Source organism: Dreissena polymorpha, chromosome 12 (genome assembly GCF_020536995.1).
Source record: "Dreissena polymorpha isolate Duluth1 chromosome 12, UMN_Dpol_1.0, whole genome shotgun sequence".
Lineage (NCBI taxonomy): Eukaryota > Metazoa > Mollusca > Bivalvia > Myida > Dreissenidae > Dreissena > Dreissena polymorpha.
Genome location: NC_068366.1, coordinates 64,143,778 through 64,287,956, shown reverse-complemented (window position 1 = coordinate 64,287,956; position 144,179 = coordinate 64,143,778). Strand labels below are relative to the sequence as shown.

The 144,179-nt window shown below is 34.0% G+C and overlaps 6 protein-coding genes, 1 long non-coding RNA gene and 2 pseudogenes across 10 annotated transcripts in view; all 9 read left to right on the top strand.

The window, feature by feature from the left end:
* LOC127852946 (leukocyte elastase inhibitor-like) overlaps positions 1-2,078 on the top strand; it is a 3,421-nt pseudogene extending 1,343 nt beyond the window's left edge.
* Positions 2,079-19,739: 17,661 nt separating this feature from the next.
* Positions 19,740-21,515, top strand: LOC127852677 (leukocyte elastase inhibitor-like; annotated as a pseudogene).
* Positions 21,516-30,458: 8,943 nt separating this feature from the next.
* Positions 30,459-39,983, top strand: LOC127852676 (leukocyte elastase inhibitor-like). Its single transcript, XM_052386626.1, is given in 4 exon segments — positions 30,459-30,747; positions 39,169-39,362; positions 39,364-39,589; positions 39,622-39,983. Coding segments are annotated over 4 exon segments (1,071 nt in total).
* Positions 39,984-49,033: 9,050 nt separating this feature from the next.
* Positions 49,034-55,679, top strand: LOC127852944 (leukocyte elastase inhibitor-like). The gene is made up of 2 exons (XM_052387027.1): positions 49,034-49,117; positions 52,533-55,679. The coding sequence occupies exon 2, from the start codon at positions 52,582-52,584 to the stop codon at positions 53,728-53,730; it is 1,149 nt and encodes a 382-aa protein (XP_052242987.1). The 5' UTR covers positions 49,034-49,117; positions 52,533-52,581; the 3' UTR covers positions 53,731-55,679.
* Positions 55,680-58,583: 2,904 nt separating this feature from the next.
* Positions 58,584-72,728, top strand: LOC127852941 (leukocyte elastase inhibitor-like). Its single transcript, XM_052387024.1, has 2 exons — positions 58,584-58,664; positions 71,084-72,728. Exon 2 carries the CDS (start codon positions 71,122-71,124, stop codon positions 72,271-72,273), a length of 1,152 nt encoding a protein of 383 aa, XP_052242984.1. The 5' UTR covers positions 58,584-58,664; positions 71,084-71,121; the 3' UTR covers positions 72,274-72,728.
* Positions 72,729-78,616: 5,888 nt separating this feature from the next.
* LOC127852942 (leukocyte elastase inhibitor-like) lies at positions 78,617-94,190 on the top strand. The gene is made up of 2 exons (XM_052387025.1): positions 78,617-78,697; positions 91,838-94,190. The coding sequence occupies exon 2, from the start codon at positions 91,876-91,878 to the stop codon at positions 93,025-93,027; it is 1,152 nt and encodes a 383-aa protein (XP_052242985.1). The 5' UTR covers positions 78,617-78,697; positions 91,838-91,875; the 3' UTR covers positions 93,028-94,190.
* Positions 94,191-119,136: 24,946 nt separating this feature from the next.
* Positions 119,137-121,400, top strand: LOC127852675 (scavenger receptor cysteine-rich domain-containing group B protein-like). Its single transcript, XM_052386625.1, has 4 exons — positions 119,137-119,198; positions 119,469-119,525; positions 120,634-120,793; positions 121,232-121,400. The coding sequence occupies exons 1-4, from the start codon at positions 119,138-119,140 to the stop codon at positions 121,398-121,400; spliced, it is 447 nt and encodes a 148-aa protein (XP_052242585.1). The 5' UTR covers position 119,137.
* A 2,697-nt stretch (positions 121,401-124,097) lies between these two features.
* On the top strand, positions 124,098-126,366 carry LOC127853316 (uncharacterized). The gene is made up of 3 exons (XR_008036563.1): positions 124,098-124,252; positions 124,485-124,639; positions 126,251-126,366. It is a non-coding gene; the product is annotated as an uncharacterized LOC127853316 (long non-coding RNA).
* Positions 126,367-134,617: 8,251 nt separating this feature from the next.
* Positions 134,618-144,179, top strand: part of LOC127852963 (fibrillin-1-like) — a 30,752-nt gene continuing 21,190 nt past the window's right edge. For 3 of the 4 annotated variants that reach the window (XM_052387049.1, XM_052387051.1, XM_052387056.1), the window contains exons 1-16: positions 134,618-134,724; positions 134,960-135,115; positions 135,911-136,067; positions 136,372-136,538; positions 136,749-136,910; positions 137,146-137,302; positions 138,686-138,843; positions 139,137-139,304; positions 139,479-139,646; positions 141,139-141,315; positions 141,807-141,974; positions 142,110-142,280; positions 142,479-142,646; positions 143,049-143,228; positions 143,375-143,497; positions 143,857-143,978. In XM_052387049.1, coding sequence (XP_052243009.1) covers positions 141,165-141,315; positions 141,807-141,974; positions 142,110-142,280; positions 142,479-142,646; positions 143,049-143,228; positions 143,375-143,497; positions 143,857-143,978 — 1,083 coding nt within the window. In that variant the 5' untranslated portion in view covers positions 134,618-134,724; positions 134,960-135,115; positions 135,911-136,067; ... (5 more) ...; positions 139,479-139,646; positions 141,139-141,164. Of the gene's footprint in view, positions 134,725-134,959; positions 135,116-135,910; positions 136,068-136,371; positions 136,539-136,748; positions 136,911-137,145; positions 137,303-138,685; positions 138,858-139,136; positions 139,305-139,478; positions 139,647-141,138; positions 141,316-141,806; positions 141,975-142,109; positions 142,281-142,478; positions 142,647-143,048; positions 143,229-143,374; positions 143,498-143,856; positions 143,979-144,179 lie in introns of all 4 variants that reach the window. The other variant, XM_052387050.1, reaches the window with a different exon arrangement.

The window sequence follows — 144,179 nt, the reverse complement described above, 5'->3', positions numbered from 1 at the left end:
CCTTTACCAAAACATTTGTTTAACTGATATCTGGGCCGCGTTCAAAATGGATGCTGGTTAAAAGCTATGAAAGAGGACTCATTTTTGTTACAAATACATCACAATGGTGGCTTAGATTTATTTTGTAACCCAGGTTTTCAGGTGGGCTACCAAGAGACTTTGGGCATCTTGTTGTCTCTTATAACTTTCATTTTATCTAATCGTTGCAAAATTCCTAGCCCGATTGATACAATTATCTCATGTTTCGACTATGCAAGTTATAATTCAAAATAAATGACCTAAATTTAAAAGTTAAATGTTGTGATTTTTCTCAAATTTTAGAAAGCGCTTCACGATAACTCCGTAATAATCCTTAGTGCAGCAAACATCCATGTCATCAAGTGCGTCAAGCTTTTCACTGGATTTGTACAAACATGTTGTTTCTCACAATCCAAATGACAACATGTTCATGTCGCCTAGCAGCGTTTTCGTCGTCATGACGATGGTTCAAACTGGAGCGAAGAATGAAACAAGAAACCAAATGATTTCCACGCTTCGACTTGGATCAAATGATCAAACGATGATACTTGAAGATGCTGAGCAATTTGTGAAGGTGTTCAATAAAGAAAGCGCTCATGTCATACTTAAAAGCGCTAACAGGCTTTATCCGAACAGTGATAAAAGCATTCTCGAAGATTTTATTCAAGATGTAGTCAAATATTTTGCCGCAGATGTCAAATCATTGGACTTCACATCTAACCCAGAGGGAAGTAGACAGGAAATAAACAAATGGGTAGAAGAGGTCACAAACGGAAAGATAAAAAACATGCTGCCCAGTGGATCTTTTGATACGCTAACAAGAATGGTAGTTGCAAATGCCATCTATTTCAAAGGAAACTGGTCAAGGCCGTTTGAACCGAGGAGGACAAAAAAGGCTGATTTCCATACGTTGGATGGACAATCTGTGAAGGTGAATATGATGCAACGAACGATGAAGTATCCCCGATTTGGAGAAAACAAAGATTTGAATTGTTTGGTTTTACAACTGCCTTACACTGGGGATGAAATGGCTATGGTAGTGCTACTCCCAAAAACCGTTGATGGATTGCTGGAAATGGAGAAGAACATAGACGTTGAAATATTAAATCAATGTATCAAAAATAAAATGTGTGAACCAACTGTTGAAGTTTCCATTCCAACATTTAAGATTGAGAAGTTCACTCCAGCTTTCCGGTACATTATTAGATCTCGGGATGCCTGACGTGTTCGATGAAAGAAAAGCTGACCTCTCTGGAATGGGGAAGGATTTGTTTGTTTCTGAAGTGTTCCACAAGACGTTTGTTGATGTCAACGAAGAAGGTACAGAGGCTGCAGCTGCAACTGCTGGGAGAAGTCGGACCAATTGTGCACCGCCTCCTCCAAAGATATTCACAGCTGATTACCCGTTCATGTTTATGATCTGGCACTACCAACTTAATGCTCCACTGTTTGATGGTCGTTTTACCGGACCAACATCACAAACTGCCTAGACACGAGTTGAACGGTATATCAAACGTATTCAGCAAGGAGACGTCATATTTTAATGTCACCTGGCTCTTAAGAAACGTTTGCTAGATCTAACTTTCTTTATTTTGTTTGTCAATTTGTGTTTAAAGTACCGTGTACATTATATTACATTGTGACTTATGCTTTTTATTTTGCGAGTTTATTGATATTGTTACTGTTGTGTCCCATAATGTGCACCATTTTACCGAAGTTTCAAGCCTTACCATATTAAACACATAACTACAAAATGCAGTACATGGTATAGGCGTAGTTATTGACAAAAGTGACAGTATAAGTTGTATGATTCACAACTTTCTATCGTATTGAATTTCGCAAAATAAACATTGTTCTCTGTTTTAAACTGTATCAAACATAATACTATTTTTATGTATTGTATTTGTCAATATATATTTTTTATGCCTATGATATTATCTATACACTTTATATAATATTGTTAACCTTTCTAACTGCCTTTGATGTTTCATATCTGCATCCTGTATTTAACTAATTACATGTTTAATTAATGTAGTTTAATCGTTTTGTTACGAAACCGTTCTACTTATTAAATTACATTAAAAGTGAAACAGCATGAACAGTAAATTGAGATTTATTCCTTTTACCATCAGGTAAATACGTTAAACTCGAGTCTGGATAGCATGTCTTGGGGATTGGTAAACCGATAACATGGCAAGCTCAACACATTGCGAACCTAGACTAACGACTGATAAATATACATTCCAAACCAACGTTAAGTACATGCTTTATAGTCAAGGCATGGTAGGTGATTTGCGAACATAAGAACAGTTTGTTATTATACAATCGTGTAACTTAATATACTGAGAACATATCACTTCATTATCCATAAGATAAACTTATACAGCAAACAGAACATTCAGGGGCGTCGCTTGGGTTTAAAGCAGGTATGATCAATTTTGTCAAATATTTATGAGTTTATATAAAATGTGTAAATATCTTATTATAAATATATTTCAATATAAATTAAAATAAAAGTTAAGGAGAACATGTGTCGAAAAATGCGAAATAAGCCAGATATTTAAATCTGAAATCGAAAATGTCTGCATGTACAGTCCGATTCGCAGCATGTATATCATGCATGTACGATGTGAATCTAAATTAAGTTGTACGGATCATTTTAATTTCCTGCAACGATATCTATTCATACGACACACGGACACTTACTCCGATCCGTATAAAAAGACGAATGCTTCGGTTATTGTAGGAAAATATGTACGAAATATCTTCGTCACAATCGGCTCGGGGCGCTAATTTGACTTTGCTGCATTTTATGAAATTCGTCTTCAATCTATAATTTGTCTTGCCTATTGTGTGCTATTGTTACATATTTGTATCAATATATTACAATTTAACAGATACAAAAAATCGTGCATACCTGCTGTAAAGTAAATAAAGTCACACTTAAGGAATCTACAAAATGTTGCTATAGTAGATACTTTGATACTGTAGCATTAAAATTATACTATTGTAGCTGAATAATTAATTGTCAATTGTCAGAAAATATCGTCATGAATATCAATCAATATAATGTTCATTCTTCCAAAAGAGAAATACGCAATATGTTTACATGTATGTTTACTATTATATGATTACATATTTCAGTTTTCGATGTCGCTTCCATGAAATAATTTAGAGTAGTCAAGTTTAATTTTGAATCAAATAATATACATGTTATGACCATATTGACAATTCATTTTGTCATATGTATGGATCAAATTAATCGGAACAGTATCAGAAATAATAATAATATCCAACAAATATGTAAGTTGTATTTAAATTTTAATTTTGTTTCACTTTAACCGACACAAAAAGTTGTTAGTGCATTCAAGCAATATACATTATGCGAAAATAATTGGTAAATATCTAACATAAATTGTGTTCTCGTGTTCTACAGAAGAAGATACTTAATTGTGTTGCTTTGTTTCCAATTCTTGTGTTATAATAATGTTATGATACAAAGAACAATGTATTGTTGGAATTCGGAATAAGACATAACCTGGAATTGACATCATTTTTGGGATTTTCTCGAAAATAATTGTTCAAATCTTGTTCTGAATGTCATTTAATAATACTCTGTCTATACTTTTAGTATAATGCGCACTTTCTATGACTTTTTTCATTTAAACTGTATTTTTATAACTTTTGTTCGTGCCCGCCATTTTTAAAGGATTAAAAACAAACTAATTCAACATCCAGTTTTGTAGAAAAATCTGTTGAAATTATGCAATTAAATAGGCGATTGTCTATGTCACTATATTTTGTAAAAATGAATACATACAACAGGTAAAATGGCATAAAATGAATTGCCGAAGATTTTTTTTTATTCCAATACTGATGGCTTATTCCAACTTCACATATTAGTGTGATAAAATATATTTAACGATCGCAACATATACTCTTTTGATAACGTATTTGTGATAGACATTATGATTTTTTAGATTGAAAAATGTCATTTACAATTATAATTTTAAGATTTTCAAAGTAAATCCATCGTGGTTAATTTCACGTAAGTTAAAGTCATAACCCATCAAAGGCAATACATTAGGAACTTTGGTACCTATTGGTCGGGGAGGGTTTTGGCAATAATCATAATTTTAAGCATCACAATTATTACATTGTCTATCGAACTATGTGTGGTACAGAGGTGTATTTTTTAAATTGCTATATAATAATTATATCGCATCGAAATTTCACTTAGTATGAGTGACACAAAGGGAATTCCCGTGTATTTTCATCAGTTAATGAGTAGTTTGCAGAATTTATAAGACACGGTTTGTTTACATTACGTCGACTGTCAGTCAGACTTAAAGCGGGTATATACGATTTTGTCAAATATTTATGAATTTATGTAAACTGTATAAAAAACGTATTATATATATTTTTCAATATAAATTAAAATAAAAGTTAAGAAGAACATGTGTCGAAAAATGCGAAATAATCCAGATATTTAATTCTGAAATCGAAAACGGCTGTACAGCCGATTTCGCCAGCATATATACCATACATGTACGATGTGCATCTAAACTTAGTTTAACGGTTTATTTGAATTCCTGCAACGATATCTATTCATACGACACACGAACACTATCTCCGATCCTAATACAAAGACGAATGCTTCGGTTATTGTAGGAAAATATGTACGTGATTTTCGGCTCGGGGCGCTAATTTGTCTTTGCTGCATTTTATTAAATCCGGCTTTAATGTATAATTTTTCTTGCCTATTTTGTGTTATTGTAAAATATTTTATCAATATATTACAATTAAACACATATAAAAAATCGTATATACCCGCTTTAAATAATACTTACCTTAATTGAATTGTGTCTCATTGGCGATACTTTACTGACATAATGACACTCATCATAATGTTTTATGTAAAAATTAATTTTGTTTATCAATATGTACATTTAGGGATTACTTATACATGTAGATACATATACATTACTTAATGACAGCTAAATGTATGTAGACGGTAGTAACCATTATATAATTGCACATCGCGAGCCTCGAGTTGGAATCTTCGATAAATTATTGCGTCGTAATCGCTAAAATTGGGAATGTAAAACTCATTATGTAGATCGATCCATAACGAAAACGCAATCAAGGACATTCGACTGCTTATTATTTTACTGAAACAAATGCAACCACTTCTCAATCGTTGTTCCAATAGAAGCTAGAAAAGGCAGCTTTAACAAATTTCTTTCCAGAAATTCAGTCACTGGGCGTGCGTCATGAGTTGCATAATCAGTTGAATGCTTATTTGTTATATGTAAGTAAATAATGGAATCTGGACGTGTTATTATATTGTGACAAAGAATTTGTTTAATATATTGCAAAACATTATATAGAATAAAACTATTATACAATATTTGTACTCCAGGCCTCGAAAACATTCACTAGTTGACACTTGAATTTGCGAGAAGTTGAACGTCGGCTGAGTTTAGTTTATGTGGAAATATAAGTTCAATAACTTAATTCCTGCCACGCCGATAGAAAGCATAAACAAGTTGCAAAAAGAACTAATTACTATACACACAGAAACTGACCTTTCATTTTCACAGTGTCAATGACGTCACCAGCAAAGTATAATAATCATGGATTTTTTTGGCGCGGAATATACCATTTGTCTATACGCTGCCTGAAATCTTATTTCTTATCATAGTATTTATAACAAAGACTGTTATATTAGTCTTTCTGTAACATCTTGAAATTAATTGTGGTATGTTTGTATCAATCAATTGAATTTTTAAAGAGTTAGTCAGGGCTTCCGTTTATGATGTTCGGTCGAATATAAAGCCCCCGATTAAGCCTGTAAATTGCAGGTGTACGTCTATTTTACAAACTGTTGGACTCCCTTGGACGTCTAATAATCCCATAAAGGTTGTTATTTAATATTCATGACGTATAAACTCAGCAGGAAATCCAGTCTGGTCATTCGTAAAATTGTGCCAAAATTGAGTTAACTCAGCCTAGGAGCTACTGTCTCATATTTGCCCAGTGACTGGAATTCAATTAGGCTTACTTGTCAATTGGTTGTAAATCACCCAAGGAAACCCGATACCTTGTGAGCAGTGTAATACCATTGGAGCAGTGCTCGCTATTTTAGCATGAACTTACATAGGGTAGGTAAATTGGAAAAAAATAAAATGTTTAAAGTCTAATTTTTAACAAATGTGTATTAACATTGATAACAAAGGTATTGGCCTACATGTTGAAAAAATCCTGACAATGTTTTTCTAAAAATGAGCGAAATGTGGCTCCCTGAAGTAGAAGATCGGGCAAAAAGGGCAATGTTCAGGCATTTAGGGGAGAAAAACTGCTTAAATTTGCAAGCCACTACAATAATTAAAGGATTTATACAAACTTACACATGTCTGCCATAACCTCTCAGCAGGGTTTCTCCAGAAAACGTTTTATTGGGGAGAAATTTCCGTTTTTAATGGCCATGTTGGGAAAACATGGATACCATCTGGAGAAGACCAGGAAACCTTGTGTGAGCAGTGACTTTATAATTCTTTTTGATGACAAAAAACTAATTTCCAGCCATTTTGTTGCAATTTCTTTGCTGTGTAGAGGAAAAAAGTAAGTGTATGTGGACACAAAAAAAAACATTAAAATAAAATTAATATTTTTTATAATGTGCTTTATTGTAATGTTTTCATTATACTCTAAGCATTAGAGTGCAATATTAACCTTTTTTTGTTGTAATTTAAACGTCCACAGCAAAATACTGAAATATTAATGGGACATCCAGATTTTTTACCTGGGACTTCCACAATTTAAGGCTTACAAATAAGGAGACTGAACTCAAAGGTCAAGGTCACACTTACAGCTCAAAAGTCAAATTTGACCATCAAAAGCTTGTGTTTGACATACGCGGAGTTGATACAAAAGTGGAATGTGGGAGAATCCTTGGCTTATGATCACATGTCTTGTTCATCTAGGTTTTCATATTTTTCTGTTACTATGTCCATGACTTCTATCAAGTAAGTTTGTGTCCTTGTTTCGAATAAGCTCTTAGAGGCCATCGTTGCCCGCATGTTATATTGCATATCTACTTTATTTAAAAATGTGTAAACTTTATAATATTAAAATGTGTGAAAATAGCTCAAACTTCAATTGGTATTAGTCCGATTAAGTCTACAACAAACATATGACATTTTGCAATACATGTATACCAAAACCATTAATTACATTAAATAAATTGTATATAATACACTCGAGAAAATGCCATTGTGTGTGTCACACAAACAATAGAACATATATTATGCCGCAGTGCATGATAAGTGTTTGAGCGATGCTAAGAGATTGGTTGTATTGGTGTAAGGGTTGTCTTCCCTCGCAACTCCTCTAAATACAGCACCGTAGGAAAATGAGCATATCACTTAATCGATATGCATATTTTTAGTGGTTTTTTTTACAGTTTATGGTCGCGTATAACAACACGTTTCTTTATGGTTTAAACAAAAATTATTTTAGAAAGACAAACGTCGTTGAAATAAATGTTAAGATGTTCGTTTTGCCTTTAAATAATTCATGATGACCACATGAATAGTCACGCGATTAACGGACCCCAGAATGTTCGGTCGATACAAAGAAAACATATTGGAAACTCAAATATTTGAACATCCTTTAAAATGAGTCTGACCTAAAAGCATGTATGATGTGATCTCAGACGTAGATAGGGGAATAAAAGACCATGTACAGTCCCATGTTTACACCATTAGAAACCTAAATATTAGTTATTCATGGAAACAAACTAAATATAATTTCAAAATTAATTGAATAATATCGAAAGGAAGACGTTTTGAACGACGACATGGACCCGGTGACTTCTGTATTGTCTTTTGATAAAATTCCTCCTTACTGAGCAACATTTCTGTTCTAATGTTATAATATCTGTTGGTTTAACCTTATCAGTTTTAGTAGATAAGTGGTTTATATTCGTTGAGTATTTAATTCAAATTCCTTGTCTAATAATTAAAATATTAGATATTCAACAGCTTTGGTAGGATTTATACAGACAACAATGTTTAAATAAACTAAAAAAACATAATATAATAGCAAAAGACAGACGGACAGATAGACAGACAGTTTATTCAGACGCTTAACAACAGTACATCGTCGTCATACATATATATCTATTTTCTGTAATGTAAATAGGTAAAACACCACACCTTATTTGAACTACAACAGTCATTTACGAATACAAATAAACACAATCGATGGCAACAACACTTGATATATGAATTCTATCTAAACAATATTATTTAGTATCGTAGTTCTTATAGCAAAATCTTCTTTCATATATTTATAAACATTAGAAATTACTGGTTTTTCACAGAAAACTAATAACTTGTGGAATTCTAATGCAGATGCTTTGACATAAAATATAAGGTTAACATATTTTTTTTATTCAATCAGTGAAACAGCGACATATACATATCAACTGGTATTCGTCTTCTACATAAAATTCGTTACGCCATAAACAAAAACGTTCATTTCGTAGAATGCTATTCTGAGCATATCTGCCAGTTTGGATTCTCCACAGGTGTCCAGAGACTCTTAATCTTACAAAAACTAATCGAGCACTTCATGGAAGTAAGTCTGAATATGTTTCATATTCCAAAACGTTTTGCAAACTGTATTCATATCTAATTAAGAATTGTTATTCATTTTACCGTGGGCTTTTTTTTTTATAAAACAACTTGTCGACAAGTGTTCTTTAAAACTCACTTTTAAAACTATTAACTTGAATAACAATATACACAATATACGTGATGTGCGTTATAATTGAAAATACAAAAAAAATAAAGTAAAATACGTACAATATATTTCTTGAAATATTTCAAAACAATCGAAAAGTTAAATTACAAAAATGATTTTCAGAAATTAACTACGATGCATATTATTTTCAAAATAAAATATGATAAATTAGTTTTTAATTTATTTCTTTTATGTTGTTGAACATAAGATATGATTCAATGTCAAGTGTATCTTAATCAATTTCATAAGTTGAACATATTATCGTATACAAGTTATCAGATCAATAAAGATAATAACAACATCAAGAAAAGTACATATATTGATTGCATTGATACCTACTTTGTATTACTTGTAAATTGTGTGAAAATGATCAATTGTCTTTACCTCCCACAAAATCGAAAAAATCGATTGTTTTTCTTCACATAAAAAGGAGAACAATATACATGTTAGGGTCTGTCTCAACATGGGGTGTTAGTTTAAAGAAAACAGTTTCTTTGGTGGGGTGGGGGGTATTTAAGATGAAGTTTTTGTTTATTTCAACACTCATTGCATAAAAAAATATAATGAATTTGAACAGAAAGATCGATGCTGTCAATACCCATTTTCTCGAAATCTGCTAAGGAAATGTGACCTGAGAGGAAAAATAAAGGATTTCATCAATCGAAGAAAGGTTTTTGTCTTGGATATAGAAGATTTCTTTTTTTAATTCTCATAATATATTTGCAAAGTTTGAATTTAGAAGTATTATTCGAGTTGATAAATATACAACGTGCGTTAAATGGGAAATTTTGAAGCAAAATTAGTTATACAAAATAATAAGTTTCAAATTGCATTTTTCCTGTTAATATGAATGAGAACAATTACATTAATATTTTAACAGGTATTCATTTTGTTTAATTGGTCACTTTTAATTTGTAATTTTCTCAAAACTAAAGGGAGGAAATGACATAATATTTTGCCAACTAAACGTGTGACAACCTACTGTCGATTTGTGTAGGTATCTCTTCATTAGATTTACCAGACTCACTCATCCGTAAGGGAGGTTCATTTTTGCATTCCGGTTTCAGATTTTTGTGCATTCATTTCAAACACCCTAATTGGTGTCAATTTGTATTTTGAAATTCCTATCGTCATAAAAATGTTGAACATTTTAATTGGGTAACCATGAGTCAACATTAATCTTACATTAACCTGTATCCACGAATATACGAAAATACCGTGATTATGAATACATGTGCATTCATGTTGGTTTATTTTCACATAATTGTTTCGAGCTTTTACGCATTTCCACTAACTAATTTGTGTGTATTTCATATGTCATGACTCAAAATGATGAAATGCATTTACTAAAATCCAGAAATAAAATAAGAAATAACTGGCATGTTTTCAACAGGACAATTATGCAATTAGAGGACAACATGATCAGTTTATGTGTTTGCAATATGTGAAACTGTACAATTTTGTGTCTATTTTTCGTACAAAAGCAACAATTTGTTTCCAAAATACAGGGTGTTTAAAAATCTGGTCTCTGAAGATTATTTCGCGTTACGCAATTGATCCCCATAGTAACCATTAACACAAATGGTTGCCTTTCCATCAGAGACACGCTCAACATTCAGTGTGTCGTATGTTTTACATGACAGTGACGTTTCATTAGTACTGCGCCGCTACGCAGTGGACATCCCTCGAACAGACGAACCCACACTGATTGATCGTACGGACATTTCTTTCGTCGCCTTTTGCGTTTCCTTTCAGGACAATCTGCTCGAATGTATCATATTTCTTGGATTCTGAAAGTATGATATATATATCGTTGCTTATCAAGCAAATTACAATACAGGGAAATATTTATAATACAGCACAGCACGTAAAACCGTGATTAAAACAGGGGTCATTGCGTTGGAATCCTTTATTGAAATCATAAGGTTTTAAAGCCGGTTAAGGGCACGTCAAAACTCACATTCAGTCGGAATAGATTCGTATAAATATATTTAAACATTATTTAAAATTTTAAACCTGGACAGCGCTTCTCTTTTTATAAACCAACTAGTTTCATCTACAATACGTTCGCTGACAATACATGACCGGATAAATGAGTTTAAAAGCGATAATTCGAAATAGCGTAGTAAAACTTCTAATCAAATTATAAGGGAAAACATCGGACTGAAAGAATTCTTCGAATAACTAGGAATTATTTTTTACCATGTTGAAAATAACGGTGATCGACTGTATTTAATATGGCTTATATGATATTAATCAATCTTAAATTACAAAAGGAAATGCAACTAAAAATCAGTTTGGTCAATATATAAAATAAATTATTGTTCTTTAACGGTGATTTTTGTCATCTACATTTTTTAAACGTAAACAAGTTAAACAGTTTTAATTTTTGGATATCACGCAAATCATTGTATGGTATGAAATAAAGTTGTTTACAAAGGCGAAAGGAATTTTTAAGATCATGTTTAAAGGGAAAAACAACCTATGTTAAATCATTAAAATGCATACAAACATGACATGTACAAGCCAACATAAATTACCTTCTACCTTCACCTCACATAGACACAGTGGGTAATTCTGAGTTAATGATCGTCTGGTTATTCGTATCCATCTACCATACACAATAGTTTGCAGAACAAAGGTCGCGGTTGAGTCAACTTCCCCCGGGTGGAAACCGATGAGATGGTTGGTGCCGTTTCGAGTCATGCCAACGTACACCTCTACGTCACGGAGCATATGGGCTTAAATAGCAAGACATTGCGTACAAAATGGTTGCAAAGTTAACATTATCCATTTCGTTTTATGAATTAGAGACGTTTTTTATTGTGTTTTTATAACCTCAAATGTTGCCACATGAAATGAACTATGACCTGCATCAGGATGTATTGAACGCATGGCAATGAACTCTTAATATGTGTTTGTAAATAAAAATAGCATGACATATAAATATAATGCTAAAAACGAGAACCCGTTTACTATGATTCTTTGGCGAATACCCGGACAGCCGAGGTAAATTTGACCTAATTTGGCTCAAAATTAAATATTTTCTCCTGAAAGATAACAGGGGCAGGTCGGTTCTTAATGACGTCGTGAAGACGCTTGGACGACCAGTAAATAAACTCATGAATACAACCAGTTACTATCTCAGTGTCGAGGCATGTAGGTCGTTAGAAGTTTACTGTACGAATTTTCTGTTTAAAAGACGCTTTTAGAATTTACTCATGCTCATTTTTTTTTGTTATGCGAAGCGGACTGAGATCTTATTTTACCTGTATTTCTTGCAATAATAATGTTTCTTACTTGAAGAAGAACATAATTTATATCAATGTTTACACAAGCGGTTCAAATAAGTTTTAGACGTATACTTGATAAATAATCTATAATTAAACAAAGAAATTACAAATTACACTGAATTCAATAATATCATTAAACAACAATATTTTAGCTTAACCGCGACGCTCAAATAATAGCAATCAACCTCGTAATCACAAATTCCAAGTGGCGTACAACGGGCAGGGTCTGTTGAAAGTTTGGCGTAATGTCGAGTTGTTCAATAATTATTATCAATTTAAAACATTTAAATTATAAATCGCTCGTAACGCTTTCCATTATACTTTTGAAAACACGAACATTTCTAACATAACTTTTTTTTAAAGCCTTTCAATTTTAAAGGCTAAAAACAGTGCTTGCGGATTAAATTTTGTTTCTAACGGTCCAGGTTTTAAATCCCGGCGACGTCAATATTTGTATTGAACTTTTCTATCTTTCTTTACAATAGCTTGAGATTATATCAAATGTTAAATATATTAATGACATTTAAAAAAAATCAAACTCTCTTAGCAAGTCCTTTGTACTTACGTCATTGTTTCCTAAAATATTGTTCAATAAATGGAGAAAGTATAAAATAATAAATCTGTTAAAAGTTTATGTATGTTTGTATTTGTGATCCTTTTACTAATGTTCATATGTATTTGTACGTCGATGCACATTATTTTTCTTTAAACATTTACAATAATGAAGCAAAGAACATTCACTTAAATATCCTAATCATACATTTGTATTCACATGCATATTGTTACACAATACAACGTTTTGCTTAATGTTCTTTTCTTATTTAGTTACTAGATCAAACTATTTATAGCCCAAAATAACATACACCAATCGCCATTACGTCGGTTGTATATTTTTACGTTTCCAATGACGTATATGCCTTCGAGGTCTACCTCCCAGTTTGCGTGAGAGATGTGCGATGTATGCGTACAGGAACCCTGGCTGAATAACTGTGACTCGTCGCCGTCAACTGCACGGCTAGCATAGGCATAAAACGCCGGATCCGTGTCCGTCTGATACGCGGGCTTTCGGAGTGCAACATTATGGCACTCTATGAAACATAGAAATTAACCATAATATTTATTGCTAAAGAAGATGCGATAATCGAAGGCCTCTTCAAGCAGCTTCCGTTAGAATGTACGATATTTGTGACGCCGACCTGTAGATAGCCTGTCGTTAGATTGTATTCTTTGGAGATAACGTTTATTTCAAGACAGATATTTCGCCATTATGAACATGTTTTAATTTACTGCTATTTAAAATAATTGTGATATGAAGTAACAAAAGCATCGAATAGTAGTTAAATTAACAAAATTGTCAGCATCAGTTAAAATATTTGCTATAAATGGTGACATATTGTTGTAATTGCTGATGCACAAAATATGTATGTCAAAGTAATGAGCAAATATAATTGGGCCTCGCTCTGTGAAAAATACGTTCAATGCATGTGCGTCAAGTGTCGTCCCTGATTAGCCTGTACAATCCGAACAGGCTAATCAGGGACGACAATTTGCGCTTTTACTGTATTTTTCGTTTAAAGAAAGTCTCTTTTTAGTAAAAATAAGGTTTAGGCGGATAGTGTCGTCCCTGGTTAGTCTGCACGGACTGCACAGGCTAATCTGGGACGACACTTTACGCACATGCATTAAAACCCCTTCTCATAATGAAAGGCACAATTGTAAACGAAATTGAAGTATGTTAAGCGGTATGATGTGCGGGGACATGGACTAAAATACAGACAAATTAAAACTGTGACAGAAACAGTTACAACTACAGCAACACCAAGAGTAACCACAAATATCGCTTCTGAAATTCGCAAAATTGTGTTGCAAATATTTATGATGACAATTAAAAATCATGATAATGCTTGGGATTATCATTATCTATCAGATATGAGCTTCATTTTGGGATATGAAACGTCATGCCTTAATAGTCTAAAACTGTATATGGTTTAGCTCTTTTAATCCAATATGTTTTGAACTGCTAGGATAAAGCATTTCATACGGCTTCAGTACCAATATGAACGAATATTTTGCACATTATACAATTCAAACAGTGATCCTAATTGCACTCATTGGCTAATTGACTCATTTCTAGCGATGCCAGGAAACTGCCCGCAAATCAGTTCAATTTTTTTAAATAACTTAAACTGAATTGATTTGACAAATACACTCTTCCAGTCAATCATATTAAGGATATTTGTAACAAAACTAAATCTAATGGTTCTCAATTATATGATGAACGAGCAAATTACTTGGCCAAAAACGCATCAAATGTAATAAAATTTAGTACGCAACAGCATATGAAGTTATATACATTCTGTATTATGTTTGGAACAATTCACAATAAAAGTAATAAAAAACAAAAATATAAACGATCTAAGTATTTGGCAACCAAAATGTTTCCCCAGATATTTTTTTCCCTTTCCTATATGCTGTTTAAATTAGAACATATCTTACAATACTGTTATAAATTTGAAAATATACCACATATGATGATAATATAAAAGTGTACGTTTTAGTTATAAAAATATATATTTGTGTGAAATGCACGGATTGTCGCACGACAGGCGTCGGGACAAATACATTATGTTAAAACTACTCTAAACTATGCATATTACCTCGAATTATTTTATACTCTTCCAATATTCTTTCTATGATTATATTAATTTAAATTGTAAGTATTTAACTCGAAATGATTTTAAAGAAAGCCTGTACAGTATGATTAGAAATTGTTAACATTATGTACAGATCATAATATGAACGGAATATATACTTTCAAATGAACATTGATATTTGTTAAGCTTTTGAAATTAAAGTGACATAATACTGCAAACACAACATAAATCTTTTTTCATCAGTAAGTTATTTATTTAATTGAATACTAGTTCTTACCTGACGATATTATTAGCCCAACAGTCAAAACAACAATCGATAGAGACACGTACATTTCGGAGTCTATGAAGAAATACCTGTAGAACGATGTTTAGGACTTATTTATATGATAACATCATAAAAGCCACATAAATTATTCTTTGAACTGTATCTGAACTTAATGGATTCCGTTAGTGCCTCTGGCAATCTGACAACCTTAATCATACATAGTATCTATGTTTACCTGACCATGTTGTCGTAAACACCAATATTCTGAGACCCAATATAATTAAAATTTTATGAAAATATTATTCTTCAATAGACTAGGGTCGTTGCCTTTCACAACTCAATTCGTATTCATTGATCAGATATTAAATCTATCAAAGCAATCATGCCTTGGTCTACAACTTAATAAAACAAAGGGTTTGTAGCTTGAGTAACAACGGATCACGAGTGACAGAAGTTTGGAAGTTGTGAATGTTGGAAATTATTCTTTCATGCTGTTGTCATGCAGCGCTGTTTCGGTCTCCACTCTTTAATCCCTAGTAAGAAATTTTGTTACCACCTTATATGTATCTATACATACGATACGTGTGTATTACGAAACAATACTTACCATACCTCAATTAATTCTCAAGTTATTAAGCGTAAGTCGTAGAGGTTTTTTTTTCCATTTAAAAAACGATGACTTCAGTATCCCTTATTGAACCACTGTTTAGGCGTTGATTTAAGGTAACACAGTTTCATTCGGATCATTAGTTCATGAGAGTATGCCCGGAAACGAAAAATCCATTAGAAAATGACATGCATTGTTTTAACAATCAGAGGGAAAAAACTCCCCGAAACATTATTGGACCGGACCTAGGTAAAAGCGATGCATATGTACATCATATAGGGATGCTGCATTTGACGTTTCAACAAATTGGGAGGATAAGTCTCGCGCGAAAACTATAAGTGTGACGGACGGAATAAAGGATGGTCGGACATCGAGTAGGACGGGCATAATTATCGAGTAAATTCGTTTCAGATCCACACACAATTAATTCATCTGAATTAGAATTCGCACGGACAAAAAAGGTGCGACTATATGTTGCACCCTTTCGGTGAGCATACAAATGATTTACCATAACTTCATTTTAGACTTCATTTTAGACAAAATAAAATAAACAATCTCTGTTCACTTTGAACGGAACTTCTTTACCTGCGTAAATGCGGGTTGAGTATGAAACTGTTGTATGTTAAAAGAAAGTTAAACCTGATGCATCACTTGACTCTTAAACATCGATTTGTATGTGATTTGGTGAGACGTCGCTACATTTGTTGTATATACTTTGAGCTATAAAATACAACGTTCTGTCAACCTTTAATAATATCGCTAAGGCGACAATTAATTAATCAATTGTTCGACGGATTCTAGCCCAAATAATTCGGAATGAGCTCGCAATATAGAAATGAAAGAATTGATGTCCCATTTCGGATCTTTTTAGCGCAGAATAAAGTACATATGGTGTCCATATTCGCTGAATATTTAAAACAAGCTTTATATATTGCCAATTATCAACTCTAAATACAATCATCTGGTCCTCGTTTTGTCCTTGACTTAAACACTACTCATGATTTTTGAAAATGTGTACTTTTTACTGACACTCATGGATGACAAAATAAGGGAGATTATAATTTATATTTTAAACAGTTCAGTTCGCCCAACTTACGATTTTTTTCTAACAAGCTTTATCTAGTTATTTCTTCAAATTGTGACACATCTCAGCGTTTAATACCAAATCATAAAGAAAGGACAAAATTAAGGGTAATGAAAATACAATATTATTTAGAATACATAAAAAATAAAGTTGCATTTGAAGAGATCTGCTCTAAATATTAAACTTATTTTTAATTATTTCCAGCGGAGCGCAACAGCTTACGTGGCGGTTGTATTGGAAATTAAATAAGTCGTCCGGAAAGATATTCATAGACTTCAATGGGCAACGGAATATTAAAGTGCTAAGAACAGTAAATTGTTATGTTTTGTATAGGTTTTTAGCATGTCTACGATTCACCCGTGTTGCGAGAGAATGAAGATGCTGCATTGTTAGATGTTTTATTAATCGACGAAAGCAGGTGCTCGACAAAAAGAGAAGATTCTTGATGTCGTTTTCCTTTACAGACGCAGTTAGAAGAACGCATTATTATGAAGTTAACAGAAGTTCTAACATAACATTTTCTCATTTGTTTTTAATAAAAACAGCAACGACTACTACTACTAAAATATAATCATTCGTGGTCTGTTAACGACCCAATAAACTACACAAAAAGAAGTCAATACTTTTTCTGTGTATACATTTTAGTAAAAAACAGTATTGAAATTTCTTAAGTGGCAAAATTTACAATTTGTACTTTTAGAGGCATAATCATAAAACGAACATTTAATATTAGTTCCATAATCACAGTCTGTTGCAGTTACAAACTGATTCCTTACGATAAAAACTCGTTAATCGCCAATCATAGGTATATATAGGCTATGTTCAAAACGAATAATTTGCTGTATTAAATCCTTCGACAATAATAGTCCTCAGAATTTTCCCTGATTAGATATCTGAACATTCCTGCGTGGCAATTATTGAAGTTTTCACCCATATCGTTGATTTATGTATATTTGATTAACATCTCTGTTGATCTCTCTGTGAACACCGATAATGCTACAACAAATTGATCAGAAGTTCTACGGATAAACTTGAAGCGTTTGAGCGAAATAAAAATATTGTTATTCCTAGTTCAAAATAACTACAGACGTGCCGAATGCGAAGAATAACAAATACATTTTTGTCTATATTATTTGAACATTTTATTTATGTAAGCAGTAATAACCGGAGGTATATTATCAACAGTCTTAGGAACCAATCTAAGCAGACCGACGAAAGCCATTATCTACAGTCATAAATACAATCACAAGCGTTTTAAGGATAATATTTTGATTTGTCATTTGTGTGCGTTGCATGTTTGTTTACTTGATCTATACCATCAACCAACTGGCTACTTGTACATTGAAACAATTTTGGAGACGTTTCATAGCAAGCAACAATAGCCGCTGAAAGAAATAAATCTTCAAAAAATATTTGTAACCGACTGATTTTGAGCAACTACAAGAAACCGGCAGCATTTTTGTTTTGTTTAAGACACGAACAAACAGCTTAATTCTGAGATGTTGTATCGATACCTGTTTAACAAAAAAAAAAACCCAGCACATAACGTAAAACATGCACGTTCAACCGAAATGAATAGGAAAATAGCGGTTCTGTGGCAAAAGTTCGGGTTTCGCGGCAAAATGAATATAATTATGACATTTGGTATAAACATGAATAGCAATGTCACTGTAATATGCACACCTTTTTTCAAGAGATGTCAATCGATGAATGTTAAAAAACAAATCTTCATATTGCTAGGCTAAATTGACATAGTTTTTGATACCGACTTTATTGTTTCAGGACGTTATATATCAATGGTTGAAAACGTTTCTTATTGATAAGAGACATACATAAAATGTATAAATTTTTGTCACGTAACAAGTAAACAGACATAATTTATGCATAAACAATGCTAATGGTCGTAAGACTTAGTAACATAGAGCCGCTGTAACAGATTAAAAAAACAAACACACGCTTAATATCAGAGTTGAGTGTAAATTGAATGTAAAACGTGCGCTCAGGAAGGAAACATCAAATTGCCGGATAAATACTATGTCTAGAATAAACAATATCTATGAGCCGTATACATACATGCGTAAAATAATGAGTAATTAATATAATAATACTGAGAGAGCAGGTAACAAACATGCTATTTATATAATATACTACACAATCTATTAACAATGGATCTAATTACATGCTGGTATGGGTAAACTGTATCAGCGTGCGTGCGTGTGCACGTACGCGCGTGCGTGTGTGCGTGTGCGGGTGCATGCGTGTGTGTAGATCAAAAGTTTATTTGCAGGTCGTCTCTGCGTCTTCACGACTACTGTTTAAGTACGGACCTGCGAGTAGGTTAACATTTAAATTATAATGTCATTATATACATAGAGGTGTACGTCACTGCTGTTGTGTTATTCGCGAAGCCACACCTGCGGAAAAAATATCGTTTTACTGTGTTTACTTCTGGGTAGATTGCTAAACATATAAACGTAATCTGTGGAGAATGACATCACATTAAGGTACAGGAAACTATTAGAATAAATCTTAGTATACAAACAGCATTCAATTATCTTGATATACACTCACATTGTAAGCAAGACGCTTGAACTGATTAATATTAAAACTGTTGAATAGACTAAAATAGTTTGTTACGTTGTGGCGCTGCCGTTAATTAACCAGGAGACAACAGGTAATAATTTTTCCTGTTTTTGGAAAAATGTATGCGAAAATTATATTAAGGCGTATATTAAATAAGTTTTTAGAAATATTTGTTGCGAAGTCGACTGGTATATTTCTTATATCTTAAATAAAACTATCATTAAAAATAATGCATGTGTCTAACACTGAATTGAATTAAACATATTTTTCAGATTAGCGCTATAGAAATACGTACTAACCTGCTGCATTGTATGTAACAAATGCATTTTTTTAAGAAACACAATTCAAGCGGCATACGTGCATATATTCTTTTACCTTAATAGCTCACCTGAGAATGAGGTCTTTTGTCCGTCATTCGTCGTGCATAATGAATCATTCGTCATTTGTCGTCAAGATTTACACGGTGTACACTCCAAAGGCTACATGTATTGTCAAGTCTTCATCAAACTTGCTTGGAACATTTTTCACAAGGTAATCTTTGCCGAGATCACGTGAAATAACAACGTTACAAAGTAAAATTTAAGAAACAGCTTATGAACACTCTTTAAGTAACAGTTTTTTTTTCTAATCTTCAATAAATTTGTCAGGAAAATTGTTCTAATATTGTCTCAACTAATGTCAAAATTTGATCCGGTCCTTTCAATATAATGACCACCAGGAGGCCGGGCAGTTTTCTTTATATGCTGTTAGTGAATCCATATGACTAATCTTTAATTCACATTTGTTGTCCAATCTTTTTTAAACCTGCTCAAAATGGTTGTTCTAATGATATCTCGGCTGAGTTCGAAAACCAAACAAGGCCACCATATCGGCGGGGATATTTTTTCCTTATTTGGCAAAAGTGAATTCCTGTGAACGCTCTTAAAACCGCATGTTTCGTCCAATCTTCATTTTTGTAATTTTTCTAAAATTCTAGAGAGTCCTCCACGATAACGTCGCAATAATCCTTTCATCAGAAAACAACCATGTCATCAAGTGCATCAAGCTTTTTACTGGATTTGTACAAACATGTTGTGTTTCACAATCCAAATGACACAATGCTCATGTACGCCTAGCAGCGTTTTCGTTGGCATGACGATGGTTCAAACTGGAGCAAAGAATGAAACCAGAAACCAAATGATTTCCACGCGTCGACTTAAATCAGATGATCAAAGGATGATACTTGATGATGCTGAGCAATTTGTTAAGGTGTTAATAAAGAGAGGCGATCACGTCATACTGAAAAGCGCTAACAGAGTTCTATTTGAACAGAGATAAAAGCATTCTCGAAGATTATATTCAAGCTGTAGTCAAATATATTGCCGCAGATGTCGAATCCATGGACTTCACATCCAATCCAGAGGGAAGTAGACTGGAAATAAACTAATGGATAGAAGAGGTCACAAACGAAAAGATAACAAACATGGTGCCCAGTGAACCTATTGATAAGCTAACAAAAATGGTAGTTGCAAATGCCATCTATTTCAAAGGAAACTGGTCAAGATGGGTTGAAACGAGGAGTACACAAAAGGCTGATTTCCATACTTCGAGGGGAAAATCTGTGAAGGTGGATATGATGAAACAAAAGATGCAGTATCCACGAGTTGGAGAAAACAAAGCTTTGAATTGTTGGGTTTTACAGCTGCCTTACATTGAGAATGAAATGGCAATGGTAATTCTACTGCCAAAAACCGTCGATGGATTGCTGGAAATGGAGAAGAACATAGACGTTGAAACATTGAATTAATGTATAAAAAAGGATTATACCTGGTTTTCACATGTAAGAGTTTCCATTCCAAAATTTAAGATTGGGATTTCACTCCGGCTTTCAGGTACATTATCGGCTCTTGGAATGCCTGACGTGTTCGATGAAAGCAAAGCTGATCTCTCTGGAATGGGGAATGAATTGTGTGTTTCGAAGGTGTTCCACAAGGCGTTTGTTGATGTCAACGAGGAGGGTACAGAGGCTGCAGCTGACACTTGTGGAAATGCTGTTTATGCTTCTCATATATCACGTACATGGTCAAGCTTTGAGGCTGATCACCCGTTCATGTTTATGATCTGGCACTACGAGCTTAACGCCCCACTGTTTATTGGCCGTTTTACCGGACCAACATCGGAACTGTGTATCAAACGTATTCAACAAGGAGAAGTCATATTTTAATGTCATCCGGCTCTTAGGAAACGTATGGACAATCTTATTTTCTTTATTTTGCTTGTCAATTTGGGTTCAAATTACAGTGTTTATTATATTACATTGTGACTTATACTGTAATTTTGCGAGTTAATTGACATTGTGACTGTTGCGTCCCATAATGCGCACCATTTTCATACCGAGGTTTCAATATATTGACTTAACAATGCAATCACATAAATACAAAATGCGCTTAACCATATATGCGTTATTATGGGCACAAGTGACAGTAGCATGATTCACCACTTTCCATCGCATTGAAATTCGCAAAATAAACATTCTAACTAGCTATTATATTATAAATTTATATCAAACATTATACTTATTGATTTTTTTAAAATAGAAATTACATATAGAATAAGATTATGATACTATATGTACACTATATGCAATATTTATTTACTTTACTGTCTTTGATATTTCATATCTGCATGCTGTATTTTACTCATTAAATGTTTAGAGTAACCTAGTTTAATCGTTATGTTATTGAACCGTCATGCTCATTAAGTAAAAATTAAAACTCCACGAACAGTATGTTGAGATTTAATTCTTTTTACCATCAGGTGAATAATTCAAACTCGAGTCTGAATCAAAGTCTGGGGGATTGATAAACCGATCAAACTGCTAGCTGAACACAATACGAAACTTGACTAACAACCGATCAATCTGCTAGCTGAACACATTGCGAACCTAGACTAACAACCGATCTATATACATTCCAAACGAATGTTAAGTACATGCTTTATAGTCAAGGTATGGTATGTGATTTGCAAACACAAGTACAGTTTGTTATTATACAATCGTGTAACTTTATAAACTGACAACCTATCGCTACATTTATTCACAAGATAAACGTATACACCAAACAGAACATGCATTTTTGGCGTAGCTTGGGTAAATTAAGTCACTTTGTGGGAATCTAAAAATGTGCTTCAGTAGACGATTTGATACTGTAGTTCGGGACATACCGACAAGCGGCCATTAAAGACTGGTTAATTTTTGTTTTCATTCATTACCGGCTATTGTGAGGATAGATAAAAAAACTGCTTAAATCAACATAAACATTAATCTACTTTAGCTCAATGATCAATTATGTCAGCATATGTCGTGAATGTTAATTCTTAAAAAAAAGAAATAGACATATAGGATCTGGCACGAGTTGTCATATCATACCATTTTTTATTACACAAGTTCAGGAATTTTGTTAGTAAGCGAGCCTTTGGCGAGCTTACTAACGAATTTCATGGACGAGTTTAATAAAATATGGTATGATATGACAACGAGTGTCAGATCTTTTTTATCACATGCTTTTAAATGAGCAAATTAAATGAACATTTACGCAAACATAATGATAAAATCCCGAATGTTGTTTACATTTCGTGACGTCATTTGACGTTGCAACGTCATTTCAGCAAAATAACAAAATGCGATTGGTCAATTAATGAAAATTAAGCCAATGAAAACGCTAAAAAAATGTTGTATTACACATGTGTAATAAAAAAGATGTAATGGTTGTATTGTATGGGAAACAGGGTACAGCATGTGATAAAATATGTTTACACTGTATGTCTAATATTATTTCATTATAATTTTTCTGTGTTCGATTTCGCGTCTCTAAAATAAATTAGAGTAATCTTGTTTAATGTTGAACTAAATAATATACATGTTATTACCATATTGACACTTCAATATATTTGTTTTTCATATTTAAGGATCAATTCAATCGGAACAGTATTCAGAAATAATCATAATACATAAAAATAATAATATGTATCTAACAAAATGTAAGTTATATTAAAATTTCATTTTTAATAAATGTTAAACGACACAAAATGTTTGAATTACATACAATGCTTTAATAATTGGCATACATCTTTGTGTTCTCGTGTTCTACAATTTTACTTTTAAGATAGTTGTTATCTGTTCTGTATCGCACATTTGTACAAAAGTTATTAATAGTACATACATATATTTGCATTTTCGTGTAGTCTATATATTTGGATCGATATAAATATGCCTCTTATAAAATCAAGGATCGACAGAGATAAATAAGACCTTTCACCCGAAGCTCTTCAAGCTTTACTGCATTTTTGGCATTTTTAATCTCTGAAAACACAGTGTATAGACCCGTGTCTATTGCGCCTTAATTAAGGAAGTTAAGGTCATAACACTGCAGTCAGTATTTGAATTAAAAACGACTTCGCTAAAAATATGCGGAAGTTAAGTTATATATTTAACATACAATTATACACAAAATGCAATTTAGCCGCGCTCTGCGGAAATGGGGCTTAATGCAATGTCGTAAAGTGCTCTCCATATTAGCTTGTGCTATTCGCACAGGCTAACCTACGATGGCAATTTCCGCCTTAACTGGGTTTTTGCTTTAAAGAGTTGCGGACTGCGCAAGCTTATCTGAGACAACATTTTACCCACATGCATTTAGTCTTGTTTTCCATCAGCGAAGATGATTTGTGAAAATTCCAAATCAAAATACTTATGAGGAAACTGATAAAACCACACGATATTTACAACATTTGCCATATTTCATACCTATATTTAATCTGGGTACACGAAGAACAAGAAATATTTTTAAAAAGATATACGGCGTTGATGTTGTTATGTTTGCCACCAGTGAAAAGAGACGTAATGAAGCGACCATGTATTTTAATGAATGTAGTGAGTGATAATAAGATAATATATTTTACTGTATTTACAAATAAGAAATGAAGAACAAGAAGTGAAATTAATTGTATGTTTTCTTGTCAATAAGTATTATAATGACTAGATTTCATAATTGAAAGAGTAAAACATTACTTTCAAAAGGAAATAAAATCATATCTGCCACTGAAATACTTCTACTTTGTAGTTCCTATAGTCAATTGCTGACTATTGCAGGATGGCCTATTATAGGCAGATATGGACACTGTTGAGTCCGTTTCCTGGGAAAAAACCAGTGCTTGGTGGAGGAGATAATGAGAACTACTATGAACATAATGTTGGAATGAAATAAAAGATAATGTATTAAGATGTCAGTAGAATGTAAACATAAAAGACTCAATATTGCAAGCATCATAGTGATATGATTTTTTGCAGAAAAACAGAACATTATAACAAAATGAACAAAACAAAGTACAAAGAAACATATTTACACCAATAAACGCAAATATGAATAAAAATAAATCAAAGACAGATTAAGATAGAAACAAGTGAAAATTCGCGGAATTCGAACAACAATGTTGCCAAATATAACATGAATGAAAATAAATGAATATTCATGTACATATTCACACATTTGTTTGGCCGGACAAGGAATCGAAAGTACAATCCAGAGATTTATAGTGCAGGACTTTAAATAAGCTAGTAATCCTAGTTAGGCATTAAGGAAGTAAATATGTTCTATATAAAAGTTTGAGAGAAGTACACAAGGATATTATATTAAAATAAACATTATATTATGTAAGGATTAGGGATGTTGCAAAAGACATCAATGTGGTGTGTATTGCATTAGAGAAATAAGGCACAATAAACATGTACATGTAAAGTTATGGTGTAGTGTAATCAGCTTTTTAGAAAGCATACAACACGAAACCGATGTGAATGAAATTGTAACAAAACAGTGTAAAGAAACTGTACTGTCACATTAAACTTAAGTATTTACTGAAGGAAATTGTAAAGATTTATTTGCATAATGTTGGACAATCCGACATTAATAATAGATGAAATATAAGTAAGTCATGGTGGAAATGAGGAAAACACATTTGCGATGTTTAAATGAAAAGCACATGCAAAATCAAAACAAGCATTGCACGCATATAAAAAAACAAGAGATGTGTTTGTCAGAAACACAATGCCCCCTATTGCGCCGCTTTGAAATAAAATTTAAATACATCGTTTGGCAGGTTTAGAAATTATCTCCCTTTTAAAGCTTATTACTTCCCTTGGATTGTATTTTTTTTACCTTGAGGGATGACCTTGACCTTTCACCACTCAAATGTGCAGCTTCATTAGATACACATGCATGCCAACATATCAAGTTGCTATCTTCAATATTGCAAAACTTATGGCTAATATTAAAGTTTTCGGACGGACGGACTGACTGACGGACAGCTCAACTGCTATATGCCACCCTACTGTGGGCATAAAAAATGTAATATAAAGGAACACATGTACTTTCAAATTAATCATAGCAAATATATGTACACAATATAAAGGCTGCATAACATATAAAAAAAACCATATATGCAAGAGATATTTTGATAACAATCTTCATATGTAAAACATGTCAACAATTTACATGAATATGGGAGTTATGTAAATAATGCATGTTCAAAACTTTTTGACAAACATGGCAGATATGAAAATGGTAAGTTTTTTATATTATAGAATTAATTTATGTTAGATACGCAATGCGAAAACAGACAAAAAGATTTAAGGGTGGCATCGAAGAATCAATACGCAAGCAGGGCGTGTCGAACTAGGCTTCTACAGGCGCATCCCCTTTCTACGAGGTAAGGCGGTGACAGTTGACTTGAGGATTCAACTAGTGTCTGAGCACGCGCTTGCCCGTGGGCATAGAAGGAAATTCAAGGAAATATCACCACACAACTACTGAGGAGATGCAGACACATCGCAGGGCTTTGGCCCCATCCAACACACGACCCGATTCACGACGAAGACATCTTAAAAGGAACATAGACATATAACAGACAAAACTCTGACTGTACTGTTTGTTGTGTACATAATATATGAAATGATTTCTGTGTATGTAGTGTTATTGAGTAGAGTTGTAGCCCTGGGCAATTGCACTTTACCGGTACGCAACACCTAATACCTAACACCTAACGCAACACCTAATAATCCTTTTTATCCTATATATTTTATTAGTATCGGGGGCTACCGCCTCCAAACCACCGCTTTGTCAATAGTGGTAAACAACTGTGTACCGGTAAAGTGCAATCTAGCCCAGTTGTATTTTAATGTATTGTGGGATTGTGTTGTATTTGATTATGTCTTTATGTTTTATATGTAAATATTTATGTTTGGTGTTATATTGTTTGCAAATAAATGGATGTTTTGTGAAATCTAAATATATGAGTATAATATTATTACACCGTTTAAAGTGTTAAAATATATTTAATTCATGAATAGAAAAGCACAAAAAAACTGTTGTTTTAACATGGAAGAAAGGTGCCAATGAAAGGCGCTAAAGTTTCCCGGTATCACACCTATATATTACCATTGTGACGAACCCTCTACCCGTTTTATACAGCATATTCAGTGGGGACGAAACTGCAGTGTTACGAAACCTCCGTAAACCAACTGGAATATAGCAAATAATCAAGAATTAAGTCAACATCGTCAATCAATCGGGTGTTTGAATTAAATTGCAACCGATAAACATAATGGCAGCCAGAGCTATTGCTGTCCATTGAAAACCCGAAGAACTAGATATAATATGCGCTTGGTGAAATCTTCAATTAATTATTCTTACCATCTTGAAACGAAAAATCTTTCAGCAATCGTCGATTCTTTCTTGAGTTTGAATACACAATCGCAGTCCACCGGCATAAATTAATGTGAGGAAATATAGTTCCTTTACAATTGTGATTATGATGACACTTGTAGCGATTCATAGTAATTACACGTTTAATTAACATGCCAGTAACATAAATATTGCAATAAACAAACACTAGTATAAATTATTACATTTTTTTTACTTAAGACGTTGACGAGTATTACTACGCTGTTTACAAATTTAGTAGGGTCTCACTTAACACTGCAAAGTTTCGTGGTCTCTCTAAAACACTTACGGGAAACGCAGACAATTTACATCATAACGGTTGAAAAATGCATACGATATGAACAAAGAAGGAACATGCAGACGGTGATTGGTATCCGTTATTAAGGTGTTTATTATTGTTTCGTTGTTTGAATGTTAATGTTTGATGTTGAAAATAAATAATTGATTCCTAAATATCGATGTTTTGTTGAAAACTGTCTCGGAAAGAGCTTTCGACCCAGATCGGAATTAGCGTAATGTAACCTCCATCCTTATCTTGATCGTCTGCGTTTTTACGTATGCGTTTTGGTTACCGCAAGGTGAAAAGCTGGCTTAGACAGCTTAGCCAAAAAAGATACAATGCCCTTAAACTTAACACAATGTAGATCATTCACATGGTTTACTACAATATGAAAAATTGAAATTTAATTTATCAATGCCTTTGACTTGTATTTAAGTAAACTATAATGGTACAGGAAATAACAAATGAGAAACACATGCCAGCAAAAATATGCAAAATTATGCAAGCTGAGCACAAGTAAAAACGAGATCATCAACACAATACACATTCTTGCAATCTCATTACGTTAGATAAATCTGTGCTGTACGAAAGTTTTCTAAAATAATCAATAACAATCACAACCTAGACATATTTAATCTGTATATATAAGAGAGCAGAAGTTGTAAAGCATCAAATGAGAAATATTTAACAATTATTACTGCGACATAAGTGAACCAATATTAGGCGTGATTGTATTTGCAATTACATTTTTAAATCGACTTTTCGAAGAAAAATGAGAGCTTTACTACTCGCCCCGGCGTTGGCGTCGGCGTTGGTTTAAGTTTTTTTATAAAGTCAAATAACTTTAACACTATCAAAGATAATTAACTCAAACTTGGAATACTTCTTTATTACAACAAGACAATTGGGTAGGTCAATGTGCATAACTCTATCAGCATTATTTTTAGAGCTATGCCCCTTTTTATACTTAGAAAATTGAAAATGAAGTTTTGTGTTTTGGTCCATTTACTCCTAAAGTATCATGGCTATTGCTTTCCGACTTGAAACACTCGCTAACTATCATAAGGGGACTGTACAGGACAAAATGCATACCTCTGGTTGGCATTTTGACGGAAGTATGGCCCTTTTTTGACTTAGTAACTTTGCATATTTTGTTAAATTTTGTGTTTAGATACACTTTACTTTTATAATATCAAGGCTATTGCTTTCAAACTTCAAATACTTTCTTTCTTTCATGCAGGTACTGTACCTGGCAAGTTGAATTTGAACTTGACCTTTGAACGACCTTGAATCTCAAGGTCAAATAAATATTTTTTTGCTTAAATTAACATTACTTCTTTATTTAGGTTCAGATTTGATTCATACTTTGACAAAACAACACATACCTGACATACCACAATGGACTCCACCCAAACCATCTACCACGCCCCACCCCAGAATACTCCCCCTCTAAAAAAAAATAATTTTCCTTTGTTTTATTATTTTTGAAATATAATTTATAAATGACCACACCCCAAGATTAGTCCCCCTCTCCACCCCACCCACACAAAGAGTTTTTTTGAAACACGGTAAAATAACACACATTTATTTTTATTATTTTATTTTTGAAAGACCGTCCAACCATCCCACCCAACTGCTATCAAACTTGAAATATAATCTTATTAGTTTGTTTCATGTATTTATAAATGTGCAATAGATTGTGGAAAATATAAATGAACTCAGAATCGTCTATAATGTACCACTTCTTTAAAGCATAAGCGATCAATACGTTTCAATATGTTTCAATCCTCTTCCAGTTAGAATATAACTATATTACCTTGACATTATTGAATATGAACAATTTTCCCATGATGGCTTATGTTATACTATCAAGCACTCGACTGACAAGTCGAGCGCGCTGTATTCTGACAGCTCTTGTTTAATCACTCTGTAACTAAGTTTCCATTAATAATAATTTACAAGATCCTAAACATATAAATATGCATAATGTCATGCTTATTTATATAGTATAAGTAAGAACAACTTTTGTTTTTGTATTTCAGCATGAATTTTAAACACATTCTTGAAATAAGCAATTCATGAGGCTTAATCGATGTTAAAACATATTATATTTTTTCCATCTGTCCGTGGTAACATTACAATTATAATCGGAGCCTTCTTCCTCTTCAGCAAGCTACACACATACATTTTCGATCGTTCAACAAAATATAATTAGGAAATCTGATTGATAGAAATAAAAAAGATCAAGAACAGAAAACGTGTTTTGAATAATGGTCTGATATTATAACTAATTTTCTTTGAAGACATGCAAACTGTAAAAATGAACTTAATGTTGAAAAGCGACACATTTTATGCAAATTACTAATTACTACAAGCATTTTACATATATATAAAAAATTGTCGGCTCTTCTTTCTATTCAGCAGTTGTCTTGCTTTTATTACAAAGCTAATTGATATGTTGATAAACTTTATTAAACGATATCCAATTCATTTTATACAAATGCCAGATCTTATATTGTTTATTTAATAAGAAGATTGAGTCCTGATACTAAACGATATTCATGTTATCTTTAAAATTGAACGGGGATTTATATGTGGTCTTGAAGAAAGTTTATCAGAAATGGTATCAAAGATACCTATATAAAAATAACACCCAATAAAGGTTATATATACATAAATATAAAACAGGCGGAAAGCTGTATAAAATACGAACATTACAAACACGGACTAAATTGTATATATACCACAATCACAATTATTTTCTTTGTATGAGATATAAAAATTGCCTTAAGATGATTTTTATTTCGACGCTTTAAATAAGCAAAGACCTAATTTGAATGCATTTTGATGTTTTCGAAATGCTTTAACGTCGGTTGTTATTTTGAATTCATTAAAATATTTTTGAATTGCTTAAACTGTTGTGACTTCGCTTCGGGGATATGGGATCAAGTATGCCCCTTTTTATCACCGGCAAAATTTTCATTTACTGGATTTAGCATCCTTGCTTTTTAAATCGCGTCTGTATAAGATGAAGACGAACACCTGAAAAAGAGCAATTAATTTTACTTCTAATAAAAGGTGATGATGTCACTATGTTATCACTTGTGCCGACATGGCTATGCTAGTTCTACTTCCAGATACCGTCACTGGGCTGCTTAAAATGGAGAAACATTTATACGCCCAAAGATTGAACCAATGTATCAAAGATGTTTCTTCGGCAACTGTTATAGTTTTCGTTCCGAAAGTCAAGCTTGAGAGCTCATTCCAGCTTTCAGATACATTATCTGCTCTAGGAATTTCTGACGTGTTCTGTTCAAACAAAGCTGACCTCTCTAGAATGGGAAAGGATTTGTTTGTTTCTGAAGTGTTTCACAAGTCTTCTGTGGATGTCAACGAAGAAGGTACGGAGGCTGCAGCTGCGACTGCTGTAAGAAACAGTTTAAAGATATACAAGCAAACTCGTCCGCAGACGTTAACGTTTACGGCTGATCACCCGTTCATGATTATGATTTGATCAGCTCAATGCTCCACTTTTCGTTGGTCGTTTTACTCGACCAACATCAGAAACGGAAAAGACAATCGATGAATGCTAGATTTAACGGGTAAAGCAAAAACATGTCATATTTGAATATCATCTGGCTATTACGAAAATATGCGTTATGTACATTTCTTCATTTGTTTTCATGTTCTTAGTGCTGCATTCCTTATACTGCATTGTTGATTCAACTGTAATACTTAAAGAAATTGGACAATGTGACAGTTCTGTCCCTAGTCTGCACCATTTTGTTTACTGAGGTTGTAATTAAAGTCATAGCCCATTTTAACACATACAGCAAAGTGCACTAGTTTGTGCAGGCGTAGTTATCGCAAACGTGACAATATAAATAGTAGGTTTCATCTTGTTCTATCATATTTTAGTTCGCAAAATAAAATATTTATTATTATATTATGTTTTTGTATTTATTTACTACATACACATATAATATGCTAATGGTAGAATAAATAAAATAATATTTATTTTAGAGCTAAATCATTTTATATAACAAATTACGACTGTTGGATATAGATAATGTTTATCCAGCAGGTTACCTTTATCCAACGGCTAGTACATATAAATAGGGTCTACTTTTTTGGCATTTCACCTCAGGTTAAATTTAAAACGAAGTGAGAACTTTTAGACAATTAAGATCTGAGTAGTAAAAATGTATAACGATATTTCATTTTTTCCTAAATTTGGATTTATATATGAATTATTGCATGAACTATACCTATAATTCCCTCCGGCGGGGTGCAGAAACTTGGCAAGAGGAGGGCTTGAATGGGAGAAATCGTGTATTAACAAGGCGATTCACGTGCCGTTCAAGCCCTGTTATTAGTTTTTCATATCCATAAATTGGTTCGCGCGCAGTTACTTACTTCCCTTAACTTTGTTAATAACTCGACGACTTTCCAAGCATAAATAGGGAACTGAATAAGCACAAGTGTCCTCGTGCATGCAGGAATAAAGGGAATGAATAGTTCAATCCACTTTTCAAATTATACCATCTGCACTCTCTTGACAACAGCTTTATTTTATTAGCAACTTCAATGAAGTTAAGGTTATTTACTCGAAACATTCAAAAGACAATGCTGTAAATGTAAGTGTTTATGTACCTTCAACGTTCCTGCTGTGTGCTTGAAATTCTTCAGTGACAATATGTTGGCAGTATTAATTTTTAGAAAATTTAGTTGGAACGAAATATGATATACCTGTACGAAAGAAACATCTATGAAAACAATGACTTATTCTGACGACATTTTTATCCGTCACGACCAGTAAATTTCAAAATAATTCATCATTTCTTTCTTTGCCTGGCTGCATTTCAAATTTGCATAAATCCACTGTTTAAACACATTTTAAATCGAAAACTGCCTATCCGAAGGTAAAGCCTCGTCATTTCTGATGATGACCGAGTGAGGCATATTTAAAACACAACATTGAACTGTATGACGTCATATGAAATGATCGAATTATTTGTCGATGTCGAATGAACAAGACATATTGGTTTCAATGTTATTTTAATTTATTTTGGTATGTGTGATTTGTTTATGCAATAATAGCTAAAATACACATTTTCTCGGACACTCGGACAGGAACGGATTTTTCGAGCGCCCGCAGATGATCATGCTCTCAAAAACGTGTATTATCCCTATATTAAATGTTTAGTTTTCAAATCAATATACCATATATATTGGACAAAATGACGTCATGAATACAGTGAAATTATCCAGTTAAACTAATTTTGTTTAAAAAAATGAAAAGGTTTACTCAATAAAAAGTGTGATAAATAGAATAATAGATTAGTGTTGATTATAGATCAGGTTTATCATGCTCGGCACAAAAGCGAAAAATTGTTTTATAAGCCTCGCATGATAAACATCTATAATCAACACTACAGTTACCTATTATTCTCTATATTTGAATGAAACCGGTGAGACTAAATTTTCGATTTCTCTAAATGTATTCGAATAACGCGATGTTTTGTTGAACAATTGACGGATTTAGAAAAGTGTCAGTGAATTCTTCTTTAACTTTTCGAAGGAAATCTACGTTCACTGAAAAGGGTAATGTCTTTGATGAATAAGTCGTTCTTTTGTCAAACGATCAAAGAATGTCTATCTACAAAGAACTGCCTGCTTACATCAAGTGCTTTAAAATGGAAAAGGTTGATATATACATTGTAATACGTAAATGTGTGCAGAATTTTCATGGAATTTTCTCGTCATGGAAGCAAGTAAAATTTGAAGAAAACAAACATGGTTGTTACACAATTTTGATGAGTAGAACAAGAACCAGTAGTTGTTTGACATTGTAATACGAGTTTAGTTAGTAAAAGTGTGTAAAAAGAAGAGCTGTTTATAGACTAAAGCTACCGCTAAATCATGCTTGACGAGTTAATTCAACATGGCAGCATTTTTTTGTATTTTGCAGTAAAACTAGAATTTGAGTTTTAACAAAATCGTCTGTGTTCTACTTGAGTGTGTAATATTTGGAATTCTGATTAAATTCTAATCCAGGCATATGGCGATATTTTGTCTTGTTACTCTGCTTTTGCGTGGAATTTTTTGGGACTATTTTGAGTGGCGTTAACGGGAACGATCACAGACAATTTTAATATTACTACGCAAACTAGATTCAGATAATTTAATCAGTTGTTGCTATTGTTTTTAGCATCTAAAGACGTTTTTATTGCACTGGGAACCAATTAAAAATATTGTAGGATAAATAGAATACTGAAATAAATAAATAGAATAGTGTAATCGTGTTGTTATTGAACCGTTCTCCGGGACCGTTCTACTTATTAAATCAAAATTGAAACTCCATTAACCGTATAATGAAATAAACTCTTTTCACCATCGGGTGAATAGTTCAAGCTCGAGTCTGGATACATAGTCTTGGGAATTGGTAAACCGATCAATCTGCTAGCTGAACACAATACGAAACTTGACTAACGATCGATCTTTATACATTCCAAACGAATGTTAAGTACATGCTTTATAGTCAAGCTGACGGAAACTTCAAAATAGTGCTATAGTAGACGATTTGATACTGTATTTTCGAAGAGAAACCGACAAGCGGCCATTAAAGACTGTTAGCATAGATAAACAAATACTTAAATCAACATTAACATTATACTACTGTAGCTCAAGAATCAATTATGTCAGCATAAATCGCCATGAATATCAATCAATCAAATGTTCATTCTTCAACAAGAGAAATACGCAATATGTTTACATGTACATATAATTTTATATTATTATATGTTATTTTTTGTTTTTAATGTCACATCTATGAAATCAATGAGAGTAGTTTAGTTTAATGTTAAACAAAATAATAAACATGTAAGTAATAACAGAAAATGAAAATGTATGTATGATCATATTGACACTTCAATATTTTGTTTACATGATTAAAAATGAAATCAATCGGAACAGTATTAAGAAACAATAATAATATCTTACAAAAATTTTAGTTATTTCAAAATGCCATTATTGTATCATTTTTAAACGACACTAATTGTGTTTATTGCACAAAGCAATATACATAATGCTTTAATAACTGGTATATATCTAACATAAATTGTGTTCGCGTGTTTTACACTTTATTTTTAAGTAAACGATAGTTGTTATATGTTCTGTTTCGCACAGTTTTACAAAATATGTATATATAAAAAGTACATAAAATATTTGTATTCTCAAATAGTCGACATGTTTGGAGTCGATATAACACGACTCTTACAAAAATTATGGATCGACACAGACAAGGAAGACCTCGCAGAGCTCTTCTGGTTTGTATTGCATTTTTGTTGGCATTTTCATTAGGCATGTGCCTATAGCGCCTTGAGGAAGTTTCACTGAAGTCAATTGTTTACCGCATTTAAAAACACATGTACTCGAATTTCGCGGAAGTGTAGTTATAAATTTCACAGACAATCAAACAAAGTATACATTTTAGCCGCGCTGTGGTGAAACGTTGCTGATGCATTTTCGATAAGTGTTGGCTAATCGAGGGGGGGGGGGGGGGTATTTCTGTCCAAACTGGGTTTTTGATTAGAAGAGACTTCCTATAAACGAACAATACAATAAAGGCGAAACGTGTCGTCCCATGTGTGGAGTTTACAGGCCAATCTGGGACAACACTTTATGCATATGAATTACGCCCGGTTTTCCAACACCGACGATGATTAATCATTTATGAAGTATTACAATCTAAATTACTTATGAGACAAATGAACTATGATCACACGCTTTTTACAACAGTTGCCATCTCATGATCTTTCATGTCTATGCATAATGTATGTCGATGTAGAAAAAGATACAAAATAAAGAAGTGAAACTCCAGCTGCTGGAGCAGTATTGAATTTTCATTAAAAACTATTAGTTGGTCCTTTATTTAAGGCAAGTGACCGATTGCCAAAACAGTACAAAACAGCACAATACAGCACAATACAAACCAACATAAACACAAAATATGAATAAAGCTGGGGTCATCGCCTTGGAACGGTCAATGCAAAGCATTGGGGGTTTAAACCTGGTTATAGAGCGCTCAACCTCACACTTGGACCAGCAATATTCATAATACATTTACATGTAAATAAAATTTAACGTCATAGCATCGTGACTCAAATTAAACAATAATAAAAGGGAATTAAAACGCATTCAATTTAATTACTATTTAATTACTCAATTGCATTGAAGATACAAGAGTAACAGAGTTACAACTTTTTGACGAACGATCAAATAAAACTATTAACAATTGTCAACTACATTCCTTCTTTATAGAAAAGATTTGAGAATATAATATCATGGAGTTAATATCTCAGATAATCATCGCGCAAATACAGGAAGAAGCAGCAAAAATGGGTGTAAAAATTCCATATTACATAGCTTGGTTGTTTATGTGACTGCTAAAAAAAATAAAAATAATTAAATCAAACAAGAAACGCCTATCAGAGAGAAAATATAAATATAATGGAACGTTATAAACCCAATGACCTATGCATGTAGATTACAACTGGGAAAGTCGGTCGTATGACGTCACAAAAATCCATAATGACATAATGACGTGAACAAATTCCAGGGGCAGTACTAAATAAAAATATTAATGGGGCTCTGCTACTAATAAAACAAGTTTAGGTGATTTAACATTATTGGAATCAAACAGTATATAGGTGTTTTGACAACTGAAGACAGAAATGATTTGATGTACGATTTGAGTCCAAATGTAGTTTACATGCAGATTTGTTCATACGACACAATGACACAATTTTACTCAACAGTGAAAAATGCCTATAATGTAGTATTCATGCAGATTTGTTCATACGACACAATGACACAATTTTATTCAACAGTGAAAAATGCCTATAATATCACTAATGATTCCAAATTTTAAGGGAAGAAAGATATAGTGAATCGAAAACCATCAAGTACATAAGCATCGTATCTTTTTGATAAAAACAAGTTAATTAAATTGAAACGTTGGATATGAATATTTGGTTTAACATATTTTAATTTGCGGACACGCTTCAAAACATCTCCGTAAAATGATGGATGGGAGATTCCATTATTTAAATGCCATTTTAAAGAAACATTATATTTTGAAATCACCATACCTAGAGTAAAATCTAGCAAATTTATTTCTTAGGTTATGATACAAAAAGCCTTGTTTTAGCAATTTTTTAGTTAATATTAGATTACGATCATTAAAATCTTTAATACACGAACATGCTCTGGCATAACGTACCAACTGCGTAATGTAAATACCATAGGAAGGTCCTTTAGGGATGTTGCCATCTACAAACGGAAAATTCACAATTTCAAAGTTAAAATCGTCCCGTTTGTCGTATTAACTAGTTTTGAACAAATTATTATTAATAGTTAAATGTAAGTCTAGCCTTAAAACTTAACTAATCATTCATATATTCGAATGCAATACGAAACAATTTAAAATATAATAATTGATAATTGATCAATAACTTTGACTAGTATTTTAGTAAACTATAACAGTAAAAGTAATAATAAATAATAAACACATGCCATCAACATTATGAAAGCTGATCATTAATTAAAATGTGATCAACAATACCAAACACTTCCTTGCAATATTATTATAATAGATAAAGTGTGTTGTATGCATGTTTTCTAAAACAATCAATTGCAATCACAACCGGGAAATATTAACAATATTAACAATATTAAATCTGTATATATAAGAAAGCCATAGTTGCACAGCATCAATAGAGCGCTTCTTAACAAGTATTCTTGAGACACAAGTGAACCAATATAAGCCGTGATTTTCTTTGAAATTAAAATTTTCAATCACATTAATAAATACGTTTGTAATTTAGTTTCAATTAATTATTAACAATATCTCAAACATATAAATATTCATAATGTCATGTTAATGTCTATACTATAACTAAGAATAACGTTTTTTTTTATTTGTATTTCAGCATGCATTTTTAACTGTAAATAAGCAATTAAAATTAAGCCCTTAGTTTTATGCGATCATTAAACATATTAAATGCTGTCCTCCAACTGTCAGTGTTAATAGAACAATAATAGAACAACTAGATTCAGAGCGTTCTTTTTCTTCAGCAAACTACACAAATATGATTGCGATTTCTTTTTAGAAATAGTTAAGGAAGCTGAAGCACTCAAATAACATGGGTCATGAACATAAATCTTGTTTTGAATGATGGCTTGATAATATATCTAATTGTCTTTGAAAATAAACTGTTAAAATGGAACTTAATGTTAAAAATCGTCACAGCTAAAGCACATTTCCAAAATCGATACCATATTGCAAGCAGTATACGTAAGATATAAAACTCATTATTTGTCGACTCCTCTTTCTATGCAGTCATTGTCTGGCTTTTATTATAAAGCTAAGTGAGACGTTTAAAAAGGTAATTGAACGAAATTCTATCCATTTAAGGCAAATGTCAAATCAAATAGTGTTTATTTAATAAGAAGATTAAGTCCTTATAATTAATTGTAAACCATTTTATTATAAAATGCTATTGTTTTTAATGAACCAAATTTTATTTCCATAAGTAAAATGTTCATGCTATCTTTAAAATTTGAAAATAATTAATAAGCTTTGTTTCTCATATTTGAATACGTTATGTTGTATTCAGAATTTATCAAAAAAGCTAAAAATATATGAAAATTATCAGTATTTCGGTAAGCAATCGGAGGTGATACAAAAAATGGACCTCAAAGAGTAACATTGACACAAACCGACGAAACACACTCATGACTACTTCACATCGTCATGGGGACCTGAACATAGTATCCACATTTTATGAAAACACGTCTAAGATTTAATACACATGGATTGGACACGAACATTGAGACATATCTTTTAACTTCTAAGTGTATTCGTAACGTTGCAACAGCATGACTTGCTCATGACAGGTACACTTCTCTTAGAGGAAAAAAGAGGGTTTGATATTCAAGAATAGCATTGACCATGAATCTGCGTGACTGACTAATACACAAATAAAGTGACACTTTAGCTGCACAGACAGGAGATAAACCTTAGTATATAATTCGGTTCTTTATAAATTCTTCACATCGTCTGAGTGACCTTAATATTTAGGAATAGTTTTATGAAAATTAAACAAAGGATACAGGAGATATAGGTCAAAAAAGAAAATGCAACTTTTGGACGTACTGAAAAATCGACAAACAGCGTTTTTTATATGCCACTTACGCTTCGCCTCAGGGGGGATTAAGATTTCCTTTTTCAGATACGTAAATATTCCTCGATTCCGCGGATTTCCTTGAATTTGAAGCCGATTTTTTAAAGCTCGATTTAAAGTGGAGGATAAGTTTGATGGGTGGGGGTAGGACACTCCTTTTTCCGAGATCCGAACGGTACATTTCGGTCGGACTTCAACAGTACGATACATGATTCACGGTTAACACACAATCTTGCAAACTGGTTTGCTTGCTAAAACTATTTAGGACAAGCGTAACATATAGGTTAAACTTAATCATAACCAATTGTGAAATGAGTTGTTCATGTCGCCTAGCAGAATTTTAGTTGTCATGACGATGGTTCAAACTGAAGCAAAAAAAGAGACCAAAAACCAAATGATTTCTACACTTAAATTGCAATCCGATGACCAAAAGATGATACTTGCTAAGCAGTTTGTAAAAGTGTTAAATAAAGGGGCGATCATGTAACCCTGAAAACGCTAACAGGCTTTATCCGAACATTGATAAAGAAGCTCTTGAAGATTATATTAAAGCAGTGGTCAAACATTTTGCCTCAGATGTCAAATATGTGGACTTCGTATCCAACCCAGAGGGAAGCAGAAAAGAAATAAGCAAATGGGTAGAAGAAGTCACAAATGATAAGATCAAAAACCTTCTGCCTAGATGATCTATTGATGAACTCATAAGAATGGTAGTAGCAAATGCCATCTATTTCAAAGGAAGCTGGGCAACACAGTTTGAGCCAAAAAATTTCACAAGAAACGGATTTTCAAACATTGGACGGAAAATCGTTGAAGATAGACATGATGAGACGAGAAATGAAGAAATTAAGATATGGCGAGAACAAAGCTTTGGATTGCAAGTACATACATCTGCCTTACACTGGGGATGAAATGGCTATGGTAGTTCTACTACCAAATACCGTCACTGGGTTGCTGAAAATGGAGAAAAAGATAGACGTCCAAAAATTGAACCAATGTATCAAAGATGTTTCGTCACAACTGTTATAGTTTCCGTTCCAAAAGTCAAGCTTGAGAGTTCATTCCAGCTTTCAGATACATTATCTGCTCTAGGAATTTCTGACGTGTTCAATAGAGAAAAAGCTGTCCTCTCTGGAATGGGGAAGGAATGGTGTGTTTCTAAGGTGTTGCACAAGGCGCTTGTGGATGTCAACGAAGAAGGTACAGAGGCTGCAGCTGCAACTGCTGCAATAATAAGGTTCAGGCTGAGCATGCCAGCTTCTCCACGGACGTTTACGGCTGATCACCCGTTCATGTTTATGATCTGGCACTACCCGCTTAATTCTTCACTGTTCATTGGTCGTTTTACTGGACCAACATCTGAAACTGCCAAGACACGAGATGAACTCTAGATTGAACGGGTTCAGCACAGAGACGTAATATTAAAACGGCATATTTCTCTTATGAAACGTATCATTAATCTACCTTTCTTTATTTTCCATTTGTGTTCAAAGTGCTGCATTCCTTCACTGCCTTGTGAATTAAACTGTCATTTTGCAAGAAATCGGACAATGTGAATGCTGTTTCCCTGGTCTTCACCATTTTGTTTACTGAGGTTTCAAGAAAAGTCATTACCACATTTAACACATACTCACAAAGTGAACCAGATTGTGCAGGCTTGTTTATCGCAAAGAAAATAGCAGTAGTATGATTCATCCCTTTTCATAATATTTTAGTTCGCAAAATAAACAATGTACTTTTTAAAATGTATACTTAACATTAAAGTACTTGTTTTCTATTATGGTACTGCATACACATATAAAATGCTTATGATACAAAATTTTCACTTTATATTATACTTTTATAATCTTCTTACTGCTTATGATGTTTCAAATCTGTATTTTGTATTTATCTCATGAAATTTTTAATACAATGTAGTTTATTCAATTTGTTTCTAAACCGTCATACTCAATACATTAAAGCTGCAGAAACGGAATATTAAGATTAATTCTTGTTACCATTTGTTAGTACTCAAGCGATACAGGGAACACTACTACAATGGTTCACACTTGAGTCTAAATGCAAAGCCTTGGCGAGTGGTAAACAGGTCTAATGGGTAGCTAAACACAATACAGACCTAGACAAAATCAACAAACATTCCAAACGAACGTTAAGTACACACTTTTTTTCCAGTAAGTTTGATGAACTAATATAAGTATAGTGCGTCTATGCGAAATCATTTAACTTTAATAAACTGAAGCAAACATCGATGCATTATTCAGGTTGATTCATAAGACAAACTTATAAATCAAACAAAACAATGATAAACGTAGCTTGGGTTCAAACTACATTAAGGCACACTTTAGGCATGTACAAAATGGTGCTATAGTGGACGATTGGCATATTTAAGGAAACAAACAGACGACGATGAAAGACTAACATATTGTGTTAATTTTCCGACCGTTAATGGTGTAAATAAACAAATACTTGAATCAATATACTATTCGAAAATTATACAACTGTTTCTAAAGAATAAAATATGTCATCATACATTGCCATGAATAACAACGAACAAATGTTCATTCTTAAAAGAGAGAAATACGCACAGTGTTAAACTGTTTATATTTCGGTAAATACATGTATTATATAATTGTATGCTTCTCTGTTTTTGATATCCCATTTATGAAACACATTGGAATATATATATATATATATATATATATATATATATATATATATATATATATATAGTTCAATGTAGAACACACTTTTATACATTTAAGGCATTAACGGAAATTGAAATTACTCCATTATCATATTGACATTGAATAATAAGTTGGTTTTTAGCTTAGGATCAAAGGACTTGGAAGAGTATTCAGAAACAATAATAATATCCCACTAAGATGTAAGTTATTCTATATTTAGTTTTTTCATCATTTTAAACGACACGTAATCGTGTCTTGCAGACACGCAGAATACATAATGATTTAGTGCCTGGTATATATTTAACATAGATTTTGTTCTCCTGCTCTACGAAAAATGCTTATGTTTTTTTTAGTAAAAGATCATTTTCATCTGTTTTTGTTTCAAACATGAACAACCCTATACCTATACTGATCGATCGCGTGATGAAATAATGAAATTCAAATTAATCCTATCTTTGACTTGTAATACAGTACTTAACTCACTGTTTTGATAACATCCCTTATTTGGTAAGTATAAAAATTTATATACACTTGCCTTGAATATATTTGGGGTTTACAACCTTGCAATTAGTATTAGGTACTTGTCTGCAACAAATGATCCCTCAGGTCAAGTTCCATGAACATCGACCGGGTAGTTTATGATGATATATTATTTGAAGTGTGGACGCATGATCCCTGGTAACAAAATAAAAAACAGACAAAGACGCCTTCAGATAAGTTAAAATAGATAGTATTGCTGAATGACGTGCTAGCGCCTGTGTAAGCAAACCTTTAATGACGCCGCCACATTTTTTAGTGAAAATCACATGTATGTATAAAAATAACCGAACAAATAAATTTGCCATACATTCATGTTATAACGATTTATTCAGACGGAATGCCATAGTCCGAAGCTAATAAGATCATCCTTAACTTAAATTCACGAAACTAAATTATTATTAGCTTGAAATGCGACAAAGAGATTACAATCATCAACTTCCTAACACAACTGTCAAACAGAAGTTACAATAACATTTACCAGCTTTATGTATTATTTAGATAATTATATCGGGAGTCTTTGTAAACAATCCAGTTGTCACTTTTTTGCTTGGCTTGTAGATGTTTAGATTATTATCCCATGTCCACTGTACAAAAACTACTTTCATAACGAGTTAAGAAAACGCAAGTCTAAACGTTGAATGCATCCTTGAAGAAAAACAGACTACGAAACTAGTGATGATTATTCGTTGACGTACGTATACGCTAGTTGCATCAAATGGATAAATGCTTATACAATTAAATAATAGCAATATAGTGCACTCACAACATTTCTTTATATAAACCGGAATCATCTGACATCCGAACGGATGCTCCCATGAGATGCAATCGATGTATATTGTGACATATACTGTTTGCAGATTTTTTTAAGATGTACAATTTCATACATTAGTTAATGTTTTAAAGTCGCATTTATTTTATTAAGGAGTTAACAATTATGAATAAGGCTGAACTCGTTTCAGGTCATTTCGTGGAATTCTTGAAAAAATCAGTCATTTTGTGGAGTCCCTACGTGAAACAATAATTTTACGAAAATCCTAAATCATTTAGTTATTTCGTAAAATTGCTAGCTTCGAAGATTTACTGTTTCATATAACATATATAACACGATGCAGCAGCAACTCATGTTTCTCAGATTTGTATTGTGGCACGAAGCGGTTTTGGGACGAACACAACTCCTTGATAAAGGAAGTGAAAACCCCGTTAAGCTCTCTCTTCCTGTGCGCCATATTCGAAGCTACAAGCTAACGTCGTAACGACAACTTAATCACCCAGTATTCCTGATTATTCTCGGCATCACTCTGTCCAGCTGTGGAGGATTGGTTGCGGGACTACTCTTGTACTTAGGTGAGTACAATATTGGCGATGTGAGTACAATATTGGCGCTGCGAGCAAATTTCGGACATAATTTTCTGAGAATTACAGGTTGTAAAAATGTCTCAAGAAATTAAGTTCATTTTCGAGAATTACAGGTAGGGACAAATTCTCAATACTTTCGTCATCTTCTTTCTTCTTCACGAGAATTACAGGTTGTGAAAAATTCTCAATATTTTCTTCATCTTCTTTTTTCTTCACGAGAATTACAGGTTGTGAAAAATTCTCAATATTTTCTTCTTCTTTACGAGGATTACAGGTAAACAATTCTCAATATTTTCTCCTTTCTTCTTACTCTACTTTTATCCTTGTAAATTTTTGTTCACACTTTTCCAAATTGGTTTGAATTTTGGTCACGTGGTGGTGATAGAATATACACACACACAAATGGTATTTGAATAATTGTTTTAATATCAAACTACTGTTTTCCAGATACTAACAGAATATACATTTGATTGGCTAGTTTGCTGTCACTTCAGCCCATCGCTTTAAGCCAATTAGTTCCAGGGTGTGTTGGTTGCTTCAGCGTCTAACTTGAAGCTCCACGTGCCGGACCTTTTCGGACACTTCAGCGCCTCGCTTGAAGATCCAGTTGGCAGCTATAGTGTTTGGGTGCTTCAGCATCTTGCTCGGAGCTCCACTTGCTTTCAACTTTACCAACTAGACTCTATTTTTCCATTTTCTATTGTCACACATTAGCAATAAAAATTATAAGCTGGTCTGAGAACTTTGTTTACTAAAGGGGCATTTCATTTTAAAAAAATAGTTGTTTAAAGGGACATTACATTTAAAGAAATTAATTGATTAAAGGGACATTACATTTTTTAGAAATTAAATGTTTAAAAGGGACAATACATTTTTAGAAATTAGTTGTTTAAAGGGACAACATTTTTAGAAAATAGTTGTTTAAAAGGACATTACATTTTTAGAAATTAATTTAATAATTCATTTAAGTGTGCTTGGCATTAGAAACTACTTAAAGGGGCATTACATTTTTAGATAAAATTTCTGACAGGAGCATTACATTTTAATACTTCATTTTTTTTATATAATCTTGTCCTCGCCTGTCCCCGTCCCACCATTACAATCATGTTCCATCCACCATCGACACGTGTCCCAATTAATACAGCATCTGAAACACAACTACGGTCACTGCCTGGTATTGGGGCCCGTACAGCCAATGCAATTATTAATTATCGGGAGAGGGTGGGACCAATTGATGAAGAACAATTGTCAATAATTCCATATATTAGGATGTCAAAGGATTTGCTAGATCTGATCGATTTCACTCCTTATGGTCGGGAATTCCCGACAGCACAACATGAAGATATTGATAAATTATCAGACACTTTCCATCGATCAAGGCTACAAGGTCCAAATTTACAAAACGCTTATTACCATACTGATGCGAGACCTCAAATGACATACGCTGATAATGTCAACATGAATAATAGGTTCTTAAGCTGTGACAAGCCATTCTTTAACAACGAGTACACATCAGCGGGCGCTGGTGTCAATATCCTGTCAATGACATACCCACCACAAATCAAGCATCCTTTTGCGGGATATTCACCAGTTCTTGAACCAGCGTCCTGCGAGAAGGTTCGGACATTTGGACCGAACACCTGCAAATCATCCGACTTACTTTGATCAAGGTCACAGGGACCAGCAAATGAAGAAAATATGGCAATTTACCTAAGACGCTGACTATAATGGAAAGTCCAACTGGTGACCTTTTTTATGTTAAGTTCACAAAATATTCAGTAGCTCAGCGTTGGTCAGCACAGGACTGCAAAGATAACTTGTGTTGGTGCCTTACTGGCAAAGCCGGCGATTTCTTTGCAAATTTGGTAAAAAAATATGGCGACATGGAGTACTTTGACATGATCAAGCGATTTGAGAAACGTTTTGGATATCAAGATCTCCCTGCAACGGCTACAATTGCCTTCAACACTGCTCGACAAGATGTTGATGAGGACCTTGATGATTGGGCAGACCGAATCATGACACTAGCCACAAAAGCTTTCCGGGATCTCCCAGAAGATTATATGTATAGCCAGGCAATTCTACGTTTTTGTCATGGGTGCATTAACAAGGAAGCCGGTGAAGTGGCAGCGAATGCTCGCCCATCTACAATGGAGGCAGCAGTGGATAAAGTGAAGCGGGCAGTCCACACTCACACAGCTGTTCATGGCCGTGCCAAACGCGATGTTCGATAGACAACTGTTCACGAAATTAGCCAAGGCTGGTCCTTATATTCAGTGAAAGAGGAGTCACAAAGCCCAACTGGTCAGAGTACACTGACTGGATTGGATGCCTGTGAGAAACGTCTTTACACAATTGAACAACAGATCAGCCAGATTAAGACCTCTGTTGATACCATCCTCAAGCGCCTTCCTGACAGACAATCTCGCTCTGAATCGCCGTCCCCGAACAGACCTCCTCTAACACTTCAGTGTTTCAACTGCAAAGAAAATCATTACATAACAGACTGTCCGCGCCGCAAAAGTGACAGCAGTAAACATGTCCAATGTACTGAGGGACAGGAAGATAACGAGAAACATTTAAACTCTTCTGGGTCGGACAAGTAGGGCGAAGCCCGACCCCAGTGCTAAATAGCCCAGTTCATGATGAAGATAGGGATTTAATTAGAGGCAGGAAGACTTCCACGCAGAAGGTCAAGAAGAATAACCATGTTACATATGGCCTTAGTCTTCGACGTTTGTTCAATGCGAAGCGTATTGGTCGGGATAAACCCGACTGCACTCTGAACTCGCCTGCAAATGGGCCAGGTATAGACGAGGCAGATTTGAAACGTCTCTTCCAAGAGACAGAATTTGGAGGTCAGTTTACACCTGATTACCTAGAGAATGAAAACAAGGTTCAGCTGTCTCGCCCTAAGAAATACGCACAGCAAGACCAATCTACAGAAGAGAGGGAAAAACCTAAGCTAACCATGGTAACAGATTACAATCTAACTGAATCTGATATGTCAGAAGTAAGAATAGAAGAAGACAATGATCAAGTTGTTGTTCTTCAATTGTCACTAAATTCTCCGACATTGTACAATCATGAACACAAACCCAAAATATGTGTAATGCATACGACTGTTGAGAATAGTGTTCCCCAAGTTACACCCCTCAGGTCAGGATATAAGATCTGGGATCCTGGGAAGAAAGGCTTATGACCGGCAGTGGGTATACATCCAAGAACGTGCAGTTCGAGGAGCTCAGGAGCCTGTTGAGCCTGTAGAGATCGGTTTAGACCGATGTTCACGCGCATCCACCTGGTAGTTAAGGAGAGATCCTGGTGAAGGCCCTACAACTGAGTATGCTCATCCGTCCAGTGATTATGCACATGCGAGACGCTGCGGATCAGCACTGTGGAGAAGTTGTCTACAAATAATGAGAGCCAATGTTGCCCCGATCCAACGTATTCTTCTCCACTGTTTTACCGGAACTGTGAAGCAAGTTGTGAGCGGGCTGGAGACATTTCCGAAGTGCTATTTCGGAGAAACTGGTTTGGTTAGGGAGTTTAATTGCTACCAGAAAACGGCACTTAGGAGGATTCCGAAGGGCCATTTTACCCTTGAAACAGATACTCCCTATTTCAGACCATTGCAGGCAAGTGCTTGCACCCCAGCATTTATTGGAGAGTTTGCACTGGAGGTCAGACGAGTAAGAGGGGAAACAGCGGAAGAAGTCCTCGAATTCACCTCAGCCAACACCCGCATCATGTAGCAGATGTAATCCTTTGTCGGCGAAGCCGGACATGGAAGTTAAACTCATTAGCTCCCAAACGCATTTATCTTTTGCTTGTTATCCATTTTAATGAAACTTTGATGAAACTTTTGTACTCATGAATATCATTTCTTGGTTGGCATGGCCAGACTGGGGTCTTTACACCAATACTACATGGACACTGTATTCTGATGAGGGAAGATTCTACAGTGAAGACAATATGATGAAGGTGTTACCAGCTCCATTTTGATAGAACAGGGGGAGTGTGGCACGAAGCGGTTTTGGGACGAACACAACTCCCTGATAAAGGAAGTGAAAACCCCGTTACGCTCTCTCTTCCTGTGCGCCATATTCGAAGCTACAAGCTAACGTCGTAACGACAACTAAATCACCCAGTATTCCTGATTTTATTCTCGGCATCACTCTGTCCAGCTGTGGAGAATTGGTTGCGGGACTACTCTTGTATTTAGGTGAGTACAATAGTATAAACTTTTATTATATTTGTGTTAATAAACTTAGATATTATGTTTTAAACATAAGTAAAAAACATCGTGCAGTTTGTAAATAAGAATTTCTTTTTTTTTATTATTTTTTATTCAATATCATACATACAATGTAAACATGTATATGATCATACAATATAGTGATATACAAAGCAATAAAGTTCAGACAGGTTTTACAAGATATGCTAATATATATTTATTTTTTAGAGAGAAAAGAAAAGCACAACAGAGTAATAGTTATGAAAAATGATGAGTTGTATAAAGTCGGAAGAAAGCATACTGGACTTGTGTTTTTTGTTTTATATTCACAATGATCTTGTCAGATTAAAAAATTAAAATTAAAAAATATAAATAAACAAAACTATTTTAGAGAGATAAACTAACATTAGGGTAAAATGTATATAAGTGGACAAAACATTATGAGAATTTAATCCGATTCCATTTTTGTTCAAAGATTTGTAATGTGTCATTACTGAGGGCTATTTCTTTCTCAATCTGGATTTTTAGTTTAAGACTATGGACAAAGCAATTAAAATTTGGTACTTGTTTTTTGTACTTCATGTTTAAGATAAAATATTTCATCAATATAACCATAAAATTCACAATATTATTACAGTCTATTGATTTCAATGAGTTAATTCCGAAACTTACATTTAAGAAAGATAGTTTAACGTTAAGTTGTTGTTGTTCAAGAAAAGATTAATTGATTCCAAATAGGCTGGATGTGTTTGCACTCCCAAAAAAGATGTTCTATAGTTTCAATGTTTTCAAAGCAGAAGTCACACAGATTTGAGTTAGATAATTTGCATTTAAAGAGATATTTATTTGTAGCTATAATTCTATGGATGTATTTATATTGAAAATTTCTCAGTGTGCTTTCAATAGTTGCTTTATATGGCATGGTAAATATGTGTTTCCAATTAAGTTCATTCTCTTCAAAAAGGACTTGCCATTTATTTTGGATTTTGGAGTTTTCTGTAGGGTTTTTAATTTGTAGTGTGTAAAATATTTTATTTGTTTTGTTTTTTCTTCAAAGTATGTTTTCTACAAATGTTGTTTGAGTACATGGTGTATTATTTGTATTGATTTCAGATTTAATATGTATGGGTATGCTTTTGATTAGTGTGTAGTACTTCAGAAAATTATTTGAAGGTATTCCGTATATGTAGCATATATTATCAAAAGAGTAGAAATCCTTAATTCTGTAGTCATACAATTGGTCGACATATTTAATGCTTCGTTCAAACCAGTCTTTATAGAAAAGCGTCTTATTGTTTGAAGTTATGTCTTTATTGTTCCATAGAATTGTTTTACTGCTAGTTTGGGTTTCTAAGTTATGAGTGACATCACTCCACGCTGATAGAACATCAGATAGAAATATGTTTTCGTTTGCAATGTCATGTAAGATAGTATTGCTGATGTTACATTCAAAGATTAAGGAGTCACCATATTTTTTTAGGATTTTCTGGTAGAATAATTTCCATTTACTCGTATTGGTATTATCTAGGTATCTTTTAACCCAGCTGCATTTGATTGCATTTTCAATCCGGTTGGCAATGTTGAAAATATAATTACAAGTATTGAATAAAGTTAGTAGAAATGAGTTGTTTGTAACCTTAAACAGATACTGTGTTATGTATTTTCTGTCTGAAGAACACGAAAGCAAAAGCAGATCAGTTAAGTCCAGGTAAACTGAATATTCTGCAATTTACATAATTTTAAGCATAAATATATCAGTATGTACATATCTTGTTAATTATAAACCGTTCCGTTTATAAAACATTACTGAAATGAGATATTTAGTTAAGCCTTAGTTGTAGCCCAGTTGCTTCAGGACAAGATGTCCACTGGTCAATTCGGTCTTTTGATATGTAAAAACCGTAACAGAATAAAGAGTAAGAAATGTACATTATAACAATTCTCGCAGTTTGCATTGGAGATTTCTAATATTGCTTGTTTAGAAACTTCATAAATAATTGTTTTAAATTAGTAAGGTGCTTTCATATGGGTTGTATCAGAAATAAAAAAATAGCATGTCTATCCGTAGTGTCTGCCCTCTTACTGAAAACATACGAATTTTGGAAGTGAACAAATACAAAAACACGCATGTATGTTATGCCAATCTATAGTTAAATGTGTAACGAAAACTGCTTTTAAATCGGCAATGTTTTGAAAAAATACTTGCTAGACTAGTTAAACTCCCTGTAGTAATCTGTTTCATGTACTATTGTCTCATAATAATGGCCCTTCTGATTGGTTGCTTCGATTTGTTACTATATGCATGTGCTTGTGCTAAAAAAGCAATTAAATGGAAAAACGAAACTCATGATCTTGTTGTTCTTTAACTATTTTTACATTTTATTAAAAATACTCGGCATTTAAAACAATTGATAAAGCTACTATTAATCCGTAATCAAAAACGTAATAGTGTGTTACCAAGTTAAACATCATAGCATCACCCTGGAATAAACACGACCTACTATCCAACGAACACCGAAAATCATAGGAATGCGTCGTCGTTATAGGCATGGATAACCATCAAATAAATTACAACTTCTAAAAAGTGAAAAAAACATTAACTTTCCAGCACTTCTTGAAGGTTTTTCGTTAAATGCACGATACTATGAGAGTAAAGAGGACCTGACGAAAAGACGATTGTTCTAATTAAACCATCATCTCTGTGTGTGTATCTACAAACAAAAGTAATTTTATTTGTATGTTCCCTGTCCTGGGAGGGTTGCATATAGAAGTCGCACTTTACATCAGTCCGTCCGGCATTCCGATTTCCGGAGTTTTTTACGCCAGGCTTTCAGTTAGTAAATTTATTTTTCGTATGCGAGAATACCTACATAAACATCAGATAAAGTGTAAAATTCGTTCCGGTCCATTGATTTTTTGCAAAGTTATGGGCCTTGGAATTATAAATTTTCTCTATAATGACCGTTTTCCGGAGGTTTTTTTGCAATGATTTCATATATTGAGCTGATTTTTTGTATGTTAGTCTACCTACATAATTTTATTATGGGGCAATGGGTGTCATAAACACAGGTTTTGATATTTTCTAAGAAGAGCCGCATTATTTGCAGTTTAAGTTAAAAAGCAGAGTATATGTGGAATCGCTTGGAAACAATACTTGTTTGATCGATTTCAGGTTTTTTATCTGATTTTGGGGCGAGGGCCTGGCCTTTTTGACGGGAAAAAACGCGCGAAATGCTGGATTTTGGGTGAAAAATCACGCGAAATGCCGGATTTTGGGGAAAATAAGGAAAGTCTTTAATAATCATTTTAACATATTTTACTGTGTTTTTTTTTTTAATTCAAGGCAACAGATAATTTAATTATGCAATATGTTCTATTTTCTACACTGGATCTGGTTAACTGATGTATTTAAAGTTAAAAAAAAATATAATTTTTTTTGGAGGGGAAAAACATGAAGTCTGGGGGAAAAATTACCAGCTGAGGGGAAAAAAATCCGAGGGGAAAGGGCCGTTTTTCGGCGGGTCACAAAAAAGAAAAAAAAACTGGATTTGTACCAAGATCATTGTTTCTAAAAGAAGACATTAAGTGTTTCTGATTAGTAACTTAGGTGAGAATGGTTGATTTTAGATAAAGTTATTGAGCAGAATTTGTGTATGTAGGTAGGTAATATGCAGACTTTACTTAATATTGAACAAATAAAGCAAATTAAGACGTATAACATTGAAAATTTGGTTTCTTTGCATTATTCAATTTATTTTTCGGGGACTTAGTATACACTCAATCCGTCATGTATGTCTGTTCTTTGTCTGTCCGCCCGTCCATTCGTTAATTTGACCCTCTGTCCGCAAAAATTGATCCTGCGATTTCAAGAAAAAAGGTTCTGAAGATTATAGCTAGATGGTCAAGGTCTATATGAGGATATTGTTCGACTCTTTGTTTCTTCAGAACTTCAAAGCCCAGGTCAATGTTTCAAAAAATAGAACTATAAGACCATGGCACTATTTCGTGTTACAAACACTTTTTATCAAAAAAATATTAAGGCTTTATGGTAGCATAAATTAACGACACGCCACATAAAACTTTGAGATCGCCAAATGTTGTAAAAACGAAACTTTTAACAATTGATAAATATCGTTTTGATTAGAACTAGGCTATTTTCACTAATTGGTGTTTAATGACTCTTAGCTCGTGGCTGGCGAGAACAGCCAATGGCGTCGTCATGTCACCTCATTAACTTCAACATTTGAGTCGAAATGTTTAGTTATTTCTTCGAATGGTGTAGAAAATAAAGGAGATACGAAAGGCATAGACGAGAGGCATAGACTGTTGACCTTCAGTTGCATTTTGACCTTGAGACAGTGTGGATGACTCAATTGTTCTCCAAATCTTGTCATTGACAAAAAAACAAAACAGACTAACCTATTTGCTAGTAAATGCTTTAAATGGTATAGAACATTTGAAGCTGACATTTAAATGGATACTTAAACTAACGATTTCAAGCGTTATCGTTACCTTGAGCCGGTGAGAAGGACTTAAACATATTATCAAAGATTCATATCTGTTTAAGATATAAGAGATATGAAGCGGACTTGACAATGAAGGCTCAGTTGTTTGACTTTGAAGGGAATTCTTGACCTTGAGAAATCATGACCGGTAAATGTCATCTTATGTTTAACTTCGATATTTGGACTGATTGACGGACGACGGGCGCTCCTTAAATTCCACTCCCTCTTCGCCGGATGTGAAAATCAGAATTGCATAGCTTTCGTCTAAATAACATGAAGACGGAAACGATAGTCACAATAAAGGTTAAACATTATATAGAGTCTATTTGACTGATGATGTAGTCAGGACGTTAACAGTTGTGCAGACATTTGCTTAAAATACGTGTTTATCAAGAAACTTTCATGTTGCTTTATTATTAAGGATGGTTTAAAATATAGTTCTTAGTGTCAAGAGCAGGTAAGCCAGACTATTTAAAAGTTTCTTGATAAACACATATTTTAAGCAAATCCCTAGGTTGCCTGAAATCAGTTGATTCCATGTTTCAGATATGCATTATAAAGTGAACACAAATGAACTCCATAACACAGTTAAATAATGTATTTGTTCTCAAATTGTAGAAAAACATCAACAATTAAAGCGTTATAATCCTGACAGCAGCAAACAACCATGTCAAGTGCATCAACCTTTTCACTGGATTTGTACAAACATGTTGTTTCTCACAATCCTAATGACAACATGTTCATGTCGCCGAGCAGCATTTTCGTTGTCATGACGATGGTTCAAACTGGAGCAAAGAATGAAACGAGAAAGCAGATGATTTCTACGCTACGATTCAGGTCAAATGATCAACAGATGATACTTGCAGATGCTGAGCAATTTGTTAAAGTGTTGAACAAAGGGAGCGATCATGTCACACTAAAAATCGCTAACAGGCTCTATCCTAACAGTGATAAGCACATCCTGGAAGACTATATTAAAGCTGCAGTCAAACATTTGGCCTCAGATGTCACATATGTGGACTTCATATCAAACCCCGAGGGAAGCAGACAAGAAATAAACAAATGGGTAGAAGAAGTCACAAACGAAAAGATCAAAAACCTTCTGCCGAGCGGATCTATTAATACCCTAACAAGAATGGTAGTTGCAAATGCCATCTATTTCAAAGGAAACTGGGCAACACAGTTTGAGCCTAATAGTACGACACGTACTGATTTTCATACATTAGATGGAAAATCAGTCAAATTAGACATGATGAAACGAGAAATGAAGAAAGTGCTATATGGCGAGAACAAAGCTTTGGATTGCAAGGTTTTACATATGCCTTACATTGGGGATGAATTGGCTATGGTAGTGCTACTTCCCAATTCCGTCACTGGGTTGCTGGAAATGGAGAAAAAGATAAACGTCGAAAAAATAAACCAATGTATTGAAGATGTTTACTCACCAACTGTTAAAGTGTCTGTTCCGAAATTCAAGCTCGAGAGTTCATTCCAGCTTTCAGATACATTATCGTGTCTTGGAATGCCTGACGTGTTCGATACAAACAAAGGTGACCTCTCTGGAATGGGGAAGGATTTGTTTGTTTCTGAAGTTTTCCACAAGGCATTTGTTGATGTCAACGAAGAAGGTACAGAGGCTGCAGCTGCAACTGCTGGGACAATTATGTTTTTTAGTGCACCGCCTCCTCCAAAGATATTCACAGCTGATCACCCGTTCATGTTTATGATCTGGCACTACCAGCTGAAGGCGCCACTTTTTGTTGGTCGTTATACTGGATCAACATTGGAAGCCGCTCTGTCTCGAGACGAACTCTAGTTTGCACAGTTTCAGCAAAGAGACTTCGCAGAAAATATCTGCAGTCTCCGAATGTCAAGAATCGTTAAGTTAATATACCTTTTTATTCGGTCGTTTTTTTGCAAACTATCTCTGCAATTTCATAACCAGCAAGATCGCTTGAACCATTTCTTAATTGCCGTTGTATTTTAAAAAAGCTCAGTGCGTCTTATTTGGATATTGATGAATATTTGTGATACAAATTTGTGAGCGTATAATCTCGGACAAGTTTGATAAACAGCCTGATCATATAAAGCACTTTTGAATAACGGTATATTACTAATAAATATTAATCACATTAACATTGTTTTCTATTTTAACATAACTGATATAATCGTATTATCATCAAACTGGTTTACAATGTTCATGGGCATAAATCTTAAACAGATATGATGGTCAACCTGATCGCCGGAAGCTTTACTGAACCTTTATACCTTTGTATAGTGCCATATTTAAAAAATCAATGTTGTCTGCTATCTCATTTAAATGGCTATTATCTTATAATCATCAAACTTGATCGATATAACCCAGACTTGTAAACGGACGTAGATTGAAACATCTTGACACTATTGTATCTTTGTTTTTTCTTAAAGTTACACAATTCCTTATTTTCTTTGGAGTTGTATATTAGGATTGTTGCTAGTCGGCCCGATTGTGAAATGTCTGATATATCAGTTATTCAGTATTAACATATAGTTACAATGAAAACACAAAATTCAAAGTGTGCATTTTTTAAGACGTTGCTGTGCGAACATAGCCAACAATGTTTGACTAAGTGTGATTTATCTTTTTTTTCGAACGCATTTCATTTTGCAAAAACTAGGCAGTTTAATTTATCAGGACATTGCTCGTCTAGTTCCTTAAAATGTTGTTTCGATACATGTATGTTTCATGTTTTGCCAACGTTATTAATACTCTGTACAGGTGTTATGATTAAAGCATTTTCTTACTGTTAACACTTTTTGTTTGCTTAACTGTATACTCTACATTACCCATGATATCACACATTTATATGTGCATACTTTGTGTATTTGTAATATATTGTTTGTAATATGTTGTTAATAGGTGGATAGCCGATGCTTATATGTCAATATTTACGAATACGTGTTGTAAAATATTTCTTAAAATTATGCATCGAAAATAGTCAAACAATATTTATTGATTCGTGTTCAAAGTTAAGAAGATTGTGATGACCCTAACTCCAAGTCAACGGTATCAAACGTTTGGGAGATTTTGCAGAAATTCAGGTTTACATGATGTTTGGTTATATCTAGAATCATTTAATATAAACAGTTTGATAATAATTTTAAGCAATATATTACAAAAGATGTTCATTTGGTGATAAATTCTAAATGACTCTCACCTGTGCAATATACTTCCTAAGTAGCCGAAATCTTTACTAAATATACTGCTTTAAAAAACATGAAAAATAACATTAACAAAACATGCACTATTGTAATATAAATGATAATTTCTCAGTTGTAGATCGTTCTTTATTTTAATTTATTGCAACGGTTTTATGTTAGAAATGCAACCAATATACAATAAATACCTACTAGTAAAGAATGTAAAAGTCAGTTGACCAAACTATTGGAACAACCCTCAAATGACTGTAATATAATGGAAACCCGCGAACAAAAATAGGCATGCTCAATTTTCATAGTGCAATAACGAACACTTATTTATAGTCAGCTATGGTGCAAGCCTCAAACTTAGCGAGACAGTATTTATTTATTGGAACAATGTTTCAATTTATTGATCAGCATCCACTTGTACCCATGTTAAGTAGTAACTAACTGATTAAATAAATTCAATTATTAATACACAAACTATACATTGATATTAACAACTTTCGCACGCCAATATAGTCTGATTTTGATATATGCAACACTTGTCGTCATAAAATAAACAAGAACTGTCTTTAAAAAAGATATACGGCGTTGATTGTGGCTGGCGAAAGGTAAAGAGTTTAATGAATATAATCAAAGATAGCATACGTCGTTGTCTGTGCAGTTCTTAACTGCATTTCACGCAGTACGGGATGTTAAGCGTAGTTTTCGCGGAATATTTTTACATTATTACATATTTCTGATCATATATCTATAGATACAAAAAAATACAAGAATTGAAGTGAAATTAAAACAGGTTAGTCAACCTGCCACACGCGAAGTATCTGCGCGTTTTTCGGACAAACCTGTTTAGTGGTTTGTCGGGCATTGCTATTTGATTCGATTATTGACAGTATCGGGAATCATCTCGCTCATGCTCAATACATTGGTCAATATGTTGGAATAATTCTTGTTAAATTAATCAAAAATAATATGTATCATGGTTTTGTTGAAAACACATTAAGAATCTATTATTGAGATACCATAATTATATCGGCGAATATGTTCATTTAACATCTGGTCTTAATAAAATTCCAGTGCACCTAGTTCACGCGATACCGTCTACATTGTATATTATATAACGATCTCTGTACTGACCGCGAACTGACCCTGATACATTGCGGCTTGGAATGCAATGCTTTAAAGTGAGGTCGTGATTCCACCGCTGGAACCACAGCTTGTATAAAACTTCATATTTTTACATGTTTAATGTTCAATTTCGAAAACAATTAAAATGGATTGGCCAAAACTTATATCAGGATATCGAAAAACGATACTTTTATGAACTTAAATATACTAGTACACAGGAATATGGAAGTTATTACTAAATATGAGAACATAGCCTTTAAGTGCAAACGCTTTGGCGCTGGCAATCCTCATAAAATAAAAGGTGCACGCACAAACTGTATTGATGTCAAGAGTTGAGTGTAAAACTGTTCAATCTGTCGAGCCTTTTCATTAGAGATAAAATTGTTTCATGCTGAACACGCAGTAAAACAGTGTTACAAAGACGCGGACATGTTCAAATGTTCTGGTGGTATGCTCAAATCAGCCTATGGAATAAATGAAGTATATTCATTCGTGTCTAGCCGCGGGAAATTTTATTTGAATTCTATTGGACACTTACAAAGGTCAGGTAAGGTGAAAAGCTGGGTTATACAGCTACGCCGAAAATAGTGATTTCACAAAAAAGTAGAGTTTCCAGATGACTGAAAGCCATTTAATTATAAATAGTGTTGTTCCTATTGCTGTTGTCCCCTATCGGTGAAACCAGAAGGGACTTATGGTTTGCGCTCTGTCTGTCTGTCAGTCTGTATGCCAGTCCGTCCAACACACTTTACTGGATCCTGCGATAACTTTAAAAGTTCTTCATACTTTTTCATGAAACTTGAAACATGGATAGATGGCAATATGGAGTTTATGCACGTCATTCCATTGTGTTCTTTTATCAAGAATTCTGGTTGCTATGGCAACAAAAAATACTGAAAATGGTAGAGTTTCGCCGGTAGGGGACAATATTGCTTGGCAATATCTTGTTGATAATTATTTAGAACCGGTAATGCCTTTGTTTCAATGCTTTCTAGCTCATTATAAGCAACATATGATAGCAGAATAAAGGTATAAAAATGGTAAAAACGATAAATAAAATTAATTAACATGAGAAAGGAAAGAATGTGTAATCCAAAAAAAAGAATGTGATATAATATCTATCTATCTATATCTATCTATCTATCATATATGTATATATATATTAATCACATGCTATACCCTGTTTTCCATGTAATACAACCATTACATATTTTTTTATACTACACATGTGTAATACAACATTTTTAAGCGTTTTCATTGGCTTAGTTTTCGTTTATTGACCAATCGCATTTTGTTATTTTGCTCAAATCACGTTGCAACGTCAAATGACGTCACGAAATGTAAACAATCTCCGGGATTTATCATTTTGTTTGCGTAAATATTTATTTAATTTGCTAATTTAAAAGCATGTGATAAAAAAGATCTGACACTCGTTGTCATATCATACCATATTTTATTAAACTCGTCCAGGAGTTTCGTAAGTAAGCTCGCCAAAGGCTCGCCTACTAACAAAATTCCTGAACTCGTTTAATAAAATATGGTATGATATGACAACTCATACCAGATCTATATATATACGTTTATATCTAGTATATTAGATAACCTCATGTGAGTAATCGTGTTTTCACCTGAACAATTTAAAGAATTTATAAGTTGTTAATTTAAATATGTTACCTACTATAAAAAGGCAAAGCGGGCTAGGTATCTGTACATTGGTTCCCACGGACAATAGTTCCTATACTTAGTTTGACACAGGCATTCCTCGGACATGGCAGCAAAAAATATGTTGACAAACCAGACATTGGTTTCTACAACAAGATGCTAAACTTAACAACATGATAACAGTAAGACGATTCAATATGGGCCGACCAATGTGATTCTAATTAATTAGTTGTCGAATTAAGTACTTTATACCGATTTGTAGCGTTTATATTTTGAATCTACTTTTTCGTCTTCATTCCGTACTTACTTTCATTTTTAAAACGAGTTTTTTTTTTCGAAAACAGAATTCTTTTCTCCTAAGCAAGATGTAGTTTTTAAAACTGAACTTAAAATATAAACGCTACAAATCGGTATAAAGTACGAACAAATTATCCGTAAATCTAGATTCTAAAACGGTATGATATTTGCAAAAGTTAACGTTATAACTCGCCGGGCTGCCCAAATCAGAAGAAAAACCTTATATATATAAATATATCTGAAAACTTTCTAATGCTATATAATTTGTCAAAATCAGCCCATCTCGAGCTTAAGAAAATGGTATAGGCATTTCAATCCGCACATTTTGGCCAACTATACTACTAATATGTTGAGTCTTCAGATCGGGAACCGGAATAAGTTGGTAGTGATTAATACGAAATTAGTGGTATGTAACCGTAAACAGATTTTCGGCTGACGTGTACTTCCGGTCCATTTCGTAAACCGATCGTCCGAATTGAGGTATAGTTACTTATACTGATATGATTTTAAGTGTAAATCTTTACACATTCAAATACTTTACAACGCAAATAAAACTTTTAAGCTGATACTTACAACGTTATTGTAAATATTCCCATGTTCAGTACATTTCGGCCAAATGTACACTAGACAAGACGGCCACTGGTCAGTTCGGCCTATAAACTACGTCTAAATCCTTGAAAAAACCCGGTTAAACGTAGAGCGGGGGCACCTATTACCGAACATCAAAGCCGAAATACAAAGAGTTCGGTATTAGATAATCAACAGAATTCAATGGTCTCTGCGCTTAAAAGTTTGTATCAAAAAATCAATACACACACGCTTTCCATTCGTATACCTTGACCTTGTATCGTGTAAGTACCTGTTATCGAACAGCACCTATTATCGGATGTTTTGTTTTGGTTCTGTATGCACATGCGCAAAAGTGCGCATGACGTCACATTGATAAACAAATGGTCGCACATGAAGTCCATGAGCTACTTGCCTACTTAGCTTGAAACAAATGCGCCGAAAACAGGTTAAAGGAATGCATTTATTGTTATTTACACCGTTTGTGTGTTTTTTGCTATTTTTGAATGCATTTATCAAAACGTGCATTTACACACCAAAAAGCATATTTCCGTTTGCAATTTTGATTGCAGCAGACGCAGATTTTTTCGCCGAGTCCGGGTCACGTGATAGTCATGTGACTTTGTATATACTGGAGTAGTATTTATGAAGTGTCGGGTAATAGGTCATGTTTACATCGGCCGCCATTTTGTTTTGTCTGCTAGAGGTGACAATAATCAGGGAATCATTGTTATAAATTCTTGAAGGTAGTTTGCTGGAAAACTTTACAGATAAATCATTCAATGATTGAACTGTTAGTCATTTGTTAAAACAAAATGCTTTTGTCATTTTAAGTGTTTCAATTTTAAGGTAATTTAACGTAAATTCTTAGGTGTTCGATAACTGGTTCGTCCACCATACATTGCCGCATAATGTTCGCGCTGTTTTGTCGCCAAATATACATACATCATAACATGATGACTATATTGGAAGCATTTGTAATCGTAGTGTTTACATTTAAAAAATCGGACCGAAGTGTGTTTCAGATTACAAATTATTATTCTCATTTGGGAATTTAAAGGAACATTTATAGTATATTTATAATGTTATTTATTTATTTATCTTGATCTCTATTATCTACATGTATCTATGTGTGTAAAGTCATAGGTTCTACATATACGCCTAGTTGCTGAAATTAAGAATCAAATTGTTTGGAAATAGAGTAAAACTCAGTTTCCGACCGATACATGTGAACATATTACCAAACACCTCAATAACTTTCTAATCCATGAATCTTTGTTAAAGTATATACGATTTTGTCAGATATTTATGAATTTATATAAAATGTGTAAAAAACTTATTATATATATATTTCAATAAAAATTAAAATAAAAGTTAATAAGAACATGTGTCGAAAAATGCGAAATAAGCCAGATATTTAATTCTGAAATTGACAACAGCTGTACAGCCGAATTCGCCAGCATGTATACCATACATGTACGATGTGAATCTAAACTTAGTTTAAAGGTTTATTTGAATTCCTGCAACGATATCTATTCATACGACACACGAACACTAACTCCGATCCTAAAACAAAGACGAATGCTTCGGTTATTGTAGGAAAATATGTACGTCACAATCGGCTCGGGGCACTAATGTTTCTTTGCTGCATTTTATGAAATTCGGCTTTAATGTATAATTTTTCTTGCCTATTTTGTGTTATTGTAACATATTTTATCAATATATTACAATCAAAGACATATAAAAAATCGTATATACCCGCTTTAATATTGAGTGATGTCCCTTATTTTCATGTCTGTTTACATGTGAAAAATGTCTGGTTTTCGTATAAATACACAAATGCAAAGTCCGTATATGCTTATGAACTCAGTTCTTTAGAGTTACTTTTTCGGCAAGACACGCCTCGAAAAAAAGATGCATAACATAAATTGAGTAGAAATTTCAAATAGAACCGCGTTCTTAACTTACCAAATATTTTGTTGAAGAGGGAAAGGATATGACGTCATCAGTATGGTATAAATTCCGTGAAGAAAACTAGCAATGCGTTAAAATAGCCCGGTTTATTTTTTGTTGTGTACTAGAAATACGTTCGGCATTAGATTAGTGTTTTTCCCAGGCCATTTTAGCGTGGCGAAAAGCCACGCTGCCCTCCCGGATCGCCACGCTGCCCTTTTTAAAGGCAAATTTCGCCATGCACCCTTTTTTCAAAGGCAAATTTCGCCATGAAATTTGCCTTACGATCTAACTTGGTCCGCAAAATCAGCTTCCTTGATTGTCTGTGACGCTCCGACTGTGCTTGATTTACTCGAGAGGCGTCAACGTCTAATCAACTATATTTAATTGAGCAGATTTAATCTATAACAGTGCTCGATTAGGTCTTACTGGCTGCCCCAAAGCTGTGAATTAGTCATGCGTGAATAACCCCGTGTCAGTATCAATCGATAATGCCGGAGGCTATGTTATACCAAGCGCACTTTTCGCTCGGCAATGTGTACTCCTCCACGATATAATCATAACTTCGGAGACATTTGATGCAAAAACTCGATGTTATTCTTGTGGCAATTGTGCTTTGCATGCATTATTCAGTTATATCAAAACATATTTTTTTACGCATAATTACTTTTAAATTCACAAACAAATTTATTTTTTATCGATTTCATCTTTAATATAATTAGATCTAATTATTGAAATAATTACCGAGACGTATACCAATTTAACAAAATACTAATCGCGTATACGATTTAACGTTGCTATGTGCACCTGTCGCTTACATCATTTGACATTTTATCAACATGGCGGACTATACAGAATTAAATTGTGACTCGGCAAAAATGGCAAATAACGTCGTAAACGATCGAACTAACGATGGAGATTATACATTAAGAAGGAATAAATGAAATGTCTGTGATAATCAACGATGCATAAAAATGTTTTAGATAGCAACAACATAATTTATTTATTTGTAATCTACTCGGTGTATGTATGTCACGGAAACGAGTGTTTGCATATTGTTAGAGATCAATTTACTCGCAATTTTATTTTAAACATCTGTCGAGATTATTGTTAGAAAATGGGATAAGACAAACATGGTTTCATTTATATGTTAGTGGATCTGTGTATAATCAGATTCATATGCATATATTGCTTTATTATGTTTGTCGTGCTGTACAGTTTATTGAAACAGCATGGAACTTAAATGTTCATTGCAAGGTAGATATATTAATATAAATCATAGTAAGTTAAATACATCTATTACCATTAAATGTGCTTGTTTATATGTTATTTTTTCCACAACTGCTTCGTGGAGCAAATAACATGGAACGTTTTTGCCCTTTTTTGCCTAAACTGCGCGCTAAAATACCCTTTTTGAAAGTAATGCGCCATGCCCCTTTGCCCTCCTGGGAAAAACACTATAGATGCTCCCACTCTACATCAAGTTCATAAGTTTATAAATAAGCTCTGACACTTTGCATTTCAGATTTGTTACATTTTTTAAATAGGAAATATTGCACTACTGTGTGTGTCAGATGTGTTGTATTGCATGAGTTGATTGTGTGAGTGTCCATTGTGCACACACCGGTCTATCTGACCTGTGTACTCACGCAAAAGGAATTGTGGGTAGCTCTTTTTTCTCGAGTGAAAAGTGAAAGTGAAAGTAGGTCAGGTAATCGTGCTTCTGATAATCGCTATGAGTCTGAATAGAGCTTCAAAATCACATTTAAACATAATTAAATAACATTTCTTTAAACAACATTCCATTTTAAAAACACAATAAAAAACGTTTTTTTTTTTTCATTATTAACATTTTCATTCCTAAGCAGAACTGCTTTGGCGGAATCATAATTCTGCAAACAAGGGGAATGTGATGCGTCTTAGTATAGAGGTGACAATAAGGTAGTGATGTCACCATCTATGTATAGGATGCATTAGTGTCTCATAAAGCTCAACTGGCAAGTGGAATACAATTTCCTATGACCACCAAGTTTAATTGGAACCAAAGTAACACACCAATAATGACATTTATAACATCAAGTCTAACATCGAAAGAAACATTATAAGTCAGGGCCCTCAATCTATCAAATCTGCCACCGAATTTCGGTGGCAGTCCCCCACCTGAAAAGTATACTTTTTTCCCCTTTTGGGGGGAAAAATTCCCACTAAAAAAAAACAAAAAAAAAAACAATTTTTTTTTTTTTTTTTTTAATAGAAAGATGTGTCTCATGATTATTATATCTCAAGTCTATTTCAATTTAATATTTTCAAACATACTAAATTATGAAAAATGCAATGAATATAGTGCAAACATGTTCAGATGAAATAATGAGAGAGTAAGTAAAAAAATCCCCCAAAAAGGGAAACGCCGCGAAAATTCCCCCTCCTAAGGGCTGCAGACCCCTTCCCCCAAAGTAGTGTGAGGGCCCTGTAAGTCACTTATACACAAAATATGTACATTAATTAAACTGAACAGTTTACTGGTTGGGAACAAATAGCCAAAGGGAATTAATTTACATGATATTATTATTATATTTTTGAAACAAAGTTTAATAAAATAATACTGCACATGCATAGAGTTAAGTGTTTATGATCTTGATTTCATTAACTATGCTCTTGATTTCATTAACTTTTCAGATGTAATGACGCAGAGTTCAGTATTTTTCATGAGGACATACAATATAAACGTAATATTTGCTTGATTGAGGACAAATGACCAAAGATGAGAATTCCTTGTTATATTGCAACAATAAATTAAGAATTTATGATTACAAATGTTTTTGGTGTACCAGTGTGTTTTTGTTGAAATTTGGGGCTGTCATAGTGACCCATTCCCTATGGATTTTTTTTTTTTTCACAAATGATATCTAAAAGTTCCCAATTGATGGTTCCCCCCCCCCCCCCCCCCCCCCCCCAAAAGTTTTTTTAAAAAGATCTTAAACCAGCTCTACTTGTTTGGTTGTTAATATAAAAATATAACATTGAACAAACTTTTATGATTCAATTATCATGTATTGTTTAGCAAAAAATAACCAGCAATAATTTTCAATTTTAGTCTAAACGACACAATTTTTCCCTATTCAAATGGACCCATTCTCATTACAAAATAGTTGAAAAAAACACTGGTGTACTGGATTGCACATTAATTCATTAATTTTGGTTAATAGTGCAAATCCGTAATCATTTATTAGTTTTTGTTTAATGAACAAAATTAAGTTCAATGCAATACAATGATTGCGCATACAATTTTAATGGACAATTATCACTTATTATAACAGCAGTTTTGAAAACAATAATTAAATGAAAAACAAAATGATAGTCCTTTAAATATATGTTGTATATATATGCCCATGCACACTCCTTAACATAAATTGCAAGCAACATTTGAATTTTCACATGTACCAGCACTTACACTCTGTTGTTTTTATAATAACTAATTGGAAAGAATGAAAAACAAAAAATACAAAAAACAAACTCTAAAATGGTTGTCTCAATGAATTTTATTTTCATTTTGCAAGATTGAAATGTTTTTACTAAATAATATACAGGTTATTTGGTTCTTGGTTCTTTTTCGGCTATTGGTCCTCAACCAGTATTGAACTTATCCAATATTGTCATGATGGCAAAATTCTGTTCTTTCGCCATTTAATATGGAAACAGATTGCACACAGTGTGAAATGGAATAGTATAATCTGGTCTCTTTTGTTTCTGAGACCAAAAATACACCAGTGTTCAATAAGAATATCTATTATAGATATATATTGAAGTGTACTACAGTTGGAAGGATGGTGACATGTTGGCTGCAAGGTAGCCTTAGAGTACCTCTTCTCAAACAGATTTACTTATTAATCAAACATCTCCTAATCTATAGAGAAACTTGTTAAATAAAGTAACTTTTGGACAGGGTATCATTAGTTTTGAGACAAATAAACAGATTGCAATAATTGGAAAATTAATGTTTGTTTCTTTTTTTCTTAATTCTCAAGAAAGTTCAGTCCTTCTTTCGTTGCTCAATATTTCGCTACTTTGGTTATTTTACTTAAGCAAAATTTCCTAATTTCAAGTCGGACACGTTTCCAAAAGTGCGGAAAAAATCAATGTTTGCAAACAACATTAAACATATCTATTGAAGTACATATTAAAATAGTTCAACTTTTCACTCACGTTTAAAAGTATTAACAATAACACCATTTATGATTTTGGTAAGGTTTTGTATAACAAAAGAAATTCTGTAATGAATTTTGGTTTTCATCACAATTTTAAATTGGTGCATTGAGTAACTAAATATTTAGTACAAACTAGTTTGAGGTTGTTTTATTCTTACTTTCAATTAACAAAATTTAGTACAAATTAAGAAATACAATTAAAATGTGTTATGCTTAACTCAACTCTGCTATTATAGGAGCTATATGATGTAACTATTATTGCATTGTTTTCTGTGAGAATGATTTGCATATTTTTGTTTAGTTCAAAATGCATCAAAACAATATTTCAGGATTAATGCGATCTATGATATAAGAACCATTTGTTGGCTCAAATAATGAAATGTACAACAAGTGTTTCCAAACTGGCTACACAAATTAAAGACAGGTTACTTGATTTACCCTACAGAAAAGTAATATTATCCACTGATTGTTTTTGTATTGGTCAAGCGTCATGATGATATATGTTTTCACAGACATGATATCCCTTTTATTAAAGCAGCAGGTTATACATTTTTAGCTCGACTATTATATATGAAATATATATAGTGGAGCTATCCTACTCACGTCGGCGTAAGCGTTCCTGTTCCCGTTAGCCTTAGCGTGCAAATGTTTGCGTACCACCCCAAATATTTCCTATGTCCCTTGACATATTGCTTTCATATTTTGCATACTTCTTTACCAACATGACCCCAACCTATAAACAAGAGCAGACAACTGTATCAAGCATTTTGTAAGAATTATGGCCCTTTTTCCACTTAGAATATGCATATTATTGATAACTCTATGTTAAAGTTTGCGTACCACCCCAAATATTTCCTATATCCCTTGGCATATTGCTTTCATATCTTGCAAAATTTCTTTACCAACATGACCCCAATCTATTAACAAGACCAGACAACTGTATCAAGCATTTTGTAAGAATTATGGCCCTTTTTTCACTTAGAATATGCATATTATTGATAAATCTTTGTTACAGTTTGCGTACCACCTCAAATATTTCCTATGTCCTTTGACATATTGCTTTCATATTTTGCATACTTCTTAACCAACATGACCCCAATGTATAAACAAGAGCAGACAACTGTATCAAGCATTTTGACAGAATTATGACCCCTTTTATACTTAGATAATTGAACATTTGGTTAAGTTTTGTGTTTTGATCCATTTTACTAATAAAGTATCATAGCTATTGCTTTTTAGACTTGGAAAACTCGCTAACTATCGTAAGGGGACTGTACAGGGCAAGTTGCATAACTCTGGTTGGCTTTTTAACGGAATTATGGCCCTTTTTTGTCTTTGTAACTTTGAATATTTTGTTAAATTTTGTGTTTAGATCCACTTGACTTTTAAAGAATCAATGCAGGGCCCTCACACTACTTTGGGGGAAGGGGTCCGCAGCCCTTAGGAGGGGGAATTTTCGCGGCGTTTCCCTTTTTGGGGGATTTTTTTTACTTACTCTCTCATTATTTCATTTGTACATGTTTGCACTATATCCATTGCATTTTTCATAATTTAGTATGTTTGAAAAGATATTAAATTGAAAAAGAATTGAGATATAATAATCATGAGACACATCTTTCTATTAAAAAAAAAAAAAAAAAAAAATTTTTTTTTTTTTTTTTTTTTTTAGGGGGAATTTTTCCCCCCAAAAGGGGAAAAAAGTATACTTTTCAGGTGGGGGACTGCCACGGAAATTCGGCGGCAGATTTGATAGATTGAGGGCCCTGCAATGCTATTGCTTTCAAACTTCAAATACTTTCTTACTATCATGATGTTACTGTACCTGGCAAGTTGAATTTGACCTTGACCTTTGAATGACCTTGACTCAAGGTCAAATGAATAAATTTTGCTTAAATTGCCATAACTTCTTTATTTATGATCACATTTGAATCATACTTTGACAAAACAACACTTACCTGACATGCCACAATGGATTCCACCCAAATCAACCCCCACGCCCAACCCCAGAATTATTTTTTTTGAAATATCTATTAAATGACCACATACCTACATTATACCCCCCTCTCCATGATGGCTTACGTTATACTGTCAAGCACTCGAATAGTTGAGCCCGCTGTCCTCTGACAGCTCTTGTTATGCCTCCGGTAGGTTAGCATATAGCAGTTGAACTGTCTGTCAGTCCGTGTGTCCGTTCGAAAACTTTCACATTTGCCGTAACTTTTGCAATATTGGAGATAGCAACTTGATATTTTACATGCATGTGTATCTCATGGAGCTGCACATTTTGAGTGGTGAAACATCAAGCTCATCCTACAAGGTCAAAGGTAAAAAAAATATCCAAGGAAAGTAACAAGTTTTAAAGGGAGATAATTTCTATTTATCATTTGGCAGATACAGATCATTTGCACAAGGGCAGTAATATTTTGTAAAGGGATATAAAAAATAAAAATTAATCAAGCGGCGCAGTAGGGGGCATTGTGTTTCTGACAAGCACATCTCTTGTTTATCCTAGATCATTCCCTATATAATGATATCACTTCATCGGTCCTTTTGTCCCTCTTCTTGTGCGGAGAACAACTTAAGAAGTATTGAAGTGATTCAAATGAAACGTCAAATAATGAAATTGGCCTTAAAGGGGCAACGCAAAGGACATGAACAATCACTTTTTAACAGAAGTTATTGATTTATTGTGATTGAGTCAAATTTCTCGTGCATAGCATAACAGCATAACACCCTTAGTATTGAAGTTATTTAATTGAAACATTTATTACAATAAAATAGGACATTGAGGGGAAATTCTGCAGAGTACAAATTACAAAACTTTCATATCAGTGGGACTGGAGTTATTGCCCATTGCTTAATTTTTGGTTCAGATTTGTTCTTGTGTGGAGCATAGGTCTGCTTTTGTAGGACGTATCCAAATGAACCTTCGTGTAATAATAGATGGCTTATAAGCAAAAATGACAAGTACAAAGACCATAACTCTCTTCTCATTATTTGCAGAGATATTGATTTTTATGCCCCCCTTCGAAGAAGAGGGGGTATATTATTTTGCACATGTCGGTCGGTCCGTCCATCCTCCAGATGGTTTCCAGATGATAACTCAAGAACGCTTAGGCCTAGGATCATGAAACTTTATTTGTACATTGATCATGACTGGCAGATGACCCATATTGATTTTCAGGTCACTAGGTCAAAGGTCAAGGTCACAGTGACTCGAAATAGTAAAATGGTTTCCGGATGATAACTCAAGAATGCTTAGGCCTAGGATCTTGAAACTTCGTAAGTAGATTGATCATGACTGGCAGATGGCCCCTATTAATTTTCAGGTCACTAGATCAAAGGTTAAGGTCACAGTGACTCGAAATAGTAAAATGGTTTCCGGATGATAACTCAAGAATGCTTAAGCCTTGGATCATGAAACTTCACAGGTACATTAATCATGACTGGCAGATGACCCCTATTGATTTTCAGGTCTCTAGGTCAAAGGTCAAGGTCACAGTGACTTGAAACAGTAAAATGGTTTCCGGATGATAACTCAAGAATGCTTACGCCTATGATCATAAAACTTCATAAGTATATTGATCATGACTGGCAGATGATCCCAATCGATGTTCAGGTAACTAGGTCAAAGGTCAAGGTCACAGTGACTCGAAACAGTAAAATGGTTTCCGGATGATAACTCAAGAATGCTTACGCCTAGGATCATGAAACTTAATAGGAACATTGATCATGACTGGCAGATGACCCCTATTGATTTTCAGGTCACTAGGTCAAAGGTCAAGGTCACAGTGACTCGAAACAGTAAAATGGTTTCGGGATGATAACTCAAGAATGCTTACGCCTAGGATCATGAAACTTCATACTAGGTACATTGATCAACACTGGCAGATGACCCCTATTGATTTTCAGGTCACTAGGTCAAAGGTCAAGGTCACAGTGACAAAAAATGTATTCACACAATGGCTGCCACTACAACTGACAGCCCATATGGGGGGCATGCATGTTTTACAAACAGCCCTTGTTGTTTTTCTTGAAAGCATACATTTATTGAATATAAAGAAGTGAAACTCCAGCTGCTGGAGCAGTATTGATTTCTCATTATATACAATTAGTTGGTCCTTTATTTAAGGCAAGTGACCAATTGCCATAACAGTACAAAACAGCACTATACAAAACAACACAAGCACATATAAGAATAAAGCTGCCCACACCGCCTTGGAACGGTCAATGCAAAGCATTGGGGGTTTAAACCAGTTTTAGAGCGCTCAACCTCACACTTGGCCTAGCAATAATCATGTTATATTTAAGTGTAAAGAAAATTTAAACTCAAATTAAACAAGTCTGAAAGGGATTAAACTTTATATTTCTATAATGATGGAGTACATAGAAAAAAAGTGCTTCCTATAGTACTGTATTTTAGCTCTTTTCTTATTGTTTTTGGAGAATATAATTACGGAATGTTGTTTTCTTGAGCAAATAATAATCAGAAAGAATTGAATGGAATGATATCAAACTTAATTTTTGATTACCAGCTTTAAGAGGAATTGCAGATTATTCCATAACTTTAATACTTACTTACAGAGTTATTGCCATTTGTTAATATTCTTGTACACTAGTATTCCATTATGTTCGAAGATATTGAGATAAAACTTCATACATCTACGAAGTACTGGCCAGCATTTGTAGAGTAATTGTCTTTTGTATATTTCATGTGCAAAAAAGTGTATTTTACTTATCATAACTCAAATGTTGGGAAGGGATTTAATTTAAACTTCATATAATTACATCAGTCTCTGAGAGCAAGTACTGAGTTCAAGAACCATAATTCGTTCCTCGATATTTATTTATGTGTTTTATTTTTGTGTGCAAAGCGAAAAGTTTAGTCCCAAATGATCGTTATGAAAAGTCCTATATCATTAGAGGACTTTAAGTTGTCTGTTTTTTAATAACTAAGTCAAAATTGAATGTTTTTCCCAACGTGAAAGTTTTGATCAAAGTACTATTTTTATGCCCCCCTTCGAAGAAGAGGGGGTATATTGCTTTGCTCATGTCGGTCTGTCGGTCGGTCTGTCGGTCCGTCCACCAGGTGGTTGTCAGACGATAACTCAAGAACGCTTGGGCCTAGGATCATGAAACTTCATAGGTACATTGATCATCACTCGAAGATGACCCCTATTGATTTTGAGGTCACTAGGTCAAAGGTCAAGGTCACGGTGACCAGAAATAGTAAAATGGTTTTTGAATGATTACTCAAGAACGCACACGCCTAGGATCATGAAACTTCATGGGTAGATTGATCATGACTTGCAGATAACCCCTATTGATTTTGAGGTCACTAGGTCAAAAGTCAAAGTCACGGTGACCCGAAATAGTAAAATGGTTTCCGGATGATAACTCAAGAACGCATACGCCCAGGATCATGAAACTTCATGGGTAGATTGATCATGACTCGCAGATGACCCCCTGTTGATTTTGAGGTCACTAGGTCAAAGGTCAATGTCACGGTGACCCGAAATAGTAAAATGGTTTTCGGATGATAACTCAAGAAAGCATACGCCTAGGATCATGAAACTTCATGGGTAGATTGATCATGACTTGCAGATGACCCCTATTGATTTTGAGGTCATAAGGTCAAAGGTCAAGTTCACGGTGACCCGAAATAGTAAAATGATTTTCAGATGATAACTGAAGAACGCTTTTGCCTAGGATCATGACACTTCATAGGTACATTGATCGTGACCGGCAGATGACCCCGATTGATTTTCAGGTCACTAGGTCAAAGGTCAAGGTCACAGTGACAAAAAAAGTATTCACACAATGGCTGCCACTACAACGGACAGCCCATATGGGGGGCATGCATGTTTTACAAACAGCCCTTGTGTATTCTTGTGGCAATAAAAGTAACAGCATTTGTTAACTTATAAGATTAACCTTTCTACTTAAACAAATTAATTGATTAATTAACTTTACCTCACTGACAAGCATTTACTTTGCGAGTATTTGTTCTATATCAGGCATTGTTTTGCTGTTTTTCTCATTTTGACACCACACGATTATTGTTATCGTGATCGCCTGTGATAAAGTGAGTTACTATTTAAAATATCCATTTTGAATTAATTGCCATGTAACGCACTCACATCTATTAGTTATGTTCTCTTTCTTCTGTTGCAGAAAGCTGTCAGCAATTGTATTTACATCAACTGACAACCATGTCATCAAGTGCTTCAAAATTTTCTTTGGACCTCTTTCAACATGTCGTTTCTCACAATCCCCATGGCAACCTGTTCATGTCGCCTAGCAGCATTTTCGTTGTCATGACAATGGTTCAAACTGGAGCAAGAAATGAAACCAGAAATCAGATGATTTCTACTCTTCAATTTCAATCCAATGATCAACAGTCAATACTTGCTGATGCTGAGCAATTTGTTAAGGTGTTGAATAAAGGGAGCGATCATGTCGTACTGAGAAGCGCTAACAGACTCTATCCGAACAGTGATAAAAGCATTTTGGAAGATTACATTAAAGCTGTAGTCAAACATTTTGCCTCAGATGTAAAAAATGTGGACTTCATATCCAACCCAGAGGGAAGCAGACAAGAAATAAACAAATGGGTAGAGGAAGTCACAGACGAAAAGATCAAAAACCTTCTGCCTAGCGGATCTATTAATGCACTCACAAGAATGGTAGTTGCAAATGCCATCTATTTTAAAGGAAACTGGGCGACACAGTTTGAGCCAAAGAGTACAACAAAAACTGATTTTCATACATTGGACGGAAAAGCTTTGAAGATAGACATGATGAAACGAGAAATGAAGAAAGTGCGATATGGCGAGAGTACAGTTTTGGATTGTAAGGTTTTACATATGCCTTACATTGGGGATGAAATGGCTATGGTAATTCTACTTCCAAACACCGTCACGGGATTGCTGGAAATGGAGAAAAAGATGAACGTCCAAAAAATGAACCAATGTATCGAAGATGTTTCCTCACCAACTGTTATAGTTACCGTTCCGAAATTCAAGCTCGAGAGTTCATTCCAGCTTTCAGATACATTATCGGCTCTAGGAATGCCTGACGTGTTCGATGCAAACAAAGCTGACCTTTCTGGAATGGGAAAAGATTTGTTTGTTTCTAAGGTGTTCCACAAGGCATTTGTGGATGTCAACGAAGAAGGTACAGAGGCTGCAGCTGCGACTGCTGCAACAATTATGAGGCGAAGCATGCCAGCTCCTCCACGGACGTTTACGGCTGATCACCCGTTCATGTTTATGATCTGGCACTATCAGCTGAAAGCGCCACTGTTTGTTGGTCGCTTTACTGGACATGAAACGGAAGCTGCTCAGACACGAGACGAACTCTAGATTGCATGCGTTTTGCATAAAGGCGTCTTTGATAAATACAGTGCCCTAATATTTACCTTAGCCTGTTCACCCTAGTTTGATCATTGGTGTAGTTAAGTTTGTCAGTTGCAAATGTGACTTTTGATTGTTATAGCCTGTGTGTGTATGTAGCTTCTTTATGCAGTTCATGGAAAACTAGTGTGAAAGATTACGTTATCGGATGCGTTTAATGTGGTACCTAGATTGTATCGGAATTTTACTGCCAAAACTGGCGATTTTTGCACCGAAATCTTTTATCGCAATTTTCGGATTAGAACATATACATCTTTGGATTGATGTTATGATTGCGCAATCTGAAACATCGGAACGCAAAACAATTCACTGAGAGTTGGACGTTTGAAGTCGTATCGCACTAGAGGCGCAGCCTGTATTACAAATACGGTCACATAACATCAAATTAGTGTTATGGTCCGTTTTATTAATCAAAGCGCTGAAGGCACTGAAGATGTTCGCTATTGCATAATTTAACACGCAATTCATTTTTCAAAATCAATCGCAAGTTTGAAATGAACACACGCCATTCAACTTAAAAAAGTGTGTGTCATAGCGCACGGGTCGAGTTTTGTGTGCACTTTTTATCATCCTTATTATTTCATAGAAATAACTAAGACAAAAAAAAAACAGCATGCTTTTTTGGAAGTTCTGAAAGCAAAGAAAGTATGATGAAAATGGTAATGAGAACTTAACTTTTGATTTTTGACACCATATACAAATTCAAAATATACAATAATCTTCGTATCTTGTATATGGAGGAGTAAAAGTATATAAACATTGCTGTTTATGCTTTACTTGTTACCCGAGCAGTTCACACGGTGTCAACAACGCTAACATAAACATAGGTATAGAGCACTAATGCGCTTTTAGGCGAAGCTGTTTCAGTTTTCATCTTAGTGACTTTAACATAACGCCAACAGACACGAATGAAGATTTTCGAATATTTAATAAGCTGATTCGAGATACAACCTCTGAATGTTTGCTACATCACTGCGTATGTGCTCAATTCAAAGGATGTAGCACTGTTCAGTGTAAGAAATTCCGGACTACTCTCTGTATGCTCAAACGACACAAATTGTGGCCCTGTTACAATTAAGCGTTACAATCCATCTCGCAGAATTTCAATTTCGCCTCCAAGATGAGAAAACAATCATTAGCGAAATAGTATAGTGTCACGATAAGAGAAAATCGTTTAATTATCATACCACAATGTTTGCCGTACTTGGTCAGCACGTCTGGAAATCATTCCTTAATGCGTCGATAGGCTGCCATTATTAACAAGTTTGCCATTTTGAATTCAATTTTGTATCAATATATTTCGATAATGAAGAAAGATACTCATAACAAGGCATATGAGGACACATATGAAGTGCTCTCCCGTAGTATATTTTTTATTTACTCACACTAATGTGTGGTTTGACAATGCTAACACACATTTCATGCGGTGAATATGCAGCTTACAAGTGAAAAACACAACACAATAGTTTACCTTTTGTTTAATTGTATTCAATTATTTAGAAAAGTAAATTGCTAACTTTATTTCAAAGTCGGCGTATACGCCGACTACATTTTTAAAAGACATGTATTGTTATAAATATATTTAATATAATATATTTAGTTGTTTTCGGTTTAACGATTATAAAGCATTTTCGAGGTTGCCTATAGTATGCCTGAGTAATTGATGAACTCATATCCAACTGTCAATGTATTGAGAACTGTGAATATAAACAAGCTAAACCTTCTACTAAGCTTCTACTATTGCGTTGCTAGCACCCGTAAATACAAAAGATCGCCGCTATGTGTTGAGAACCAAGAACGCTTTCCAGAAATACCCGATGTAGTAGCTTCAACGAGGTTATGAAACAGGTCATTCGTATTATTATTATAAATTATTTGTTATATTCGGGTTAAGCGATTATGTTTTTTTTTTAGTCTATCGTATCGCTGAAGTTTTTGTTGAACTTATGTTCAACGTTTTATAAATTGAGAATATAAATAAGCGTCAACTTTTTCCCAAATCTCTCAATTTACGACCTGTACTACGTCATTGAGTTGTATGTGAGAGCGTAACCTATTGCGTTGTTATCGCCCGTAAACTTTCCTTTGTTTATCGACAGGCGCATCTATTAATAGCCTCATATCATGAATGCCAAAACACCCGCGAAAAAGAACCACGTGACCAAATAGGACGCTAAACGCAAATACCATGCGACTACGACTTTAATTATGTAAGAACGCTCCGCAATTCCTCTGAAGCCGGGGCCTTGTGATTGCTTTTACGTAAAGAATTGACCTCTAACTGAAGTAAGCAAAGGAAACGCAGCACCTAATTGACCCATTCCTTCTATGTGCGAAGGCAGATTGAATTTTACTAATGTATGGTTTGCCTATTATAACACACATTATAATGCGGTAAATATGCGACTAAAAGTAAAAAACACTATAATTAAACTTTTGTTTTTAATTAAGTTATTTAGAAACCAAAATTCCAAACCTTATTTCAAAACAGCGAGACTACATTTTTTAGAGAATATTCTTGTTATATTTAAATGATTTTTAACAGTTTCAGCGATAATGAATCATTTTTATGTTGTCTATCGTATCCCGGTAATAATTGTTGAACTCGTGGTCAACGTGTTATTAATTGAGACCTGTGAATATAAACAAGCGTAACCTTATACTAGTTCGGACTCACCCGGACTCCCCTTTGTTTATCGCCAGCCTCAGATTTATGAATGAGATGAGCGAAAATACTACGTCACGCAGACGCAGCAGAAAGTGGACTATTTTAATCATTCATAAACAATCTCCTCCGCGACACGTGCAATACGATCATTGTTTTTTTTTATTCTTTTCTATAAAACACCATTCGAAACTATTGCATTTAACACGATATTAATATAATGTTTCCATTTGTGAATAAACATAATTGGAGAACTCAAACCTCTTGCATAAATTATACAACTCTTTCTTCGCGCGTAGTGTAAGCGGGAATTGGGCTAATCATACCCAGGCCGTATCGACCTGAATTTTACATCATGCACATTAGACGGTCGCTAAAGCGACCATCTAAAAACCATTATCAAATGTGTTTGAAAAATAAATACGAACAATGTATGTCCACTAAAGAATGTATTTTGTTGAATGAAAAAAAGTGACAAGTCATCCGTGTGTTTGTATTAGCATTAAAAGAAATACAGTTAAATGCGTGATACAGAAATAGAAAACGCTAGTAGTGAATGCCAATCATTGTATTTGAATGTTGAATACATTTTGGATTTGGGGGCAGAAAAAAGGTTTATAATAAAATATTTTAATATCGTATACTAGCTCCCACTAATATACATGTTCCAAAGACAAAATATATAATTTTATTTATTCTTCGTAAAAATTAACTTGCATTATGATTCGATCAGGTGAATGTTTTCACATTTAACACTAAGTCTCTATGGCGTTTATGTTGTTACGTACATACAACTACGTTATGAGCATGACTGTAATTGTGTGAGCGATTTAGATAAAGCTACACTTTTAAATTTGTTGTAACGGATGCAATTCAATGTGTTATGAAATTCCACATTTAACGAAAAGAACAAAAACTTAAAATAAAATGTTCTCGCGGTTTACAAAGTAAGTTATAAAAGGAGACAATGTTTGACAAAGTGTTATTTGCATGTCTTTCATTATGTATTTCATTATGTTGTTTACACAGTATTTATGTAACAATCTTCTTTGTATATACATTCTATTTTATAAAGAAATTTCTATAAATTAACAGCTTATTGTGATTTATTGAACCGCCATAGTAAGTCATTTGTGATGAGTATGCATTCATCTTATTAAACTGTGTAGACATATTTTGATTAATTAATTACCGACTCACTGTAATTATACAATAGGGATAAAGAAAAGCGAACAACCAAGATATATTTTAAATCTCGTGAATTATTATACGTTTAATACTTTCATACCTTTATTCAAATTTACATTACAAAATATTAACACTTAAAAATTGAATATTTATTCCCATTTTACATTCACGACATCCCGTACTATAGGAGTTGAATCCACTTGTAAGAGTAAAATTTGTTGTACGGGAACTTTTTCGGAAAAAAAAAACAACGTCGGGCTGGAGATCTTAAAAATAAAAATAAATATAGACAATTTAAAAACTTAACCCCCAAAACATGAATATAAAGAATATGAAGAATGACAATCTTGTTTTTTATTTTCATGGCATTAAGCATATACGTTACGTATGTTTAAAAGTTTAAAATTAATTATCTCAAATTTTGAACAGATGGTATAACTGTTTTAGCTAAGCTAATGACTTAGAGCTCTTTGGGAGCTCATAGGAAATCGTGCTGCCCGTCGGCCGTCAGTAAGTGCGGGATTGCGTCTGTCCGTTAACTTTCTTCTTCGAACTACAACTTCTCCTGAAGCGCTGGAAAGATTTGAATGATCCTTCGTTGACCCTCTTTAAAGTTCATGAAATCTTTCTGGTCCATTGCATATGTGCGTAATTTAAACTAAAATAGATTTAGAAAATGGGAACTTAAAAAAATCTAAAAACACGTTTCAGTTCATCAATATTTGGTATTTAACATAGTCTTATGGTCCCTAACTTGGGTTGTTCATATCAAGCACCAGGGGTCACATGATTTAACAAAGAATCATATAAGATATCACCTTTAACACATTCTATGGATATGTTTTCTTGTGATATCTCGGATGAGTTCGAAAATGGCCCCGGTTCGTTTGAAAACCTAGCCGCTAGGTAACGGGCAGTATTCTTTTATGTGGCTCTTGTAAAACCTTGATAAAACTCTTAACAATCACATTAATACTGAAAATGGTGGAGTTTCGCCGGTAGGGGACAATATTGCTTGGCAATATCTTGTTGATAATTATTTAGAACCGGTAATGCCTTTGTTTCAATGCTTTCTAGCTCATTATAAGCAACATATGATAGCAGAATAAAGGTATAAAAATGGTAAAAACGATAAATAAAATTAATTAACATGAGAAAGGAAAGAATGTGTAATCCAAAAAAAAGAATGTGATATAATATCTATCTATCTATATCTATCTATCTATCATATATGTATATATATATTAATCACATGCTATACCCTGTTTTCCATGTAATACAACCATTACATATTTTTTTATACTACACATGTGTAATACAACATTTTTAAGCGTTTTCATTGGCTTAGTTTTCGTTTATTGACCTATCGCATTTTGTTATTTTGCTCAAATCACGTTGCAACGTCAAATGACGTCACGAAATGTAAACAATCTCCGGGATTTATCATTTTGTTTGCGTAAATATTTATTTAATTTGCTAATTTAAAAGCATGTGATAAAAAAGATCTGACACTCGTTGTCATATCATACCATATTTTATTAAACTCGTCCAGGAGTTTCGTAAGTAAGCTCGCCAAAGGCTCGCCTACTAACAAAATTCCTGAACTCGTTTAATAAAATATGGTATGATATGACAACTCATACCAGATCTATATATATACGTTTATATCTAGTATATTAGATAACCTCATGTGAGTAATCGTGTTTTCACCTGAACAATTTAAAGAATTTATAAGTTGTTAATTTAAATATGTGACCTACTATAAAAAGGCAAAGCGGGCTAGGTATCTGTACATTGGTTCCCACGGACAATAGTTCCTATACTTAGTTTGACACAGGCATTCCTCGGACATGGCAGCAAAAAATATGTTGACAAACCAGACATTGGTTTCTACAACAAGATGCTAAACTTAACAACATGATAACAGTAAGACGATTCAATATGGGCCGACCAATGTGATTCTAATTAATTAGTTGTCGAATTAAGTACTTTATACCGATTTGTAGCGTTTATATTTTGAATCTACTTTTTCGTCTTCATTCCGTACTTACTTTCATTTTTAAAACGAGTTTTTTTTTCGAAAACAGAATTCTTTTCTCCTAAGCAAGATGCAGTTTTTAAAACTGAACTTAAAATATAAACGCTACAAATCGGTATAAAGTACGAACAAATTATCCGTAAATCTAGATTCTAAAACGGTATGATATTTGCAAAAGTTAACGTTATAACTCGCCGGGCTGCCCAAATCAGAAGAAAAACCTTATATATATAAATATATCTGAAAACTTTCTAATGCTATATAATTTGTCAAAATCAGCCCATCTCGAGCTTAAGAAAATGGTATAGGCATTTCAATCCGCACATTTTGGCCAACTATACTACTAATATGTTGAGTCTTCAGATCGGGAACCGGAATAAGTTGGTAGTGATTAATACGAAATTAGTGGTATGTAACCGTAAACAGATTTTCGGCTGACGTGTACTTCCGGTCCATTTCGTAAACCGATCGTCCGAATTGAGGTATAGTTACTTATACTGATATGATTTTAAGTGTAAATCTTTACACATTCAAATACTATACAACGCAAATAAAACTTTTAAGCTGATACTTACAACGTTATTGTAAATATTCCCATGTTCAGTACATTTCGGCCAAATGTACACTAGACAAGACGGCCACTGGTCAGTTCGGCCTATAAACTACGTCTAAATCCTTGAAAAAACCCGGTTAAACGTAGAGCGGGGGCACCTATTACCGAACATCAAAGCCGAAATACAAAGAGTTCGGTATTAGATAATCAACAGAATTCAATGGTCTCTGCGCTTAAAAGTTTGTATCAAAAAATCAATACACACACGCTTTCCATTCGTATACCTTGACCTTGTATCGTGTAAGTACCTGTTATCGAACAGCACCTATTATCGGACGTTTTGTTTTGGTTCTGTATGCACATGCGCAAAAGTGCGCATGACGTCACATTGATAAACAAATGGTCGCACATGAAGTCCATGAGCTACTTGCCTACTTAGCTTGAAACAAATGCGCCGAAAACAGGTTAAAGGAATGCATTTATTGTTATTTACACCGTTTGTGTGTTTTTTGCTATTACTTTTTAAATGCATTTATCAAAACGTGCATTTACACACCAAAAAGCATATTTCCGTTTGCAATTTTGATTGCAGCAGACGCAGATTTTTTCGCCGAGTCCGGGTCACGTGATAGTCATGTGACTTTGTATATACTGGAGTAGTATTTATGAAGTGTCGGGTAATAGGTCATGTTTACATCGGCCGCCATTTTGTTTTGTCTGCTAGAGGTGACAATAATCAGGGAATCATTGTTATAAATTCTTGAAGGTAGTTTGCTGGAAAACTTTACAGATAAATCATTCAATGATTGAACTGTTAGTCATTTGTTAAAACAAAATGCTTTTGTCATTTTAAGTGTTTCAATTTTAAGGTAATTTAACGTAAATTCTTAGGTGTTCGATAACTGGTTCGTCCACCATACATTGCCGCATAATGTTCGCGCTGTTTTGTCGCCAAATATACATACATCATAACATGATGACTATATTGGAAGCATTTGTAATCGTAGTGTTTACATTAAAAAAATCGGACCGAAGTGTGTTTCAGATTACAAATTATTATTCTCATTTGGGAATTTAAAGGAACATTTATAGTATATTTATAATGTTATTTATTTATTTATCTTGATCTCTATTATCTACATGTATCTATGTGTGTAAAGTCATAGGTTCTACATATACGCCTAGTTGCTGAAATTAAGAATCAAATTGTTTGGAAATAGAGTAAAACTCAGTTTCCGACCGATACATGTGAACATATTACCAAACACCTCAATAACTTTCTAATCCATGAATCTTTGTTAAAGTATATACGATTTTGTCAAATATTTATGAATTTATATAAAATGTGTAGAAAACTTATTATATATATATTTCAATAAAAATTAAAATAAAAGTTAATAAGAACATGTGTCGAAAAATGCGAAATAAGCCAGATATTTAATTCTGAAATTGACAACGGCTGTACAGCCGAATTCGCCAGCATGTATACCATACATGTACGATGTGAATCTAAACTTAGTTTAAAGGTTTATTTGAATTCCTGCAACGATATCTATTCATACGACACACGAACACTAACTCCGATCCTAATACAAAGACGAATGCTTCGGTTATTGTAGGAAAATATGTACGTCACAATCGGCTCGGGGCACTAATGTTTCTTTGCTGCATTTTATGAAATTCGGCTTTAATGTATAATTTTTCTTGCCTATTTTGTGTTATTGTAACATATTTTATCAATATATTACAATCAAAGACATATAAAAAATCGTATATACCCGCTTTAATATTGAGTGATGTCCCTTATTTTCATGTCTGTTTACATGTGAAAAATGTCTGGTTTTCGTATAAATACACAAATGCAAAGTCCGTCAGCGATTTTCCTTGTCCAATTGGGAAAAGTACCCGTACCGGTCCAATTGGGAAAAACTGAGTCGTGAAAACCTCAAAATTGGGAAAAATCGAGTCGTGAAATCCTTAAATTGGGAAAATCGCGTCGTGAAGTTTGGGTCTTATTGAATACATCATACAGTTCAAACTTAATTGAACATTCCCATTAAAATAATCATTTGCAGGCATGCCTTAATGACCATTACTTAACGTAATAAAGTTGATATAAATAACAAAATATTATAAAGAAGACACAAAATCAATTACTAGTTGTTTTAATCTCTTATAAAGCAATGTCTCTCTCTTTCATTTTTTTGAAAATTTCAACAATCTTTGATGTTTGATCATCACTCAGTTGCTGGCATCCCTCTCTGCACAGCATCATTAGAGCTGTCAATGTGTCCTGTGATAGACGGTTCCGATTGGTCGTGCAATGATTGTTCATTAGACTGAACAACCTTTCCACAGAGGCAATGCTGGAGGGCATTTCAAACTACGATAAGGTTTCAAACCGACGTCAAACAGTACGCTGGCTGCCTGACAAAAGAACCGCAAACAGTAACGACTCTATTGATTGAACGCGCTGAATAATAAAACACGACATTAATCGAGCGCGTGGTTACACACAACTATACGATTTTCTTTGTTCGCTTGCCGAAAGTTGGGCTTTGTTACGAAACTTTCGATCGTTTTGAGAAAAAATTCGGACGTCGATTGGGATTTTTTCAGATGCCGATTGGGAATTTGGGAATTTTCGCTCGATTGGGAAAGTACCGTTTACCGGTACTTTATAAAGAAGGAGGAAAATCGCTGTCCGTATATGCTTATGAACTCAGTTCTTTAGAGTTACTTTTTCGGCAAGACACGCCTCGAAAAAAAGATGCATAACATAAATTGAGTAGAAATTTCAAATAGAACCGCGTTCTTAACTTACCAAATATTTTGTTGAAGAGGGAAAGGATATGACGTCATCAGTATGGTATAAATTCCGTGAAGAAAACTAGCAATGCGTTAAAATAGCCCGGTTTATTTTTGTTGTGTACTAGAAATACGTTCGGCATTAGATTAGTGTTTTTCCCAGGCCATTTTAGCGTGGCGAAAAGCCACGCCGCCCTCCCGGATCGCCACGCTGCCCTTTTTAAAGGCAAATTTCGCCATGCACCCTTTTTTCAAAGGCAAATTTCGCCATGAAATTTGCCTTACGATCTAACTTGGTCCGCAAAATCAGCTTCCTTGATTGTCTGTGACGCTCCGACTGTGCTTGATTTACTCGAGAGGCGTCAACGTCTAATCAACTATATTTAATTGAGCAGATTTAATCTATAACAGTGCTCGATTAGGTCTTACTGGCTGCCCCAAAGCTGTGAATTAGTCATGCGTGAATAACCCCGTGTCAGTATCAATCGATAATGCCGGAGGCTATGTTATACCAAGCGCACTTTTCGCTCGGCAATGTGTACTCCTCCACGATATAATCATAACTTCGGAGACATTTGATGCAAAAACTCGATGTTATTCTTGTGGCAATTGTGCTTTGCATGCATTATTCAGTTATATCAAAACATATTTTTTTACGCATAATTACTTTTAAATTCACAAACAAATTTATTATTTAACGTTGCTATGCGCACCTGTCGCTTACATCATTTGACATTTTATCAACATGGCGGACTATACAGAATTAAATTGTGACTCGGCAAAAATGGCAAATAACGTCGTAAACGATCGAACTAACGATGGAGATTATACATTAAGAAGGAATAAATGAAATGTCTGTGATAATCAACGATGCATAAAAATGTTTTAGATAGCAACAACATAATTTATTTATTTGTAATCTACTCGGTGTATGTATGTCACGGAAACGAGTGTTTGCATATTGTTAGAGATCAATTTACTCGCAATTTTATTTTAAACATCTGTCGAGATTATTGTTAGAAAATGGGATAAGACAAACATGGTTTCATTTATATGTTAGTGGATCTGTGTATAATCAGATTCATATGCATATATTGCTTTATTATGTTTGTCGTGCTGTACAGTTTATTGAAACAGCATGGAACTTAAATGTTCATTGCAAGGTAGATATATTAATATAAATCATAGTAAGTTAAATACATCTATTACCATTAAATGTGCTTGTTTATATGTTATTTTTTCCACAACTGCTTCGTGGAGCAAATAACATGGAACGTTTTTGCCCTTTTTTGCCTAAACTGCGCGCTAAAATACCCTTTTTGAAAGTAATGCGCCATGCCCCTTTGCCCTCCTGGGAAAAACACTATAGATGCTCCCACTCTACATCAAGTTCATAAGTTTATAAATAAGCTCTGACACTTTGCATTTCAGATTTGTTACATTTTTTAAATAGGAAATATTGCACTACTGTGTGTGTCAGATGTGTTGTATTGCATGAGTTGATTGTGTGAGTGTCCATTGTGCACACACCGGTCTATCTGACCTGTGTACTCACGCAAAAGGAATTGTGGGTAGCTCTTCTTTCTCGAGTGAAAAGTGAAAGTGAAAGTAGGTCAGGTAATCGTGCTTCTGATAATCGCTATGAGTCTGAATAGAGCTTCAAAATCACATTTAAACATAATTAAATAACATTTCTTTAAACAACATTCCATTTTAAAAACACAATAAAAAACGTTTTTTTTTTTCATTATTAACATTTTCATTCCTAAGCAGAACTGCTTTGGCGGAATCATAATTCTGCAAACAAGGGGAATGTGATGCGTCTTAGTATAGAGGTGACAATAAGGTAGTGATGTCACCATCTATGTATAGGATGCATTAGTGTCTCATAAAGCTCAACTGGCAAGTGGAATACAATTTCCTATGACCACCAAGTTTAATTGGAACCAAAGTAACACACCAATAATGACATTTATAACATCAAGTCTAACATCGAAAGAAACATTATAAGTCAGGGCCCTCAATCTATCAAATCTGCCACCGAATTTCGGTGGCAGTCCCCCACCTGAAAAGTATACTTTTTTCCCCTTTTGGGGGGAAAAATTCCCCCTAAAAAAAAAACAAAAAAAAACAATTTTTTTTTTTTTTTAATAGAAAGATGTGTCTCATGATTATTATATCTCAAGTCTATTTCAATTTAATATTTTCAAACATACTAAATTATGAAAAATGCAATGAATATAGTGCAAACATGTTCAGATGAAATAATGAGAGAGTAAGTAAAAAAAATCCCCCAAAAAGGGAAACGCCGCGAAAATTCCCCCTCCTAAGGGCTGCAGACCCCTTCCCCCAAAGTAGTGTGAGGGCCCTGTAAGTCACTTATACACAAAATATGTACATTAATTAAACTGAACAGTTTACTGGTTGGGAACAAATAGCCAAAGGGAATTAATTTACATGATATTATTATTATATTTTTGAAACAAAGTTTAATAAAATAATACTGCACATGCATAGAGTTAAGTGTTTATGATCTTGATTTCATTAACTATGCTCTTGATTTCATTAACTTTTCAGATGTAATGACGCAGAGTTCAGTATTTTTCATGAGGACATACAATATAAACGTAATATTTGCTTGATTGAGGACAAATGACCAAAGATGAGAATTCCTTGTTATATTGCAACAATAAATTAAGAATTTATGATTACAAATGTTTTTGGTGTACCAGTGTGTTTTTGTTGAAATTTGGGGCTGTCATAGTGACCCATTCCCTATGGATTTTTTTTTTTCACAAATGATATCTAAAAGTTCCCAATTGATGGTTCCCCCCCCCCAAAAGTTTTTTTAAAAAGATCTTAAACCAGCTCTACTTGTTTGGTTGTTAATATAAAAATATAACATTGAACAAACTTTTATGATTCAATTATCATGTATTGTTTAGCAAAAAATAACCAGCAATAATTTTCAATTTTAGTCTAAACGACACAATTTTTCCCTATTCAAATGGACCCATTCTCATTACAAAATAGTTGAAAAAAAACACTGGTGTACTGGATTGCACATTAATTCATTAATTTTGGTTAATAGTGCAAATCCGTAATCATTTATTAGTTTTTGTTTAATGAACAAAATTAAGTTCAATGCAATACAATGATTGCGCATACAATTTTAATGGACAATTATCACTTATTATAACAGCAGTTTTGAAAACAATAATTAAATGAAAAACAAAATGATAGTCCTTTAAATATATGTTGTATATATATGCCCATGCACACTCCTTAACATAAATTGCAAGCAACATTTGAATTTTCACATGTACCAGCACTTACACTCTGTTGTTTTTATAATAACTAATTGGAAAGAATGAAAAACAAAAAATACAAAAAACAAACTCTAAAATGGTTGTCTCAATGAATTTTATTTTCATTTTGCAAGATTGAAATGTTTTTACTAAATAATATACAGGTTATTTGGTTCTTGGTTCTTTTTCGGCTATTGGTCCTCAACCAGTATTGAACTTATCCAATATTGTCATGATGGCAAAATTCTGTTCTTTCGCCATTTAATATGGAAACAGATTGCACACAGTGTGAAATGGAATAGTATAATCTGGTCTCTTTTGTTTCTGAGACCAAAAATACACCAGTGTTCAATAAGAATATCTATTATAGATATATATTGAAGTGTACTACAGTTGGAAGGATGGTGACATGTTGGCTGCAAGGTAGCCTTAGAGTACCTCTTCTCAAACAGATTTACTTATTAATCAAACATCTCCTAATCTATAGAGAAACTTGTTAAATAAAGTAACTTTTGGACAGGGTATCATTAGTTTTGAGACAAATAAACAGATTGCAATAATTGGAAAATTAATGTTTGTTTCTTTTTTTCTTAATTCTCAATAAAGTTCAGTCCTTCTTTCGTTGCTCAATATTTCGCTACTTTGGTTATTTTACTTAAGCAAAATTTCCTAATTTCAAGTCGGACACGTTTCCAAAAGTGCGGAAAAAATCAATGTTTGCAAACAACATTAAACATATCTATTGAAGTACATATTAAAATAGTTCAACTTTTCACTCACGTTTAAAAGTATTAACAATAACACCATTTATGATTTTGGTAAGGTTTTGTATAACAAAAGAAATTCTGTAATGAATTTTGGTTTTCATCACAATTTTAAATTGGTGCATTGAGTAACTAAATATTTAGTACAAACTAGTTTGAGGTTGTTTTATTCTTACTTTCAATTAACAAAATTTAGTACAAATTAAGAAATACAATTAAAATGTGTTATGCTTAACTCAACTCTGCTATTATAGGAGCTATATGATGTAACTATTATTGCATTGTTTTCTGTGAGAATGATTTGCATATTTTTGTTTAGTTCAAAATGCATCAAAACAATATTTCAGGATTAATGCGATCTATGATATAAGAACCATTTGTTGGCTCAAATAATGAAATGTACAACAAGTGTTTCCAAACTGGCTACACAAATTAAAGACAGGTTACTTGATTTACCCTACAGAAAAGTAATATTATCCACTGATTGTTTTTGTATTGGTCAAGCGTCATGATGATATATGTTTTCACAGACATGATATCCCTTTTATTAAAGCAGCAGGTTATACATTTTTAGCTCGACTATTATATATGAAATATATATAGTGGAGCTATCCTACTCACGTCGGCGTAAGCGTTCCTGTTCCCGTTAGCCTTAGCGTGCAAATGTTTGCGTACCACCCCAAATATTTCCTATGTCCCTTGACATATTGCTTTCATATTTTGCATACTTCTTTACCAACATGACCCCAACCTATAAACAAGAGCAGACAACTGTATCAAGCATTTTGTAAGAATTATGGCCCTTTTTCCACTTAGAATATGCATATTATTGATAACTCTATGTTAAAGTTTGCGTACCACCCCAAATATTTCCTATATCCCTTGGCATATTGCTTTCATATCTTGCAAAATTTCTTTACCAACATGACCCCAATCTATTAACAAGACCAGACAACTGTATCAAGCATTTTGTAAGAATTATGGCCCTTTTTTCACTTAGAATATGCATATTATTGATAAATCTTTGTTACAGTTTGCGTACCACCTCAAATATTTCCTATGTCCTTTGACATATTGCTTTCATATTTTGCATACTTCTTAACCAACATGACCCCAATGTATAAACAAGAGCAGACAACTGTATCAAGCATTTTGACAGAATTATGACCCCTTTATACTTAGATAATTGAACATTTGGTTAAGTTTTGTGTTTTGATCCATTTTACTAATAAAGTATCATAGCTATTGCTTTTTAGACTTGGAAAACTCGCTAACTATCGTAAGGGGACTGTACAGGGCAAGTTGCATAACTCTGGTTGGCTTTTTAACGGAATTATGGCCCTTTTTTGTCTTTGTAACTTTGAATATTTTGTTAAATTTTGTGTTTAGATCCACTTGACTTTTAAAGAATCAATGCAGGGCCCTCACACTACTTTGGGGGAAGGGGTCCGCAGCCCTTAGGAGGGGGAATTTTCGCGGCGTTTCCCTTTTTGGGGGATTTTTTTACTTACTCTCTCATTATTTCATTTGTACATGTTTGCACTATATCCATTGCATTTTTCATAATTTAGTATGTTTGAAAAGATTAAATTGAAAAAGAATTGAGATATAATAATCATGAGACACATCTTTCTATTAAAAAAAAAAAAAAAAAAAAATTTTTTTTTTTTTTTTTTTTTTTTAGGGGGAATTTTTCCCCCCAAAAGGGGAAAAAAGTATACTTTTCAGGTGGGGGACTGCCACGGAAATTCGGCGGCAGATTTGATAGATTGAGGGCCCTGCAATGCTATTGCTTTCAAACTTCAAATACTTTCTTACTATCATGATGTTACTGTACCTGGCAAGTTGAATTTGACCTTGACCTTTGAATGACCTTGACTCAAGGTCAAATGAATAAATTTTGCTTAAATTGCCATAACTTCTTTATTTATGATCACATTTGAATCATACTTTGACAAAACAACACTTACCTGACATACCACAATGGATTCCACCCAAATCAACCCCCACGCCCAACCCCAGAATTATTTTTTTTGAAATATCTATTAAATGACCACATACCTACATTATACCCCCCTCTCCATGATGGCTTACGTTATACTGTCAAGCACTCGAATAGTTGAGCCCGCTGTCCTCTGACAGCTCTTGTTATGCCTCCGGTAGGTTAGCATATAGCAGTTGAACTGTCTGTCAGTCCGTGTGTCCGTTCGAAAACTTTCACATTTGCCGTAACTTTTGCAATATTGGAGATAGCAACTTGATATTTTACATGCATGTGTATCTCATGGAGCTGCACATTTTGAGTGGTGAAACATCAAGCTCATCCTACAAGGTCAAAGGTAAAAAAAATATCCAAGGAAAGTAACAAGTTTTAAAGGGAGATAATTTCTATTTATCATTTGGCAGATACAGATCATTTGCACAAGGGCAGTAATATTTTGTAAAGGGATATAAAAAATAAAAATTAATCAAGCGGCGCAGTAGGGGGCATTGTGTTTCTGACAAGCACATCTCTTGTTTATCCTAGATCATTCCCTATATAATGATATCACTTCATCGGTCCTTTTGTCCCTCTTCTTGTGCGGAGAACAACTTAAGAAGTATTGAAGTGATTCAAATGAAACGTCAAATAATGAAATTGGCCTTAAAGGGGCAACGCAAAGGACATGAACAATCACTTTTTAACAGAAGTTATTGATTTATTGTGATTGAGTCAAATTTCTCGTGCATAGCATAACAGCATAACACCCTTAGTATTGAAGTTATTTAATTGAAACATTTATTACAATAAAATAGGACATTGAGGGGAAATTCTGCAGAGTACAAATTACAAAACTTTCATATCAGTGGGACTGGAGTTATTGCCCATTGCTTAATTTTTGGTTCAGATTTGTTCTTGTGTGGAGCATAGGTCTGCTTTTGTAGGACGTATCCAAATGAACCTTCGTGTAATAATAGATGGCTTATAAGCAAAAATGACAAGTACAAAGACCATAACTCTCTTCTCATTATTTGCAGAGATATTGATTTTTATGCCCCCCTTCGAAGAAGAGGGGGTATATTATTTTGCACATGTCGGTCGGTCCGTCCATCCTCCAGATGGTTTCCAGATGATAACTCAAGAACGCTTAGGCCTAGGATCATGAAACTTTATTTGTACATTGATCATGACTGGCAGATGACCCATATTGATTTTCAGGTCACTAGGTCAAAGGTCAAGGTCACAGTGACTCGAAATAGTAAAATGGTTTCCGGATGATAACTCAAGAATGCTTAGGCCTAGGATCTTGAAACTTCGTAAGTAGATTGATCATGACTGGCAGATGGCCCCTATTAATTTTCAGGTCACTAGATCAAAGGTTAAGGTCACAGTGACTCGAAATAGTAAAATGGTTTCCGGATGATAACTCAAGAATGCTTAAGCCTTGGATCATGAAACTTCACAGGTACATTAATCATGACTGGCAGATGACCCCTATTGATTTTCAGGTCTCTAGGTCAAAGGTCAAGGTCACAGTGACTTGAAACAGTAAAATGGTTTCCGGATGATAACTCAAGAATGCTTACGCCTATGATCATAAAACTTCATAAGTATATTGATCATGACTGGCAGATGATCCCAATCGATGTTCAGGTAACTAGGTCAAAGGTCAAGGTCACAGTGACTCGAAACAGTAAAATGGTTTCCGGATGATAACTCAAGAATGCTTACGCCTAGGATCATGAAACTTAATAGGAACATTGATCATGACTGGCAGATGACCCCTATTGATTTTCAGGTCACTAGGTCAAAGGTCAAGGTCACAGTGACTCGAAACAGTAAAATGGTTTCGGGATGATAACTCAAGAATGCTTACGCCTAGGATCATGAAACTTCATACTAGGTACATTGATCAACACTGGCAGATGACCCCTATTGATTTTCAGGTCACTAGGTCAAAGGTCAAGGTCACAGTGACAAAAAATGTATTCACACAATGGCTGCCACTACAACTGACAGCCCATATGGGGGGCATGCATGTTTTACAAACAGCCCTTGTTGTTTTTCTTGAAAGCATACATTTATTGAATATAAAGAAGTGAAACTCCAGCTGCTGGAGCAGTATTGATTTCTCATTATATACAATTAGTTGGTCCTTTATTTAAGGCAAGTGACCAATTGCCATAACAGTACAAAACAGCACTATACAAAACAACACAAGCACATATAAGAATAAAGCTGCCCACACCGCCTTGGAACGGTCAATGCAAAGCATTGGGGGTTTAAACCAGTTTTAGAGCGCTCAACCTCACACTTGGCCTAGCAATAATCATGTTATATTTAAGTGTAAAGAAAATTTAAACTCAAATTAAACAAGTCTGAAAGGGATTAAACTTTATATTTCTATAATGATGGAGTACATAGAAAAAAAGTGCTTCCTATAGTACTGTATTTTAGCTCTTTTCTTATTGTTTTTGGAGAATATAATTACGGAATGTTGTTTTCTTGAGCAAATAATAATCAGAAAGAATTGAATGGAATGATATCAAACTTAATTTTTGATTACCAGCTTTAAGAGGAATTGCAGATTATTCCATAACTTTAATACTTACTTACAGAGTTATTGCCATTTGTTAATATTCTTGTACACTAGTATTCCATTATGTTCGAAGATATTGAGATAAAACTTCATACATCTACGAAGTACTGGCCAGCATTTGTAGAGTAATTGTCTTTTGTATATTTCATGTGCAAAAAAGTGTATTTTACTTATCATAACTCAAATGTTGGGAAGGGATTTAATTTAAACTTCATATAATTACATCAGTCTCTGAGAGCAAGTACTGAGTTCAAGAACCATAATTCGTTCCTCGATATTTATTTATGTGTTTTATTTTTGTGTGCAAAGCGAAAAGTTTAGTCCCAAATGATCGTTATGAAAAGTCCTATATCATTAGAGGACATTAAGTTGTCTGTTTTTCAATAACTAAGTCAAAATTGAATGTTTTTCCCAACGTGAAAGTTTTGATCAAAGTACTATTTTTATGCCCCCCTTCGAAGAAGAGGGGGTATATTGCTTTGCTCATGTCGGTCTGTCGGTCGGTCTGTCGGTCCGTCCACCAGGTGGTTGTCAGACGATAACTCAAGAACGCTTGGGCCTAGGATCATGAAACTTCATAGGTACATTGATCATCACTCGAAGATGACCCCTATTGATTTTGAGGTCACTAGGTCAAAGGTCAAGGTCACGGTGACCAGAAATAGTAAAATGGTTTTTGAATGATTACTCAAGAACGCACACGCCTAGGATCATGAAACTTCATGGGTAGATTGATCATGACTTGCAGATAACCCCTATTGATTTTGAGGTCACTAGGTCAAAAGTCAAAGTCACGGTGACCCGAAATAGTAAAATGGTTTCCGGATGATAACTCAAGAACGCATACGCCCAGGATCATGAAACTTCATGGGTAGATTGATCATGACTCGCAGATGACCCCCTGTTGATTTTGAGGTCACTAGGTCAAAGGTCAATGTCACGGTGACCCGAAATAGTAAAATGGTTTTCGGATGATAACTCAAGAAAGCATACGCCTAGGATCATGAAACTTCATGGGTAGATTGATCATGACTTGCAGATGACCCCTATTGATTTTGAGGTCACAAGGTCAAAGGTCAAGTTCACGGTGACCCGAAATAGTAAAATGATTTTCAGATGATAACTGAAGAACGCTTTTGCCTAGGATCATGACACTTCATAGGTACATTGATCGTGACCGGCAGATGACCCCGATTGATTTTCAGGTCACTAGGTCAAAGGTCAAGGTCACAGTGACAAAAATAGTATTCACACAATGGCTGCCACTACAACGGACAGCCCATATGGGGGGCATGCATGTTTTACAAACAGCCCTTGTGTATTCTTGTGGCAATAAAAGTAACAGCATTTGTTAACTTATAAGATTAACCTTTCTACTTAAACAAATTAATTGATTAATTAACTTTACCTCACTGACAAGCATTTACTTTGCGAGTATTTGTTATATATCAGGCATTGTTTTGCTGTTTTTCTCATTTTGACACCACACGATTATTGTTATCGTGATCGCCTGTGATAAAGTGAGTTACTATTTAAAATATCCATTTTGAATTAATTGCCATGTAACGCACTCACATCTATTAGTTATGTTCTCTTTCTTCTGTTGCAGAAAGCTGTCAGCAATTGTATTTACATCAACTGACAACCATGTCATCAAGTGCTTCAAAATTTTCTTTGGACCTCTTTCAACATGTCGTTTCTCACAATCCCCATGGCAACCTGTTCATGTCGCCTAGCAGCATTTTCGTTGTCATGACAATGGTTCAAACTGGAGCAAGAAATGAAACCAGAAATCAGATGATTTCTACTCTTCAATTTCAATCCAATGATCAACAGTCAATACTTGCTGATGCTGAGCAATTTGTTAAGGTGTTGAATAAAGGGAGCGATCATGTCGTACTGAGAAGCGCTAACAGACTCTATCCGAACAGTGATAAAAGCATTTTGGAAGATTACATTAAAGCTGTAGTCAAACATTTTGCCTCAGATGTAAAAAATGTGGACTTCATATCCAACCCAGAGGGAAGCAGACAAGAAATAAACAAATGGGTAGAGGAAGTCACAGACGAAAAGATCAAAAACCTTCTGCCTAGCGGATCTATTAATGCACTCACAAGAATGGTAGTTGCAAATGCCATCTATTTTAAAGGAAACTGGGCGACACAGTTTGAGCCAAAGAGTACAACAAAAACTGATTTTCATACATTGGACGGAAAAGCTTTGAAGATAGACATGATGAAACGAGAAATGAAGAAAGTGCGATATGGCGAGAGTACAGCTTTGGATTGTAAGGTTTTACATATGCCTTACATTGGGGATGAAATGGCTATGGTAATTCTACTTCCAAACACCGTCACGGGATTGCTGGAAATGGAGAAAAAGATGAACGTCCAAAAAATGAACCAATGTATCGAAGATGTTTCCTCACCCACTCTTATAGTTACCGTTCCGAAATTCAAGCTCGAGAGTTCATTCCAGCTTTCAGATACATTATCGGCTCTAGGAATGCCTGACGTGTTCGATGCAAACAAAGCTGACCTTTCTGGAATGGGAAAAGATTTGTTTGTTTCTAAGGTGTTCCACAAGGCATTTGTGGATGTCAACGAAGAAGGTACAGAGGCTGCAGCTGCGACTGCTGCAACAATTATGTGGCCAAGCATGCCAGCTCCTCCACGGACGTTTACGGCTGATCACCCGTTCATGTTTATGATCTGGCACTATCAGCTGAAAGCGCCACTGTTTGTTGGTCGCTTTACTGGACATGAAACGGAAGCTGCTCAGACACGAGACGAACTCTAGATTGCATGCGTTTTGCATAAAGGCGTCTTTGATAAATACAGTGCCCTAATATTTACCTTAGCCTGTTCACCCTAGTTTGATCATTGGTGTAGTTAAGTTTGTCAGTTGCAAATGTGACTTTTGATTGTTATAGCCTGTGTGTGTATGTAGCTTCTTTATGCAGTTCATGGAAAACTAGTGTGAAAGATTACGTTATCGGATGCGTTTAATGTGGTACCTAGATTGTATCGGAATTTTACTGCCAAAACTGGCGATTTTTGCACCGAAATCTTTTATCGCAATTTTCGGATTAGAACATATACATCTTTGGATTGATGTTATGATTGCGCAATCTGAAACATCGGAACGCAAAACAATTCACTGAGAGTTGGACGTTTGAAGTCGTATCGCACTAGAGGCGCAGCCTGTATTACAAATACGGTCACATAACATCAAATTAGTGTTATGGTCCGTTTTATTAAAAACCATTATCAAATGTGTTTGAAAAATAAATACGAACAATGTATGTCCACTAAAGAATGTATTTTGTTGAATGAAAAAAAGTGACAAGTCATCCGTGTGTTTGTATTAGCATTAAAAGAAATACAGTTAAATGCGTGATACAGAAATAGAAAACGCTAGTAGTGAATGCCAATCATTGTATTTGAATGTTGAATACATTTTGGATTTGGGGGCAGAAAAAAGGTTTATAATAAAATATTTTAATATCGTATACTAGCGCCCACTAATATACATGTTCCAAAGACAAAATATATAATTTTATTTATTCTTCGTAAAAATTAACTTGCATTATGATTCGATCAGGTGAATGTTTTCACATTTAACACTAAGTCTCTATGGCGTTTATGTTGTTACGTACATACAACTACGTTATGAGCATGACTGTAATTGTGTGAGCGATTTAGATAAAGCTACACTTTTAAATTTGTTGTAACGGATGCAATTCAATGTGTTATGAAATTCCACATTTAACGAAAAGAACAAAAACTTAAAATAAAATGTTCTCGCGGTTTACAAAGTAAGTTATAAAAGGAGACAATGTTTGACAAAGTGTTATTTGCATGTCTTTCATTATGTATTTCATTATGTTGTTTACACAGTATTTATGTAACAATCTTCTTTGTATATACATTCTATTTTATAAAGAAATTTCTATAAATTAACAGCTTATTGTGATTTATTGAACCGCCATAGTAAGTCATTTGTGATGAGTATGCATTCATCTTATTAAACTGTGTAGACATATTTTGATTAATTAATTACCGACTCACTGTAATTATACAATAGGGATAAAGAAAAGCGAACAACCAAGATATATTTTAAATCTCGTGAATTATTATACGTTTAATACTTTCATACCTTTATTCAAATTTACATTACAAAATATTAACACTTAAAAATTGAATATTTATTCCCATTTTACATTCACGACATCCCGTACTATAGGAGTTGAATCCACTTGTAAGAGTAAAATTTGTTGTACGGGAACTTTTTCGGAAAAAAAAACAACGTCGGGCTGGAGATCTTAAAAATAAAAATAAATATAGACAATTTAAAAACTTAACCCCCAAAACATGAATATAAAGAATATGAAGAATGACAATCTTGTTTTTTATTTTCATGGCATTAAGCATATACGTTACGTATGTTTAAAAGTTTAAAATTAATTATCTCAAATTTTTGAACAGATGGTATAACTGTTTTAGCTAAGCTAATGACTTAGAGCTCTTTGGGAGGAAATCGTGCTGCCCGTCGGCCGTCAGTAAGTGCGGGATTGCGTCTGTCCGTTAACTTTCTTCTTCGAACTACAACTTCTCCTGAAGCGCTGGAAAGATTTGAATGATCCTTCGTTGACCCTCTTTAAAGTTCATGAAATCTTTCTGGTCCATTGCATATGTGCGTAATTTAAACTAAAATAGATTTAGAAAATGGGAACTTAAAAAAATCTAAAAACACGTTTCAGTTCATCAATATTTGGTATTTAACATAGTCTTATGGTCCCTAACTTGGGTTGTTCATATCAAGCACCAGGGGTCACATGATTTAACAAAGAATCATATAAGATATCACCTTTAACGCATTCTATGGATATGTTTTCTTGTGATATCTCGGATGAGTTCGAAAATGGCCCCGGTTCGTTTGAAAACCTAGCCGCTAGGTAACGGGCAGTATTCTTTTATGTGGCTCTTGTAAAACCTTGATAAAACTCTTAACAATCACATTAATAGTCCAATGTTCATGCAGTGCCGTAGCCAGACCCAAATTTAAGCCGAGGCAGTATCTTAGGTCCTTCTAGGGGGGTCTGGGGGCATGCCCCCCCCCCCCCGTAAATTTTTGTTATACCTAGAACGTCTCTGGTGCGTATCGGAATCGTGGACGCTACATATTACTGTTCGGTATCAATAAAGTTCATTGTCAATTTTATATTCTGGTACCATAAACGGTGTTTGAAGTGACAGTGATATAAAAACTTTCCTACAGATAAAATAGTCATATACTTCAATCGAAGTCAGATAGAAGAAAGAAAAAATTGAGACGCAGCTCTCTCATACAAGCCATAGTATGTATATGGATAATAGAATGTTCTTTACATATTTATTATTGAAATACTAAAATGAAATAGATCTACCTTATAATATGAAGAAACAGATCTATCAAACATTTTAGCGAATAATGTTTCATGAACATGTTTTATTATTCTTCAACTTTTAATTATCAATCTTATTGAACGCTAATTCAACCCTCCTGTCTCCAGTCGAATCCCACATTTGAAGATTTGTTTTCGATCAACTGGAATGTGTTTATGCACAAACATTACAGCGATGCCATTAAGCCATTCCTCTTTCATAGTAGAACGTGTCCACGTTTTAAGACTTCGCAATGCGCTAAAACTCTGCTCGCATGTACAAGAACCAATACAAAATATTATTTCTTAAGTTAACATCAAATTAGCTTCCGCAAACTTGCTGTTGTAGTTCAAACAAGTTCACCGTGAAAAAAATCGTGGACGATTTGTTTTGAGGTTGAAAGCACAATAGGGCTCTTTAAAGATATATTTAAATGCATTAAATCAAACTCGTTTTCAATCATAAACACATATAAAAAGGATCATTGATGGAATTTACTTACACACGGACCTACTGGGATTCGAACCAACAATATTATAGTGAGCAATGGATCCAGAGTCTGACTTCTTACCGATTGCGTCACAGGGGCATATTGCTTATCATGAGGAGTACAAATATTTAACTTAAATCAGTAAAGTTTTTGGCCATTTTTTCAATTTTCTTGTGTAACATTTTGTTTTAGCACTGCGTCATCATTTTCTGTCAGTTGACATTTCTATCATCAACGTTCTATCATCAACTTCATTGACTATTAAAAAGAAAAGACTTGAACTTTATATCAAAAAAGTTTAATACGCGGGATATCATAATTTGAAAATTCAAATGTAAACAAAGATTCTTACCACCTGAAACGGTCCCGGATTAAACTCGACGCCAGCCATAAAGAGGAGAATTCCAATAAAGGCGAAAACGCCAACCACCCGAAGTGTGTCTAGGTCTAAAATAGACCCAGACCTGGCCGTAAAACACCCGATCCTCGCTCGGTACGTTCCGATGTCCACAATGATTGTAACATCGAAGTGTACAGTGCGACGCTTTGTTTAATATACGGATTTTCCTAATTATTTGCTGAGCCATTTGGCATCAATTGAAGTTATTAAAATGAAATAATTATCTGCCTCAACATGAACCAATTGTACTCAATGATAATATTTGTTTGTGAATATCATAGAGCATTAAATTCATTAAATTGCCTCAATTTCTTAAAATATAGATTTTATTCTTAGACATTAATTTTCCTTTTTTTCCTTGTTATCTCAACATTGCTCTGCAAATTTTAGCCGAGGCAACTGCCTCGGTGTGCCTCAGCGTGGCTACGGCGCTGTCATGGAACATAGTCCGACCATTTGTTGTTATGATAGCTCGGACATGATCGCCAGGGGCGGTGCAGATTGACTCAGAGATTTCCTATAATGTCCCTATTCGCTGAGTAAACATTGGAAAGTGGGATGAAAGCCAGACACAACAAACAAGACAGTACACGTTTGAAAGGCAGCGCATTACCATCGACTGGCAGATTGACGCTTCTTCTTCAAAAATGAAAGACAGCTTTTGCATCTTAAACGACACGCAACTGATCATGTCAATTTTGGATCGCATAAAAATACGTCAATTGGCCAGTTGATTATAATACATTGCCTTTCAAAATCCCCGTCTCAATCGTGAACCTGCATACATATTATATAAAAGAGACTTTATCGTGCTTTGAAAATGTCCGTTATCAACACAATTAAATTCAAGTTAGCCCTCACCTGCGCAAACGTCCCATGTCGTTTGCTCTACTCTTTTGATTCCCTATATACTACTCTTCTTGTATGGTTAGCGTGTTGCGTTTTCAGTATTACCCGGCGATAACATGACAGGTAAACAATTACGAAAGCAGAACAAAATACTCAACGGTATCACCTTGGGTCACACAAATATATGACTATAATTCAACTTGTAATATTATGAATATTGACATCTTCTAAGACTATTCGTGTGCACTTATCGTTTATGGGTATAAGGTGCTGGTGACAAGAGGTCTTTCTCATTTGCTTGTTCCGTAATGCGGTGGCAATAGTATATTATCCACTTTAAATTCAATATGAAAATGTGTCATGAATACGACATTTTTAATAGTGTTATGCTGTATTTAATGATACGATATCAACAGCTTTTGAAGCTACGATTGGAATAAAATGGACTGGAATATACACAATCACACTACACATAAGACCATCGTTAATAAACTGTCCAACGATCAATGCCTTGAAATTCTGTATCGATCAAAACATGTTAAACATAGAAAAGTCATGCACTTTCGAAATATATTTTGTATATTTACAAATATATTATTTATTTCAAAAATATTCCAACCGTATGCATTATAATTGATTTTTTTAATTAAGCACACGTTGTTCTTCATCATGAATGATATGATATTGGTATAATTGGATAGATGGAAAGTAGATCTGATGTCCGATGAGGTCAAAAGGCATTTGTAATGACCCATAAACAGACATGTAAAGGACAATATAAAATTGTATTCACACCAGTTGGATTGTACACGACTGTCCACAGGACAAATGTGTTTTTTTGTGTTTATATTAACACTACAATCGCGCGTGGTTGTTTCATTGCTTAGCATTAATCGCAAGCAAAATTACGAAACCACAATGTGTGATAGCAATTTTAACAACGCAATCATTATCTTTGTTTCAGGATCTCGCATTGAGATCGCGCGATTCGCAACGTGTTCTTTTTTAAATTTTTGCCCTTGCAAACCATCCAGGAATCTCAAGTGTGAAATCCTGATGCGAGATAGCGAGCTATCGATGCGACCGTTTAAGAATTCAAGAAATCAAGATGCAATATATCACAACAACGATACGAGACCGCGAATATGAAATAATATCATTGATTAATATGAGCAGTTGATCAGCACATTTCATGCTTACATAAATATCACGGAAAAGTATATGTTGTACTAATTGTGATGCACATATATGAATAGCTACACTTGATTCAAAGTACTATGTTTATGCGATTATGAAACAAACCATATAAACTGCCAACGGATTGTGGCTATTCTTGCCACAGTATTCAGTCAATTAATGTCATGATTGCTTTTCTTCCATTGCTCCGTTTTGCCATAGGATTTGATTTAATATGTAAACTATTTATGTTATTGACACTCGTATCTGTAAATGTATTTGTAATTTTATATTATTTTGGTTTAAACATATTTATTCAATAATGTGTTTTACAACATAATGTACAAGCATCTAAAGTTTATAGGATTGGAACGATAGCTAGGCTAGTAGGGTTCCTTTCCTCAATGGTATATTTACAAAACATAGTGGCGGTATTTGCATTCTAAACACAAAACATTTGAATAATCATTCGAGTGAAAACAAATGTTAAAAATTAGAGAACCGATAGTTATCCCACTCTGAACCTTCCTGAGCCTTCGATGAAAATATATACTGCATCAAATATTGCATAGTTATCTCTGATTGAAAGATTATCATCTCCGTACAGTAATGTGCGGAGTGATATATCCGTGTATTGTTCTATAGTTCTTACTAAAGTTAATCTTATAGCTGCATAAAATGGACAGACCAGTAAAAAGTGAGTAGTGTCCTCTATTTTTCCGCATCGACAAAGTGGCGATGGAACCAGATTTCTATCAAATAAATGTTTATTAAGAGAACTACAATTAGTTCTTAGACATGTGTGCAGCACTTGCTGTCTTCGCTTACCATAATAGAACAACGGATTACTACGAGATTTGTTAAGATCGATGACCTTTTTAAAATCGGATATGTTATCAACAAGTTTTGCTTCGTCTGTAAGTGAATTCCAAGCAGCAATTGTTAAGGGCAAGAAGGAATGTTGGTACAGAGAAGTCCTAGTCCGAGCACCATCTAAGTGGGATGAGTTACGCAATGATCTTGTAGATCGCTCGCCAACTGATTGTGGGGACAGGGAGGACAAATATTCTGGACAAAGACCTTTGACCATTTTAAAGAAAAGAATGAATTTGTGCTTGGACCTTCTTGTGCCAAGAGTTTCCCAGCCAATTTCGTTAGAAAGTAAATTTAAGGACACAAGTCATGTACAGCCGGAAACAATGCGGGCAGCTTCAGTTTGAATTTTATCTAAATCATTTTTTTTATACATTGTACAATTGTCCCATACAACATCTGCATATTCTAGAATAGGTCGAATAAACGTGAAATAAGTTATTTCAAGTTATCTTCGGTCAAGGCGAAAACGAAGTTTTTTTAGAAGGTTGACACGTGACCAGGCCTTTATTTTAATACATTCAATGTGTTGATGCCAGCTTCCATCATTTGACAGAATAATGCCTAAATGTGTGTGACTATTCACTTCGGGAATCGGAGTATCGTACATATTGATAGGAGTATGATAGGGTTTGTCCCTCTTACGCGATATAACAAGTGATTCTGACTTCAATGGATTGAATTTTACCAACCATGTATCGGCCCATTTTGCAATTTTGTCTATATCGCGCCCTAAAACAGCGGCTGCAGAACTAGGATTGTCAACAACGACAAATAAACTAATGTCGTCTGCAAATAAGTTTATATGAGCTTGAATGTCATTTACAATGTCATTTATATATACAAGAAATAATAGGGGACCAAGAATGGAGCCTTGTGGAACTCCAACATTGATTTCGGCTAGGGAAGATGAGGCCCCGGGAACCACTACCCTTTGACGCCTTTGATACAGATAGTTAGAAAACCAGTTCAAAAGTTTATCTTTGATACCGGCGCGTTTCAGTTTTTATATAAGGCCACTATGCCAGACTTTGTCGAATGCTTCGCTTATATCGAAAAAAACCACCCTTACTTCCAATCCATCATCGAGTGCTTTACAAAACGTGTTGTTAAGGTATGTAAGCTGGTTGACAGTAGAGTCACCTGGCATAAATCCGGATTGAAATCTTGTGAAAAAATTAGTATCACGCAAAAAGTTGAATACATGTTTAAAGATAATCAGTTCTAGTACTTTTTCCATGGTATTAGATCAATAATAGATGACGAAGTTTCAGTAAAGTGGGTAGGACCCTATATTCATTGGTCGAGGGCAAACTGTTGCGAGATGGAGTCAATTTTACGTTTAGCCTGATCAAGTTGGGTTTTTAAATTAAAGTCGCCCAAAACTATAATGTCGTTAATGCCGGTATCTATTGTTAGCCCGAATGAGTCTTCAATTTTACAGAAATAATTGTTATCTGAGTTGGTAGGTCTATAAAAAGTTCCGATTAAAATTCGTTTATTAGAATGAGGTCGAACCTCCAACCAAATTGCCTCAAGATTAGTTATCTCTAGATCTGGTCTTCGAGTAAAATGAATACCATCTTTGACATATACAGCAACTCCGCCGTGTGCATTTTGAGTTCGGTCGCGGCGGACAGGTAGGCAAAAACCTGGTATAAATAACTGGTCGTTATTAATGGAATCTGAAAGCCACGTTTCGGAGAAAGTGATGATATCAAATGGTGTTAATTCTGCAGCTAGCAAATCCAACTTATGAAGAAGACTTTGCACATTATAGTGAACTAGCGACAAATTGTGAGAAGACTTTAGCAAATTGGACATATCTAATGATGAGTAACTGTGGGATTCAAGTGATGATGAGGAAACACTAGTTGATGGCCCGGGGTTTGGGTGGATATCACCGGATATTATCAGTAGAAGACAGTGTAGCCATAGGCAAAGAGTAGACACAAAAACTGCTGTATTCAATCGAAAAAAGAACACGATATTTTGCATTACTTTGTGACTGGTCGGACTGATACGTACATTGTCAGATGGCACTCGGACATGGAATCAATATTAACAGCCAAAGATTTAACAAACACGGGAAAATTAAAGATAGCGACGAGATAAAATAAGGTGATTGCTAGCGGCAAAAAGTAGTTGATGCGCAAGTTGGACATGACAGCTATTCTTGTCTGACCTTTGCTCATGATATACGAAGCAGGAGCAAAATGAACATGTAAACAGCTGTCATGCCAAACAAAATAACCACGAGCAGGGAGTAAACTCTGGGAAGGCTAAATATGGTCAATATGGTCAAATTATCGGTTCCATGTAGAGAAAAGCATAATAAAAAAAGCAGAAGTACAAGAAATAAGTAAAAAGTGCAAAAGAAAAAATATATTAAGACGTAGATAAGAGTGTAAGGCATTATGCAAAAAGGCCGGTCATTCAACATAATTCGTAAGTGCTGTAATTATTACGTGAATAGCTTCTTGAGAAGCATAGATGTGGTTTAAGGCATTTGTGGGTATATTAATGAAAGTAACTGCACTTAATAGGTATACATGATAGGAATATACAACGTAGTAAGAAGCGATAGAAAGCAAATTTGATACAGAGTAAATAGTAAAAGTGATACAAATTATGTTATGTACAGACATACACGATCATTATGAACAGTATATAGAAATAAGTGATTTTTCTTTTTACAAGTTGCAACAAGGATATCAGTAAAACTGATGGATGCTGCCCAATAATGCTATGTCGATATATGGATTTATTGTGTGGAAATAAGTGTGACCTTGAGAAAATCTATTATAAGCCTTAGTGACCTTGACCTTGACCCCAGTGACCTCAAACCTCATCAAGAGGTAGAGGTCCATGCAAGGTACCTATATGCCAAATATGTAAGAGAGCGGAAAAGTATTAAAGGCGCTATGTGAAACTGTAACCAAAGTTTGACGAAAAATATATTATAAGCCTCAGTGACCTTGACCCCATTGACGTCAAATCTTATCAAAAGATGCCAAATGTGTAAGAGAGCGGTAAAGTATTCAAGACGCTATGAGAAACTGTAACAAAAGTGTGACCGAAAATCTATTATTAGCCTCGGTGAGCTTGACCTTGACCCCAGTGACGTCAAACCTCATCAAAAGGTAGAGGTCCATGCAAGGTACCTACATGCCAAATATGTAAGAGATCGGTAAAATAGTGAAGGCGCTATGTGAAACTGTGTCAAAAGTGTGACGGAAAATCTATTATTAGCCTGGGTGACCTTGACCTTGACCCCAGTGATGTCAAACCTCATCAACAGGTAGAGGTCCATGCAAGGTACCTACATGCCAAATATGTAAGAGATCGGTTAAATTGTGAAGGCGCTATGAGAAACTTTAACAAAAGTGTGACGGAAGGAAGTACTGAAGTACAAACTGGCAACTATATGCTCCCCATATATATATATATATATATATATATATATATATATATATATATATATATATATATATATATATATATATATATATATATATATATATATATATGGGGAGCATAAAAATAATACATTATTCATGATTGGTTGCAAAGCACAAGCGACACATATTTAAAAGAAAGACATGTGTTTACAACATACAGTACACCTATGTAATACGATCCTATGTTCATACATAAATTAGGTGTCAACTGTTATAATAAAGATGTTGCAGTTGTTTACACAATGCTAGACAACAATTTAGGAGGAACTAACCGTTCAGATATACACATGATTACAAAAACGCTAACAAAACGGTTCACATGAATAGACAGATATAATACGTTATAGAAGATATTAATCCATTAACAAAACAGATCTTATAAGTCCGTTCGAATTAACAGTATTATTATAAGGGATTAACTATGAACTCAATAAAAAAAAAAAAAACAGTATTTTATATGGTATTATAAACTTCCAGTTTCACAGACTCTACAAAAAATGTAGAGTCCGTATATGGAAGCGATGGAGTGTTCAACAATTAATTGGCATACTTATTCGTTATAATTTATATACTTTGACAATCCAAAACTAGCAGCCATTCAGAAACGAAAAGAAGGGTCCGCATTTGGAACATACATAGGCAATGTAAAATTAGAGTCTGCATTTTTCCACCACAAGAAAAAAAAACAACACAGATATAAATGAAATGTTAGTGATAGTTTTACTTCGCGTTGCCCCATCATTGAAAAATTTATAATAATTGGAGCATCATAATTTCAGTTATAAATTTGATAACGCTAGAGAACTAAATAACATCATTCTATAAAAATGTGCATATAACACACAACAACAGACAATGTAGATGAAATTGTATAATTTAAATGAGCTGTGTTATAAGTTACATACTGTATATTAATTTTACTAACATAGACATCTGGGTTTCAGTGTGTAATATTATAAAAGATACATTTCTTAATGGCATAAACAGTTAACACGTCATCTTATTACTAATTAATGTGTCAAAAGCTTCTTGGTGCTTATTTTAATTTCAGAATAGTACTTAGAACATATTGTACTAGTAATTCCGTTTTTAAAGGTCACCAGTATGTAGCAATTCGATCATTACACATGTACTATGGACACAATTAGTATACTGTTCGTGTAAGAAAGGGTGGGACAGTTCACGTCTACTTGCTACCTGCAGCAGAAGCTTACGAACTTTTGGATTTGGAGCTGAGTTCTGTGATTTGCTCGGGTTTTTCTATTCTGTGGATGACTCGTTGCAGGTCACGGGCCAAGACTTGCCCATCGTGCGTCCACGCACTTTCTACATGTTTGTCAGTAACGAGCTTGCGAGCAGCATAGAATAGCTCACTTCTGTGTTTTGTGAGCGCCTCGTTGATGAAAACTCGCCTGTACTGGTCGATGCTTTTCGCCTTAGCTCTCACGCTGTAGAGCTTCTGTCGGGCTCTGTAAGATACAAATTTGACGACGATGTCCCTTGGTTTAGAGCTCACGTTTATACGAGGTCCAAGGCGATGAGAGCGATCTATCTCATCAATAGATAGGTTAGCGCATAGGTGGGTAGCCATCGCTATGATCATGTCGTCCGTGTCCTCATCAGCAGTTTCTGCGATCCCAGTTACCCGCAGGCAGTTCCGGCGGCTATATTGTTCCGCACGATCAGCTTGCATTTGAAGCTTAAGTATCTGTTCTTTGAGGGCAAGTTTTCATATTCAAGGGATGCAATTTTAATGTTCATTGTCTCATTTATACCACTTATAACCTTCGGTGTGAATGTTTGACTTCTTTATATTGTACAACTGAGCTAACAATGGATTCTATGTCACTCTTCAACAAATCATGCAGTTTCTTGGAAATGCCGTCTATGTCTGCTTCGCTCAGATGGAAATGATTGGTCGTTTCATTATCACTGCTCTGCATATTAACTGAGTCAGAAAGTTTATTCTTTTTATTGCCAACGACAATGCTCGACGTTGATAGATCACGTTTATCTGGTCGCTTCCCTTGAATAGGAGTAGAATGGCTGTTCATGTTGACTCTTGTTATTTTGGCAAGTATAGTTGCGCGTAACGGTCAAGCTGTGAGAATCTCGAGGAAAACGAGTAATGGACAATAGTAGTCAACACTTGTTATTGATTATCAAAGGGTGGAATCTAGTTCAGTTTCGTAAATGCAGGCTATATATAGATATAAATACCTTTGACAAAACAGGTGAATAATGTGTCTACAAGAAGATCCTAACTATAATGTCCACATCACAATTTATTCCACTCACACAATCTGCTAGCACTATTAATTACACATCACTTTATAGATCTGAGAGGATATGAATTAAATCACATATTCCAATTTATCTGGCTAGACACAAAAACACGTCTACACCCGCCATTAACGGAAGTCAAGCCGTATATTATTTTCATTTTGCTTAATGCATCAAATAGTAATTAAGTAAGGGAAACGCTTGTGCTAACACATGATGCTTATCATGAACTAATATATGCAAATTCCATCATTGGGGCAGAGGGCGAATGTATGTGTCTCCAACAGATCTCGTACATACCAGGTCTGTCGTCTACTAAGCAGCAAGTTGAATAATACTCAACGGTATCATCTTGGATCACACAAATATATGACTATAATTCCACTTGCAATATAATGAATGTTGACATCTTCTAACACTATTGAAGTGCACTTATCGTTTATGGGTATGGGGTGGTGATGACAAGAGGTATTTCACGTTTGCTTGTGGCGTAACTCGGTGGCCCTATTATATTATCAATTATATATTTAATATTAAAATGTGTCATGAATACGACATGTTTAATAGTGTTATGCTGTATTTATTGATACGTTATCAACAGCTTTTCCGAAGCTACGACTGGAATAAACACAATCACACTACACCTGACATCATCGTTTATAAAATGTCCAAAACGGCTGGTGTTTAAACCATCTACTTAAAATCTACTTATTCCGGATATGTCATTTTGTTTCACGACCTATACATTGTATCTCGGTTCAGCAATGCGCGCTCATAGCAACCAACATAGCAACTTGGTTGCTAAAATGGAGAAAAAAATCAGATTTCCATGATTATAATATGCACAAGGTTCATCAGTTTTTTTAGCTCACCTGAGCACAATGTGCTCATGGTGTGTTTTTGTGATCGCCCTTTTGTCCGTCGTGCGTTGTGCGGCGTCAACATTTGCCTTGTTAACACTCTAGAGGCCACATTTATTTTACAATCTTCATGAAATTTGGTCAGAAGATTGGTCTCAATAATATCTTGGATGAGTTGGAAAATGGTTACGTTTGCTTGTAAAAACATAGCTGCCAAGGGGCGTGGCATTTTTCCTTATATGGCTATATAAGGCTATAGTAAAATCTTGTTAACACTCTAGAGGCCACACTTATTGTCCGATCTTCATGAAACTTGGTCAGAAGATTTATCCCAATAATATCTTGGATGAGTTTGAAAATGGTTTCGGTTGGTTTAAAAAACCCGGCCGTTAGGGGGCGGGGCATTTTTCCTTATATGGCTATAGTAAAACCTTGTTAACAGTCTAGAGGCCACATTTATTTTCCGATCTTCATGAAACTTGGTCAGAAGATTTGTCCTAATGATATCTTGGATGAGTTCGAAAATGGTTTCGGTTGATTAAAAAACATGTCCACCAGGGGACGTGGCTTTTTTCCTTATATGGCTATATATGGCTTAAGTAAAACCTTGTTAACACTCTAGAGGCCACATTTATTGTCCAATCTTCATGAAACTTGGTAAGAAGATTCATCCCAATAATATCTTGGACAGGTTCAAAAATGATGCAGGTTGGTTGAAAAGTATGGCCGCCTGGGGGCGGGGTATTTTTCCTTCTATTGCTATACTAAAACCTTGTTAACACTCTAGAGGCTACATTTATTTTCCGAACTTCATGAAACTTGATCAGAATATTTGTCTCAATGATATATTGGATGAGTTCGAAAATGGCCTCTAGGGGGCGGGGCATTTTTCCTAATATGGCTATATATTGCTTTAGTAAAACACTCAAGAGGCCGCATTTATTGTTCGATCATCATGAAACTTGGTCACAAGATTTGTACCAATGATATCTTGGATGAGTTCAAAAATGGTTCCGGTTGGTGGAAAAACATGGCCACCAATGGGGTGTGGCATTTTTCCTTATATAGCTATCATAGTAAAACCTTGTTAACACTCTAGAAGCCATATTTATTGTTCCATCATCATGAAACTTTGTCAGAAGATTTGTCCCAATGATTTCTTGGACAAGTTCGAAAATGGTTCCAGATGCTTAAAAAACCTGGTCACCAGGGGGCGGGGCATTTTTCCTTATATGGCTTCATGAATCTTCATGAAACTTTGTCATAATATTTGTTTAAATGATATCTTCGATGTGTATGAAAATGGTTCTGGTCTGTTCAAAAACATGGCTGCCAGGGTGTTAACTAGTCATGAAAGTTGGTAAGAACATTTTGTTCTAATGACATCTTGGGCTGCAAAGAACAGGTCAGTTCCTTTGAATATCAGGTGAGCAACTTTGGGCCTTTCAGGCCCTCTTGTTTTAAAGTGCCCCACCTTGTCCTCTGGCATAATCCAAGAACCACACTTCCCAAGCATCGATAACGACCGATGCCTTGATATTCTGTATCAACAAAATCATATTAAACATAGCAATGCCATGCACTTTCGAAATATATTTTTGTATATTTACAAATATAATCTTTCCTTAAAAAATATTCCAACTTTATGCATTATAATTGATTTTTTAAATTAAGCACACTGTGTTCTTTATTGTGTATGATATGATCTTGGGTTGATGTCAAGTGGATCTGTAGTCCGAAGAATTCAAATGGACTTCTCAATGCCCCATAGACAGACATGAAAAGGGCAATATAAAACTTTATTCACTTTGATTGTACACGACTGTCCGCAGGACAAATGTGGTGATTGTTGGTGTTGATATAAATACTACAATCTCGCGTGGTTGTTTCATTGCCTAGCATTATTCTAAAGAAAAATTACGAAACCACCATGTGTGATAGTAATTTTAACAACGAAATCGTTATCTTTGTTTCATGATCTCGCATCGAGATCGCGCGCCTTCGCAACGTGTTTTTGAATTTTTGCCCTTTGCAATCCAGAAATCGAAAGTTTCAAATCCTGATTCGAGATAGCGAGGTATCGATGCGAAAGTTTAAGAATTCAAGAAATCAAGATGCAAGATATCATAACAACGATACGAGACCGCGAATTTGAACGAATATCATTGATCAATATAAGCAATTTATCAGCACATTTCACGCTATCATGTATATCACGGCTAATTATATTTTGTAATAAGTGTGACGCAAATATATGAATAGCTACATTTGAGACAAAGTACTATGTATATACGATTATGAAACAAACCATATTAACTGCTAACGGATTTGGGCCATTCTTGTCACAGTATTCAGTCAATTAATGTCATGATTGCTACTCCTACAATGCACCGTTTTGCAATAGGATTTGAGTTAATATGTAAACTGTTTATGTTATTGACACTCGTATCTGTAAATGTTTTTTTTAATGTTATATTATTTTCATTTGCTTGATGCATCAAATAGTAATTTAAGTAAGAGAAACGCTTGAGCTAAGAAATGGTGCTTTTAATGAATTAATTCAACGCAAATTCCATCATTGGTAATGGGGAAGAGGGCGAATGTATGTGTCTCCAACAGATCTCGTACATACATTGCCTGTCATCTACTAAGCAGCAAGTTGGATTTAGAAGTCAACTATCGTCTTTTTCGTACATCAAAATTCCTGTAGTCGTGTTCAAAGATATTCATCGGTAAATAAATAAATAAATCAAAACTGTAATAAACGTGAACAGGCCACCAACGCTCTAGCAGTTAGTCATACAAAAGCTAAAGTCTAATCGGGTTACTTAAAAGGCGCCAGCTTACTCATTCTGAAATGTTAAATACCACGAGAAGTACTGCTTGTCTGAATTCAGCGGGAAATTACCGTGAAGTACGATGTGCTTTTATAATAAATACTTCCTGTTTTAACCTTCGCATTTATATGCAGACGAGCGCGTTGTCACATACCTGTAGGTTTAAAGCCATTTACCCGAATTCACCAGTTTGTTCTGATACAAAAATGAAGAAAATATGTTTTAAACAGTTATACTTGCTGAGTTCAGTATGTGTTCAATTATACACGGAATGTAATTATAACGACTATAAATGCACACGTTTTCATTATAACATCTTATTTATAATATAAGCAAAAACTATAACCTGCAATTATATAACCCTAAACCAATTGTCATTTGTTGTAAGTCAATTCTTCATTATTAAGTCTTCAAATGGGTTGGTGAATAAGTGCTTAGGTATTATTATTCTCCGATTATCGTATATTCAATTTTAAAGCATACAGAATATAAATTGTCTTGGGTCGAGCTGATACTTTTTATTTAAATTTAATGCAACACAAACGTGCACCGTAATACAAACACTAAAACTGATACAGTAATTATATGCAATTGCATTAATTGATAAATTCAATGCAACTGACTAGGACCGTGAGCTAACCATATTGGTCGCAGGCTATATGGATCGCCATAACTGACTTAGTCTAATAGTTGTTTTCTTGAATTTAATGATATATTGAATATATAACCAAATCGAAAGTAACATTATTAAAGATAGTTGAGTTAGGAAAATCATTGCAAAATAAAGAAACAAAAATGAAAATTCAGATAAATATTAGAAGATGTATTTTGGTAACTGTCTGCCATTCTTTTGTTAAAGGCGATTGACAAAGCGCCTTTACATGTATATATACATCACATTTCACATAAATCACTTGTCCACGCCTTAAAGCTATCAATGTTGGGGTTAAAACCGGTTTTAAGCGTCATCTTTTAATATGAACCTCGCATGTAGCCCAGAAATTATCGCTTTATATTCACGTATACTTAAACATAAATCCCATATCACTTCAATTAAACAGGACTCAAAGAGAATATCACTTTTTAAGAACAAGTAGTTTTGTTCGTGGAAAATCACCAATGTAACATAACTTTTCTCAAGTTTTGTGTATTGAAGTAAATAGACTTATATGTTATATCCTTTCAAAACAACTTACATTCACATTCGGAACCCATTATTTTATAATTCTGATTTTAAAATGTTGATGGTGCAGCTCAGAAAGAAGCCGAATTACAATGATTAAAACCCGAAGTGTGCGAAAAAAAATTTTTTGGTTGTGTTTTGCCAATGTCTTAATTTCTAAAGAGCTGTTGCTTAAAGTGAATGTTGACTGTTTCAAATAAGTAATTCATAGAAGAAATATACCAAAAGCATAACCTAATGAATAAATCGTATAATATACATAATGATAACAGTTGTTCTTTTTTTGCCAATATAAAGACAATGAGTTTAAATACACTAAAGAACCAATATAAGGAAACCTTCGCACATATATAAATGTATATTATGTGATTCTACACTCATAAATAAACACGGTATTTCGTCTTAACCCGCCATTGCGAAACAATGCAGCACTTAAGAAAGCGATATAAAGCTCACTCATATTGGACCTCTTAGTCTGCTGCTATGCTAAGTTTGATTGGACGTATTTTCTCTTCCTTCTCATCTGATACCCATATAACTGTTAACATGCACGCCACAATAATTATTATGAATCTTGGACCCGCTGTATTCACAATTAGCTCAAACACAAAAGGCTTATGAAGATGTTTGATTAACCAGCCTAAGTGGACATAGAGTACGACTTCATCACGTACGTAATTAATTAATTGTTTCAATTAATGAAATTGTGCCATAGACACTTTTATATTATTCGTCTTTATTTATAAATATGGTGTTACATTGACTGTCAGTTTTAGAACATTAAAATGTTACATATTTATAGCCGTATAATCATAATTTATAAAGCATAAACTTCTTAATTAATAATTAGTGTTATCAAAAAATAAAACATCATGATATTATAAGTAAAGCCTTATTGACAGTTTGTTTCTTAACACAATAACTTTTCAGCTCAATCGTTCTGTTATGTGCTATTTTCTGTATCTGGTTATTATGATGATATCTCAACGTGTTGTGTACGGAAAAGGTTGCTTAACACAAGCATATGCAGCAATCCATATACCTGTTTAATTAATATCTATGAATTATATATTAACATCGAGCGCATTTTTCTCCGATTAAAAGAAGACAACAAAAACAAAGCCTTAGTACTGCATTTAGTATATATAGAACATGACAATGCATCGTTCGTTTTTATAGCAACAGGCCGAAATGGCTAGGTTTAATTGTCACTATAGAGACTATCAAGTTTTTCTTTCGATGAATAGTTGCTAAATAAGGGTAGTGTTCTATAGTTATAAGCGTCTTTATTAAAATAAAAGAAAGTTTAATGCAATCACCTTTATAACATTAGAAATTAAATCGGGACTATCATGACGCGGTTTCATGTAGAATATAAACTATGAAAGCATAAACAAGCATAATCAATTCACATAAACTTGTGTCATCATAATGTTTTGATAAAAAACAAACATTAGTGCGCTTATTTGTTTATAGTGTATTACAATATAGTTTTAAAGCCCATTATAAAGCCACTTTCATCAAATTTACATAAATAATATATTATGTAATTCAAATAACATTGCACAACAATAGTCCTAGTTTCTTCAAAATTAATCGTTATTAATAGTAAATATTGTTTTATTTTGGTTATAACTTTATGTCCACAGGTTTCGTTCCTAAACTAACATGTGTGATCATGTGCTTTGTATAATCGGGCGTGCTAAGTTCATTTTGACCCGAGATGTGCATGACACGCTTCCACTTAACATTTGCAAAAGTCACTTTTATGTTAATAGGACGAAAACATTAACATACGATCATTATCTGCAGTATTTAAATTGCTTTTGAAATACCTTTCCACCGGATGAAGCGAATAAAAAGTTTGTATCTCAACTGTATATGCTTGCACACGTATCAATAGGGAAAATAGTACTTACAACTTCGTGCATGTTATTCAACATAAATGTATCAACACACTTTGAGTGTTTTAAGGTCAAACAATAATAACTAGTTCATGATTATGAATAGTCTTGCAAACGAATGCAAAAACATGCTTCTTTAGAAATGATTTTAATTGTCTGCGTCATACACCTACGTGTATGCACAAATTCGATAAAACAAATGGAATTAGCAGTTTCGATTGCTGCAGCCGGTCTATACTAAAGCGGCCCAGGGCTGCAAACACATATAACAATTCCAGTTTGTGTCACAGTCCTACGAGCTTTTCAATCACATTTGCTTCAGTGTATTGCAGGAACGTTGAGCAATATTTAATCAAAGCGCTGAAGACACTGAAGTTGTTTGCTATTGCATAATTTAAGACGCAACTCATTTTTCAAAATAAATTGCAAGTTTGAAATGAACACACGCCTTTCAAATTATTTATTTTTGTCACTCTATACAGTTTACAATTATGGCATGTTAGTGAAATGGAAGATAAAAAAGGTAAAAGTATTTAATATATTAATAAATCTGTGTTAAATACATCAATACAACTCAATAATGTAAGTATGTTAATATCTGTTAATATTTTTCCCAAATTGAAAAAAAATACTTTTTATGACCCGGATCGAATGATCGGGGGCATATTGTTTTCGGCCTGGGTGTCTGTCTGTCTGTCATTCTGTCCGAAAACTTTAACCTTGGTTAAAGTTTTGCGATAACTTTTGCAATATTGAAGATAGAAACTTGGTATTTGGCATGCATGTGTATCTCATGGAGCTGCATATTTTGAGTGGTAAAAAGTCAAGGTCATCCTTCAATGGTCAAAGGTAAAAAAAACAAATCCAAGAGAAGTAATAAGCTTTAAAGGGAGATAATTATCTGTACCTGCCAAATGATAAACAATAAATAAAAAAATCAAAGCGGCGCAGTAGGGGGCATTGTGTTTCTGACAAACACATCTCTTGTTGAATTTATTATGCAATGTCCCTCCAGGATTAAACGATTAAAATTGAGGCCTGTGAAATTAACAACTGGCCTGTAAATTATTTCTTCTCGTAGGCCAGTCTGGCCTATAAATTGTGACGGTCTTTCGCCATGTCTGCTCTGAACTAATTGCTGGGTAACTCACATATGACTTTATTCATAGATTCACACAGATGTAAACCTCAATACAAATAACCCTTGACTGAATGCTTTAATAAGACAATCAAAGATGTGTCCCTGACATTACAATACATGACATCCAATGTTCTTTCTTTTTTAATTATAAATATATGATACATCAACTACTGTATCGTTACATATGCGAAAAGGTATATGAAAGAAAGAATAACATAACCTGTCGTAACACATTATATACAGCTCTGTTCATAAAATCATAATGTATGTTAAACCTCAGAGTTTTAAATTGTTATTGCAAATAGAACATTCTATATGAACAAAATTCAATTTAATTAATATAGAACTTCATTTAAATTAAATAGTGAGTTGAAGTTCATAAAATCAAGTTAACAATTTTACAACATATACGACAAAAAATTATTCACTTAAATAAATGTTCCCTAAGTTTCCACAAAATTGTCGCTGTTATCTCAGATTCAGGCTTTGTTCAGGACAAAATGTTTTTCTAACAAATGCCAGACACACTCAATCTCGGGTTTCAGCTAGGAAATCATAACACACTGTTATCACAACAAAAACAAGCTAGAAAGTAGACACACCTAAAACAATGAAGTATTGGATTTCTGTGAGAAGACAACTTAGCGCGAATGCAGCAGATGCAGGGGCGTAGCTAGCATTTTTTAGCTGTAGGCCCTGATATGTTACATAAAAACGGGAGTTCCGGGGGGGGGGGTCCTCCCCAGTAAAGTTTGTAAATCCTATAACGCCTGTGGTGAGATTTAAAGCATATCTAGACAAATAATAAGATAAGAAAATATAAGACTTTGGCCTGTTTTTCTTTGAAATTTTACTGTCTCATCCCAATGTCATGCTGATGAAGATTATGACGTCATTAAACAACTTATCTGGATGAAAATTTATAAAGTTTCGCGTCATCCCATGCCACGTACAACATTGAACGTTGTTGTTCGGCAGTCAGTCAATGGATCGGGATACGGGGGCAAGTGCTCCCGTAAATTTCCGCGGTCGTAAACATCATTCGGAATGTTTCTTAAAAACTAACGTTAATGGAGTACAACTTTCTGTAGTGTTGAAAGGAAGACAAGTAGATCTACATGTAGATCTATGTAAACTTGTAACAGCAAGTCACGTGAAAAGAAGCGAGCTAGAATCTATGGACAAGAAGTAGAGTTGATAATTGGAAGATATGTCCTTTGAACACGACCAGAATCCATTGTCTAAGGATTATGTCAATATGAAATGCAGATTTCTAACACCTCACCCCCTCAGGGTCAACATTTTAATGCGTGTTTTTTTTTTAATTGAAGCATTTGTTTTTGTTTTCATGTTAAAAAAAACAAATTGTAGGTCCGGGCCAGCTGTGCCTTATAGCAGCTACGCCCCTGAGATGCAGTGGTTATCGTTTTTAGCGTAATTAACAGCAGACTGACTTGCAAAACTCCCTTTTAAAATGTGCTAACGCGAACAACTAAAAAACGACTGGAATAAACTTTTAGCAATACTACGCGCATATCTGGCTTAAACACCACTCTTGAATGTTATCAAAATGCTAGTTATAAAAACAAAGCATGTGTCGCGAATGTGGTTTTTGTCAATAAACCGACCGACAGATAAATGTAAATTGGGGCTGATATCGATGTATCCAATTGCGACACATGGAATGAATAGAAGGTACAGGCCACACATACTATGATGTACTCATGCAAATATAAGCTGAAACAGCTTTTTGTGATATTTTTAATTAGTTCATGTAAATGCTTAAAAATTAATCATATTTAATTATCATTTTAACGTTTAGTTATTTTGTTATATTTGTACTATGAATATGCTGAGCCAATCGATAAACTTAAATATTGTTTGAAGTGATAGGACGACAAGCCATTCAATTACACATTTATTAGTGTATGAAAATATAACTTATAGTATACGCAATACATTAGCGATAGTGGTCAAAGTGACATCAAAAGATAAATCTGTGGTGTTGTCACTTTTTACAAAGCATTCTAAATGATTTCCAAATGCATTACAAATATTGAAGAGCTTTGATGCAAGTACGCATGTTGTTTTTATGTTCGAAATGTATAAAGATACATTCGTACTGGATACTTATCTAACATAGTTTTTGTAAGAACATTCATATTTACGTTGGTGATATCACCACTTAATTCGGACAGAATTCTTGACATTGTAATTTCATTGGAAGAAACAAATATGTTTTGCATGAGTTCTCAGTCATTTCTGTCGCTTAAAGCAATAAATGTTTATAAAGTGAACAGCTGGTTCATGGTATCAGCGTACTAATTATCTCTAGAATATGATAGTCCTCTAAACACTTTACATTGTCATTCGTAATCTGTTTACACATGTGGTTATTGTAAATGAGTTAAACGCTAATTAATTTTATGTAAGCGTTGTTCATAAGCTTAACATGTCATGGCGAAATCGATCGATACAAAAAAGGAGATTAGCGAATGACTAAATACCAGCTTAGCATGAGGCAGGAGCTCACCAGATCTTGTACAGTCTCTTTCCCTGGCAGCCATGGTCGGATCTGATATATATTAAGCCTTCTCTGCTTCATATTTCTTCTGTCGCCGCCTGCATATTACTGATATATACTTAGTTAAAAAAGAACAGTTTACAGCAAAGTATCATGTTTAATATCCATACGTGGCCATTATGCTCTGATATGGAATTGTTATGTTTGGTTAACAGCTTGTTTTATACCCTTTTGAAAGAAAAGGTCGCACTTGCTGGTACGCTTTGGGCGCTTCTTTTACTTGGAAAGTACATATTGAGTGTTCCATTTGTGTTCTGATTCGTTTCTTAAACATTCCAACCAATTGGTAAGTATTTGTTTAAGTGTTTAATTTACGTTCGAATTGTACTCGGCATAGCTAGTACATTCGGATTTAAGAAAAACGCGTATTCGAATAGTATTCTAGTAAAACAGTCAACCAATGACATCGCCACATTTCCTAAGTCATTTTTATTGTTTTGTGAATTGTTTTTATAAGGGTATACTATTAAACTTTGAGGCTCTTATCAAACAGTGAAGGATTATTACAAATACTTCCGTACTTTTTTACTATCAACGCTGTCATTGTTTTATTGTTGTTACTACTAGAAATAAACTATCAACTCAGTTGATTTTTTCCTTTTGAGTTCAAATAAAACGTTCACCACACTATTTCAGATGTGGTGACAAGTATTATGTCAGACTATTGCATTTGATGAGGGAATTGGAACGTACTATAGCCGATCCGATGAGCATCAAATATTTGAACGTATACTTACTATAATAATGCAACTACAAACTTGTCAGATGGAACTAAATAGATGGGGTTTTTTTTGTTCCCGTATAGAGCAAGACTTTAGATATTTGTATTTACGTGAGTGCAATTGAAATAAATATTACACAGAGACTAAAGGGAGCTCAATGAAGAAAAAAACATTTTTTTAAGTATTGCATTTGTTTTATAATTTTACTGGAAAACATGACAAGTTGAAATCAAACTAATCGGATAATGGATGAAGTATATATCGACCAAGAGAAGTAAAATTCTTAACCAAAACAGACATTACAAAACCCTATATAACACCAAGAGCATCCAAAAGTATACCAAAAACAAATTAAAGTAAGGTTCTAAATTCATAATAAATCTTATAATACTAGCTTAATGATTCCTTTTGATGAACTTCAATTTGCTGAAAAACTAAAGCCAACCATACTCAGATACTATGTTTTGGTATACCAGTTCAATCAGAAAACCACATTTTATGACAGCAATAGTCAATAGTGTAGTACATCCAGAAACGTGGTTTTGGCATTCAAGAGTCTTCGGATTATAAAAAATAATCATTCAGCCCAAATAACGTATTTCAACATCTGTTTGCCCTTACCAAAGCAATATGTTTAAACCTTTTACTTATGCCAAAACATACAACTTTCAATTTGCCATTATATGGTAAGGAGATAGTTGCCAAAATGTTCATAGATAAGAACTGCTTTATATTGAGTATCAACAGGATGTTTATTTAAGTATTCGTAAAATGAATACGTTTTTATGCCCTCTTGCCAAACGTTGCAAAATGGAGATACATGATTCTGTGTTTAGTAATTATTTGGAAGTTTGTCGTGCATTTTTATAGACTTATAAAATAAAACTAAACAGAGGAAATCAATGTCTCACCCATTCCAACACAATGAACCGTAGGTATAAATTTTTGCCGACAGGATCAAATAGGACCTTTAGGTATATGAGTAAATGTGTCTGTATGGGTAAATATATGGTTGAAGGCAAAACCTATTGTGTCTGTTGGCGAATATTTTTGTAGTTATTGGTATACCTTCTTACTTTTTTCCCTACTGGTAAGTATTACTGTATCTGATTGTGACATACAAAACAGATCTTCCAGTATCATGTATACAGATAACTTAATGGCCTTACTGTAAACAACGACAACACAACGCTTTTTGTGCGAAAAAATAGCATATGAAGCTGCCAATATCCTCATAAGCCTGCTAATTGTGTTTACATGATCAAAGGCATTCCATTTTAATCTATTAATAGTGAATATTATTAAACTATTAAAGATAAAATAATTTATTTGTGGCTAGTAAGTAGACAATTAACTACCTGAAATTAACAATAAGCACCATACGTACGAGCAAAATGGCGTATTTTCATATATAGTAGGACATTTTTTTTTTTCGTGAAGCCATCTATTTAAGTTCGTAAAGGTATATGTTGTAGATCATGAGCTGAACGTAACTGTCAACAACTACAAATTACAGACCCAAACATTTGGAAAAAAAACCCGAATAATTCATGGCCTTATGCTAGTAACCGTAATATTAATATCAATTTGTCAATTTGCCAATATTATGAAGAATCATGTGAATAGAAAATACTGTTTAACATTTAAAACACGTTAGTTTGTTTATGTGTGTTTTGTTCAACGGAAATGTGGAAACAAGTATAGAATTTGTAGAAACACACTGCTAATTGCTAAAATGAGTGCGTCGTTTTGCAAAGATAAAAATATTGCTTGCCAATTTAGGTTTTTCAGAATACTGGCTTGCTAAGATTACCCATTATTGCGGGTATTTTAAGATTTTAACATAAGTAAAGATTATTTTATCGGATCCGTACACACAAACCTGGTCTAGTAATATGTTTCAAACTCCTAAATGTGTAAATAATAGAATGTATTAGTCTGTTCTCGGTTTGGAACAATATTTGTTATGTCTACCAACAAACGTATAAATTACATTTTAAATGTTTCTATGTTATAAATTAAACTCACCTATATAAATAGGGCGTTATAACTGTATTGATAGCCTAAAAATGCAATGTCATATAAGCATAATGCGTCGCATTGGTGATGAGGTCCTTGATCTATTTAACATCAGTGACTTTGCCAGCGAAAGACGCAAATATATTGACACACATTTTATTCCGCAATGTTAAAACTTTAATATGTATAACATATAAAACTGTAATGCTTTAATTATAGTAGTTTTGTTAATATTTACATTGAAATAAGTAATCCTTCTTACAATTTTTCGTGGCATGTTTCTAAAATGTATATTTTGTACTCTTCTTCTTGTGACATAAATCATACATAATTTTGTATAAAATGCGTTACGTTTTTGTTCCCTACATTCCACGCCATATTGTTTCCATGTTGATTTCATTAATTATTTATACATGTTAAATTTCATATGCTCTTCTGATCATATGAATTTTTTTGTAAGCTTTAAACACGTGTTTTAAAAGCTGTGTATTCTTGTTAGAATCAAGTACATCAGATTGGTAAAAAGGTCGGAGCATTTTTATTGATCGGTTGTATGTATAGTTTAAATATCATTTAAATTCATTTCGTTCTGTTGAGTTAATACTAAAATCATACATATATTATTCAAAGGACAAGCGAATAATACATTAATATATATATATCAATATTGTTCGATTTTGTCATTTTCGGTAGTGGCGACGATGTGGAAGATGTTTGTGCACAGGACCTCCTTGTCAGTGTCGGTTATCAAGCTTGCCTTGGGTAAAATCTCATATCTGTATAACTGTAATGCGGAGGTTTTATTTATATATAGTATTTAATTAAGTAGTGGAGTACTTACATATCCGTATCATTGAATGGGAAACTTTCACATATGCTTACCATACACCAACATTGCAAAAAAACACATCTGAATTATTACAATAAACAACACAATGTTCACGTCGCACGAAAATGTTTAATACAGTGGATACAAAAAGAGCAACAGTATTATTTTCGTTTTTATATGTTTCATTTGCGTTTATGCTTCAGTCGTCATATGCCTATCAAGAAATTCTCTTTCGCAAGCGGATGGTCTTACAAGAGCATGTAAGTTGGCTTGCGTTGTTTTTTCAATACAATGAATAGAAGAAATCAGAACTTCCCTTTGTAATTGACTTTGTTTAAAAAATGCACAGACCATATCAGCTAATTAAGAAAAGGTAGTATTGTAAATGCAACATACATGGAGAATTTTAGGTTAGTCACTTTTTTTACTTGAATTTATTCGACGAGTTGAAGGAAGGCTTAAACGACGAGACATGCAAAGCAGGATAAAATGAGAGTAAACATGAAAGGCACAAGTTTATACGACACCCTGAATTTCATTCAATGAAAAACATTTAGCAGTGGGATAAAACAGCAGTTGTCATTTTGAAAATTTATCAGGGACAACATTCACAATAATTAATCTTTAACCTGAGTAGGGACTTCCTTTTCAAATATAACATCAAGTTAAATATAATTTCTCAGTATTTCATGCAACAATTCACCGTCAAAAAGTTGTTAAGTTAAAGAGCAGTATATGTTAAAAGTACAGTTACAAGTCATAAATAATTATTAAAACTCAATATGCAATTTGAAACTAGTAACACGATTGTATTGCCTTACCCAATCATAACCCTTGATTTGAGTTTTCTTCAGTAGTATAGCGCCAAGTGACTTCCATACAATGTGCGATGGGAATTGCTTTTACCCATCAGATATTGGAGTTGGTCACTTTGGTTCGAAATGCAGAGTATTCTTATCACAATTCGGCGCTCTAAGTTCACAGACAATATCCACCATCGACAACAGTTACGCCTATGTATAATCCTTTTCCGAATAATGGTTAATCAATTTATCAATAGTATCAATAGGAAAAGGATAATCCAAAGTATTAGGTTATGTCTTCTCAGACAATGTACAAATTATCACTCAAGCATGCGCTCGTGAATAATATTTCCTCACTGTTGTGCGAAAAATATAACACGGTATTAGCCCAAAGGTAAACAAATATAAATGTCTTCGGAAGATTGAATATATAGTTAAATAATAATGCGGTGAATAAATGACTTGAGTTACACATGCACAAATTTTTATATATGTACATAAACCTGTGCATAATATACCTTGTTTTACAGACATAAATCTGTGCATATTATACGTTGTTTTACAGACAATTTCACAAACAAAGGTATTCGATTGGTAGGCGGAAACAGCGAACTAGAAGGACGTGTTGAAATAAGGATCAATGGAGTGTGGGGGACGATTTGCGATGACTCGTTTGATTTTCAAGATGCAGATGTTTTGTGTAGGATGTTGCACACTAATCTAAGGTCAACGATGAAACATATTATGATGATGTTGAGCAATTATCTTTAACATGAGATACACTTGTCGTTCACTCATACTTTAATAAATGTATACCTCACTTGTATTCTATAACATTCATATTAGCGCAAATATATTCGGATTAATAATGTACTTGATGTTTTCTTCGGTAAGCATATTTAAATGTATAATATTAAAGCCTATTATTAGTCATGTTTCTATCTAGTTGTTCGTGACTTAAAGAAACGTGCACATGTAGTTCGATGTACGTGCTTACATGAAAAAAAACACATTTTAGTGCGCATGTCTTCTAAACATTCCAATACAATATCTGCAAACAAACCTAAATGATTCGGACTATCGATCGTTATCTTGAATTAATTTACATATTTTATTTAAATATGATCGCATTTTACTAAATAAAATTGTGTTTACGCACACAGAGGATTAGATTACTACAAGGATAGACGCTACGGAATAGGTACAGGTCCTGTGTTCTACAGAAATCTGCAATGCAGAGGAACAGAAGACAATGTTCATAACTGCTCTAGCGAAACTGGCGAAACATGTTCACACAGTCAAGATGTAGGGCTGATGTGCTCAGGTGATTAATGCATGAGATTGATATGGTTTTTACCGTTTACGCATTGATTTACTCGACCTGAATTAAAACAAACACATAAATAAAAACATTAGTTAATGATTGATATTAAAGAAAGGGATATAAAATGAATTTTACCTGTAACGAATCTATGTTCAGCTATTAAATTGTTTGTTACAACTACAGTAAATTACCTTTAAGGTAAAACACCTTTTTCAATGTCACTTTTATTGAATGTGTCATTCTAAACATTCTACACAATTACCACGTTGTATGATTTTCCAACGTCAGGATGTCCCCGATTGAAACAACGCCATTATGGTTTCTTGGAGCATGTCAACATCACCAACGAAGGGGATGTGTACACAGGCAACTGTAGCGACGGAACAAGTACATTCCAGTTCTTGTATAGATGCAATCTAAACGGTACATGGAAAGAAATTGGAACAAAATGTGCACCACTAGGTATTACTTTTTTTGGCGTACTGTAGCTATATTTGCTATCGATCCTTGTTAATGATTAACTTCGTTACTAAATACGTAAAATCAACAAAATATAAAACGTTCCGTCAACAAGTTTCAACTTGTCAAGCTAAAACTTTCATGGCAATTGACAAAGCACTTTGTATAATATTGCATAAATACAGTGGCAATCAGGTGATATTCGAATACATTGAGCGCGTGCATGTCTTACGTGCACTCGTGTAACTCTTCACGTCCGCATTGGGCAGATCTTCATGGGTGCACGTGCGTTTCCTCACGCGCAAGTCTGACCAATAAATTACCCGCATAGCATTCAATAAAAGTACCAGTCGAAGTAACTTATTGTTTTTGATATAGTATAATTTTCATGAATGTTAATAATACTGAATATCATTAAAAACTTCTTCGTTCTTACGAAAAACATTTCATAATGTTCATGTTCGGAAATTAGGTATACACAATATGTAAATGTATAATATTCTAGCTTTTTCTTTTGTAGATACTTTACGGTTAAACCCACAAAAATGTGATTATTTTACTGCTTTCAATGCGGCTTTTCGATTTCATTTTTTGAAGATAATAACCGATTGTGACTCGTTGTTCTTCCTGCAATTTCAAAACGTGCATTTAAAGAACTACACGGGCGGACACCAAGAGTTTCACGTGCTCATATAGTGATAATCAATACCGTTTGATAACAATAATAACTAATGTTATTGTAAACAACTTTTTAAAATCTAAACAGGAGCGAATGTAGCAATATTAGGCTAATTAAGCCCATTAATGGCAAGCTATTTTAAAATTGCAAAACTTAGTTAGACACACTTTCAATAGGTATTTGATTATATATTTTTTTGTTTTATGATTTATATTTGTTTCAAAATCCTGTTATGTCCTTTCTAGATCAATGCGCCATGGAAACTAGATCAAGTCGGCTAGGCAGATATACATGTAATTCTAAATTGTTCCGATTTTTTTTGGTAAACACATATTAGGAGAGGAATTTTCTTGAAAAAATATGGGCTTAACACCATTTTCTTTAATGGTAGTTATAACTGATTATTTCAAAATTGTAGTCAAATATCCCTCGTCCATGTTCATATAATAGATAAAGTATTAAAATGTTTCCATTAAATCAAACATATGTGCAACTTCAATAAAATGGGCTTTTGCGATTTTGATGTCGATTTTTCAATCGCTCATCTTTTAATCCACCAAATTAAGAAGACATTTGCGAAAAATCGCAGAAACAAATGTACAATCATGAGAATACGATAACATGTTTTTCTTCTGTCTTCAAAACTAGCTTTGCAGTTAATTAATGCAGCTTAGCATTTAATGTAATTTTTCATTTAAGCACAAAATCTACATAGTCATGTGATTTAATACAAATTCTTACAATACATTTTTCTGGGGCTTTTAATGCATTGGTTTATTCGTTCGCCTTTGATTCAAGTACAAAAGGAGAAAGGAAGCCATTTGTTTAAGATTACAATTTATTTGGCAACCTCCGCTTAGAGCTTTGACTTGTTCTAGTTCATAGCTCGTACCATATCCGTTCCGCCATTAAACACTATGATGATTCATTCAAATAGAAGTGTAATGATATTATTATATTATGATTTATTTTGTTTCTATTGTAATTTACATGTGCGACTGCAAATTATGTGTATAGAAACTTTTAGTACAATTATGCGATCGATTATTATTCAAAGGCCTCATATTTAAATACTTTGCGTTTCAAAATGCCGATTTTGTTTGTATTCAGTGAAATGATCATAAGCTGTATTGGATTAATATATCACGATTAAAACTGTACATTGGTTTTAAATTGATACACTAAATTTATACATCCACATTTAATCATTAACTTATTATTGTCCTACGTCTAGCAAAATGTGACTTGACCGAACGTTTTATATTCATATTTGTCGGGAAAAAGTAATCCATCAAACGAACTTTCATTAGGATTTCGAATAAATCTTGCAACTCTTGTCAACAATAAGTTTATAGTATACTCATAGTTTCCGTCTCAAAAATCGCTTAGTTGTAGAATTAAAAAAAAACAAAGCATACACGAGCAGTTCATCTTTAATTAGTACACACAATATATGACCTTATAAGTCTTAAAATATCGTACGGTAAGATTATTGAGCGCCACAAATACGATACGGTGATAGTTTCCAGACTGCATTATGACTTTAAATTTACTTCCAGTTATCAAAGGTGTTAGATTGGTTGATGGGGTGAGTCTATATGATGGACTTGTGGAGATCCTTGTGGGTGATGTTTGGGGTCCGGTGTGTGGATACCATTACAAAACAATCGATTCCCAGATTTCCGCTGACGACGGAGTGTTTTGTCGAATGCTCGGATTAAGGTATGTTTGGGTGTATAGCTTTATATTTAGTAAATATGTAAATAGCGTATATGTCCTTAAATTGACTAAATATTATTATATCTATATATCTAAGTCGTCAAAACCCAAAAGAGTCATTTAGACATGTACACGGTTTCATTATCATACATATAATAATCTCTTGAGTTGACTTTTGGCAAATTATGTGTGGACTCATAATATAGAAGTTTGTGTTTTGTGAACGTGATTGTAGTAGATCTGCAGGAGGAAATTATGATAGATGGAAAGGTGATACGACAAGAAGATCCTTATTGAAACTCTCGTGTCCTCCAAATGCGGCTCATTTAAATGATTGCAACTACATGGCAACATACACGTGTTTCTGGCAGTATGGTATTATTTGTGAAGGTAGACTCACCTGTGTTATAACTTCCGTCGCTATTTGAATTTATAACTGACCTATATATGTGAAGATATCTTAAAATCTTAATTTTCGTGCGTAAATCGAGTAGAATAAATGCACTCAAATACTGTTACGGTAAAATAAAACAGGAATGAACCGAGTTAAAATATAAAAAGCAATTTAAGCGACTAGTATATGCTTATATAGTTCAGAACAATATGTTTTATAAATAAACACAAACTTGTAGTTCGCACTGAATTCGCAATTTGTGCGATGTCTTCCATACGACGACCTTTAAGGTGCATTGATTAATTACAATTACAAATGCTACCACCCTCCGCAATTTTGTATATACTTCTATACAGTTTAGTAGGCAATGTTCTTTTGTACTTGGGCGGGTTGTAGGATTAGATGTGCAGGATTGTTTATCTTTTATTTTAAGCATATCAAATCATGTTATATCTCCCCTACGCAATAGAGGGTACATTGGGGTCCATGTATGTAATGTGTCTTGAGTTGTAATCATTCTGATTTAAGATATGTGCGTAAAATTGGAGAAGTAAATGTCGCTTAAATAAGCAAACAGGTACATGAATCGTTATCTTACGATAAGACGTGGCAATAACATACTCGGTATTGGGTCATGACAATTAGTGCTGTAATACAGTTAGTCTTACGTAAACCATTCAACTGTTCAATGTCTACGGTCAGTTTACAATATGGGTTTATTACATACAAAATAAATGTTTATAATGTATCATTCAATCGTTATAATGTTTAAAAGATATTTTTAACATTTTTTAAATCAGTTAACATAATGTGTTTTTACACATTTGATCCAATCAAAAAGCACCTTAGTTCCGAAGATTCACTGCTTTTTAAGAATGCATTGAAGATTAATATTGTAATATGACCACTTATTTTCCTTATTGTTCAATAGTGCCAACAAAGTGGGACTGCTCTTAAATATTTAATTTACTAAATTGTATCATAATAATTTTATATATTCGGAAATGCCCATTGTTTCACATTAATATTATTAATTCATATTTAGTTGTGCACAAAGTATTTCGCAATAATTGAACACGCGTTAAGTGTTTAATTATGTGCTTACGTAAATCATTACACTTCACTAATCATGTTAATAAATTTGTGCTTACGGTTTTCCGTTGTGTCGTACTAATGTGAATTTCATTTTGAAGATAATCAAAGGGATATTACCATGCAGTTTTATAAAGAGGATTGACAGTTCGTGTCAAAGCGTGACCCTTTAATGAAATCTATAAACATATACATTTTAACGTTTATACATCTAATAGTTTTTGAGTTATTCACTGGAAGAGAAACTAGACGGTCATATCAACGGCACCGACGGACAACCTGAGTCCGTGTTAAACACTTAGCGCAAGCACAATTTTCATTTAACAATTGAATAATTGTATTTTTATATTACTTTTTGACAAGTTATACAATTTTCTTCGTTTTAAATAACAATGTATCAATTGATTTCGTTGATACACTTATTGCAATACCTGCATTTAAATCGTCAGCGTCTCTTTGATTCGTTTTATTTGCCATTCAAATATTTAGCAATAATTACCTGATTATATTTTAAGGCCCTCCTTTGAATATCAGCTCTGTTCAGCTCGCCGGTGGATCAAGCAAGAGGGACGGTCGTTTAGAATTGCATGTTGATAACAAGACAGGGACAGTTTGTCAGAAAGACTTTGGCTTTGAAGATTCTGAAGTTCTTTGCAGAATGATGGGATTTGGGTAGTGATAATTATAATAAGATATATCTATAATTATGTTGTCTCTATTTTATCTTTTAATTTAATAATCCAGAGAGGAAAGAATCCCGCTAGAAAAATGGAATATCTTCGAAACTACCCGTAGTGATTGATTAATGATCGCGCAAATCAAGAAATTAATAACGTTTCGCATGTAATCATTTCTTCACGTAAATAATAGTTAATGTTGGTTTTGTATTTTCTTTATAAACTCGTGGTAACAATGAAGTTTAAAATAGCAATTCTGAATAAGTTCACATGTTTCCTATTGCATTACAATTTTAATTATTTAGAAATGACACAAAGAATAATTGCATTACACAGCGCATCCGAATTCTACGTGGATTACTGGTATAACACAAGTGGCTTATGTCCAATGATAACAGACTTGAATTGTACAGGCACTGAACAGTATATGAGCCATTGCACCTACAAGGTTCCCAATTCGTTTACAGCATGTGGATCGGGTGCGATTTCGCTAGTGTGTACAGGTATGACATAAATTAATAAAATGGCGATAAACTATTTGCAATGTTCGTGCATGCTCTACCTTTAATGAACATATTTGCATTTCAGAATGCGACAGGGCAAACATTTCGCATGGTCAAATACAATTGTACAACGATTCAACGAAAACATTAACAATCCGGTGCCATTCTGGTAATCCACTCACCGTTAAATACGTATGTGAGAACAATGGAACTTGGCGCGCGGATTCTGAATGTAAGTATTTTTAACGATTTATGTGTAAGCAGTTCCACTTAGTTAACTGGACATTTTATGCTCCCCGAAAATATTTTCGGGGAGCATATAGTTGCCAGTTTGTCCTTCCTTACTTCCTTCCTTACTTACTTTTTACTTTTACACTTTTGTTACAGTTTCTCACAGCGTCTTCAATATTTTACCGATCTCTTACATATTTGGCATGTAGGTACCATGCATGTACCTTTACCTTTTGATGAGGTTTGAGGTCACTGGGGTCAAGGTCAAGGTCACCGAGGCTAATAATAGATTTAAGGTCACAATTTTGTTACAGTTTCTCATAGCGCCTTCAATATTTTACTGATCTCTAACATATTTGGCATGTAGGTACCTTGCATGGACCTTTACCTTTTGATGAGGTTTGAGGTCACTGTGGTCAAGGTCAAGGTCACCGAGGCTAATAATAGATTTTCCGTCACACTTTTGTTACAGTTTCTCATAGCTCCTTCAGTATTTTACCGATCTCTTACCTAGTTGGCATATATGTACCTTGCATGGACTTCTACCTTTTAATGAGGTTTGAGGTCACTGGGGTCAAGGTCAAGGTCACCGAGGCTAATAATAGATTTTCCGTCACACATTTATTACAGTTTCTCATAGCGCCTTTAATATTTTACCGATCTCATACATATTTGGCATGTAGGTAGCTTGCATAGACCTTCACCTTTTTGAAGAGGTTTGAGGTCACTGGGGTCACGAGTAAGCTTACTGAGGCTAATGATAGATTTACCGTCACACTTTTGTTACAGTTTCACATAACGCCTTCAATATTTTACCGATCTCTTACATATTTGGCATGTAGGTAGCTTGCATGGACCTTTACCTTTTGATGAGGTTTGGTGTCACTGAGGTCAAGGTCAAACAAGGAGAGCATCCATCGTTTTCAACGAAACTTGTTATATAAGTATGCATTACGAATGATTATTTTGTCGGGCTCAATTTTGTTTTATGCGAGTACATGTTTGATTCGTGGTCGTAACAAAGGCTCCCACATTAGATAATGTAATAATGATCGACAGGTTGACAAGCTTATATTCGTTGTATTTTTTGCATATATATTTATTTCAAAAACGCAAACCTGGGCGAAAATGTACGTAATAACACGAAAAGCGCGAAATGTGTCACAAACACTGATGCTCACACAACCCATGTTTTGACACTGAAAATCCTCCATATATTATAAAGTGGACAAACAGACAAATTCCTTTCTTTGCGATCATAAACAGATTAAGATCAGTAAACTATCGGGACTATATTATTATTATGCTTAAGTTGAAAAAATACAAAAAGCGACAATTTTGCAAAAACTCATCACAGATAGAACTTTTGTCTTTACAAACATTACTCCTTATGGTTATTCAACTTAGAAAGCATATGCACGGTAAAATTCTTATTAAAGTGGAGTTCAAAACGCAAAATGCTGAGACTATATATTCCATATCGGAAAAAAAACAACAGTAAAAATGCCATCATTCTGCGTCCTCGCACGTTGCAGCCAAAATTCGTTAAATGTTAAGAGCATATACACGTTAAATGTTATTTGCTGTGAATTTGTTGGCTACATCTACAAAGTAGTTAAATATGACTTTAGAACAGAAGCGTCAGAGGACTATACTATTGCACAGTGAAGTACCACAATTTCCCAAAACATATCGAAGACAAAATTCCATTCTGACCCGTTCTCGGGACATTAAGGTCATTGAACTGCGAAAGTTTAAGCAAGCATGTAAAAGAGAAGATTTAAAATTTTGGTACAATTTTACCATTGTTGAAAACAGACAGAGGGACATAATTTTGCCAAAACTCGTCGCAGCATAAAATTCCGTTCTTTTCGATCATCTACACATTAAGGTCATTCTATTTCGAAAGATTGAGCGAGAACTATTCAATAGTTATAGAGATGTATACAAAATAGGCGTTTATATATTCTATAGTGAATAAATTGAAAAAAGTCTATAGATCCTCCGAAGTTCTTTGCAGTCAAAATTATATCATTCCCAATTATCTGCATATTAAGGTGATTAAACTGTTAAAGTTAGAGCATGATCCACACAATAGTAAAAGCGGAATTTAAAACACGAGCTTCGGCACATACGTACCGAAGATAATGCAATGTTTAATGCCTTACTTTCTGTTGGGGCATACAACTTTACAGATTTTTTCCAAAAATCCATTGTCGTTATAAAATGTCTGCCGGCGCATGGTTAATCTCATAATTTGACAAAGGGGCAAGTTTATAATTGATTTAAACAATGACATATATGTACACATGGGTTAGTACTGAAACTGGTATTTCGTTTGCTGTACTTGATAAATGTTTAAATTGAGTTAACATAGAAATAATGAAATACATCATAATGCCAATTCTTCAAAACGATCAGTTTTTATAGACGACTGCACTTTAAAATAACAATTGTTGACATAACAATTGCCTTACAACCTATAAATCGTATTGGCATGTCAAAATAACAAATGTATAACACGACATTTACATCTGTCACATTTGAAATTCGATAGTAAATCCTGTATGAGAGTATATTTGGAATAATGTTCGTTTACAATCGACAATGAATTCATGTACGAAATGTACATACACATTTTGGGGAAATCTTGGCAGATTAGTTTATATTCAAAATAGACACATCTTTCGTTTCTGCAACAAATACGAATACGCATGTCGACTTAAACGTGGGTGTTGTATTTGTATTGAAGCAGCATTAAATTTATGATATTTAAGTTAAGTTATTTCAGTTAACACATTAAGTGGTTCATATGCATATGTGTTTTTATAAAATACACATTGGCACTACGACTATTGCTTTATCATGGGAAGTTTAACGTTATTAATTCAATTCACTGAAGTCTCGGCACCAAAAACACATTGAAGAGAGGTATTGACATATGACAAACAAACATTTCACCCTTAATTGTGAACAGATAGTGTTACAACGTTTTACTTCATCTCTCGAGGATTGGAGACATACCAACAATTTAATGTCCAATACCACAAAAACCTAACATGGTATATGTTGTAACATGTTACTGTAACTTACTTTATAATGATTAAATTGTAACTTTTTTATTCAGCAGTCAAACAACTGTACATTAAGACCATATTGCGTTTATTGATGAACGCTCTATAAAATAACAGAACAGTTAACGGCCCGGATACATTTCAAAAAGGTTTTTTTACAATTGGGCCAACCTTTGACTGATTTATAAACATTCATGTGATTACTGATTGTAAACATTTAAATATATAAAATTTAAATGATACAAATAATCAACTTTGTTTATACATGTTTGTCACAGGCAAACCATTGATAATTCAGGACATCCGTTTAGTTTATGCATCAACGTCTTTTCTCTACGTTGGAAAAGTGGAGTTGAAAATCAATAATACTTGGGGAACTGTTTGTAGACACTTGTTTAGAAGAAATGAGGGAACGGTGATATGCAGAATGCTAAATGCAAGGTGAAGTATCTTTGTTCACAGATGTATTGTTTAAAACTGATTTGGGCTTGTTAGACAAATAAATTAATTAATATGACGAACACGTTCCGCTCGACAGATACTTTACATGCTTAATCACATCATCAATCAAATATATGTTCCACAATATTTAATAAGCGTAATATTCTTGTCGTGTTTTATCGTAGGCGTTATTAACTCTTCTTCAGTTATTCTTCAGTTTCTTCTTCAGTTATTATTACCACGACAATTTTGACTTTGGATCCGGGAAGATACACATGGCGTCTCTTAAGTGCACTGGCTCAGAGAAGGATGTCAGCGAATGTACGTTTCATTCCGCACATAACTGCACACACTGGGACGATGTTTTTCTGGCGTGCAATGGTAAAACACAACTTTCATTAATGTCGTTTTTTCGAACGTATTGTATAATTGAAATACACAATGCCGACTTAAATCTTATCACAATATGAATGTCTTTTGATTAAGACAAAAGGGGTGTGCTTGTATAATTTGCGTTCGATTTTACAATAAGGTTCTAGTTGAACAAATGTTATAGCCGAACGAAATTATAGTTTGTGCACTTAAACAAGGAAGTCATATGTTAATATAAGTATTGATACCGAATTTCGGTTCTTTCATGCAAATATGAATGCGTTTAAGAAAATTGCAATGTCAAGATGTGTGTCAGCGTTTCGTTTCATATGTTCTTTGCAAAGTCAACCATTTCCATTTTCACTAGTATTAAAGCAACCACATATATAATTGTATTAACACATTATTTCGGAATATTCCATATCATAGTTAGTCAAGCATGCGTTTTTTGTAAATGAGAGCTTACAAGTTCGGCAGAATTCTGTTCGGAACAAATTTAGTACCACTAATTATGTACGCACATTAGATGGGAAAATACTATAGGGATAATACACGTTTTTGAGGGAATGATCATCTGCGGACGCTCAAAAAATCTTTGATTTTGAGAGCGCCCGCAGATGATCATGTCCGAGAAAATGTGTATTTTCGCTATTATTGCATAAACTAATCACACATACCAAAATAATTTTAAATAACATTGAGAACAATGTTTTGTTTATTCGACATCGACAAAATAATTCGATTATTTTAATACAGTTCAAGGTCGTGTTTTACATATGCCTCACTCGGTCATCATCCGAAATGACGCGGCTTTACCTTCGGATAGGCAGTTTTCGATTTAAAATGTGTTTAAACAGTGGATTAATGCAAATTAAAATGCAGCCGCGCAAAGTAAGAAATGAGGAATTATTTTGGAATTTACAGCAGGAACGTTGAAGGTACATAAACACTTACATTTACAGCATAGTCTTTTGAAAGAGTTGAGTAAATAACCTTAACTTCATTGACGTTGACAATAAAATAAAGCTGTTGTATAAAATAAAGTGGATTGAAATAGTCATTATCCCTGCATGCATGAGGAAACTGGTGCTTATTCAGTTCCCCATTTATGCTTGGAAGTCGTCGAAGGCTGGAGAAGGGAAGTAACTGCGCGTGGACCAGATTATTGAAATGAAAAACACATAACAGGGCTTGAACGGCACGTGAATCGCATTGTTAATACACGATTTCTCCCGTTTAAGCCCTCCTTTTGCCAAGTTTCTGCACCCCACCAGAGGGCATTATAGATATAGTTTATGCAATAATATTGATTTAATAGTTATTTGAGCGTTTGTTATTTTTACGTTAATTTGCATTGAAATATGAGATAGAGTCGTACACAAAAATGCTGTGACATCGAGGTATATTTCGGCAAATATATATTCAAAAACCAACTTTCGTTGCATTGGTTATGCTTTAATGCAGCACAAGAGAGAGATAATTTGTAATTAAGAATATATTTTTGGCAATGCACAACAACAAGACATGCATTTTCTATCCACATCTATTGTATTCAAATCTAAAAAAAGTTCAAATCTTCCACGTATTATCTTATGGAGAAAAAGGAAAGCAATCAAATACAATTTGGATTAGTAAACACATGAGGTAAAAGATCCATTAGTAGCACATTTAGACGTTTAATACCTCGAAAATTAATGTTTAATACAATAGAGCGCAGAGACAGTAATACATCGGTATTGATGCATGTTGCGTTCATATCAATTAAAAATACACGTTACTACCTGTTAAAAATAACTGTTCAATGTAAATAATTTGAAGTTAATACACTTTGTAAGGAACAAGGATACTAAATTGGTTAAACTAAACATATATTTGAATAGATATGCTATACAAATATTTGATATGATTCTGTTAAATAAAGACGTATTAAAAGAAATAACTTAATAAGAAATTAGTTTTCATGATTCAATATGCATCCTTTGCAGCACATTTTTATTTGCTACGAATGACCCTTTTTTTCACAAATACATACATATTTTTACTATTTTGTATATATATATATATATATATATATATATATATATATATATATATATATATATATATATATATATATATATATTATATAAGGTATTTAATTCGGGCAGCAATTAGTGAATACTAATGAAAAAAGGGTTTATTTTACGAAAATTCGAGATGCATAAACAGTAAAGATTAAAATTATGACGAGCTCAGTATATGAACACAGTACACAGTGTTCATTTTAACCGTCGAGACAGTCAAAGCGAGATATTCACTTAAATTGGCAATGGTTCAACCATGTATTTACTTATTAGTTTTGCTATGCGTGTTGCACTTTACTTATGAATGTTAAAGTTATTTCCCTTCAATACGTTTTTGTTTATAGTTAACTAAAAACAATGTAATCTATTATTAGAAGAAATCCGCCGCCCCGCTATCCAATTAATAAGACTTCAATATCAAACGCGCAATTTCAATGTGTTTTAAGTACTTTATTTTACTTGTCCAGTCCCAAGCTTTAACATCACCGATGTTCGTTTAATGGACGGTACTGGCAGGTTTGATGGTCGAGTTGAGCTGCTTGCAAATGGCGTCTGGGGATCGGTTTGTGACGAAAACTTTGATGCATACTATGGGCACATATTATGTCAAATGATGAACTTGACGTACGTATTCCCAATAATGGTGTTTTGTAGAAACTATTATTCTGTTTTGGGTTAATTTTATTTTACGAAACATTGCGCAAAGTATTTGTTGTTTTTGAGTATTTATGCTACTTTAACCCTTTACCACTTTGATGCGTTTTTGACGGATGTGTGGACCTTTAGATAGTTGAATTTAATTAAAGATCTTTTTTACTAGATTCAAGTTTCAAAGGCTTCAATTCTAACCCTTAGATACGGATGAGCAGCAAACAGCATAAAACCTGAAAAGACTGCGAGTTACTCGCAGGCTGTTCTGGTTTAATGCTGATTTTAAAAGCCAATTTCACTTTGCTTTTTATGGGGGAAATGGTTAATAAGTATTGCATACTTATTTGATCATTTTTGTAATTTACCTCCACCGAATTCGGTGTAGTTTACTCATGCTTGCGAGCACATGTCTGAGTTCGCATACATATATTCTAGGCTATAATTGAAGGTAATTGAAAATTATGTACCAAACAAGCAACAGCTTTAATGTGGATTTGAACACTTAACATATCTTAAATTCACACCATTCAATAGATTTCATCTAGCTCATATGTCCTTAATAAAAAATGATGTCAAGACGATTGCTTATAAGAAAAGAGTAATACTTATATTATTCGAAATGTCATGTCACTTTCTAGAGAGTGGGCTGATTATAATATATTTTTAAGTCTTATCGTGGACAGATTCAAGAAAAGCTGCATTGAAAGATATATAAGTGAATTAAACTTGTAGTAATTGTTTAGATAATTGATTGCTAATTTGCATGTGTTAATGAAGGATTGTAATCGCTGAATGTTTTGCGTTGTCATTTAGCTATATAGAACATCAGTGTTGCTCAAAACATGGAAGCGGCGATGGGCCAATGCTTCTTTATCTAATCAGTTGTCCAAAAACGGCGAGTCATATAAACTTGTGTTCCTATGATTATCGCCCATTTTATTGCAATAAGTATGAAACGACATCTTTGGTTTGTTCAGGTGAGTAAATTAAGCGAATTATTACATATAACATAATAAATACAAACTCTAATTAAAATACATGTTTGTGAATTTATATTATAATTAGCGGTGTGCTATTTTAGCACATCCATGCGTAGGATAAAGTATTACTCGTCATTGAAATTTGAATTGCTCGTCATTCATATTTGAATTGAGACGTTATTACCTAATTATCCTTTTTGAACATATGTTTACTTATTAAAACGATTTGTAGAGTGTCCCGTTTTGAATGTAACCGGAGGCTCTTTGACGTACAGGCAACTTGGTACGATAGCTACACTGACGTGTAACTTTGGATACTATTCAAATCTCACTGTATTTTATTGCTTGAACGGGACTTGGACGTCTCCAAATGCTATATGTTTGCCTAGTAAGTAGAAATTAAATAAGATTAATTGTGTTCTGTATTTGTATGGGATGTATCAATATCAAAGTTATCGCAGTATGAGAATCTATTTTCCCAGGATATCAGAACGTTTAAAAATATTTAAGAATACGTAGAAAATAAACGATCATTTAATAAACAAATAACGTTTTATCCTAACGTGCTAACCGGGCTTCCGGTTCCAAACATGGCTACAGGCAGAATTGTACATGGAGTTGCAATATAACAACATCAATAGTACTAATAGGTATATATGTAGTACTTTTCCAAATCTGTATAGCTTCATCATTTCAAACTGAAGCATGTTTATTTGTTTATCACAATACTTTTTATCGCGATCCACACTACACAGAATAAACGATTATTTACAAAAACCTCTAGTACTACACCATAACTGCCTCGAAAACGTATGTACTGATCAAACAATCATGTGGCTAGCAGGAATCCCGTGGGAATGTAAGTGTGAGAACATTGCAGTTTAACATATTTCAAAATTTAAGTACGTTCGCTTGGTAAGTTTTTCACTTGCAACTAGAATTTTCTCAGTATGGAACTGTAAAATATCGATTAAGTGCGACCCGGGCTATTGAAGGGTAGGAATCCTGCTTACAATACTCTTACATCGCTAGTAGAGGAAAGCCAGTACGAGAATCCGACGTCCCTAATATTTTATCCCGATATAAATAACAAATAATTGTATTTCTTTATTCTGAAGAGATTTTTACACTTCGACGGCAGGTGATGTACTGACTAACTTTGCACATGTTTTGTCCTTTCTAGACCCGCCACTTAATATCACCAACGTTCGCCTTGCTGACGGACCGTATCCTAACGTTGGTCGCGTGGAGCTCGCCATTGATGGGATTTACGGCTCTGTGTGCGATCGTAACTTTGATTATGGCACTGCAGATGTCGTATGTAAAGCTCTGAATTCAAGGTACAATGAAGTATTTTACGAACATACTTCTTTTGCGCGTGGAAAGTGCGGAAAAAAACCCCAATAATAATCAATGACTATACATTAGTATTGTATAACCATCAAGTTTATCTTGCTAAAAAAGCATGGTGTTCATCTGTTTTAAAGCCTTGTGTACTAACTTCATATGTATCCGACACTCACATAATGGTGTATACTTAATAACATCAATCAGATATTAATTATATTCATACATTTTACAAGTGCTTTATATGTTTGGATTGCTGGAACGATTAAATATACTTAAAATGTGTTTGTAAAATAGCTTGCGTGCGGCCGTCTATTTCACTGGAGCTAAATTTGGTGAAGGATCTGGTCCCATCCACATTGATGAACTTCACTGTGAGGCCAACAACATCACTCTTAACCAGTGCAAGTATGCCAAAAGAGGTCAGTGCAGTCACAATCAAGACGTATCAGTTCTTTGCAACGGTAAGTAACAACGTAAAAGTAAACTAGCTTATGTTCAGTTATAGTGTCTATTCTTGAAATTTAAATGCATTTGTAAAATTTGTACAACTTGTTTTTATATAATACCGGTGTTAATATCATTGATCTTGCTCATCAGTTAACGTTGATTTTGAATCATTGAGTTAGAACAATATTGGTTGAAGAGATACCGACATATTATCTGGCTTTCAGAATGTGGGAAGCCCAATATTGCATATTGGGGAGTGGGTTATTTCAATTTCAATGGTACAACACTGTTTGCCAACTGTGAATACTACAAGTCTTATGTCAGTTATCTACAAATGGTTTGCACGGCTAGTAGATGGAAAACTATCGGCGATTGTCAAGAATACAGTACGTACTCAATCTTCCTTGTCTGCCATGCATCCTTCAAAACATAAGTTTTCTATTGACAAATGGAAATGTCGTGTCGAAAAACAAAACAAAATATTATTTTCGAAATCAAACATTTATAACGTAAAATGAAACGATTTTCGTGTTTTCTGCGTTATATAGCGTGTTTTATCAAAAGGGTGCCATTGTGAATACACCAGGAAATTGATAACCTATTGATATCCTCAACTTGCAGCTAGACCACTACACATTGACGACATAAAACTTGTTGGTGGAATGAATGTAACGGACGGAAGAGTTGAGATCAAAGTCTTTAATACTTGGGGTACAATTTGTGGTGACAACTTTGGAATCGAAGAGGCAAATGTTATATGTAGAATGATTGGCTATTAGTAAGTAAGAAATAATTTAATTGCATTATTTATAGTTAAGATTATTTTACATTTGTTATTGACTCAGAATTTCTAGCTTTGCTATTTCACGATGAATATGATTTAAAACACAGTAAATACTTCCGGGAGTCCGAGACTCCTTAAAATGAGACTCGGACTCCTTGTTTTTGCGTCAGGGGAGTCCGTCGGACTCCTTTAAAATCATCTTTGAATTAAAAAAAAATCTGTTGATTTTCTTGTTTGTTTCGCAAGATCAGAATGTCCGAACTTTTGTGGATCCAAAACATGTGCCACAAATCATTCTGCTTGAAGACATGGACAAAAACAAAAGAATCCGAAAGTATTTTGGTTCCCTGTCACTGTCCGTGCATGTAGTAATAGGGGAACATGCAAACTATGAAACGATCGTGGCCTTTAATTTTATTTATATTTTTGCTGTAGTAAATTAGCTTCGCCAAACAATATCCAAATTTGTGTACACATTGTACGTGTTATTGACCCAAGGTACTGAAGATCGGACCGGCTGTGAATCATTTAGGCGTGAATGACCCGTGTCACTATCAATAGATGATTTCAGTCGTTTATTGCAGTTTGTAGGCATTGTCATACCAACCACACTAATCGGTTCCTATGGTGTACTCCTCCACGATAAATCATGGCAAGTTACTTAAGAGACTGATGATGGCAACAGGGTGTAATCCTCTTGGAAATTGTGCTTTGCATGCAAAATATTGTCTAAACATGATTTCATGTTGTAAAAACCCAATGATGAAATTACGATAAAAATATAATTATATTGCGTTTCCCAATTTCCACGTTCTTGGAAATATTATAAAGGATATATATAAAGCAATGAGAAATATAGGGTTGCTACACCCTTACGATGTGATTTAGTAACTATAACACTAGTCTAACAAAACAGAAGGCTCTGATAATGTTTTTAACCCTAATGTCGAGGTTTAACAAGCAATCATAATGCACAATAGAAAATAGTATATGTTGAAATCTTACAATGATTAAGTAAATAATTAACTTAAATATAACTGGAATGCGTTATATATTTTGCAATGTGATAAAACAAATACTTACAACTTCGATCTAAAAACAAACATACAATACAAATTTAACATTTCATGGATTGACATGTGGAAATGGCCAAAAATATATGATATATAAAAGTGTCTTAATTGTTGGACTCCTTGAAATCTGTCCGGACTCCTTAATTTCAAAAGTTAGGAGTCCTTCGACTCTTTACTAAGATAAGTTAATGTCGAACACTGCTTGTAATTAGTTTATGTGTTAGTGTTTTCTTCGTTTTGATTTATTCTTATAAATATAATATTGTATATGTTATTCCATAAAATTGTTATGCTTAATTTTTAGCCCGGCCAGGAGATTCTATACCGCAGTAAATGGGGGATCCGGGCCAATCGTTGTTGATAACATGGTGTGTGGTTCCAACATGTATCACATCAATGAGTGCCAGTATGATACGTTTGACAACTGTGATCATAACAGAGACGTGGCAGTTACATGCACCGGTACGACGCATTAAGTATGGAGCAATAATTAAGGACACGACCAAACATTGATAGGAATATATTATATGTATTCATGAATACGCTCCATTAAGCGCTATAGAATATCATATCAAACTGAGATTTAAAAACAATGTCACTATGTGCGATTGCCAATAATCCTGCAAGTCAAAGTTAATAAAGCATCATCCATCGTAAAGCGATTTCAAATTTCTATTTTGTTTATACTTAAATCGGTTTTTAAAAGATTGCTGAACATAAAAATATTATTATAACACGTGTGTAATATTCCACAGATTGTGGGAATCCGACTCCATTTCATGCGCATGCAAATGATACAAAATCCAGCGTGGGAACGGTGATTAGCATATCATGTGACCGAGGCTCTCAACTGAACGGTGACGCAGTGATAACGTGTCTGCAAAGTGGCAAATGGTCCGGTTCTCCATACTGTAGCTTAATTGGTAAAAAGATAAACTGTTATATTGTAACATTCAAAAGTAAACGTCACTTTTAAACAGCAAATTTATATATCTGCTAGTTGAAAACAAATTAGGATTGGTGATATATTAATTTTAATAACATGACAAGCTAGCAGAGATGCATACATGATGCATGTGTTCAGTTTACCTTTGCAGATTGTGGTGATCCAACACCACTTCATGGCAAAAGTAATGGGACGTCTTATTACCTAGACGATGTGATCACGGTGACATGTAATACTGGCTACAATCAATCTGGAGATTTGGTTATTCGATGTCAAAACAACACAAAGTGGACCGATAATCCTGCATGACATATTATTGGTAGGTTGGTCCATATTTCTCGATGCAAAAATCACGTTTTCTTATTAATTGAGACGGATTTATACTATCTTAGCAGTCTCAGACATCTACACACATTAAGAATAGTGGACATAGAAGGCATTACTCTAAAACGCCATAAAATTCTCTAGAAAGCTGTAAAGAATGGAAACATGCAAGCATACCTGGGGCATCAAGGCTCCATCACTAGGAAAAAGTTGGAAAATATTTACATATTTTATAATATTACACCTCAGAGAAATCGGTCCTTCTATATCTATATGACCGGTTTCAGTCTGTAAAAATGCGATAGAGAAACCTTAGAGTATATGGACCGGTCTCTTTTTTGTATATGGACCGTTCGGGGTTACACACGACTAATGTGCACTGTGTTGACGCGTTTATTGAACAGCATTGACACTATTTGAGCTTTAACAATTGTAAAAAAAAAACTTAATTTAGAATTAACGACACGCTTACCACAATACCAACGTTAATCCAATGTTTATAACAATAAAGTCGAAACGATATTCACTTCCATTTTCTATTCTTACACCCCTTTATCGAAACTTATTTTAAATCACACTATTTTATTGTATTCCTATCGAAGTTTACATTATGTATGATAAACACACAATCTGCAATACGTTTTGCATTCGTTCGATGCCTTAACAAAAAACTAACTGTTAAAGAAACACCACGTCCGACATGCCCTTAACATCCAGAATTTAGCTCCAACTGAAATGTTTCGTCAGAGAAACTACGTCACACGATATACGTCATCGTTTACGCATTCAGTTGCATGCAAAATAAAAGAACGGAAAGCCGGTATAACACTGTACAATGATACAGGGTACTCTCTTCGGTGTAATATAAGAAATAGTAAACTCCACTTCGGTCCCAATGGCATTATAGTGACCAGCCAGGCAGCCACAAACCGTATATACGTATATACGGTTTGTGGCTGCCTTGCTGGTCACTATAATGCCATAGGGACCTCAGTGGGGGTTTACTATTTCTTAATTAGCAGTGATTAAGCAAATAAGGCGCTTTGCTGGTAAATAAATCCGCATCGTGAATGACCAATCATAGATATGGGCAATGGCAAAGAGAAATCAGATGAAAACATGTGCATGCGCCTTCTATCCGATTTCAGAGAACATTTTCCAAACTTTGTTCTCTTACTTTTATGACAGAGTACCAATTATAAACATGAATTTTAAATACTGTAGTAACCGTCTAGAAACGATCAGTTCAACATACGCAGCTATAAAAGGAAAGCATACATGCCAAGTTGTTGCGCGTAATTTAAATACTACACACATTATTTTGGTGTATGGGTGTCGTAAGAATCTTAAACAAATTATACCGTTTAATCAAGATACACTGGCATCCAGATCCGGTTGTCTCTAAACTAATGTGCTATTTGAATAAGGAGAAAAAAAAGTATATTTTATTATAAACTTTACTATATTAAAGCGTTATTATTGTGCAGATTGTGGTGCCCTTACACTCGGCAATATGAGTATAGATGTTTTTAACGCAACAACGTACGGAGAAGTAGCAGTGGTTCGGTGTAATCAAGGGTTCAAACCACGAGGTTCGTGGACTGTGAAATGCGAGGCGAGTGGAAATTGGAATCTTACACACGTTTCTAAATGTGAACTAATAGGTATGTTACAAATGAAAATAAAAATGCTTGAAACATAAATATAGCGGGTTTTATGTAAAGTTTGTAATAATTAAATGTAAGAAACATACAAAACATGACCCGTTCAACCACAAATTTACATAAGAGTATACAAATTCAGTGGTATGAAAAAGATAACATTGAACAATCAGACCATTACATTTTTGCTCATGTATTATACATTCTACTATATAAAGCCTTCGATCAATTTGCGAAACCAACGAATAAAGGGAGGAAAACAACATATCCACTATGTCATGGTTGTATATCAATTCAAATCATGTTCATCACACTATTGTTACAGCAGGGTATCGATGTTTTGTGAATGTTTGTTGTTAATATACTAATAATCAGAACAAAGCCTCGCAAAACTGAATAAACAATGACTAAGCCTATAGATGCCTTAGGTCGAATATGATCACTTTAATAAAAAATGTAAATTTGCGACAAAGCGATTGTTTTACATTTTACAGATTGCGATGATCCAACCCCGGTAAGAGGTCGCGTAAACACTTCCGAAACAGTATTAAACACAGTGGTCAACGTTTCATGTGAAGAAGGATATGAACTGTCAGGTTCTCGCGTCATCATATGCCAAGAAGATGGAACGTGGTCTGGCAAAGCGATATGCGATCCCTTAGGTAGATATTCACAAAAAACATTTGTATCACAATATTTTTTTTTCTTGTCAAAACGCATGTTGTTGTTTTGTAAACATGCGGCTCTTTCGTTAAGCATAAAAAATTACTTTCAATATGCAACTCGATATTTTATAGATTGCGGTATGCTACAAGTATCAAATGCTGACGTCGTCACATATAATGGGACATCACTGGGTTCAGTTGCGAGAATCACTTGCAATGCTGGCTTTGTCATACAAGGGCCAACGTCAGTTGAATGTATGGCACCTTATGGATGGAGCGCGACCGTTTCGTGTATTCTCATCGGTAACCATTCATTTATCTTTATTTTTGCCATGTTCATGTGTATAAATAATATTTTTTAAATAATGAAGATAAAATACAAAACATTCACACGAACATTTAAAGTAAATGTGCAAATATCATGTGCGCACAACATTTATAGTAATACCTGTATTTTTTGGGAATATTTTAAAAGTGATACGATCGCTTTTTATATTTAAGAATGCCCTCGATTTCATTTGAATAATGGGCACGTTTTCGGAAACAACACAACGTATGGTGCTTCTCTCGAACTTAATTGCGACTCTGGATACACACTCATAGGTGGCAACCGAGTAACGTGTCAAGATAATAGACAGTGGAGTGAAAATTCAACTTGCGTCATTAAAGGTATATTCAGCTGTTTAAGATGCGATATTGGGTACCCATTAACGCCGTTAAAACCTCGTGTGCTTTTCATTGTCCGTTCCAATTCGGTTTCCATAGCTTTAATCATTTATATGTGTTAGGCTGTGTTGTTTCTTTCGGCTTGTAGTTTATAGGCAAAAGGTCACTTTCCTAATATGAATAGCAATTGGTTGCTAAAAGCTATTTCTCTCCTAAAATGTTACTGGAGTTTCATCATACCATGTATTTATTTGGCATTTGAACGTCACTTAAACTATATTGGCTTGGGCCTTTGAATTCGACGACTATATATATACATACTTGAAAGTGTTTCTATAGTGTGTATGCAAACGCCCACAACGTCTTGTTGTATGAATACATTAAACCATTTGTTTTAAATCTTAGATTGTGGGACCGTTACAGCACCCACACATGGAAAGATATTGAACATACCGATTGTCACCACGTTTAAGTCTGAGATACTCTTTGATTGCGACTATGGATATCTTCTGCAAGGAATCGATTCCATCCAGTGTGACAGTATAGGATTATGGACAAGTGCACCACCCATTTGCATAAAGAAGTGTAATTTAATTTTGCAAATAACTATTTTAAAATAGAGAAGAGAGTTTTGTGGACGTCAAATTATACAAAAGAAACGCGGTGCATGTATTCAATTATAAATTTCATTTAGTTTAGCAAGATTCATGTCGATGTTTGATTAATTCCAGCTGAACTAGGCGGTACCTGCACAAATAAAAGACAATGTCTTGCTGAAAATGCTATTTGTGAAGACAGTAAATGCGCATGCACTTCTTGTGTTTTTGACAACAAAACAAATAAATGCGATACAAGTAAGTAATGATACACTAAAACGATTTTTAATATGTTCACTTCATTTTCATATCATTCCTTGCTTGAAAAGTATACATTGATGTTTAAAAACGGTTTGGTTTTACAGTACCGAACCAAACAAAAAACTAAGTTAGAGAAAATTATATATGGGAATGCTGTTTTAATCAACTTTATAAACGGTTTTCACAACATCACCCTCATTTCAAATAATTTGTCAACTAAATGCTTGTCGATCTGCTTGCAAAAATGACAGAATAGTATTTTTAAAGACACGAGGCATTCTAGAAAAATATTTATTGTGTAATTAAAAACGTTTACAACTTGCATTTGTATTTTGTGTAATTTTTAACTGATGAAGTGCCATTGATGCCGTTTGGAACTGATGCTGGCGATATGTTGCTGGATAAACCAGATTGTAGTGGACCGATTGTTTTCAAACCAACTATCCCCGTATTCAAGAAAATGAGGGACACAATGCACGTGGGTGTTTTTATACGATTGATATACATCAACATAGTCATGCTTTATATGAATAAAACATTTATACAAGTTGCACACATTTGTTCCCGAGTAAAGTGAAACATCTTATATGAAACATCTTATAATAAGTTCTATCAAGAACGTACCTTAACATTAAACAAAAAATGATGAATAATATAAATGACAAAGAAATATGCTAAC

What these genes read in the sequence shown, in the direction of transcription:
- LOC127852941 (XM_052387024.1), top strand. Translation starts at nt 71,122, where the DNA reads ATGTCATCAAGTGCTTCAAAATTTTCTTTGGACCTCTTTCAACATGTC.
- LOC127852675 (XM_052386625.1), top strand. Translation starts at nt 119,138, where the DNA reads ATGTGGAAGATGTTTGTGCACAGGACCTCCTTGTCAGTGTCGGTTATC. An exon ending in GGTTATCAAGCTTGCCTTGG is followed by an intron (nt 119,199 to 119,468) that starts GTAAAATCTCAT and finishes TTTATGCTTCAG; the next exon opens with TCGTCATATGCCTATCAAGA. An exon ending in ATGTTGCACACTAATCTAAG is followed by an intron (nt 120,794 to 121,231) that starts GTCAACGATGAA and finishes TTACGCACACAG; the next exon opens with AGGATTAGATTACTACAAGG.
- LOC127852944 (XM_052387027.1), top strand. Translation starts at nt 52,582, where the DNA reads ATGTCAAGTGCATCAACCTTTTCACTGGATTTGTACAAACATGTTGTT.
- LOC127852942 (XM_052387025.1), top strand. Translation starts at nt 91,876, where the DNA reads ATGTCATCAAGTGCTTCAAAATTTTCTTTGGACCTCTTTCAACATGTC.